At 42.5% G+C, this 144,179-nt stretch overlaps 1 protein-coding gene across 5 annotated transcripts; it reads right to left on the reverse strand.

The window, feature by feature from the left end:
- Positions 1-17,916: 17,916 nt before the first annotated feature.
- Positions 17,917-84,350, reverse strand: LOC148039133 (palmitoyltransferase swf1-like). 5 transcript variants are annotated; one of them, XM_087675024.1, is made up of 13 exons: positions 70,229-70,542; positions 69,906-69,989; positions 59,494-59,560; positions 56,647-56,764; positions 56,480-56,504; positions 56,246-56,332; positions 47,054-47,137; positions 46,858-46,896; positions 46,712-46,737; positions 46,244-46,309; positions 46,085-46,144; positions 45,942-45,990; positions 17,917-19,197 (listed from the first exon to the last, which is right to left on the reverse strand). In XM_087675024.1, exons 3-13 carry the CDS (start codon positions 59,556-59,558, stop codon positions 19,109-19,111), a joined length of 708 nt encoding a protein of 235 aa, XP_087531150.1. In that variant the 5' UTR covers positions 59,559-59,560; positions 69,906-69,989; positions 70,229-70,542; the 3' UTR covers positions 17,917-19,108. The 5 variants fall into 5 exon arrangements, with proteins under 5 accessions (XP_087531150.1, XP_087531151.1, XP_087531149.1 ...); XM_087675021.1 differs by lacking the exons at positions 69,906-69,989; positions 70,229-70,542 and adding exons at positions 83,847-83,981; positions 84,073-84,350 and having other exon boundaries at positions 17,921-19,197; XM_087675022.1 differs by lacking the exons at positions 69,906-69,989; positions 70,229-70,542 and adding exons at positions 83,847-83,981; positions 84,073-84,349 and having other exon boundaries at positions 17,922-19,197; positions 56,480-56,501.
- Between the last annotated feature and the right edge of the window lie 59,829 nt (positions 84,351-144,179).

Raw genomic sequence — 144,179 nt, forward strand, 5'->3', positions numbered from 1 at the left:
TTTCGAGCTTGGGTTGGGGATGAGTTACTTCTTGGCTCGAGGATTTGTCTTCTGAAAATGCATCCAAGAACATCACATAACATGAACTTTCTATGTTTTGTTTGAGCTGCAGGGCTGGGGGTTGTTGGCAAGGTGCATCGTCATCATCTTCTTTAAGGAAGGGTAACTTTGGACGACAAGAGCCACTGCCGAAGGAAGGCCTATCCTTCTTAATCCATTTCTTATAAAGGCTTTGCTCATGACGTGACTTATTAATCAATCCAAAAGATACCATAATCATTTTGTTGATTGGAGAGAGATCTTCTGCTTCTGAGGCTTCATGAACTTCAGGAACTTCTTCCTCATCTCCACTTTCTGTGAGTAGGATAGATCCTTCTAGCTTACTTTCATAATCTTCTTCTACATTATTACCTTCGTCCTCTTCAGATTCTGTTTCGATCCATATGGGGGCTCTATAAGAGAAGAACAAGCTCTCTGTTATGTCCTTTGCTTCTGCTTCTGCTCCTGTCTCTGTCTCTGGCTTTGTCTCTGCGATTGCCATGTAATAGAGAGAACAATATATCCATGCTTCTATCTCGCTGTCATAGGTGATTTCAGAAGTCAATTTGGGTTCAGGCAGGAGGTATTTTCTCGTGGACAAGGACTTTGCTTCTTTGGGTAGTTGGCTTACAATGCCCACTATTAGGGACTGTGCCTCTATTTTCTTGGAAAAGATCTGTTTAATACCCTCTTCGTCTCTTGATGTACCATCTGTTACTTCATTGGAGGAGTCAGTTATGAATTTGATGGATGTGGACCCATTGCCTTTTTGCGATCCATACAACTTTAATACTACTATATTGGGTCCTCTATCGAGGGTAAGGGTTCCTTTGAACCAGTCTGTCCTTGCTCTTGCTTCAAACAACCAAGGTCTTCCCAACAACATAGGGTATGAGGTCCTGTAGAAATTTGGTTTGACCACCAGATATGTCAGGCAATACTGTCTTTCTATAAGGGTTGTCTTTACATATGGGAGAATGCCCAACGGTTTGATTTTGCTCTAGTTTGCCAATCTGATAAGCCACAGTGTAGGTTGCATTCCTTGCAATCCTAGATCCTTCATTGTCACATCTAACATTATGTTTATCGATGAGCCTCCATCAATCAATGCATTTGCAATAAAGCACCCTTCAATCCATACGCTAATCTCTGGGGTTCCAGGATCCAGGAAGGCATTAGCCACATCTACTTCCTTTACGGGCTCTGAGGCTCTGTTGCACTTGGTCACCATGGAGGGAACAATTATTAAGCCTCTTCTTCTAGTCAGTATGCTTTTGAATTTCTTTCGATAGCTAGGAGACAACATCAACAACTGTCGAAATGCTAAGTTTGGTTTAAAAGTGTCTAGATCTTTAACCAAATCATACTCTTTGATAGGATCCATAGGCTTTTCCAATCGGCAGGGAAATAGGGCCACACCCACTTTTATATTCCCTTTTTCTTCTAGGAGTGGCAACATATGCGCTTCTTCTTCATGAGGAGGTATTTCCACATCCTCTATCTCATGGACCTCTAGTTCTGTCTCTGCAACTGTCTTTGTAGCTGTTTGTGGCTCTGTAGTGCTCTGTACTTCATTGTTCTGGGAATTACCGATTCTCCTTTTTTTGCATGCATTATTGCGGCCACTTTCAATTCCACCAAATTGGAAGCACGTTCGTGGGTTTTTTGTTGGGTATCAGAAGTAGATTTCATAGGGGTTGGACTTGGACAATCTTTTGTAGTGTGGCCTTGTCCTTTGCATCGACTGTATAAGGGCTTGCAATCCACATATCTTCTAGGGTTTGGACAATTCGATGAGATATGACCCTTTTCTACACTCCATCTCTGATCTCAGACCACCACTAGACTATCATCCTCTATAACTTTGAGAGGGAAATCTCCTTGGAACGAAATTAGGACCAAACTCCCTAGACTTTGGTCCAATTTCATGCGTTGTCATTTTGGATTCCAGCAAGTTGAATCTTGTGTCTTCATCTTTCTTTCTTCGCTCATGCATCTCTTTCAGAGAGCAGATATCCTCTGTATGGTTCTTTCTTAAACAATATGAACAGAAGGCTCCAAGAATGGTTGGTTTTCGGGTACATTCAATGGCTAAATGTCCCACCTAATGGCACTTTCCACACCATGTATTAGAACGCATTACATCTCTCCCACCTCCTATAGGAGTGAATATATTGATGGTATTCACCTTCAACGTCTATAGTATCTTTGTAATCACATCCATAACTCTTTTTTTATACTTGCCACTGAATTGGACAGGTAGTCCTTTAGATTTTCACTTCATGGAGTACTTGTAGTAGGGTTTTGGGAAGCTTATGTGATTACTGCATACACTGGTTGGGTTGATCCATGAGATCCTTTGTTCTGGTTCTGATTCAGAGCTCCTATTGAGAGTTGGGGTTGTTGATTCAAGTGGGTATGATTCCACTATTGTTGAGTCACCATTGGAGGAACTGTTTGAGACCACTACTGTTATAGTTGAACAATCATTTGAGGCATTGTTGTCTGTGGCCACTATGGATTAGGTGCATTGTACTGCGGCACTATTTGCATATGGGGGTAGGGGTAGGAAACTGTCCCTAAGATTGTATTTGGTGGGTATACCATTCCTGGCATGGGAGGAGGTAAGACTCCTCTTCTTGAGGTCATTGATAACCTTGCTTCAACTTCATCATACAGTCTTGCACCTTCCACTACAGCTTGTAGATTAGCTGGTTTTCTCAATTCCACGAACTTGCAAACTTTTGGTTGTAGATCTTTGAGAAACACTCCTTTTTGGATGCCTTTATCCAAATGATGATTGGTCCATCTCTTCAGAATGGATTCCACTTGCGAGACATAAGCTTTTACTCTTTCTCTAAAGGATTGACTTAGGTTCATGAACTCCTCTCGCATCCGCTCTTCAAAACCTTCACACCTGAATTTAGTGAGAAAGGCCAACTCATCCCATGTGCCAAAAGTTCTTGTTGCTTGTCTCTTGTACCACTGAAATTTCGTGCCCTTGAAAGTGGTGGGGAATATTGCTAACCAATGCTCAGGGGTTTTGGCATTGTTAGCCACACATGCTACCATAAACTTTGCTAGATGAAGATCAGGGTCTTCATTGTACTCTCCCTTAAAAATTGGCAATGAGACTACATTTGTTGGCCTATCATCAATATTTCCAGGACAAATCTGACTAGGGAGGAGACCTTGAGTCACCATGGGGACTTCTATAAAGAGTGCTTTTAAGGCATCAAAGGAGGCTTCTACTGCAAGCTTGTTCTCAGCCTTTATTTTTGCATTCTCTCTTCTCACGTACATATGGACTCGTTCTAGTGCTTGCCTCTTGATTGCGTCATTCATCAGGGGGTTGGGTCCAACCAGTTAGTCTGTACTCAACTAAATAGAATCAAAGGGGCTTCAGTCTCTGGAGGACTCTCTGGCCAACATCTCTTCTAATTCTTGCTTTTCTATGTCTCTAAATTCAACTTTCAAACCACTACATAGGGGGAGATATCTCGTTCTAAAGGTATCGAAACTCATTCTTTTGAGGATCATTGTTGTGCCATCATCATATTAATGCAAGCTTCTGATGGTTTCAATAGTGTATGTTGTGAAGAACACTCTGTCTACCAACTTCCAGTGGGTTGCTAATTGGACAAATAGGAGATTGTCAGTGCATAAGGCATCCCACGTGTCCTGCTGTTGAGCATCTATGAACAAATTCCAACTCTTTTCTTTCTTGTTTTCGTGAACCTTCATTGACCATGACTCCTGAAGCTTCTTAATGATCTCCCATTTGATGATGTTTGGAAACTTCTCAATGAATGCCAAATTTTCAATGGATGGTCATTCTCTCTATTTCTACTCTTCAATTTGTTCCCAAACAATTTGCCACCAAGATGCAAGTTTTTGCTACTTCAATAAGAAGAGGAAATAGTCCACCACATAGAGCTTACATCATGATGGCAATATGTTTCTGCCATTGTGGAATGAACTTCTTGTGGAAAGTGTATTTGGAAATGAGAATCTCCAATTCTTTAGTGGTAGAAGGAACTTTGCAAGCATCCATTGAATTCTTCTCTTCTTGCCAATTCCCTCATTTTCAGCCTTTTGTAATGCTTGTTGATGGCAAGCTTTCCCCCCGGTTGCACACAAAAAACATGGAGCCCCAAGAGAGACACTAAGGAAAAGGGGTTTCTACTACTGCAAGTAAATCTATCTTGTAACATCAACAAGCTTTTTTTTCATTCTTTAGAGAATCACAACAAAGGAAAGAACACCACTAGCAAGAAATCTTCACGTAGCATCATGGAAACAAACTCCCACGGCTTTAACTTCAATAAAATTAATCATTCTCTTCATAGTCTTCATAGAATTCATCAACCAATCAAAGAAAACACAAAAGAAATACCACTTTGAATGGAAATAAGATCACATATGATTCATCTTCATTGTCTTCATAGCTTTCTCTCACAGTCTTTCATAGATAGATACATTGTTTTGCATAAATGGGCTATCTCTGACTCTCTCTTTTTCTTTCAATCAATAGTACATCATCTCCTCACTACAATACTCAATAATCACTCATAATAATCCTTCTTTGTTCGTGGATGCCCCTTCAAAAATGTGTGTCTGATATGAAAGGTCACCAGAGCCACCATAGTGACTTCTCACAGCTCACTATTGTCACTTCACTCCAATCTTCTCTTGAGTCTTCAACAGCTACTTCTTTGACTTCTTTGAGCTCTTTCGAACTTATATTCACCTCTTTCAAAGGCTAGAAAACTTCCCCAAAATCACACATACATTTCACAGAACACATAGAAGCATACAAAATAGAACAGAATAGGAGCAGAGTAGGAACATAGGTTCTACAAAAGCTCAACAGAAGGTTACAGAAGGTCAACAGAAAGCATCAAAACCTCATAACTCATACCAAAACCATTCCAAACTATCAAAAACTATTCAATGAGCTTTCAAAAGACCTCAACTTCCATCAATCATTAATCCATGCTTCATACAGAAGAAAATAAGAACAAAATAGAATCTAAACAGAACCAATCAGAACCTCAACAGAACCTATCAGAACATCACAACGCCTCATATCTCTACTGAAAATCATCATGAGCTTCCAAAACATAACCAATAAAAAAAAAAACACTCTCAAACACTTCCAAAACAGCTAGTTATCACTCAAAATCCGTCAAAAATCAACCATTCAGCCTTCAAAAACAACAAAAATCAACCAAAAAATCTAGTCAATTCAGCATTCAACACTAGTGGAGAAGGGGATGTTGCAAACTTTGCCAAGGAAATGTACAGATTAGGTGCACATGAAGGAGGAGTTGCTCATATGTAAGAATCACTAGATTCAACATCAATGGAATGAGGAGGTGTACCAGAGATGTTCTACCTTCCTCGACTACCTAAAGGTAAATTCCCCTCTAACAACGATGCATTAGACAAAAAATACTTGAAGAAAAAAATGTGCAAGAGACATAAGGATCCATATTCTAGTAAGTAATTCCACATGTATTATTTAGAATACATCACACTTTTATGTCTTTTTCTAAAGAGAATATGGCTGATCATAGGAAAGTGATACCTCCAATGCATTTGTTCTCATAACTCATTCTTTGGTAAGGAGTCTGGGTAAAGCCATAATTTCTAAAATGTTTTGATGATATTGATTGGCCACACTTTAGCCCTACAATGATACTATTTGTGGATGACAGCATAAAGAAGATGCAATGTAACCCACCTAACTCGTTTACATATCCATTTACATTTCTAGAAAATCCCATGGATACCATCCTCTTCAACATATGCTTCCCTATTTGATTGAGAAAATTCCCTTCAATACTATGCTCTTGGAATATATGCTTCCATGCTTGATTGAGCTAGCAGGTTTTCATGGGGGAGTCTAGGAGTTTGTTAGAGAACATCCATTTCACCCTCCAGTGATGGATAGCTAGATTGATATTTAATATTTGCAATAAATATGTTTATTTTCTTTGTGTATAGTAGTTCACTAACTTGCAAATGCATTTGTGGATTTAGTATATTTTTTGTAGTAAGTTTATGCAGTACAATGTGAAATATGTCAGTATATTAAAATATTAGATTGTTGAAGTTTGGAGTTTAAAATGAAGAATCCTTGAAAGTAATAACAACTATAAGTAATAAAGTAATATGGGGCTATATTTTACGAAGATTGTGAAGCAATTGCATGCAAGGGTCTATTGTAAACAAATGCATAACTTTAATATATATGTAAGCCTTATCAAATGAGGAAGAGAGAGAGAGCAATATGCAAGCATAAGTGGATGTGTGTTTGTAGTTTGCTCATGTGTGTATAATTAAAGTACTAACACATCAAGATGTAATTGTAATATGTGCAAGGAAGGGAGAGAGAGAAGGGATGTGAATGTATATGTAGTGTGATATCTCATATGTATGCATAATTGAACCATTAACATTGTGATAATATTATCAAAGATAAGCACGTAAGTGTAATTTAGTGATGTAAATAAGCTAAGGAGAGAAAACGATTAATGTATTGAGAGAGAGAGAGAGAGAGAGAGAGAGAGAGAGAGAGAGGAATATGTAAGTATAAGAAGTATATCTAGTTTTGCTCATGTGTGCAGAATTGAAATACTAATACATCATGATGTAATTATAACATATATGCAAATAATTAAGAGAGGGGGATGTGAATGTATATAGAGTGTAATATCGCTTATGTATGTGTAATTCAACTACTACAATTATGATAATATTATAAAAAATAATCACATAAGCTTAATGTAGTGATGTAGAGCAATCAAGGAGAGAGAACTACTACTCTATTGTGTGTGTGTGTGTGTGTGTGTGTGTGTGTGTGTGTTGGGGGTAAAAAAGAGAAAGAGAGATAGAGAGAGAGAGAGAGAGGGTGTTATTGAGGGGGATCAGGAGAGGGAGATGCATGTTGTGGGTCTCCAATATATGAGAGAGAGAGAGAGAGAGAGAGAGAGAGAGAGAGAGAGAGAGAGAGAGAGAGAGAGAGAGAGAGAGAGAGAGAGAGAGAGAGAGAGATGTTATTAAAGGGAGTGAGATGTCGGTGGTTAGCCTCCAATATATGAGGAGAGAGAGAGAAAGAGAGAGAGGAATCTATTATGGTTTTGATGAGAGGAGGAGAGTAAGATGTGGTTTTGATGAGAGGATGAGAGTGAGATGTCGATGGTTGGTCCCCAACATATGAGGAGAGAGAGAGGAGAATTGGTTGTAGTTCTAGTGAGGAGGGGGAGAGTAAGATGTTGTGGTAGTGGTGGTGGAAGGGGTGGTGGTGGAGGTGGTAGTGGCAATGGAGGAGCAACATTGGTGCTTGGTATATGCCCAAAAGAAAAAGAGGACTAAGTGGAATAAAACTCGAGGTTGCCAAAAAAAGCTCACTTCTCGCATGCACTCTTAAACTTATTTATGTGCATGGTCATAGAAGAACTATCTTTCACATCCATTTTATAGAATTGCATGAGTATTTTTACCTTGGAGTTTTTAGCTTGACTTCCAAAGATCCTATCAAGCTCATCCCATGCCTTTTTTGCATCTTTGATGTTGGAGATATTGTGCAATACATCATCAGACAGTCCCCAGGCAATGATGCCTAGAGCCTTGTTGTTCATCCTTTTCCACTCATTTGTCTTGAGTTGGACTTCTTCAATGAACCCGTTTTCATCATCTTTCTTCTTGCTATTTGCATCTCCTGCATCATCCTCAAATAGATCCCAAAGGTCCTTCCTCATGAGATGGTACATTGTCTTTTCTTTCTAGGCATGAAAGCCTTCACCATTGAATTTGGCTATTTGCTCAAGTTAAACATTTTGAAGGAGGTCTTATAGCAAGTATATTTGGGCAGTGTCTATCCTTTTACAATGAGATTGAGGCTTACCAGGGATTTAATCAATTGGGCATTCCACATTAAAAAATTTCATGTTTGTCATTACAAGAACTGAAGTAAAACCAACAAATGAATTGTTCTTGGATGTGTCAAGAAACACGTGTCAAGAAGCACTAGGTTAGTATCAAGAGATACTAGTTGTGAAGAACTAGATGTCAAGTTGATGATAATTATTTGATCCTTGTCTTATAACTTGAGTCTCCTCCTTACTGGTAAATCAGTTGAATGCTTGCTGGAAACTAAGCCTGGATTCAGTTTAGAGAGAGTTGCAGACCCTTAGAGGGCTTGATTATGCTTGAGATCTTCAAATCTTCCAAGTAAAACTTCCCCTCCTTGATGATTTGAGTGGTGAATCTTGTGGTGTCTTTAGTGTGATAGTAGATCACAGTGATAGTGAGTTTCTTGAACTAAGAGGAATAAAGAAATGATAACAAATATGAGCTTTGGTGCTTGTGGCTATGGCTACCATAGTAGGGTTTCTTGGAAGCGATTGGTTTTCTTGATGCAATAACTCGTATCAGCAACCATTTGCCACAAGATTTGGTGGGGAAGAAGCTTATATAGCAAGCTTCAAATGCCCTTTAGTCTCGCAGGGAAGATCACGGCCCTTGCATGACGCACTACAAATATACGCAGGCGCAAAATAGGCAGCGATGGCAAATTTCTGCAATACTAGGCTACTAGGACAATGTTGGTATTTGATGTGCCATAGAGAAGCTTTGGGAGTCATAAAACACTTTCCTAAAAGGAAGCACTGGAAGATATGGCCTGTAGAGAGAGATCTAGAAGCTCAAATTGAGGTATGTCCTGTTGGTTATGGTTGCCATGGAAGGTCAAGTGGGAATAGAGGTGGAAACTGAGCTCATGAGCTAACAATGAGTTGACCAAAAGTGAAGAGGAGCTGAGAGAGCAGAGAAGGGAGCTGTTTTGAGCTTAGCCATGCTCACCACGACTCTGATACCATGTTCAAATGCATGGATCTAGAGCATGGCTATGGTGGATGGAACACAAAGACAATGTTCATGATGACATAGATTAGAGGAACCAACTGTTACTCAAGTGAATTAGGCTCCAAGATGGAATCTTGGACTCATAAACACAATCTTGAGTATGACATTGACTATGACTAAAAGGACAAAGTACAATTGTATTCCATCATTGAATGATAAGAAGGTACATCACTTTATAGGCTTATGATGGTTCCCTTTTTCTCCACTGTGCATATGGGATTCAGAACATCTCTTCCTAGAGCATACATCATTTGTTATATCTTTCAACATGATTAAGGATTTAAAAAAACAACGGCGGGTTCATGATGAGGCATATGTAGGTCCCACAATACTCATGGTGATGATTAAGGATTTAAAAAAAAATGGTGGATTAATGAAATGAGACATATGTTGGTTGTTGATGGGTCTTTTGTTGCATGCAAAGTACATTATGATTAGATTACCTATATGAGAGAGGTGCCTAAGGTGCAAGTATGTGGTGATGGGTGAAAGTGGCACTAGGAGATGTTTGACCTAAGGACACCAAAACTCTAGTTGGGATGTACAACTTCAAATTTGGGATGCACTCCTTGAAAGCTTTGTTGTTAGATTCTCTCTTCACTCATTGTTTTCATTGCCATTGATATGAGAGGGAGAAAAGGAAGAAGGAGAATAAGAGAAGAGGAGAGGAGAAGAGAAGCCCCTCTTGAGCTCACACATGAGTGCAACACTCTCTTTGTCATTTGGTTTCAATCCCTCTCACACAAGTAAAATTGGTAGTGGGAGGAGAAGATAAGAAGTGAATGAGCTCTATTTTCTTTGTTATATATCAAATACATAGGGTTTCTTTCTGGGTGGGTACCCTCAATGCTCTTGCCTTCCTCTTAGTGGCTTACAATGGTCATTTTTTAGTTGGGGCCTCTTGCAAAATTTCAAATTCATACGTTGGATTTTTCTATTTAGCCTCCAAAAAAGGTTGATACATGTGCTTATGAGACATTAGTTTTATTTAGAGGTTTATACAATTTGGATGGTTGCTTATATTTCATAATACATGTTCTTAATGTATTATTAGGTTTTCAAAGCAAACTGTAAAATTTTTTGGGACAATCATGATACTCGAAATATAGAGAGAGATGAAATTTAAGTTACATCGTAGCATTAAGTATCTTGAATAATTATTCTATTATTTTTTAAGCTTCATCCATTGGTTTTGATCACGTTCTTGAGCATCCAATCTTCACTTGCTATTCATGGTTGTTGCTACTTTAGCGAATTCTAAAAATCTTTTTTTTTTGGTAGCTTGCGGTACCTTTGATAGATTCTTAAAGCTTTTTTTGCACAATTATTGAAATTGGTGACTTTTTTTGCCTCCTAGATGAGTGTCAATCCCTTAGCACTCTTAGTCAAATGTGGCATGCCATAGGGCTCACTATACATGTGGAAGGCTGGGACTCGAGTGGTAAAGATGGATGGAGAAGCAGTGCATGGGTAACATGACTGATGTTGTGGTAGATGAACACAAGTTGCCTTTTAGAAAGATGGAGCCAATTGATCTAGGTCATTGGGTGTCTCTAACTTCATACTACAATGTAGTGAATACACGTGCATACTTCTATTTTTCTTTTTTCTTTTTCCTATTTGTTGTGTTTTTCCTTTCTTTTGAAGTGGGGTAAAAGAAAGGGGGTTAGAGATGGAGCCAATTGGTCTAGGTCCTTGGGCATCTCTAACTTCCTATTGCAATGTAGTGAATATATGTGCACACTTCTTTTTCTCTTTTTCTTCCTTTCCTTTCCTTTTTTTTCTTTTTTATGTTTTTCCTTTTCTTTTGAAGTGTCATAGAACACTATTACATCAAGCTTTTAACTTGCTTGCATGGGTTTTACATTTGGTGTTCACACTTAATCACATGCACATGAGTGCATACAAGAAATTGAGAGTCTTAGTAAAATGATTTGCATTTATAATATTTTTATAAAAGAGAAACTAATTCATTGTGAATGTTGTCAATGAAGATCTTTGAGCTGGTTTATGAAGCATTGAGTGACTCTTCTTGAAGAAGTTTAAAAATGGGAGAGGTGGATTGTTAAGGTACTCTTTGCTTGTAGGATGTGCAATGTCAATTTTAATTGATGGGTCTTGATGACTTCCTCTTTGAGTTGCATAGTGAAGCAAACTTGCAACATTCAAGTCAATGAAAATTGAGAAAAGTGGATAGGATCTTGCTCCCTCCTAGCTATAAGCCTAGTTTGAAGCAAACCAGAGCCTCTTTTATTCAAATTTCTTTAGGTCTCCCAATCTTTGTCTTCTACAAACTTTTAATAAAATCCTAAGGGCAACATGCAATTATGTATATCTAAATTGAAGAATAGATAAGTGTAAATGTTACTCTAAGCTTTCTTCTCTATGTACGCAGTTTATCTTAGTTTTAGAGCATCCTTTTATTTATTTACATGGGTAGTGGTTTCAAATCTTTTATTTGTTTATAAGATGTTTAAGAGGTATTGCATTTCAAAATAAGAAATTGATAAGAGGTGTGATTATATTAAAGTTATGCATAGGAATGCAAGTTTGTGGCATACACTACAACATTAGTGAAAGTATTAACTAGGTATAGGCAACTAGCAAGCATTTTTATTGTCCTGGAGGATCTTATCACAATGAGAGGTTGATGGAGCGGGTGATTGCTTAAAAGAATATTGTGTATTGATGTAATTACAACAAGTGTTGGATTATATTTGAAAGTATTGATGGCTCTACATTATTCTAGATTGGTCATTAGTTGACCTTTGCACGTTCTTGATGCTCTAAGATCATGAGACTTTTGTAAGAATGGGATATCAAAATTGCCTTTCTTTTTATTTCTTGAATCTCATCTTTGTTAGTTTGTGGGGAGGTGATGAGGCCCATATTCCTAGTCATAGCCTCAATATGGGACTTTGAGTGTTCTTCAGTAACATATCATGCCAATTGAAGATGTGGCTATGATCTTGCCATGTAATAGACATCGCTGCTACTGCCTTAGCCTTGATCTCATCAACCATGCATATGTCTAAAAATTCATAGCTTCACATAAGCATGTTCACTGTTTAATTTATTTGCTGGTAACATTTGACTATTCATAGTCATATTTTCATAGCTAGGTCTTCTCCCATGCTAAAAATATATATTTTTTCATATCTTGGCTTTAATCCAATAGCAAATTTTAATTTAATGGAGCATACCTACTTTACATGGCCACCATTTATATTTAGAAGCTCACTAGTTAATGGGTCAGATGGGTCTCCATTCTCATTTCCTTATGCCTTTTTCATCACCAGTGTAGCAGCAATTGGAGGTTGCAGCTCTTTTGGATCTATGGTTGGAGTTATAATTTTTCCTTACTTTTAGGTGCAAGGTTGGTGGTAGTTGAGACTCCTACTATTATGGATGCTTTTCTCACATTGGTTTTATTTTCTCACATTGGTGAGAATGGCTTCCTTGTTGGGACTATTATTGGGAATAGAACTTGACTTAGTACTATGTGGAAATTGTGGTGAAGAGGATGTAAGATGTTGCTTTTGTCCTAGCTTGGGTAGTCGAAGTGTTGTGTTTGTCTAATAGTACATGTACATGGAGTAGGGCTTTTGGCACCCACCATAGCATGGTATTCCACCTCCTATAAGGTATTCGTATTTTTTAGTGGTTTCCTTTATATTGACACTTAGCCTTAGTTTGAGCTTCTTTTGTGCTTTCAATAGATCGTTGACCAATTCCTTACTCCCTTGCTAGATGAAGCTATGGATTTTTGGTTTTTTTCCTTTGCATGGTTCCCTTGATTGAGAGCAAAAATGGCCTTTACATTGGGCATGCTTAGGTTGATTCTCTTCTTGATGTAGTCCATATTAGTTCACTTGAAATTTTAAAGTTCTATCAAGAAATTCTTTTTTCCAATATCGGTATAATAGATTAAAACATAGAATGTCATAGGAACACTTTCACATTCCATGATAAGCATTACCTTGCACTTTCCCTGTAAATTTTGACCCTTCTTTGATTCATTAACACAAGGTAAGATTGCATAATTTATGTCCAAGCATTAAAGTTAGGACATTTTGGTTAGAGCTCTCATCGAAATGAGAGCATCTAATGTGGCATATCTTTTTGCTAGTAAATGGATTGTGAGATATGTAGGTGGTATTGTTGGTTCATCTTTCAAATCAACTTTTGTGATGTTTATAGCTCTAAGAATCAAGTCGGGCACTTGAATTGGAGATTAATGCTATGGATGACCTGAGCATAATAATTCTTATGCAAAGTTGTTTGTAAATACCAACTAGATGCAAAATAAACACGAATGCAACATGTTGATATTACTAGCATGGATTATGTTTTGGATTGTGCTTCAACAACTTAAGGATCATCATTAGCCATGTGCAATGAAGTAGTACTTTTATTTTATAATGTAAATCCAAGAATCATACTCACTCTCGTGCAATTTGTATTAATATTGGTAAAATCCCAAGGACAAAGAAAGTAACCTGAGCTCTAATACCACATTAGAAAATGGGTGGGGACACATATACCTCCCCTTCCGGGAGGTCACACATCCCGATATTGTTTACACCAATGCATACTTAACTAGAATATTCCCACAATTGGACTAGCCACACCTTAAGGTAATAGATGACCTCCAATCTATCCAATTATGAAAATATTCCTCCACTTGATCTAGGCTTCAAACCTAGTCTCAACAAATTACTGTTGCATTGATAGTGAGCTAGTTTTCTCTACCAAGTGTGGATTATGTTTCCAACAGGGTAGTATTGGAGTCTACCTCACAACATAACATCAATATCTCAACCCAAAAGGGTCGACCTCATGGTCTTTAAACCTTTAGGATTGTTCTAAATTAGTAATCTAATACCCATCCTAAAAAGACCACTTTGTAGCCTCTTAAGTATAAGATAGCAAACATTGCACTTTATTTAAAGAGAGTTAAAAATTAAGTTCTAAAGAGAGGAGATAACTTTTTAAAGAGAGGGGGGCTAGTGAAAATGTTTTTTTTAGAGAGAGGAAGCTAACTCTTGATCCTCTATTTTAGTATGATTACACATCTAGCCCCCAAAATAGTAGTTAGCTTGGGTTCTAACTTATCACTAAGATAGTCATGGTCAATTGTCTCTAGCTCAAAATAATGGTAGAAAGCCACTCAATTAATTACGTCCAACCATCCTAGAATGGGATCTTTGCGACCTCCATCTACTCACTTTCCACTTGTGTATCTAGCATATTTAGTTTTCTAAATTGAGTATACTACCATGCTAGATGCGCAAATCAAAACATCACCCTTAACTAGTCCAAAACACACAAGCTTCCTTGGGCGTTCCTTTAGAAAATACAAACAACAATTTAAGACAATTTCTTTTAACTTAGGGTTTAACACCTTTATTATGATCCTCACAAAATGCCTACTTCCATGAAGTTGATCCATCCTTTGTGGAGAATTGGTAGTCTTCCATCCCAAACTAGTGATGGGAATCAAGCTCTCCATCCCTATCATAGGTTGCCAAGAAATTTACTTGCTCAAAGCCCCCCTAAGCTCCTCCATCTAAGGCGATGAAATGATAACACATTTGACCTTTCGCACCATTTAGCTTTCGGCCCTAGATACCAAACAATGCCCTTTCAAGTTTACACATTTAAGTTTTTGGTTTCCTAAGGTCTAGTCAAATTTTGGTCTCCTATTGGACCCTTCACCATTGAGATTCGGTAGCTTAATTACTTAGGAATGAATTTCCTCTCTCAAAAGTCAACTACAATATCATATTGTTGTTCTTGAGAAGAAACTTTCACATTTCATGAAGTGATGTTTTAAAATCCTCTTGAAAAACTCACTTCTATTTCTATCTTTATGCTTCCATAATTAGGAAATCTCTTCCTCCATAGGAAGCTGAGGAAAATTTTCTTCTCCATCAAGCTCTCTTTGAAATGTCATGGACCAAGTGTATCCTAAGTAGTTAAAATGAATGTAACTTCGTAAAACAACTCTTTTTAATGAATCAAACAAAAACAAGACATGGAATTATAGATTTATGAGATATATGTATACTCACATCACATGAGATTAAATGTATTATTGGTGGTTAAATATGCATCTATGCACATCAATTAGAGATTCACACTAGTAGATATACATGTATAAAATGAATGCATATATTGGATTTGCTAGTGAGAGGCAACATCAATAGGTGGGGTAGCACATCTATTGTTGCTCAGTGTAATATGCGATCGAAGGGTGCTTCAAGGATGGGCTTGGGCTACTATTGAGTGTCATGAACTAGATTTATTAGAGATTCCTTGGTCTTTTCCTCTTGGAGATTGAGGATTGAGAGAGACCATCCTTACAAGTAGTGCATCAAGTTATCGAGGATTCATCTAAAGATAGGTCAATGGGTTTTTCCATGAGAAGCATCCTAGACAGCATCAAACTAGACTCAATGTATACCCAAGAAAAGTCCCAACGATCCCTTACACACGCTCACCTTACATCTACATGAGAGACATTGCATAACCTAAGTGCTTCAACTTGGCTAATCTAAATGTCCTAGAGCTTGATAAACACATTGATGATGCATGCATAGGACAATGCAATAGATTATTACTCAAACGCTAGGTTGCCTAGATTCTTTCCTACATGGGATAAGATTGAGGTAATATAGTGGCAATTAATGAGGGATTTCTTGAGATGATGTATACCTTCATATCCCTCTTCGTCCACTTCATTACCTATACACTACTAACTAGTTTTTTCTATTGTCCATGTTTAGATTTAGATTTTTTTCTCCTATATTATTTATTTCCAACCACTTGTATCATTTTACATACAATTGTAAATTATAGTCTCATAGGCCATTTTGGCCTCTTGTAAACATTAATACATTGTTTATTTTCCTCTCTCTCTCTCTCTCTCTCTCTCTCTCTCTCTCTCTCTCTCTCTCTCTCCACAATGAGTTATAGCAATTTGATACTTTAGTTACATCCATACTATTGTATAGAGTAAATATTTGGGGGGCCAACCTTGACCACCATAATAAATCAAGATGTGCATATGGTGGATGGAGATCAATGGAGAGGCCGCTAGTATCCATGATTTGCAAGATGATTAGATGTGAGGCATGAGTCCTTGACGTCATAGTTTGCATTACATGATCTTAACATGGATAGGCTACTTCCCTTTTTGCATTCCCTTAATGCACTATCTTTCACTTTGAATACTTAGATATTGGCAAGACCATTAAACATGATCTTATTCAACTAGAAACTAGGACATAACTACATGAGCTAGGGATAGTAGCTTTCTACCTCGACCATTTTCTCCACACAACTAAGGATGGCTTTATTATACACATGAGGTACATGAATACTCACCTATCACATTGGATTTGATGTGTTATTGGTCAAATATACATCTTGCACCAACTAGAGATCGAGACTAGCAAATGTACATCCATATCCCCCAAAGGATCATAGACACTAAATCCAAAAGATCCTCTACAAAACTCTATAGCTCCATTCAAGGATATGACATCCATACCCCCCAAAGGATCATAGATACTAAATCCAAAAGATCCTCTACAAAACTCTACACCTCCATTCAAGGATATGACATCCTTGATTAGGTGGGCACAATGGTCTTCCAGGATATACACAATATTTAGATGCAACTAGCTATGTGTATAAGATAGAAATAGATTTTTTTTAAAATAAAGAGAATACCTATTTGAAGCATACTAAAGCAAGTAAAAATGGAGAGAGAGAGAGAGAGAAGGTTGAGAGAGAGAGAGAGAGAGAGAGAGATGAAATGACATGAGATGCTTTATTAACGTCTACAAGAGGCCAAAATGACATGTGAGACCAAAAGTTACCAAACAAACCACCAAAGGTTTTGGTAAAAGATTTATGAATTTTATTGTGGTTTTGTTTGGCATTGCTAAGGCTAAAGTAGCTACCGATGGTACATTCACTAATTCGTGTACTCTTAGAAGGTACATTAGGCCAAGCTATCCTCTGGCCTAGTTTTATTAGCAATGTGTACTAATACTTTGGGTTGGGTGGTGCAAAATGAGCTGTGAACAAAGGTAAAATCAATAGGATTAAGCTACTTGATGATTCTCAAATGGTGCTGAATTTATTTATTGATGACACTAACATATTGTGAAAAATGATGGGACGTAATTAGAAACGTTTGGAACTGCTTGAATACCTTATGTATGGCCTTTGGCTCTAGGATAAATCATAACAAAACATGTATGAGGAGTCTAATCAAGCTTCCACCCCCTTTCTTGGTTGATCGATCAAGGCTACAAATCACCATCACCACCACAACAACAACAGTCAACAACCCAAACCACCACCACCAACTACAACAACGCCGCTTGTTTTTTGGTACGAATTCGTATAGTACAATACGGTACGAACCGTATAGTACGAACCAGTTTGTACTACGTACGAGTGCAACTATGTCTACATGCATGCACGCATACTGTACTAGGCTTATTAATTAATCCTGCTAAGCATATCAGGCATATCATGCACTAGTTGACAAACATGTGTGTGAAAGAGAAACAAGAACCATTAAAAACCAAAACATTGTGTCCAAGTGCATGCATACATGTTGCACCTACGATTATTTATACAAAGTGTTGAGTGAATGAAGCACATCATGCAGTGTGCAGATGCCTGTCAGCAGACACTGGTTTGAAAAAAACTTTTTTCTTGCTATTAGCAACTAACAACACGTCCTTGATGTGCACGGCAATCAGCAACAGAGATCTAAAAACACTAGAAACATGTGCACAGATGCAACTTAGGGGAATAACTTGATAAGAGCAGTAATCTTACCATACACATTTGCTGTCAAAATGAATGAAGTAGACTAACATTGTCAAAATCAATGTATCCACCAAAATATTACAGGAACACACTTCATGCACATATTGTTGTATTCAACTATAAATCCAAGCATGATATGCAGCAAAAAGACTCTGCCTTATGCTGCATCAAAAGGGATCAGCATATTTTTTGCATATCATATGCCTCGTGCCACTTAAATTATGGGTGTGAGCTTTAGATTTGGCTTCATATCACGAGTTTGGTGTGTTAAGGTAAAGTTGTGGCAGAGTTCCCTGGCGTACACTTGATTCTAGTTGCTTTATCATTTAAAGAAGGGATGCACTGCCATGAAAGGCTAGTTAGTATTTCGAAACACAGATTCTCCTTTTACTAAACAACTAAAATAAGAACTAAAGCTTAGAAACAAGTGGTTGGAAACTACAGGCAAGATGTTTTTCTGCATGACAGGAGTTACAATGTCCTGGAATATAGATCCACTAGCAGAGAATTAAATCATCTGACCTGCTACCAAAAGCTTGTATGGACTTTCAGCTAAGAGAGGCAATCAGTAATCAAAGGAAGAGAACCAAGTTGGACTCGGTCGTTATATCAAAGATCGCAGGATTGAGGTGACAGAATATGAAGGCTAAGCTAAAGGGACCAGGATAGATATCGGAGTCCCTTCTTATATGGGACCCCACTCATCAACTGGTTACCACTTGGGAAATAAGAGCTTGCTCAACACAAGCAAAATGGTAATCATGGAGACTTGGAACTCTTGATCTGCTACATCTCAGGCAGCAAGCTTACCACTTCCGCTATGCAGACGAGTCTTATTAACAAGGGTTCGCACAATCCCCTGGTGGTCAATGGTGCAAGTTTGCAACTGACCTGCCCACCTGCAACTGGACAATGGTGACCAGGAAACTAGGAACCCTGGTATTTATCATTAGCCAAGGCCAAGGCTTGGTGTGACTCTCTCCCAGCTGCAAAAAGTGCCTTGAACTTCAAAACTTTCTTGTTTGTACTGTTCTATGAAAGAATCAACTATAACTAAAATGCTTGGAGGTTTTAAGAGGTTCTCCCTTCTAGTTGGAAGCACTTTTTCTCAAAATTTGTAAGTCACATAATATAGAACCTCAATTTTTTGTGGTAACACAATCGAAGACAGTTAGTGGTACAACTATACAAAAGCATTCTTGCAGTATTCCTGTTTAGTAGCGCATCTGTCCTCCTCACAATAATCATGTTTATAGGAACAGGGGTTCTGCTTGTTGTTCTCTTATTACCTCCAGCTGTGTAGCAATGCACGAAAATTCTCTACAGGGCCTTTGTCATAAGGGTTGACAAATTGCTTGATTTGATGACACTGCCCTGCAAAACATGCGAACATTGTGTTTGTATTTTTTAAAACAAAAACCACTTCACTGAGAGAAACTGAGAGTTTGAGTTTAACTAGATGCATAGAGGTTATATCTTGGCTTAATGATTTAACCTGATGAATAATGACACACACCATGCACTAATAGATACTTATTGTGCTTTTGGAGAGAACTTTTTCCTTGCCTTTTCCCCTTGTGAAACTCAATGTAGAAACATGTCCTAAGTACAAGGCACAGGATTCAGCAACAGACATATATATACACTACAAACACATGCATGGAATACTGCTATTGATAGGTAATATAAGAGCTGTTCACACTGGTATCACCAGGTAAGTTTTTCATGTTGAAATCAGAGCCACATGGGGACCTTGCCAAATAATACATTTCATAAGGTACACTAGCAGAGATTTTAACGTGGCCTACAACCAAGCAAAAGAACATGGAACTCAGAGACTGTGGACCTAGGTGCACTGTCACAGATGGGAACTCATAGCTAGCATTACTGCTTGATATATTTGGACTGCCAGATGCAGCCATGCTATAAATTTATTGGAGATATCCATTGCGTAGACTCTGCAAGATTTTACCAGATTGTCCATGCTCTTACTCGGAAGACTGTACAATGAAGTACATGTGCTCAACAGCTTGACTGGAGCTGAACAAGGTCACACTGGGATCATATATACAAGCCTCTAAGGGTGGTCTAGGTGGAATGGGGGATAGAAGCCAAGGAGGATGAGAGTAGTATCACCTCGGGTTGCTTTCCTGCATCGTGAAGAACAGATCATGGCCACTCCAAGTGCATAGGAAGTGGTGTTTGAGCTCCTTGCGGACTTGGATCAACGACCACAGAGGGAGTGCATGATCTAGGTCAGAGCTCTGCTACAGTCTCATAGGTGGTCAGACACTCAGCACCCAGAACTGACTGACTGCATGCCTTCCAAATGTGCCAAGCTGTGAGGCTTCCAATAATCTCCCATAATTCCGACCGCTCAGCTGTTGGCTCTAGTGCCTACTGGATGGGTAATGCCTCCAACGGACCACAGCATAGGCACTTGCCTTGATGAGAAGAATGGTATCATGCATCTCCACCTCATACAATAAGTGGTGGCCTTGGCTAACCAGTTGCCAACAGAGAGCCCCCCAAGATATAAAACCCAAGCTAGGTGTCACATGACAAAGAATGCAGCATGCTCCTCTCCATAGCAGTTGCACTGCCTCACAAGACTAGAGGCAATGCTTGGGAGTTTCCATTCATTGCAGTGGACAGCGCTTGCAGACTCTATCCTACTGCATCTAAGCCAGCCAACTCCCAACTGCCAAGTCTCCATGTGCCATTAACCATAGGAAATTGAAGTGAGCCATGCGTAGTGGCGATGCAATGTCCTGCGATGAAAATGTCAGGTAGAGAGCAAAACATGAGCAAGAGTAGAGAGTCAGAGTCAGAGAGAGAGATGCACGATGTTCTTGGATACAATTTTTTCGTGTGTACCTCATTAGGTTTTAGATAGATATATATGAAAGTACAAATGTGCTAAGGGTGTGTTTACACCCGTGCACATATAAAAGGCATGATGGCCCTTTATTCCCAATAACCTCCTACCTAAAGGCAATGTGCCTTAAGAGGAGAAAAGAATCAACTAAGTCTAGGTATGTACAAAGCAGAAATACATATACCTATCCAACTCCCATCATCTGTCAGCAATGAGCAAACCACTCTGCTGGAAGACCCTTCGTGAGAAGATCTGCAAGATTACAATGCTCTTGTTGTCAAGTACATCTCTAATGAAGTGATACTTCACCTGTATGTGCTTCGTCTTTGCATGAAAAACCAGATTCCGTGCTAGCATGGTAGCACTCTGACTATCACAATGGAGAATAGGTAACTATGTAATGCCAAGCTCTCCCACCAAACGTGAAATCTATAAAGCCTCCTTGCATGCCTCAATGGCAGCTACATACTCTGTCTCTGTAGTAGACAACACAACACACTTTGTAGCCTGCAGATCCAAGAGACTGCTCCTCCTATGAAGGCAAACACATACCCAGAAGTGGACTTTCTGCAGTCCGCATGACCAGCATAGTCTGTATCTGTAAAGCCAACGACAGATGCCTTCTGCTTTCCAAAGCAAATGCACAAATCCTTTGTGCCTTTGAGGTATCTCATAATACCTTTCACTACTTCCCAATGCTTTTTACCAAGGTTTCCCATGTATCTGCTAACAACTCCTACTGCAAAGGCAATGTCATGACGTGTAGCAACCATAGCATACATCAAACTGACAACAGCTGAAACATATGGTATCTTGGGCATTTCATCCTTTTCATCATCAGATGTAGGGTTGTCCTCTGCATTGAGTTTCACATATGGAGGCAATGGAACCCTAATTGTTTCCCCCCCTCCATATTAAAACGCTACAAAACCTTGGAGATATACTCTTGCTGAGATAGATAGAGTAATCCTTTTGACCTATCTCTGAGTATTCGCATGCCAAGAATGTGATTTGCATCACCAAGATCCTTCATGTCAAAGCTTCCATGAAGACTTTGCTTTAGTGAGTCCAAGGCATGAGTATCCCCCAGCAATTAGCATATTATCAACATACAGAACCAAGATAATCACATTGCCATCTGCTGCCTTTTTGGTATACAAGCAGTGATCCACTTGACTTCTATGAAAACCTTGAGACTGCATAAATGTATCAAACTTATGATACCGTTCTCTTGGTGCTTGTTTCAGCCCATACAAACTCCTTTTGAGTTTACATGCCATATTCTCTTTCCCTTTTGCCACAAACCCTTTAGACTGCTGCATATATGTCTTCATGCAGATCACCATGTAAGAATGTAGTCTTTACATCCATCTGTATGAGCTCTATATCTTCAACTGCAACCAAGCCCAAAATGGTTCTCAATGTAGTCATCTTGACTACAGGAGAGAAGATCTCATCAAAATCAACTCCATGTTTCTGCTTGTACCCCTTCGCAACCAATCTTACTTTGTACTTTGGCAAGGAACCAAAAGCGACCTTCATCTTGTAAACCCATTTGCATAGAAGGGTTTTTTGCCCTTTAGGCAACTACACCAAGTCTCAAGTGCCATTTCTCAAGAGATTCCATCTCTGACAACATAGCTTTATACCATTTCTTGTTGTCCTGTCTATCCATTGCTTCCTTGAAGCAAGACGGTTCACCACAGTCTGTCAACATGAAATAATCAGCCACATTGTTTGCATTAGGAACGAATCTATCAAGTTGTCTAGTAGCCCTAGACGATCTTCTAACCCAATGATCATTGTTTGCTGGCTGTTGAGCTTGAAAATTTCCATTTTCAGCTTGCTGTCTTGGCATTTCAGCTTGCAAATTAGCATTAACAGCTTGCTTTCCTAGCTGTTCTTGCACATCTAGTGGCTCATCATTATGGGCAATGACTGGCTGATCATTTCCAGCATTATTTTCTGCATTTGCAGGTTCATTTACAGCAAGTATTTGCTGCTGTACAACGGGCACATTTTGCTTTCCAAAATGTATTTCTTCTTGGAATACAACCCTGCGGACCTCCTCAGTCTTTTCGGGCTCTATTTATGCATGCGATCTTTCCAGAAGATAACATCATTGCTACGTACTATTTTCCTTTTCTTGGGATCCCATAATCTATACTCCATTTCACCATCGTTACCATATCCTAGGAAAATGCATTTACAAGACTTTGGCTCAAGTTTGTTGCGTTCTTCTTTACGAATGTGCACAAAAGCCTCGCAGCCAAACACTTTCAGGTGAGCATATGAAGGTGGCTTGCCCGACCGTGCTTCCTAAGGGATTCCCCCTTCCCCCCACCCCCCAAAGACCTGTTCGGTGACCAATCAATCAAGTGAACAGCTGTCATAACAGCCTCTGCCCAAAAGCCAGGGGGGTAATGCAACATGAGACAACATAGTACGGATTTTATCTTGTATGGTCCGATTCATACACTCTGCAACTTATTTTGGGGTGGATTATGAGGGGCAGTGAGCTCCCTCTTTATCCCTTTGCTGTCATAAAATGCTTGAAAGGCCTTGGACATATATTTCCCACCATTGTCGGAGCGAAGACACTTAAGTGTCTTATCAGTCTGATTCTCAACAAATGCCAACAATTTTTGAAACTTGTCAAGCACTTCGTCCTTGCTACGAATAGGATAAACCCATACCTTCCGTGTAGCATCATCGACAAAGGTGACAAAGTATTTCTTTTTCCCTAAAGATAACCCTGGCACCTCCTCAATTTTGACACTGCTCTTCTTAGGCTGATTCTCTTTCTTCTCCTCCTTGCTATCATTTGTCTTCTTGCCCTTTCCTTTCTCTTTCTTCCATTTGTAGCAGTCACATTTAAAGTGACCCTTCTTGCCACAATGATTGCATTCAACATCCTTACTACGTGATTTACTGCAGCCCTTGCTATCAGATTTGCCTTTTGTTGTGATTTGCCCCTAGTATGCAAAGCACTGGAAGGCTTACTGGATGCATTGTTCTGCCGATTCATTTCTTCCATGAGTAGAGCACTCTCTACATCAGCATATAAAATCATAGCAGTAGAATTGCTCATAGTAGTCCTGAAGGTATCCTAGCTCTCTCTCACAGAGTGCAAAGCAAGAACGTAGCTTTGAACTCATCATTAATATTGAACTTCAAAGCAGCAAGCTCATTGAAAATGGAGTTAAACTCACTAAGGTGAGTAGACATTGCAGTACCCTCTTTCATATGCAAATCCATGAGTTTCTTCAGCTAGTAGACTCTGCTTGCAACACTCTTCTGGGCATACAACTCTTCCAATCGCTTCTAAATGTCATAAGCAAAATCCAACCCTTCAATGTTAAACAGCAAGGCATCAAAAATCGATAGCTCAATGGTCGAGCATGCAAGCTCATTCAGCTCATCCCAGTCATCCTGTTCCATATCTGCGGGCTTTGCCCCTTTGGTCTTAATCGGCCTTGCTTGCTTCTTTTGCAACAGGATATTATAGCACTGTTTTTGCCAGACTGCAAAGTTATGTGCTCCTTCAAGCTTCTTAATGTGCATGAGATGACTGCTGTCACTGCTGCCAGCCATGATTTTCAGCCCAAATGTGACCAAAAAATTCAGCAAATGCAGGCCCAAACTGTCACACAAGTGACCAAGGTACAAACAAGTACCAACCAACAATAAATAACCACATAAAAGCAGAAATTTCAGATCTGCAAATAAATTTTCAGAAGCACTAAACCTTGTGCTACAGCACTCCACAACTGATTACAGCTGTTCCAAGGAAAAATACATCACATTACATGAGAAGTCCCAAATTTTAGCTGCAATTTCTGTTGTACATGCACCCACAGGCACAAAATTTCACACGCATGGTCAAAAGCCCAAAAATTTTTGTGCTCAAAGCATCAACCATACATCTGCACTGTCTCTGGCATGCATAGAATAGGCAAATTTTGCCAAAATAGAGCAATTTCAACAAAGCCCCCAAATTTTCCAAGTGCTAGGTGTTCAAATTGCATGGAATTAAACCCGCATGTACATAAAATGACCAAATGACGCACAAATTTCGCCCAAACAGCAAAAGCCCCAAATTGCACGGGGTCCAATATGCATCAATGTCGAGAAATTGGGTAAATTTCAGCCCAATTCTTGCATGTACATGAAAAGCACCAAATGTCGGAGGCAAAATGTCACAAATTCCTGCAATTTCTGAGACAAATATCACTGTTGGGTCTTGCTCGCATCAAATCTAGACAAATCCCCAAATTTTTGGCACAAATCTGCCCAAAATTCTGAACTGTGCTTACACACACAAATGCCCGTTAGTGAGCAAAGGGCTTGCTTCAGGGAACCTTTGAAAAATTTAAAAATTTTGCAAAAGAAAAGTGACGATTCTGCCCCGTTTACAGCCTCCAGTCCGTTGCCTGCTCGCGTGGCCTGCTCGTGACCTGAAAAACGATGTTTTGACTTGCATGCAACTTGGAACTGTCGCTTGACTAAAAACGTGGCCTGTTGACTTGTGCCTGACTGCACGAGCTGTCGCCTGTCTGTCCAGTGAAAGAACAATGATGAGTTGACCTGCGCAGACTCCGAAACGTGAGCAAGAGTAGAGAGTCAGAGTCAGAGAGAGAGATGCACGATGTTCTTGGGTACAATTTTTTCGTGTGTACCTCTTTAGGTTTTAGATAGATATATATATATATGAAAGTACAAATGTGCTAAGGGTGTGTTCACACCCGTGTACATATAAAAGGCACGATGGCCCTTTATTCCCAACAGAAATAAGACACCCTCTACAACCTCTAGCTATCCCCACAAGCGTCGCCAAAAGGTCTAACAGAAAGCCTCGGTGATCATGGGAAAGATCTATCTCAAACCAATTCACACAGTCTTGTAAAAACCTCTATGTGCTTTCATCAGACTTCATGGTGATAGTTTGGCCTCTATCTTTTGAGGAATTATAGCTTGTACGACTCTAGGGATAGCTAATGACATGCATCTAAAAACATGCGATATTGTATGGCAAGATGTGCAAATGAAGCTTTCATTTAAAGACCCATAGTACGGATATGTAGCATAGTAATTCTGCAAGATAAAGATCATCCATGGCAATTACATAATTTGGTCTAAGCTCCATAAAGATTGGTCCATTCAACAAAGGAGAGACAACAGCACCAACAATTATGTCCATTGATTCAACATCCCTAGTACCTAGTATAGCAGCCATGCAAGATACATTACGACCTCTTCTAAAGAGTGGGATTATACCAATTGCCATGCTGCCTAAATGCCGATAGGGATAGTCTTTTTTGGTTTGATGTTTTTGGATTTTGGGAAAAACGAGCGAAAGAAGATTAATATGTTGATCTTCAGCCAACATGTCTCTGATAGTCAGAATACCTTGATCTTCTATGCATACAATCGATGCTTTAAATTTAAACACTTGATTCTCACCATAGATATGAGCTGCACCGATGTCAAGAAGAATCCATTTGAAACTCGGATGTGCCTCATTAACAATAATGGCTGAGTTGCCCAGAGATTTATAGCGTTCTAAGAGTGTCTTGAATGCAGAGCTGAAAACATTACCATCAACAGTCTTGGAGGAAGCCATGAAGGATTTACGAGACGACGAGGATAAACGCTCAAACAGCACCAACGGCAACACAGCCTAAAAGCCTTACAACGAGCAAAACCTCACACAATCACTGACAACCTTACTTCACTCAGACTGAAATGTTTTAATTGCTTTGATACCAAACACAGAGCGATGCGGCTGAAGTGGGCACAGACGACAAAGACATAGAAAACTCAGAATTCTTGATCACAAAGTGCGAGCAATATCATTACTATATTAGAAAACTTGCTTAGATACAAGGCTATTGCTGTGAGCAAAGGCTATGGCGGAGAGCATACAAGACTTGAGATATGCCGGATGCGTGTTCTCAAATGAGATACAAGGGGAGTTTATATAGGCTTTTGGTTAGTGGAAAAAATCATTGCTCTTGAGTGGAGTGTGAGTGCATATATTTTAGTGCGTGCCAGTTGGCGCACAGAGGGAAAAGCAATTAGTACGCATGGAATATTTGTACAAAAAGTAGTCGAGGTGGTTGGCGTGATAAAAGATCTGCTACAATGTTTTGTACACCAAGAATATATTAAAAAGTGATGTCAAGAGCATTAAAAAATAGAGACCACCGAAGAAGTCTTTTATTGCCGATTTCATTTGGAGCCTTTTTTGTTAGGTAGCTTGGCACGTGTTGTAAATCTGTCCAAATAGTAAAAGGGACAAACTCCACAAAGATGTGAAAAGCTTTGATAGCTTTAATCATGGCCAAGATCTCCCTTTGGTATGACGGGTAATTTTGTTGTGTCTGATTGAAAATACCGGAGACATAACAGCAAATATGTAGTGTTGGTGGTGAAATGGACTTGTCTTCTTCACACGCACATGCACCCGATGCGGTATCAGAAGCATCCATGCAAAGGATGAGAGGAAGACCAATAGGTAGGTGAAGGCGTGGAAGATGGTGGAAAATATTCTTGATATTTTGGACAGCTAGAGTATGTATATGTTTCCATTGGAGCTGTCCCCTTCTAAGCAAGGGATACAAATCTTTAGAGTAGACCGCCAAATTAGGGGTTACAGAGTTTAGCCAATTAAGGCATCCAAGAAGCTATTGTATTTGCTTGAGACAGTGGTCAACTCATCATGCATTTCAAGAACTTTTGTTAAGACATATTCTTGTAACTTGATAGTCCCATGCTGAATTTCTAAGCCTAAAAATTCAACAGAAGAAGTAAACATGATAGATTTTGTTGGTGATAGTACCATTCCTACATCTTCAACAGCCTTTGCAAATTGATAAAGATGCTCAATATAATCTTTAATGGTTTCTCAAAAAACCAAAATGTCATCTATATAGACCAAGCAAAAAGGAAATTTGGAGAAGACTGAATCTGTCCATGCTTAAAAGTAGGTTGGAGTTGTCTTGATTCCAAATGGCAGGACTGTCCATTGGTAGTGGCCTTCAAGGACACAAAACCCAGTTTTGTGTCGATCTTCTTTTTTGAGAGGCAATTGCCAAAATCTTGATTTAAGATCAAATTTACTAAAGATATTAGCTTTTTTGAATTTTTTAATCAGGATGCCTTTCAATGGACTGGGATGACCATGACCAATTAGATATGCATTCAAAGGCCTATAATTGATCACCATTCTTTTGCGGCCTCTTTTCTGCTTAGAGTGTTTATTAACATAAAAAGCTTGACACACCCAAGGAGATGTCATGGGTTCAATCAGGCCTTTATCCAAGAGTCCGAATTTCCTGTTTGCAAAGTATTAAGTCTTATTCTTTCATGCCAGAATGAACAACTTTTGTTGGCACGACATTAGGTTTGAGAGGCAATGGAATGGCAAAGGATACTCTTTTTTCTTTGTATATCTACGGATCTTCATGCATGAATGTCTTCAGATGATTTGTGACTTTCAAAATCTCTTCAGCATATTTATTTTGCTCACTTTGAATCCATTGTTCTTTGGAGGCTATCTTTTGTGTAGAAGGCAATTCAACAATAGAATAAATACTACGACTAATTTTGGGGAGTAGAGGAATGTCTGCTTTTTCCCCAAATATGATGTTGTGAAATGTTCTAACCAAAAAGTATATGGTACTAGATGTTGGAGAATATCAGTACCAATAAGCAAATCATAGCGCATTTGCTTCATCAGTTGAATCTCTAAAAGTACTTTGATCAAACCAAGATGCAGATATGCTTGAGTGACATGGATTAAGGTCACCTTTTTGTTGTTTGAGAGTTCTACAATAATAGGACTTGTGACTTTTATACAATTAGGAGGGAGTAATTCATATGGAGCTATAGTTAGGCTAGAACCTGCATCTAGTAAGGGATCTACATATAGGGAAAATTGTGGCATATTTGTCCATTGTACACAAATCATTGGAATTGGACCTCCTGTAGTTAAAGCATTAACTTTTTGTACGTGTTTAGAAAGCCTTATCTGGTCAATAATTTTAGCAAAAATATATGTAGCTTGAGTTTGTAGCTCTAGCAAAACTTCTATAGTTTGCTGAGCAATTTTGTTTCTGGCCTTTGAGCATTCTTTTGAAGACTTTACAGAGAGAATGCAATTCTTGTTGCGTTTGCTGAAATGCTTGCAACATTTCCATTCCTTCCTGTTGGGTTGAGTGAGTAGTATGATGCAAAGATTGTAGTAATTGAGTTGCAGTTCTAGGATGATGGAGCTATTCCAAATTGTGTGGTACAAACATATTGGCCTTTGATTTAGTTTCAGAACTCAGAGTACCTTGTTTTGGAAGATCATATGGATTGTTGAAATTTCTTGACAAAGCTTTTCTTTGGCTTTTTTATCTGAAGAACCTGCTTCACTTTCTAAAGTATCACTATCTTCAGAATTAGATTGCTTTTGTTTTCCTTTATGTCTTCGAGAAGAACCAAAACCAATAGAAGTAGAAGCACCAAGGAAAAGTTTATCTTTGCGTCCTAAAAAATATACTGCATGAGCATTCACAAGAACGAAAGTGTCAGAATGTATAGAAGAGTCTGAAGGAGTAGGTGAGAGCTCCACACTTGGTTTAGTATAGAGGGTTTCATCGGTCTGGGAATCATCAGATCCTATAGTATCAGAATCAGACTCAGAAAGGGTTGCTACAGTATACCATGAACTAACTTCAGTATCTGACTCATTGGAAGTAGCAGACGTATAGTCAGAATCATAGTCATATTCAGTAGAAACTTCACTGGAAGAAACCTCACTAAGATAGTGTAAGTTGATTTTAGGAGCATTGTTGTTTGTCTGTTTCTTCTTTGTTGGACAGTTATTTGCAAGGTGGGAAGAACTGCCACAAAGTAAACATTTGAGATCCTTCTTCTTCTCTATATTAGAAACATTAGGATGAGAAGAATATCTTCTTGAATGTCTAGAGGATCCACCATTCTTATGAGAAGAATGTCTTCTATGTTTTCTGGAATGATATTCATGGGAATCGTGTCTATTGAAGTAGTTGTGTCCTCTTCCCCTATGATAGCGGAAAGAGCAAGAATAGCGGTTTCCGGAGTACCCACCATTACTATATGGTTGACATGAACATTGTTTACATCCGAAATCCACATCATACTTAGCAGCAGATTTGTAGACTGATTGAGGAAACTTCTGATTGAGAGCAGTCATTTTCTGGTGTTGACAAACCTCTTTGATGATTTGCTATATAATCTGTATGATTTGTCCAACACTATCGAAGAAATCTCTGTTTTCCTATTTTATTCTTTGTTTATAGTAAAAAGGAATGGGCTCAGGAAATGAACATACCAAGTGTTCCTTCATGCTATTGTCATGCGCTCCAAGCCCTTCATATAGCAAATCCCTCATATATATCAAATATTCCTTGTACTGTCTTGGATCACAGAGTTTGGACTTAAAAAATGCTTCTCGCGCCTCCAGTACATCATCTAGCTTGTTGCCTACTAATTCTCCAAGCAAGAGCTCAAAAAAGAGTTGCACTGGATCATGATGCTGTACAATGGCCAATTTGACTTGAGGGTGAATAGAAATCCACCACTGCTTTAAACCACCTACAAAGCCATGCGCCATTGAATTGAGTATATCAATGCGGTAAAGTCTGTGGCTTATCCAGCATTTTCTGTCTGACATAGGCATACATCATGTAGATCAATAATTTAATCTCTTCTGGTGTTTTGCCATCAATAGGCCAAATTGGAAAAGAGCCAACCTTTTCTGAAACACCAATTTTCTTATAGAAATTGGTGTAAGAAGTCTAAAAATTTGAAGTAGAGGCAGCATTAACACTACCAGACTGCTGTTTAGTGGTAGCATTCACAGGTAAAGGACTTATAGCAGTATTATAGGAATTCAATAGTGTCTGTAATAAAGTATCTGGTGGTAGGTTGTCTCTATGAGGATTTATGAGCATAAAATCCTCATCCACTACACTATCACCATCCTCATCAGAGGATAATGTATAGACAGCATAATGCTGAAAATCTGCTTGATCACGGAAATACCAAGCATGAACCTTAATCACCCTGGGAGGTAATAATTGTTTTTTCTTGACAGAAGATATATCAAGTTGCCACTCATGGAAAAGATCTATCTCAAACCAATTCACACAGTTTGATAAAAACCTCTGTGTGCTTTCATCAGACTTCATGATGATAGTCTGGCCTCTATCTTTTGAGGAATTCATACCTTCTACGACTCTAGGGATAGCTAATGACTATGCATCCAAAAACCATGCAATATTGTATGGCAAGATGTGCAAATGAAGCTTTCATTAGAAGACCCATAGTACAGATATGTAGCATAAGTAATTCTGGAAGATAAGGATTAGCACCAGTCTTGGAGGAAGCCATATATCTTCTCTCAAGAAAAAAGAATTATTACCTCCTAAGGTGATTAAAGTTCAAAATATCAAAGGTAAAGCACTGCATTTGCCTCAAAAGATGGTTCCAGAAGAAGAGAAAGTATCTCAGAAGGTTGTTGTTCCAGCACAACCACAACTCAAAATTTCTCCGTCACAGCGAGCTAATGTATTGAAATTCCATACTCACCCCTGTGACCACTCCACTGTGATACATGGCATCTGTCAACACTATAAGAAATTGATTGAACAAGCATCTTCCTCCTCTATTGTCAATGTTATTCAAGAGTTTGAGTATGCCAACAACAAGTACAAGGCAGCTCCCTATTTACGGACCCCGGATTCTGCTCCCTGGACTACAGAATTACAAACCTCAAATTGGACACGCTTGGCATTAACACGTCTCATCGAAAAGATGGATAATCTGCAACAAGTATGTGATAATGTGCTTGTTCTCTGTCAACAACTAGTAAAATCTCAAATTCAACCATCTTCAGGGTCTGCTTCTTCATCTACTATACCCCCTTCATCTTCATTACTTTCTGTCTCTCCTGCTTCTACTATAATAGATTGGAATACTTTTTCTACCAGAAGACTACAAAAAGGCTAGAGTTCTTATTTCTCCTCTCCTTCTCCTGGTTCACTTAATATGCATCATGTGTCTTCTGAAGTGCAGAATTCCAAGGACAAAGGTAAAGGCAAACAACTTTGCACAAAAGGTACATCTGAGTCCTATGCTCTTTCTGATCTTAATGCCCCTAATGCCTCTAAAGATGATGATCCAGATGGTATTTTCAAAGAATTACAGCAAATCTATTGTCCCTCCTTGATGTCAATCATGAAAGGAGAATCTTCTCATCAAGAACCAAGCTTATTTTAGCCTTCTCTTCAACCTAGTGACTCTACTGAAGAATTATCTGAATATCTTGAAATGATGTTTCCTAATTTGTCTGAACGTGATTATAAGATTGCATTTGACCAGATTGATGAATATGTGTTTGATCGAATCAGAAGACAAAGAGAAGCCAATACAGTTCTTGACCAAATGTCGTTGTGCATAGACCCAACAGAATACAAACAAAGCAGATGACATGAGAAAAGTAGAAAATCATGTGAATTCTAGAACCATGGGTGAAAGTATTGAGCAAACACCCCCTATTGGCTCTACTAATGAATTGCTTGCTTGGTATTTCCGTGATCAAGCAGCTTTTCAACATTATGCTGTCTACACATATTCCTCCTCTGATGAGGATGGTGACAGTGTAGTGGATGAGGATTTTGTACCCATAAATCCTCATAGAGACAACCTACCAGACTGATTGTTTATTACAGGCACTATTGAATGCCCATAATACTGCTGTTAGTCCTTTACCTCTGAATGCTACGGTTTTGGGCCAACAAGCTGTCCATTGTCTAAGATTAAGTAGTGAAATTTGCATTTTCAGTTTATGTGAATTTTATGTTTACTGCAATTGTTGATTAATCAGGTCATCACCACCCTCTCCAAGAAGGAAGACTTGTTTCAAAAAGCATGCTTTATGTTTGCCAGATGGGGATAATTTCTTGATTCTCATTCTTTATGTGGATGATATGTTGTTGACTGGACCTCATGAGACACATATTGCAGCCTTAAAGGCTGAATTGCAGCATGCTTTTGATGTCACACATCTTGGCCACTTGCATTACTATCTTGGCATACGGTTTACTGCAATTGAGGGGGCATTCTTTTGTGACACTTTTAAGTACATTGGACATCTCCTTTGAGTGTTTTTACATGCAAGACTACAAGCTTATCTCCTACTCCAATTCAAACATGTCACAAGTTTACACTTGAGGATGTAGGAGATCCATTCGATGCTTCTCTTTATCAGCATGTTGTTGGCTGTCTATTGTATTTGTGTAATACACGGCTAGATATTCAATTTGGGGTCTCTTAGTTGGCATGCTTAATGCATAGCCCTAGTACTACACATTGGCAAGTAGTCAAACGTGTCTTTTGCTATCTTAAAGGCACTTAGAGATTGGGCCTTTTCTATCCTAAAGGCACTTCTTTTTGCTTATATGCATTCACACGTAGTGATTGGGCTAGTTGTTTTGACATGCTTGGTGATTCATGTATTTCTTGGCTAGGCAAGAAGCAGTCTACAGTGGCCACATCTAGTTGTGTGGCCGAATACATGGCAGCACTTTACAGATACATTGGAATGTGTATGGCTCAAACACCTTTTGGTCGATCTTAGTGTGGGACAACAGCCACCCGCTCCTATCTATACTAACAATCAAAGTGTCATAGCAATTACGACAAATCCACTATTTCATGCTTGCACTAAGCACATTAAGGTGCATTATCATTATGTTAGAAAGAGGCTCCATGCAGGGGAGATTGACTTGGTTTATGTCCCTACACACAACAACTTTGGCAGATGTGTTTATAAAAGCTCTCTCTAGACAAAATTTTGAAGCTTTTGCAAGACTCTAGGCTTGATGCCATTTGGGGATTAATCTGCCTAATCCCTGTACACATTAACATCATTCATTCGAAAGGGGTATGTTACACTTATCATGTTCCTCCATAGTTCTAGTGTGAACACTCCTTTATCCATGGACACTTTTGAACTTCTAGCTAGAGAAGGGTTATTTTCCCGTGTAAACCCCCGTTAGTGGGTGTGGTACTTAGTACCCTGGGGATTGTACTTTCATTATCATTCTCACATAGTGGATGTGACCTTCCAACACTCTCCTCTCTTGTTGCTCACTTGTTCACTGTGAGTGTATGGGTGCTATTGAATCCTAACCTAATAATATGTGCAAATTCGCCTTCAAATTTGTCAAGTATAAGTCACCATGATCTATTATCCATGGGTCATGTGCCTCAATTTTCATTGCATTAGCACATAATTCTGCAAGTATAGATGTCTAAGATCATTCTATTCAAAGAATAGCGTGGGATGTTGGAATGCCATCGTGAAACAGAACCGAATGTAGGACGCATTCCAAATTGGGAAAATGTCACCTAAACTAACCTTGACAATGGAACAGCCAAGGCAAGGTTAGGGGACATGGCCCCCCCCCATCTGGGATAGGAAAGGAGGTGGCCAACCAACAACTAGCTGATCTTTGCATGGGCACTCAATATGCTACTTTGCCCCCACATTTTTTTACATAGGCTACCCAAGGGAGGAATCACCATACCTATTTTCTAGGGAGGCACATGAGCATACGCCAATGAACCAAAAGTCCTCATGTGAGAGAGAGAGAGAGAAGGCTTGGAGCCAATTCTTGCCTCATAAGGGGTGATAGTGTAAAAAGCTCTTGTGGAATACATGTTCAAAACATGACTGGCACAAAGAATAGCATCAAACCAAAAAGAATTTCATAAATTATTACTCTTCATCATGCATCTTGTTGGGGGTAAAGGCGCCTCTCCCTAGCCGCCCGTGTATTACTACACTGACAGTATCCACCACTACACACTACAGGTGGCGGGCGCCCGTCACTGTCACTTTATTATTTATTCTTTTAGTGACAACTTAAATAAAGGAATGCCCGGTCACACATTGTGACTGTTGGAAGTTCCCATTTTGTGTCTCTCTCTTTCTTGCTCTTGCTCTCCTTCCATAGCTTTTCCAAGCAAGCTTCGATCCTTCTCACCTTTCAACTGGTATTAGAGCATGGTTGCTCGAGCATTCCGACTTGGTTCATGACTCCTTCAGCTTCCTATTGATTACCTACACTCATTGGGTCTCCTTCCCAGCAACAATAGATGACTCTCTCGAGCTCTCCTCACTCCCCAGCTTCTCGAGCACCTACCCGGCCCCTTTGGGCACCCTTAGGGCATTGCATCAGAGGTATTTCTTCGTTTGCTTCAGGGTTTCATTGAAGTTCACAGGTACAGTAAGGTTTGCAAGAGCAGGGGCAGCCATGCCATAGCCGACTCTCTCGAGCTCCCGTCACTCCCTGGCTTCCCGAGCACCTACCCGGCCCCTTTGGACACCCTCAGGGCATTGCATCAGAGGTATTTCTTCACTTGCTTCAGGGTTTCATTGAAGTTCACAAGTACAACAGGGTCTGCAAGAGCAAGGGCAGCCACAGCTCCCACCATTAGAGCTTGTTCACACCATATCTTGACTGAAGCCTTTGTAGGCTATCTTGGGCTTGCACTAGGCCTTCATTGGCTCATGATTGAGCCCCCTTTCACCTTGGATAGCCTCAGCAGAAGCAGCAAAAGACACCAGCAACTTAGCATGATTTGCGCTATTTCTTGGCAGCCCCTAGACAGCTCATCCTCTTCTTGTTGATGATCATGCTTGGACTCTTGGGCATTGTGGCACTACTTGGATTGATCCTTGGCATGCTTTGAGCCTTGTAGGTGCTTTGGGGCACTGATATTCAGGTCCAGTTTGACTGTATGAACAACAGACCTGCTGTCTATGTCTGCAATTGACATTTACATCTACATTGGAGCTCTCTACATACACTACTTCATGTTCGTATGCTATGCCATTGATGCCTATGCTTGTAGATGTTGTGCACATGCTTTGCCATGATTTTGGCCTGATCTTTGGGCTGAAAAATCACAGTTTTCAGTAGTGAACCACTGTTGTACACAGGCGGGCTGAAGCTCATTTGCTTATGTTTGGATATGCCTATTGGATTTGGGTGTATACATTGATGTAGTGACTCTCGGGAATAAACATAGAGCTTGCATTTGCTCTCGGATCATTGGTTGAGCTTGAGCTCACTTCGCATAGCATTTGGATCTCCATCTTTGATGTACTTATGGCATGTACTTTGCTTATGTCTAACCGGTCTAGACATGCTTGGCCTATGCCACTACTACATGCCCGTTACATTGTCTAGAGTTGGATGCTACTAAGCCTTGCTTACTTGGGCTTGACATTTGATTGTCCGGAGCTTACTTTGGCTATTTCTTGGCTTGCCAGAGTTACAATTTGGATGTACTTGATGTCTATGGATGCTACGGAGCCTATATGCTCGGGATGTCTCAATGATGCTTGATCTTGGGCACTTGTCACTAGTGCACTCTTACATGCTTTGTTCGAGCTTTCTTGCTTGACATTTATAGTTTTTGTGCTAGTGGAAGCGTCTTGATACGCTTGACAGCAGACGTAGAGAAGGTGGATTTATGCTACTTGAGCATTCCAATACTTGAGACTAGGATCTTCACTTGGATGTTGCATGGTTGATATGCTTTGGTCCTCACAGATGTACTTGGGCTGATTTGGGCTTTGCACACCCTAAGCATACATCTATTTGTGTCAGGTCTTGCCAGTGTTGTGTACACTTCGCCCTATTACACAGGGGGTGTGCCGGCTTACTGACGGATTCATTTGACATGCTTGCATGTTTGCTCAATGTCCATATGACTGTCACATGCTATTTTATGCCCACTTGATGTTGATTATGCTTTGACAGTCAGTGGTTGACTTGGTGCATTCATTTTGCCTATAGTTTGCTCTCATTGTACCTCGCAGTAATTTATTATAACAAGCAGTTATGCATAGATTGTGATGTATCTTTTTCATGCTGAATCATCTTGATTTTATATACTTTTGATAGTACTTGGTGTGGGCAGCATCATTAGCTATGCCTTGGTTTTGGTGGTATTTTGGCTATTTACAACAATTTACAACAAGTAGTTGAACTGTCTGCACCATTTTGGACCGATGGCATCTTCTTCCACTGACAGTGCAATCTTCAACATCACTAAGCTTGATGGTACGAATTATGCCTATTGGAAGAGCCAAGTTTGGCAAGTATTGATGCAGAAATCACAGATAAGACCACTAAGGTTGCATGGAGAGCAGCTTGAAACTATGATTGATGACGAATGGATGGAGCTTAATGAGTTATGCAAGTCCACCCTCATCTTGTTTCTCACTAAACAGGTGCATTACAATGTGGTTGAGGAAGCACAGAGTGCTTGGCAGCTTTAGGATAAGATAAAGAATCTCTATGACAAGAAAAGTTCAACAAGTCAGATGTACTGACTGAAGCAACTTATGGACTTGCGCATGAAGGAGAATATGACGATGTCTGCTCATTTGAGCCAGTTCCATGCTATTCTCAAGAACTTGACTTTGCACGACATTACTTTCAATGATGAGGTTACTCCATTGTTTTTGCTTGGAACTCTGAGTGAGTCATAAGATGTATTTTGCACTGCCTTATGTGCTCCTGCTACTATTTTGAACTTTCCTGCTGTAGAGAGTGCTCTTCTGCAGAAAAAGATCAACCATAAGAACTTAGATGCCTCTCTTGTGTCGCATGCTTTGACTGTTAGAGGCAGAGATGGTAATGGAAAGAATGACCATGGGAATGGCCGTGGCAGAGACTCGCAGAAGTCTAGGTCTAAGTCGCGTGGTAAGTCACGCAACAAGTCTCATGGAAGAAATGCTAATGTGACATGTCATCATTGCGGCAAGAAGGGTCATATATGCCCACAATGTCATGAGTTGCACAATGAGAAGCGCAAAGAGAAAGGGAAAGACAAAGTACAGGAAAAGTCCTTTGATCGTAGCATGGTGCCTACGAAATCCAGTGTGAAAATAGAGGAGATAAATGTCATGTAAACTGAAGACTCCAATGGGGAGCACATACTTGCAGCTAGTTCTTATGATGCTACGCCGTTGACCAAGGTTCACTCTATATATGTGCAATACTCGCTTTTGGATTCTGGTGCTTCATTTCATGTTACACCATGTCGTGAATGGTTCCATTCCTACTGCATTGTCTCTGGTTCAGTTCGCTTGGGTAATGACAGGTCACTTGCTATTGTTGGCATTGGGGATGTACGGCTGCAATTCTCTACTAGCAGTACTTTTCTATTACAGGATGTACGTCATGTACCTACGCTTACACGCAGTCTTATGTCTACAGGGCAGCTTGATGATGCTGGGTTTCATGTCTCTTTTGGGAATTCTATCTGAAAGATCACACGTGGCAGACTTGTGCTTGCTAGAGATGCCAAGGCTCACAGCCTCTATCCTCTTGTAGTTGATGGGTCCTCTACTGACCATGTTTTGTCTTGGGTTCCATTCCATATGTATCTCTTTGGCATGCCCGTTTGGGTCATATGTCCTTGAAGGAAATGAAAATGCTTTCTGGTTTGTAGTACTAACCGCCCCTTGACTATGCATATTTTGATTCATGTGAGCATTGTCTTTATGGCAGACAAAATAGGAATCCGCATATAAGAAGTCTAGTAGGACACGCATGAGTGAGCCCTTGGCATTGGTACATTCGAATGTCTGTGGGCCCATGCCCTATCAGTCTATGGGTGGTGCAAAGTGTTTTGTGATGTTTATTGACGATTTTTCACGTAAAGTCATGGCTTATTCCATTAAGGCCAAATCCGATATCTTGGTTGAGTTTCAGCGATGGCTTACATTGGTTGAGAACCAGACTGGGCATAGACTGAAATGCCTTAGGACTGACAATGGGGGAGAATATGTGTCATGTGCCTTTGAGCAGCTATGTGGCGAGAGGGCTATTAAGCGTCAGTTAACCGCCCCTCTATATCCCACCCCAGAATGGTTTGGCTGAGCGGATGAATAGAACCATCTAGGAGTATGTATGCAGTATGCTTAGCCGTGCAGGCCTACCACAAAGCTTTTGGACTGAGACAATCAGTACAGCTCTGCATATCATAAATAGACCACCTTCTAGTGGTTTGGATTTCCAAGTTGCAGAGGAGGTATAGACTCTTATGCACATCTACCTGTCTTTGGATGTGAGACATTATGCTATGTGCCCAAGGACAAGCGTAGTAAGCCGGATCCTAAGAGTGTCAAATACATTTTCCTTAGCTATGAAAATGCAAGCAAGATGGGTTACCGTCTCTGGGATCTGCAGGCGCGGAAAGTCATATACAGCTATGATGTAGCCTTCCATGAAAACAAGATGCATAGACAGCCTGAGAAGTTGGTAGAGATACGCAAGGTTATATTCCAGGAGGAGCCACGTGCTCCTACACAGCCAGTTGGACAGCCTGCAACAACAGTTGATATACATGGCCAGGGTGTTGGATAGGATGTTGGACATACAACACAGCTTGCAGTGAGATGGTCTACTAGAGATAGATGTCCACCTGATAGATTTGAGCCCTCAATGCATTATATCTTGGTTACAGATACAGGAGAGCCTCTCACCTATGATGAGGCTATGCGCAAGGGTGACAGTTACTCCTGGGAGAGGACTATGCAGTCTGAGATGGAGTCCCTGCATAAGAATATGACTTGGGATTTGGTTGCATTGCCTAAGGGCGAGAAGGCTTTGCCGTACAAATGGGTGTACAAGCTGAAAAGTATCACTGGAAAACCCAAGCCGGCTCATAAGGCAAGACTTGTTGCTAAGGGTTTTAAACAAGAGCATGGAGTTGACTTTGATGAAGTCTTTTCTCCTGTGATCAAGATAACCACCCTGTGCTTGGTTTTGGCCTTAGACGCACAGCTTGACTTGGACATATATCAGATGGATGTCAAGACTGCATTCTTACATGGGGATTTGCATGATGAGATATACATGGAGTAACCTAAGGGCTTGCAGAACCTAGCAGGGAGCACCTAGTGTGCAAGTTGAAGAAAAGTCTTTATAGCTTGAAGCAAGAATCTAGGGAGTGGTATCACAAGTTTAATGCCTTTATGCAATCACAGGGCTACAGCAGGAGTGCTATGGATCCGTGTCTTTACACGAAGAAAGCCCGTGATGGCTCATTGCTTATTTTGGTACGTTATGTGGATGATATGCTGATAGTAGGGAAAGCTCATAATGAGTTGGATGCTCTTAAATCTCAGTTGAAGAAGAGCTTTGAGATGAAGGATTTGGGACAGGCCTCTCACATTCTTGGTATGCACATTAAGCACGACAGGCATCAGGGTCTACTCTACCTCTCACAGAGGGAATACATTCATAAAGTCCTTGAGTGTTTCCGCATGCAGGACATGAAGCCTCTTGGCTGTCCATTACCTTCTTATGTGAAGGTCTCACCAGCCGATTGTCCATAGACAGATGAGTAGAGGGCTGAGATGGCCAAGATCCCTTATGCATTAACCGTGGGTAGTTTGGTGTATGCCATAATAGCCACTCAACCAGATATTGCCTTTGCAATTGGTGTTGTGGCACGCTACATGGCTACACCTAGCAGAAACATTGGGATGCCGTGAAGGGTATCATGAGGTACGTGAAGGGCACAACAGATATGTGTATTTGCTATGGCAGTCAAGATACAGGAGTTGTAGGGTACACAGACTCCGATTATGCAAGACATGCAAATAGTAGGAAGTCCAACTTCTAGCTATGTATTCACCTATGCTAGAGATGTTGTCTCTTGGATGTCCAGGGTTAATAAGTGTACCGCTCTCTCTACCACTGAGACGGAGTATGTTACAGCCACTAAGGCTTGCAAGGAGGCCATATAGTTGGGGTCGTTTGGTTCATGACCTTGGGATTGATGCTATACCTACGTTGCATTCAAATTCTATGAGTGCTATTCAGCTAGCCACGAATTCGGTTTTCCATGTGAAGACGAAACACATTGAGGTGAGGTATCACTTCATACGTGGGGTTATGGAGGACAGGTCTGTTGACCTTGCCAAGATCTCCACTAACGAAAATCCTACAGATCTGCTCACGAAAAGCCTCACTACTGAGTGTTTTACCTTCCTCAAGAGATTGATGGGTGTTGGATGAGATGACGTTTTTTCTCATCGTACATGTGTACATTATACTGTCTTTTCTTTTTCCTTTTCACTCCTCACTAGGGCAGCTTCGCCTTTAAGTGGGAGGTTGCTGGAGATAAAGACGCCTTTGCCTAGCCACGCGTGTATTACTACACTGATAGTATCCGCCACTGCACACTGCAGATGGCAAGCGCCCGTCACCGTCACGTTATTCTTTATTCTTTTAGTGACAATTTAAATAAAGGAACGCTCAATCACACATTGTGCCTGTTGGGCGTTCCCATTTTATGTCTCTCTCTTTCTTGCTCTTGCTCTCCCGCCATAGTTCTCTCAAAAAGCAAGCTTCGATCCTTCTCACATTTCATATCTTACCATCTCCATGATTGATCTTTTCTTCCGTTCTGTTACTCCATTTTGAATACCTCGAGATACAAAATACTCTAAAAACTATTTAGAAAGATATTCATCCCCCATTGGTACAAAGGGTCTAAATGTAAAAGTTATTTTGGTTTTCCACCATGGCTATAAAAGTATTGAAGCAAGAAAAGACTTCAGACTTAGACTTCAGCCTATGTACCCAAGTGAATCCGAATTTATCATCGACAATAAACACAAAATAGAGCACATCGAACCACAAACATCACTGTGAAGTAAATGCAAAATAGATGAGAATGAACATGAGAATCCTTGGGAAAGGAAAGCCGATGCATCTTACCAAGTAAACAACCTTCACAATTGTGATTCGATGGTAGTAGGTGGAGTCTTGGAAGATCTCTAGAATCTAACTATATCCTCTAATTGGAGCTTCATCAATGCACAATAGTTTATCTGGCCAAGCCACTAGTGCCATAAATGTATATCTTGGAAAGATTCCTTTGTTAATAAAAAATGATCAATAGGAGTTTTAGCAAACAACTGAGATCATATGTATCAAGATGGGTCTTTAGTGAGGGTGCCTATTAAGACAATGGAAGAAGAAACTTGATCATCATAGACCGCACATTGGGATCCATTGAAAATTACTCGAAACCTTGAAGTTGCAATGGCTGACATAGAAATAAGATTCTTCATGATGCCACGCACATAGAGAACATCATGCAATGTCAAAGAGTGCCTGAAACAGAGACAACCTATACATGACCAATGCCTTTAAATGCATAAGAGGCATTGTTGGCACACAACTATGTTCCCCTTATGTACATGAGAGATGAATGTAAATAATACTTGGCAAGAAGTGATGTTCTTAGAAGCACCACTATCGAAATACCAACTAGAAGCTGCATCAATGATAAAAAACAACTATCATGAATAGAGGTATTATACTAACATTGAATGAAAACTATATAATCCTTACTGAGTATAATTCACGGTCTCATGTGTGACAACAAGACTGGACTTCTCCTTTTCTAATGCAATGTGCTTACGACATTTAATGATGTAATGTACCGTCTTTCAACAATAATTGCACATCTTGGGTTGGTTGAATGTACTTTTTGAAGGGTTGGTAGAGAATGGGCCACCATGGGAGGACATCTTTGATGTAAAAGATGTGGAAGTAGAAGGATGACCGACATGAAGGTTTGTTATTTTTTAACAAGCAAGCTTGTTTTTGGCTTTAGGTTTGCCCTTTCCACGAGATGGATGGAAAAGGCTAGTTCATTCACCAAAGTAGCATTGTGGTTAAGACGGTTTTATTCTTCCTACAACAAACGAGACACAAGTTGGTCAAACATATAGGTAACTTGGCTGCCCATAGTTACCAACCACAAAGTAGTAGCAAAATCTTAATAAGATTTATGTAGACCATTAGGAGAAATTGAAATAAGCTAATTTATCTAGAACTACATCAATATTCAATAACTGTTCTCAAAGATCTTTGATGCTTGTGAGATAGGCATCCATGTTTCCTCCTCCCATACAAACATCTTCTAGTTGCTTACATCAAATGTGCGGAATGATAGCTCTCTTCGTGGATGAAACGATTAAGGCATGCACTTGGGCATCACGTCCATCCCATCAAATCTGCTATTGAGTAGGAGGCGATGTGGAAAAGGAAGATGATTTGGCATCATGAGAGCTACCTCTTGATGTGGAGGTGGGAGAGGGTGCCAGTGTTGGAGAAGCCAGCCTTCACTTGGTAACATTTACAATATGCCATCAATTCTTTGCTGCAAGAACATGTCACATCATGTATGCCCACATAGGATGATTGGTGGTGTTGAGCTTGTGGTCAGTGCCATGAGTGCAAATCAGAAATAAAACAAATAACTTCCAAGTGAAGAGAAAGAATATAAATGCCTAAATAATGATGAACCACCAATAGAAGAGATGTTGCGGCCTCGATGGAGTTGAATAATATGAAAAGTAATATTTTTCTCATGTTGTTTTCCTCGTGAGAGTGGAGAGAAAAATATGCTAATAATAATAATTTTCTGAAACAAAATGTTACCCAATCAAGGTGGCAATCAGCAATATGCTGAAATCAGAGACTGATGACTGAAAATGCTCCGATAATGTGAAGAGCAGAAGAATTTGAGAAGATTCGCCAAATAAATGCACCCAAACAATAGAATTTTTCTACAACGTCGGGGAAAAATAGGAGCAGTGATGAAATAATATGATTTTTTAGCACGTCAAGGCCAAAGAAAGTGAATTCAGCAAAAGCCCCAAATTTTGAGTACCTAGGAGGTGAAATTGGGCAAAAGCCCCAAATTTTACCCCAAAATTCAAGAGCAGCCTAACACACATTCAGTATTTCAAAACATCCAAGCTACAAGGCTTAGGAACGATTTTGAGATTAAACTGCCTGCAGCTATTATATGCGCATGGAGATCAGTATTTGCAGGACTTCACCAAATTGACCCACTCACTTTTGAAGAGAAGTTGAGGCATCCACTTCTCTTCAACCAACTACTCAAGACAAACAAAGAGAGGCCACACCATTGGAGAGAAGACCCTTCTATATTGGGGAAGGTTCTCTTGACGAATTGCTTCTACAAAGGAGGAGTGGTTTGTCTTTCTTGAGCTGCCGGCTCATATATAGAGATAGAGACTTCCAGGCATCAAGGGGGTTAGAGCCATAATGGAGAGCATTAGGGAAGTGGTGCCCCTCAAATGGAGAATTGACACAGACTTTGTAGACTTAGATTGAGCTCTTAACCAGAGGAGAGGATCCTTCTTGCAGTGGTAGCCACCGATGGAGAAAGTATATTTTTTTTTCAATAGAGATAGATGGAAGACTTGGATGAGAGGATCTTGATTAGTGAGAGTTTATAGGATGCTATCAACAAAGGATTTGAGTTGTGGCTCATTGTGACAGGACTTGGCACTTAGACCCAAACCCTTAGACTTGTATGATAGATGGATGGATCACTAGGCATATAGAAGGAGACCATTGCAGAGACTTCAATGGGATCTGGAGAGTATGGACAGACCCATTTGCAGAGATGTCTCAGGATGTGCCCTTCTTTGGGTATACTGCCAGGTGGAGGAGGAGGATACAGATGAGGACGATCAAAGTGGTGCTGGCTACAACTCAGCATTGGGTTGCCTAGTGTGTATCACAGCCTTTCCTAGCAGACTTCTGGCTCTGGAGGAGATTGAAGGACAAGCTTCAGACCAAGAAAGATCTCTCTTTCTTTGGTTACTAGCACATGGGAGTCTAGCACATGGTGCATGGCTTGTCTATGATAGAGACCCTCTCCCTTGTGCTAGATGCAAGGAGCATGAGGAGAAATAGAGGCACTGCATATGGGATCACCCAAGGGCTCAGGAGGTTTGGAGAAGAGCCCTTAGGATGGTGTTTCATGGCACTCCAGAATCTACCGGTGCAACATGGAGGATGATCACTTGGGTCACAAATAGAGGCCCATATGAGAATAAAAGGGGTGTTGTGCCTATCTTCTTTCATGTCAGCTTGTAAGCAGGACTATCATGCCAGTTTTCTCACAAACAGTGTGGACTCAAGGACATTGTCATAGATGGGAGCTCATAGCTAGCATTATAGCTTGGAACATATGGACAGCCAGATATAGCCAGGCTATTGAGGTTTTGGATAATAGATATACCTACTGCAGAGACTCTCTTCAAGCTCTGGACAGAGATTGTGCATACTCTTCATGGGAGACGGGAGAATGCAAGGCAGTTCGGAGACAATAAGGAGAAGGAGAGATGCTTTTCTCAGGACATGGGATTCTGACACTTTCTTCCTTCTCTAAAAGCACATGGTCTGGCATTATAGACCTCCTGACTGGTTATTCCTTCAGGCTTTGTAATACACTTCCCCTTGTTACATATTTTCTGATATGGAAGTCCCTTACAGCACTGCTTTGTATTTTGCATTTTGCCTTGGGATATTTTTTCCGAGTCTTATTAATAGAATTTTTTCTTCTCTCTTCATTGTATAGTGCCTCAGAAACTATTCTGAATAATGCTGTCCTATCCCTCTGTCCCCATTCCTCAGGTTTAGTGAATCCTTGTCTCTGTCCCCATTGCTATCCCCAGTCCCATATTTCTATGCCTTGAGCCTGTATGCATTAAACAAATTTCATCTGCTGCCATAACTAGTAACCCTTTTACTTTCTTTTGTAATATGTCATATTACTGTGTGGAAAACGCTGCGAGGTGAAAATTCACTATGAAGTACAAAAGTTAAGACAGTTCAAGTCCCGTCCCTGCTTTAAGACCATGGGTTAAAACTAAAAGGGAAAGACAAATTCTGCTTTACCCCATAGAGTAGGAAAGGTAAACCAGGGCAAGACGTGTGACAGGGAGCTCTCTAAAATTCCTCATCATCGAGCATATCCACCATATACACACATACAAGTAAGCATGCGCACACCCCATCATGTCTCAAACACCATATAAATATTGTGCGCCATAAAAATCAACAAATGGAGCATAGCATGCAAGCATCCATGAAGAGAACTACAATAGGGGTGATGAAGCAATGATGCTTAATGGGCTGCCCAAAAGAGCACAGTAAGAGAGTTATATATTAATTCTCAGAGAGAAAATATTCCCAGTTTCAAAAAGTGGACAAAAGACATTATGTAAGCCGGGAACCTCTTATAGGCACACCCCTGAATACTTTAAATACAGTTCTCTTACCAGTTGAATGAGACACTCTATATAATCTTGGATACTCTTCCCAATGGACCTAGCAATAAGCAATACAAGCATTAAGGTGCATCAGTGATTGTTCTTATATCAGTGAATAATGTATCCTTGAGGAAAGACAAATTATCTATTACCCACTCATCCATCGTCAAGCCATGAACAACAAGATACAGCTGGAAAGTAAGAAAAGGTATCTGCACAGGTATTGCTGATGTTAAGAACAAGTTGCTCCTCTCAGAAATCTCACAGAATGTTTTGATTTGGTTTTTAGTCTTTACATGAGATTAACAAACCTGCCAAAAAATCTGGAGTGCTACAAAAAAGGCAATACTCAACACCCAGGTTTCACCAAGTAAAATCTGCAAAAACTGCTTGGCTAAGAGAAGATTTTAAGCATATCAGATACATCGATCACACTTAAGGGATTAATCAGATCACCGACACAATTTTGTTTGTTTAGGAAATAGTAACAGTGGCACAAAATAAGGCAAACTTCCTAAAATTTGGACATCATCCCTCTTTCCAATATTCCAACTACAGACAAGATATGTTTGGTGGTAAAGTTTCATGTAATCAGTGCAATATACCTCCAGATGATTGCAGGCATGTTATTGGCATAATGAAGTAGAATATCAATATACTCTAATTGATTGCATGCACACTGCAGTTTTAGGGTGCATGCGCACTGCATGAGCCAAGATCTGTTCCAACTAATAGCCAATTGTAATACTTGCAAAATGCATATAGACAAGGAGCAATACCTCTGAAATGACAGCAAAGAGGTCATCTGAGATTAAAAAAGCATTCACATTACTGTGGCATTAGTCGTGGCAAGATGTCAACTGTGACAACAAAAAGTAAATCCAACAGATTTAAACTGCAGGAGTTAAGGGGGAGAAGATTTTACTTTTCTCCCATCTTTGCATTATCAACAATTCCTTCATATCTACAAGAGGATCAAGGAGCAACTTATCAGTCGTTTACGTTAAAGTTTATTTATGTACACCTCACCTAACTTTGTACTGTGTCAAAAATTGGAATTCAGCGCCAGAAAAGCCACAAACATACATAATATGGCACAAATTTTCACCAGGATTGCTTACATGCAAAAGAACAAACCAGATACAAGGTTTCAGTCCAAATCAAGGACAGGAGCAGAAGAAGGAACAGTAAGTGATTCTTCGAGCCTGAAAAGATAATGGCATCTTTATTAGATACTATTGAGAGTCAGAACACTATTCAGTGCTACAAAATAGTGACATCCATCATGCCATTATGCACCATTCATTCCAACATTGCAGAGCAGATTTGTCCAGAGTTCTTTAGGCACTCCATCTTTTTTAGAAAATAATGACAAGTGCAAAAGAATGCAAACAAACAGAGAAACAAACTCAGCTGCATTGGCAAGATGTTCACACTTTTAATGTGCAGATGAGTGTACATGGGCCATCTCAAACACAAAATAGCATCATTCTTAATGGCCATTTATTGTTCAGAGAACTAATCTGATTGGATTGCTGAGACGACTCATTTTTCTTGTACTTTAGAGGCACCTTGTGTTGAGCTAAAACTGCATTAGCTTTACTTAAACAGCCCCAAAACATGCTTAATTAATGAAGAAACCTTGTTTATTTAAAAGAAACGTAATCCTAGAGAGTTTCTGTGTCCCATAAACACAAACCCACTTGGGAAGGCCCAAACTTTCTATAAATACGTATGCTGCCCTCCATTCAGCCCTTAATCTCGTTTTTGCACATTTTAGGTGTTTCAGCTTGCTGCCCACACCCCATTTGCGGAGGACATCTCAGCCGAAGCTGTCCATTGCTGTCTTCATCAGTTGGCGCCTCATTTCCAGCCCTCTTCACGCAATTTAGAGCTGATTCCACCCAAGCGACTGCTATTCCTATGCAGACCTGTTGCCGTACAGCCTGCCACGTCATCGCAGTCCTGCAATCTGTGTTTTCAGTCTTTCTCTCTCCTGTAAGCTGTCTTGCCTGCGTTTTTAGTCTTTCTCTCACCTGCTGCCTGCGTTTTGTCTTTCTCTCTCCTCACTGCCGTCTGCATCAGATCCACCTTTTCATTGCTGTATTTGCTGGTGTTCAACATCCGGAGGCTGCCTTGCTATGATTCGAGATCCGTTCAGAGTACGACACACTCTCCAACTCATTACCCTTGCCTTGATCCTTGAGATACAGGAGTTCGAGGTTCAGTATTCATTCATTGCATAGTGTGTTTGCTGCATGAGCATTGTATATTCAACAGTTATATCACTTCAGTTATTTTCTGTGTTCATTGTCATTGAGTTACCCTAGCCCTAATTGTGTTCTTTTATCAATCTGTGCTTTGTCGTACGATTGTTATTTGTGTTTCTGTGTCATAGTATTTCTTTACATGGTATCAGAGCTTGGTACTCTCTGAGAAACCTAGGCCTTTAATCTGAAAGCTCTACACAAGAAGCAAGAACAACAGCAGGTTCAAATGACTTCAAACACAACAACACTGATTCAGTCTCCAAACCAACTATGCCAAGAACCGAGCGAGAGTGGGCCGATCAGCTTGCTCCACAAAGTTCCGACATGGTGGAAGACACTTCTGATTACATAGAAGAAAAGCTAGACAAGCTGACCTTTGAAAAATACAAACTGATCGAAAGAAGATTGAGGAGCTCGATCGAAGGATTGCCCTTCAAGAAAAGCTTCTAAATGAAGGTATGCATGAATTTCTCTCTTCAAATGTTGCGCGTAAATCTAATGATGTTGTAGGGCCGTCGAGACCTCCATCAGGGATGGGCCCCCCTCTTGGACTACAAGACCCGGAGTATGTTCCTTTCTTTCATCCTCTTCCGTCCACTCCGGTGCAAGGTACTTTAGATTCGTCTTTTGTTCCTTTTTATTTTACCTCTTTTGCTTTGCAATATATTGGTAGAAATCATGAGAAAGCTAGAGTACAATCAGTTGACTACTGAAAAGGTTCTCTTGAGGACCAATTCTTATATGTTAACACACATCATGGGTATTATAAGAAAAAGCCATGTACCTCTTCTTCTACCCTTCCTTCTTTTTAATTTACTTCTCAAAATTAAAATGAGTTTGGTGTTCCTATTTCTACATTGCATGGTGCATCATCATCATCATCATCATTTCATTTTCAATCATTAAAATTGTAAAAATGAACAAAATACATCTGCACCTTTCACACCACAATTTCAAAACCCACCCATCCCACCACATTCTTCCGCTGCTTCTCCACTTCCCTTCACACAATTTGCATTTCCCTATCAAACACCTCATGTTGCACATCACACCGCACCGGGGTTGTGAAAACATAGGCACCGCCTTTAGGACCTCATCCTTTTCTCCATCAGGTGGTGTTCCACACCTACTTCTCACACACTTTCGGGATCATTGCAGCTTGGGTATCCCCCCCCAGTCTCTCCCAAGTGTGGATCACTTGGTATCACAGCTTGTCTCTATAGCATTATCCAGTGGACCTCTTGGTCATTCTGTTGAGCCCCAGCCAAGCTTTGGACAGGGCTTTCGTGTCTTAGTGCCTCCACCTCCATCGGCACCTTATGGAAACATTCATGTTCCAATGCCTCCGCATCAATTGGCACTCATCAAACACTCCCAACCTACTTCTGCCTACCCACCTTTTCCTCCTCATTCTTCCTATCAAACACACCCACCGCCACCATCGTACCCTCCACCTCCATCTTATCTCACTTTCCCGACACCTCATGGTTCCAGCTCATCTTCTGCCAAGCATGTTTTCAATGACAAGACCCGTTTTAACGGGTCAAACTTTACCACTTGGTTGGAACCCCAACCCGATCCCGCACTTGTTCCATACGAGGTTGTCCGCTCATGGAAGGCTAGGAATGCCTCCGCTATTGTCGAGTTGATGCAAGGCTTATTGCCTAAGTTTCATTCTCAACTTCAGCATTTTGACTTAGCGTCAGAGTGATGGGCACACTTGACTGACCGCTATACAGCTCGGGATAGAACATGTCATATAAATCTTGACCATGAGCTCCAACTCTTTAAAATCACTGATCAGGATGATTTGAAAGTCAAGTTGGCTGAGTATCAGCGACTTCTTGCTGTATTCTCCACTACGGGGACTCCCAAGACCTCTAACAATCAAGTCACATTGTTTTTGAAGAAACTCCCCATGAGATACTTCAATTTTGTGGAAGGTATAGTTTCAAAGCCTACCATGCCTACTTTCTATCAATTTGAGTATCAATTGTTGCGTTACGCACGGTTGTTCAATCAATTTCATATGAATTCTTCCTCAAAGGGGGCTCTTGTTGCTTGTTCTCAGAGGGGGCAACAAGGGAAGGGCAAACAAAATCAAACCTCCACTCAAAATCAAAAAAAAAAAATCAATCGAGCCACAAGGAACTCCCAGTCACAACTCAAACAAGGGTAGCAGAATGTACCTAAAAGAATAGGTATTGTCAACATTGTCAAAAGGCTGGTCATTTTGATAACAAGTGTCGCTCAAAGGCCAGAGGCACAATATCCAAATCTAAATCTCACACCCCCGCCCCACGGTCGGGCAACCCCCAGCCGGGGAGGTAGGGTGATGGCAAGGGGCAGTTTCAAGGTTAGACTCATACTGCCACTACTCAGCTTGTCTCACTGGTCTGCAGAGGCCCACATTGTCTCCATAGAGACAACAGATGCGAGTCTCGTCCACATTTGTGAGTTACCTCCTGACGAGGTTACCACCCAGGCCCACTCGTCATAGTCGAGCATTTCAGCACCAAAGCCGGGCGGGTCCACATAGGAAACAACTCCTCGGTCAAGATTCAAGCTCAAGGTAGCGTCAGTTTTGCCACTAACAAGGATCCGGATCTAGCTTCGCTGGACAATGTATACCATGTCCCCCAGCTTGGGATGAACTTGTTATCTGTTCAACAGCTTTGCCGGTTGGAGCGAGCAGTTTTCTTTACAGCGACCACAGTTAAGATCCTTGACTCTCAAACTGGTTTAGTGATTGCTCACGGTGAGGCATGGCCTAGTGGCCTTTACCATATGACTCACTTTCTAACCGAGCCAACAGCGGAGAGCTCCATGTTCTACAGCTTCCAAACATTACCCACATCTCAGGAGCCTATGAGCAATGAGCGTCTTTGGCACTTTTTCTTAGGGCATATTGGTTATGAATCTCTTTATGAGTTATCCCGCAGTCAGCTGGTTGAGGGCCTTCCCCACCTCAAACTAGCTCACAATGTCTGTAAAGCTTGTCAGCTCGAAAAGCAACACCATACCCCATTCTCTCAGCAGTCCACACATCGTACTGAGGAGCCTTTTAGATTGATTCATGTTGATCTTTGTGGGCCGACATCCGCTGCCGCCTTGAATGGCACGTTGTACTTTTTTATAGTGGATGATTATTCTAGATACATGTGGGTGTGCTTCCTCAAGCATAAGTCCAATGCTTTTACCTATTTTTCTGCTTGGGTGTTGTTGGTTCATAACCAGACTGGACGTCATGTTGGTTGCATGAGGAGTGATAGCGATGGTGAGTTTCTCTCCCATGAGTTTTTCGAGTTTCTACTAAAGCATGGCATCTCTCGCCAGCTAACCTCTACTAACTCCCTCTCTCAGAATGGAGTCGTAGAGCATAGGAACCGGACAGTTATGGAAATGGCACCCTCTATGCTGTTCGTAGCAGAGCTTCCTAAGCGCCTTTGGGTTGAGGCTGTTAACACTTTAGTGTACATCCTCAACTGATGCCTGACTGTGGCTCTTCCTAAGAAGACCCCGTATGAGGCATTTTTTGGCTCTCGGCCTGTCATTTCCCACTTCAGAGTCTTCGGGTGTCGTGCCTACACACACACACACCTCATGATAAGATAGGAAAGCTCACTACTCAAGCTGATCTCCTTATTTTTGTCGGATATTACTCTGAAGCGAAAGCTTATCGTTTGATCGATCCTCGGACAAATAAGGTGATCATTAGGAGGGACGTCATTTTTTACGAGAGGGATATCGTGCAATCCTCTCCACAGGATTCCACTCATATTCCTCCTTCCACATCATCGGAGATCGTGCCTGCTGAGCCTGGTCTACTTCCCGCTCCTAACATTACTGCAGATTCTTCATCTCCCAAGCCCTCTCCACGAGATCCATTACCTCACTGGTACCAGTAGACCATGTGGGATTCGGGGATCCTACCACCGGATTCCACTCCGGAGGGACCTAGAAGATCTACCCGCCTTGCTCCTCAAGCATCATTTGCGTCATTGTTTACAGCTGATTATACAGCGCATTCTGAGCCGGATACATGGCAGGAGGCTCTTCAGCACCCTCAATGGCGAGAGGCCATGGAGAAGGAGCTAGAGAGTATTGACCAAAATGAGACTTGGACATTGGTGGATCGTCCGAGCCACAAGAAAGTCATCGGAACAAAGTGGATTTTTAGGACCAAGATAAAAGCTTATGGGACTTTAGACAAGTATAAGGCTCGCCTTGTCGTACAAGGGTTTTGACAGAAGCATGGCATTGATTATGAAGAGATCTTCGCCCCTACTGCGCGGTTGACTTCCTTTCGTTTGTTACTCACACTAGCCACTCACCACGGTTGGCCGATACATCAAATGGATCTCAAGAGTGCCTTCCTGAACGATTTCTTGGAGGAAGAAGCATATATGAAGCAGCCACCGGGCTTTCCTTCAGGGAACCCTAGGGATAAGGTATTCGACTTGCATAAAGCTCTTTATGGGCTGAAGCAAGCGCCGCGGTCTTGGTTCCATAGGATGGATGAGTTCTTGCAAACTCACAGATACCATTCTACCCCTTATGATTTGAACTTACATGTTCGATCTACTGCAGAGGGTGTTAGCTATATCTTGCTATACGTTGATGACTTACTCATCACAGGCTCAGATTCTACTACCATAGCGAAAATCAAGGCTAAGCTTTAAGCTACATTTGAGATTATAGACCTTTGTTTATTGCCCTATTTCATTCTGGGGGCTGTATTTTTGTGTCACAGCAGAAGTACGCACTTCAGCTTGTGGAACAGTACACTCCAGATCAGACACGGCTAGTGGCCACACCTCTAGATCCTACTGTCCACTTGTCGAAGGATATCCTAGGACAGCCCTTCGATGAACATACCTATTATTTTATTGTAGAAAAACTTCTTTGGTTAATTCACAATAGGCCAAATTTAGCTTACTCAGTTAGCATACTGAGTCAGTATTTCACAGCACCTAGGATGTCACATTGGATTGCACGTCTTCGTGTGTTGCGTTATTTGCAGTGTACTTATTCTTATGGCCTAGCATATGGTTCTGGTTTATTTTTGCAGGGGTACACTGATTCTGATTGGGCAGGAGATCCTGATACCCGGCGTTCCCATGGTGGCTACATCTTTACCTTAGGCACGGCTTCCATTTCTTAGTCCAGCCATAAGCAAGAGACGGTGACGGGTTCCACGACTAAGGCTGAGTACCGGCTTTCTTCGATGGTACCACCAAGGTCATCTATCTAAGGAGTTTACTGGCGGCGCTTCACTTTCCATGTGACTCTCCCATAGTTGTCTACTGCGACAACCAGAGTGCCATTGCCCTTGCGGGTAATCCCATCATCACACCACGGACACAGCATGTGGAAGTCCACTTCCACTTTTCCCGAGAGCAGATTGAGCTAGGCACTATTCGCCTAGAGTTTGTGCCATCATAAGATAATTTTGTAGATATCTTGACCAAAGTGGTCAACCGCCGGTTCTTCAGTACCTGCTATCCAAGATCGGCTTGGATACACCCTCCCCTACTTCATTAGCTTGACACGGAGAAGGTACTTCCCTCTTGCTTTTCCTTCCAGTTTGAGAGGGGGCAGCTTCTACTCTTGATAGTGACAGTGATGATGCTTATAATTTTTTTTAGACATTACATTCATTTATTCTTTTGTATTGTATTATGGACATTTGTAACTTCATCCGTACTGTCAGAATGACATGATTGTAAAAGGGCACTTGGACAAGTGAACAATTCCCTTGAGAGGGCATTGTCCCAGCGGCACCATTGCATAGCATATTGCATGAGCATGATATCTTGCATCTCCCTTTGCATTACCTCATGCATTGGGATTCTGTTCATGTAAACATGCATCTGTGCGCATTTATCTCTTTTCGATCGTTTGGAGTAGGATCCACCATATTCGTGGCATTGCACATGGCAGTCTTCAAGGCAGTCTTTTCCAACTTGCTTACTTGTTTTGATTGTCTTGCTTGCTTGACATATTTGCTATACACATACCTTAGTCATTTTCTTTGTCATTGATACCCAGTAATGGTAGGGATAGTATGCTTGTTTTGTGAAGGTCTTGGGTCTGACCATCCCTTATCACTCTCCCGTTTGGGGCATGGATACTCAATAGGACAAAACTTGATATGCAACCCTCACTTAATGCTTAATCTATCAAACCTAAAAAACCCTCAAAAAAACCACAAAAAAAAAGTCCATAGCTGATTTCATCCGCCTTTGTAAGGCTTGGTAGGCCACTGGGCAGCCGACGTGCACCCTTTGTCCAATGCCGTGTCCTCTCTAGGGTGATCACTTGGGCTCCCTTGGTAAGATAACCATCGCTTTTGTAGTCTTAGTAGGCCACTGGGCAGCCAACACACACCCTTTGTCCAATGGTCTGGCTGCTTTGGGGTGGGACGCCTTGGGGTAAAAGATAAACCAAGAAAGGGCTTGGCTGGCCTCTATTCTTGTGGCACCGTTTGTTGAGCCTGAGAGGGGGTGTTGAGCTAAAACTGCATTAGCTTTACTTAAACAACCCCAAAACATGCTTAATTAATGAAGAAACCTTGTTTATTTAAAAGAAACGCAATCCTAGAGAGTTTCTATGTCCCATAAGCACAAACTCACTTGGGAGGGCCCAAACTTTCTATAAATACATATGCTGCCCTCCATTCAGCCCTTAATCTCATTTTTGCACATTTCAGGTGTTTCAGCTTGCTGCCCACACCCCATTCGCGAAGGACATCTCAACCAAAGCTATCCATTGCTGTCTCCATCAGTTGGCACCTGATTTCCAGCTCTCTTCACGCAGTTTGGAGCTGATTCTAGCCAAGCGATTGCTGTTCCTGTGCAGACCTGCTGCCGTACAGCCTGCCACGTCATCACAGTCCTGCAGTCTGTGTTTTTAGTCTTTCTCTCTCCTGCAGGCTGTCTTGCCTGCGTTTTTAGTCTTTCTCTCACCTGCTGCCTGCTATATGATCATGGAAGAGTACAAACCCCAAGGGTCTAGTTGCTGAAAATTAGGTCTCGTCAATGATCGTGCAAGAGCGGCAAGTGCAGCTAATTCCAACTCTGTCAATCATCCTGTGTCTGCTGCCACATTATCACATGGGCCTGCTGCAACATCACCTGCTGGCACAGCCATCACAGCTTATAACCACAAAGGCTCCACACCATTCAAACATCAAGCACAGATCCTAACATGGATCCCACAATCTATGACTATAGCAATTGTCCAAAGTCTGAAGGCCATGAAGCTTATGCATCCATAAATGTTGACTAATTGAGCATCCTCTCCACTTCAAAAGTACAAATTCTGAAGGTCATGAAGCTTATGCATCCATAAATAATGACTAATTGACCATCCTCTCCACTTCAAAAGTACAAATCTCTTGTGATTCCTGTTTCAAATGGTTCAAGACTACGTGCTCAAGCACCATCACTCACTGCAAGGAACAGATTGCTCAGAACCTTAAGCTTCCTCTAAAAGCACTTTAGCCTTTCTCTACTCTTTAGGTACACCAAGTCTCCCAGCTTGAAGGAAACGCTGCGCTTATACCTATGATACTGCACAAGTAAACAAAAAGAAATGCGTTCAAGGTACTGTAACATGTCCTGTTACCAAGCGTGTCCCCTACCCTTGGAAAGCAATTTATATAAATAACTAGCTGACTAAGGTCATGGTTTTCCCGCCTAATCAATTTTGTTCTTTGCGAAAGAACCAAAAACTCATCATAAGGGTCAAAGCTAGAGATTTTAACTGCTCATCTATCTCCAAATAAACAGTCGTGCAAAACTGAAGCTCCACATGTAAAGCTTACTCTCAGCAGAGTTTTATGTTTTGGAACAACCACAATCCAACCATGCATTAATCGAGTTTATCTACGAAGAGATGAGAGAAGAGGGGTGCAATAAAGGACAGGTGCAAGCAGATCATTCCATTGATATTCATAAGCTTGTGTGGAATATATAAACCTTCATTTATTAACAAAACAGAAACAATCTTCCATCTGCAACAAGGTCAGCCGAGCATTACCAATACAGTTCTGAATAGCAGCACAGTGATGGTCATAGCGTTCAATGAAGCTATGGCAGTACGTGCAATACTTCCCTCTCCAAATTTCTGTGTATAACCAATCAAACACATGGCTGAACATCCCTTGGGGCCATTATCCAAGTCAGTAGAAACAGCTGCATCAATACCGTGGCAGCGTTTCAGACTGAAGACATTCTATAGTCTATGAACAGGGGATATCAGGGAGATTTAAACCTTCATGTAGTTGTGATGATTCCTGCTAGCAATCACAAGCAATTGTAAAGCCAGAAAACAAACATTTGATTAGAATCTATGTGTGCACCATCAAACTAGGCCTTGTCACATTAAGCCAGAAAAGTAACTTGAAAGGCAAAAGGAAAAGCTTAAAAATCCCAAGTTACCTTTGGATGGCACCCCTGAGCATCATCATATTTCACTTCAGAAGGATGATGTTTCCCTGGAATGTCATCCGTTTCAAGAAACTGAACTGATACACATCCTGGATCACTCGAACTCAATCTGTTATTAGAATACATAGAATTTACTCCTCACATTATAGTAACGATACCTCTAACTCAGGTGCAAAATAACCACACCTCTAAATCAGCACCTCTGAAAAAGTAAATAAACACTGCCTGGAATTCAAGCAAAGCATCAACGCTTTTTGTAATGAACAGAGAACTTAGAAATTCTTTTTCTTTTCGGTGAAAAAAGGTGCATCTAATTATACTATTCAGAAGAAAATTACAATAAACACACCCCAGGCTAGGCACTACTCAACGTAGTAAACAGCAGGTACCTCTCTACACCAGCTGCACTGCCTTGCACAACCAAAGGGTAGTTCTTTGGAGTCTCCAGGCAGTGTTTGCAAACTCTGTCCTCCTGCATCTCGGCCAACCAGCTACTGATTGCTAGAACCCCATTGGCTACTACAAGCCATAGGAAGTAGGAGACTCTCCTCGGATGCCAACTATACCATAGGTGTCACCAAAAGGTCCCCCAGAAAGTATCCATGATCTTGTGCTCTACCAAATGTCTCCTGCACGATGGGGCCTAGTCAATGTCATCCTGCATCAAGATGTGTCTACCGTCCAGGTCTGTGTAAGCACAGAACACTAGCTTCTGGCTAACTGTGAAGGCCAGCTAGGGCCACTCTTTTGAGTCCCAGTCCAATGCTCCTTGAGCTGCATCCTATCATGATCCTAGATGTGAGGGTTTTGAGCTGATAAGGAGGGGGAAATTGGATTTGTGGGGGTTGGCTCTAGCAAGAGTGGTTTGTTGAGGTTGGTTGAGACATCTCTAGTCCTGTTTTTGTGTGCTCTTGAATGTCACACTTTTTGAATCAAGGCTCAAGTGTCCATCAAGATACCATGCAAGGAAATGTCAGGATAAAATGAGAGAAACATAGAGTGTATGCCGCACACAGAATCTGATGAATACTCAATGAAGAAGAGGGTACATAGGAATGAAAGTGATACAAAGGGGCCTCAAACCTCCATGTCTTGAGGAGCAGGGCAAAGATGAGCTGAGAGAGGTCTTGGAGATGACACTAAGAACAGTTACAAGAGTGTGTCATGCCCAAGACACATGCTGAACATGGCAGTTGTCCACTGTGATGTTGAGAGAGTGTTGCCCTGTTGCGCACAGATGCAGAAACAGCAAAATGCAGCAACATTGATGACATAGCAGCCCGAAAGGGGTCATCAATGCAGGCAGAAGCACCTTTGATGCAGAAAATGCAGCCTTCTAGAGCCTCTGGACCACACGACCTGGCCTGAATCTGTTGGCAATTTCAGGCTACAGTCCAAACACCAACAGTTCCACTGGCACGTGCAACTATGATGATGTAGCAGGCTGGAAATGACAGCTGGAGCAGGGGAGGCATAAATGCAGCAGGGTTGTGGCAATGGCTGTTTGTGATGGCAGGAGGGCTGGCGATGACTGTTCAGGGCACAGACACACGGCTGGTGAAGAGAGGCAGCAAGCTAGGCAATGGATAATGATGAGGGATGGATGCCACAACATATCCTTTAATAGGAGATTCTTGGGAATTTGTCCTATCACCAACAAATTAACTTTTTCTTTTAGATATTTCTTTTTCAGGTGTTTTTTGTCAAGTTAAATTAGGCCTGAATTCATGACAATTTTGCAGTGATTAAGGTCTTCAATTTTACTAGCTCAACAAACAAGCCACTTCCAATTAGGAAAGATGATGTAGAACATGCATAACCACTCATTGTTAACCATGAAACTTAAGGAATATGTTCCCACATATGCAAAGTGACCGAAAGAAGATCAATACTCCACATAAGTATCGTTTTAATTAGATAAGTAGTTCAAACTCACCAGCCACTTTTACAGTAAACCAAAAATATCAATCTGGGTCCACTTCATTTGTCTTAATACATTACATTAGTAGTATATTTTGAATTTGACAAGAATGGTAAGATTTGTTCTACAAAATATTACTGAAAATTGAGCCAAAAAAAGAGTGCTGATATCTAGCAATTTATCATACTCAAAAGAGCAGAAAAAATGTTCATGAATAAGAAAGATGCTAGCAATGCTTGAAGTTGCTACATGTTAAATATTGTTCATAAATAAGAAAGATACTAGAAATGCTTGAAATTCCTACATGTTAATAAAATGCCTGTGGATGCATAGGGCCCAGACAATGCTTACAAAAATAAATATTGTGCTTGGGCAAAGCTCTTAACATGAAGAATGTATAATTCCCCTTTACATGAATGATGAACGATCATAATTAGTCTTAGAATCATTCGGGCCACAGTTTATTGACTACAAAGATTATTCATTGAAGAACATAGATCAGCCACCACCCAATCACCCCACACTATCACCACACACCAAAAGCAAATAGTTAACATTTGACTACACAAATTGATTTCAATGGGACCCAAATCAATCACCCTGACCACTAAAAGGAAACATCATCTAGAAAAGAAAGAGAATAGTACATTTATTTTTCAGGAAGACATGCCAAGTAAAATAAATTAGAAAAGTGAAGAGACAAAGCACAACTTCTCATGGAGAACACAAATACAATCCATCACTTGCCATGTCAAAATTGGACCCAAAATCTAATACATGCTTAGCATGAAATACCTTTGTTCTTCTTTACAAATATTCTTGCATATTGTTTGGACTTTGAAAATCACTCAAAAACATGATACAAGCCACATCAGTTACAAAGAAGTGATATTGTTATTCATCTAGTGATCACTCACCTTGCTAATAAGGATCCAAGGATAGCAGATGAAGCAAGAAAAGACATATTCAACCCTGCACTCATAACTGCAAATCAAAGTCATTTCACTCAAGCTTAGCTCCTTGATGAAGAAAGTTTTGATACAATATATATTCGTTGCAATTTGCAGCAGACAATTGAGACAAATAGCACTCTCGTGTAACCTTTTTAAGTGATAAGCCAATTAGTAAAAAGACTCAAGTAATTTTGTTGGTGGGAGAATAAAGGTACTTGGGTCATAGTGAAAATGGGAGAGCTACAATATCACAGTGACAAAATTATGCCACAGTCGATGTGAAATAAGTTATAAGCCATGGGGATGATACACAAAATGAGTGGAAATCAGCACTGGGAAGCTATTTTGTCTATAATGTTATTTTAATCAGCTTGAGACTTTCCGTAAGTTGGCACTCAAATATAGAACATTTACCCAACCCATAAAGTCCCAATTCTCAACCCATTGAAGTTCACATGTCAGAGAGAGCATCGGTCTGCATGTGCTTTAACCAGAGTGTGTTCAAAGTATCTGTTTGCTTTAACCAAAGCGTGTTGCTAGGGTGTTTGTACTGTGCATGAGGGAAAGATAAAAGGCAAATAGAAAGTGGTATTGACACTCTTGCACCTTTAAACAATGATCATGGATCTTGAGAGCCTAGATGCAGAATCGGACATACATCAATTCTTACCCTTGGGACTAGACAACTTAGGAATGCACAAATAAAAAGGTCAGAAAGAGTCAGATACCATGTTGATGAGAGAGGAAGCTCACGCAAGAGGAACAAGGGCCAAAACAGCTAAAGAATGATAAAGCTAGGGCTGCCTCATAGTAACAGGGAACGGCCATCCCAAGGCCCTGGAACGCGGGAACGCCGTCCCGAACGGATGGGCCGAATGGGGACGCCAAAATGGGACGGGGACGTCCCTTGTCCCGTCCCCAACAGCCGTCCCCCCGTCCCGGCCGTCCCCTACCCCATCCCCTTGTCACATCCCCTGTTAGGGGACGTTTTTGACTCTCTCTTTTTTTTGGTTGGGAGTGTATATATTTTAGGGGGTGGTTTTTTTGTATGTTCTCTTTGGTAGTATACATTCACCCACACACACAGTAACATGGGACCGGTTTTGGGGATAGGGACGGGCCCACAGGGACAAGAATAATAAATTGCCATCCCCTGTTACCATGAGAGAGGGCTCTAACATGGGGATGAGATTGGGACGGGAAGCTACAAAATGGGCATCCCCTATTACTATGCCCACACATCCATCCACCACATCACATGCATACATTTTCAAATGCTATTTATGTATGCCGTTCCCTCCTGCATCCCACCCCCCGTCCCCGTTCCTTGCTTTTAGCCATCCCCCGTCCCCGACCCCATCCCCGTCTTCGTTCCCGTTCCCCGTTCCATGTTACTATGGACCACTGGCTATATATCAGCATACACATGTACAAGACACGAGAGCATGGGTAAATGTACAACACATGAGAGCATGGGTAAATCTGGCATGGATAATCAAAACTTGGCCCTCAAACGCTTTGTGCCACTTAGGTCATGTGCCTATAGCTGGGCAATGTCACTTCAGTTGCATTTCCCTCCTCTTCAGTCTTCACATTCCCAGCACCCTTTTTGCAATCTCACATTGTGACATGTGCAGGGGTTTTTGCTTGTATCAGCCATCTTCATCATGTAGTGCACTTGATAACAATGGCATGGTGGACCACAGATCACAATGGCAGCAAATTACGTGCTGTTGAGCAGCTGATCATTGTTCTGGTTAACATAGCAAAACATTAATTGAAATATTTAAAACATAAGCTGTTATATTGAATAATGTGGCACATAAATATTGGTTAATAGAATGTTTTGCACATGCTAATTAAAGTTGTCATGAGGGCTGCATTCATAATCAATGATGCCGTTGTCAAGGATCGTGGAACAACATGGCAGCATTAGATGATAATCATCATGGTCATCATGGAACTATTGATCACGGTGATTGTCAACAATGTTATCTTCTCTTCTCCTCTACCAAGATTGTGATTTGGGCTGATTGTGGTTAAATTTTGACAGTATGGGATGGTGCAAACATGAGTGTGTGATTCAAGGGTTGCAAGCTACAGTATTCATGGCTGCGTGAGAACTTAGAAGGCTGATCATTACCACTGTCCTGGATTGGGTAAGGATGCACATTGCAGATATGAGTGTGGGAGTGTGCCAAATAGCACACAAGACCGGGCATAGTGCGGAAGCATTGTTTGTAGCCATATCTTGTACACATCCATATTGCAGCTATAATATATGATTAGCAAATTGCTTTCACCTTTGGATTATCTTATTGTTTTCTCGAGTTGTGAATTTGGACAGTGTCTTACACTTGGTCTAAGAGCCAACTCTCAACAATCAGGTGAAGAGCAATTGGAGTTGGAAATTGAAATTTTCTGATGCTTCTTCACAACAGTAGTACAATGTTTCTACTGCTATGGAGGCTTCATTTGAAGAGCTCATGATGCAAGTGGAGGCAACACACATGGAATCAGTGCTGTTTTGGCAAGAGCTTACACATCTTCACAAAGCCAACTGAATTCTTCACAATTGATGATCTCTCAGCTTCAAGGGTCACTAGCTCGGGAGGCAAAACACATATAGAAGGTTGGATCATGTTAACCCCATTGCAAGGAAAAAAATGAAGGGAGCACCAATAAGAGACAAATGAATTTTTCCAACACCAGTGCTACAAATTCATCCAAGCAAATAATTGTAGTTGTTTTTTAATGATCTTGTGTTCAATGTGAAATTGAGAGTTGGACTCATTCCCATGCAAATTATAACTATTTTGGTTTGGAGGAGTCTCACTTGAATCCCAAGATGCATGTAGTGTAAAAGTTGGTCAAAGGGCCACGAGTGGACTGGATGTCCAACAAAGGGTAGAAACCTTAAGAGGCCATGTATAAAGGAGATGTAAAAGAATGAAACAAGCTATTCATGTGTGCAAACTTGTGGTCTCATTACTCTTGCTTATCCTTTCATGGTATTGTGAGAGTGGAAGAGAGGGAGACAGAGTGTGAGAGTGAGGGACTTAGTCAAGATAAGCTCTTGCTATTCCTCTTCTTCTATTCTTTCCTTTCATGGTGAAAGGCAAGGTCAAGGGAATGAGAATGAGGTAGAGTTTGTAGGGAGTGAGGGACGTGTGTAAAGCTTGCTTATTCTATTTCCACCCTTCTTCTTCATACTTTCTCTTCGCATCAACTGTGAAGGTGAACATGAGGACGTGGAGCAACCAAGGAGCATCGCATAGTGCTTATCGAGACATCGCAACAACAACAAGATAAGTTGGCAAGTATGCTTGCTACACCTATGCTTCTAGTCTTTCTATTGCGCATGTGGTAGATGGATTCATCGTAAGGTTGTCTTGCGTGTGAGTCCATGAATGACAAGTAGCCATGTACTTTCTATTCGCTTATTTGAAATAATATCATTGTGCAATTCACAATGAAGTTGTTGAGACAAAAATTAGAAGGAATAATCACTCTTATAAAGAACATTAGATGTGGACATTTGAATGCAAATAGAGAATGAAAAGAGACCACGCATGGTTGACTACCAAAGCAAATACACTTTGGGGATTGCACAAATCAAAAGCCTGGTGGAAATTGACATAATGGAGGGATGGATCAATAAGACACCATTCAAAAGCAAGGTATTCATTTTAAGAATGTTAGTAGGGCGTGAAACGAGCCTTCCTTCCGTGGATAGGTGGTAAATCCCTAATTACAACTTAATTACAGTAGCAAACAATAAATGCAACTCTGAAAATACAAATTTACCTACTGATCTTGAATAATCCACACCCAATTGGCCCAAAAATTGGCATCCCTTTCGGTATTTCTTTAGCTTTATTGAAGAAAAAGTGGATTTACAATGGGATTCTCCCAATCCCCTTCACAATCCAAACTCCCCTTGTTGTCCAAAGTAACCAGCAAGTCTTCAATCTGATTTGCCCCTTGATTCAAACACTTAATTGGCCTTCACCCACTTCATAGACGATGGAAATGCCCCAAATTCAATGGCTAGCTAGTCTTGGACTTGAATTTAGCTGAAACTCACTTTCAGCCCTGAAAAATCTAAGTCTTGGAGTTTCCAATTTCTGGCACACTTCCCGAGGCTGCTGCTAAACCCTCATTTTTGCTGCAAATTAGGGTTTACAGCAGAGAAATCTGAAATTTCTCAACCTCTCGTGATCTCAATACTGCAATCTCTAGAGCAAGACTGTAGAAAGACTGGAAGATGAGAGAGAATGCTCAGGAGAGAGAAAATTCAGACTTTATTCATGAAGAACTGAAGAAAATCAATCATTTACTACTGTTGCCCTATCTCAACAACTTGTAGATGCAAAGAACTGAAGAAAATCAGTCATTTACTACTACTGCTCTGTCTCAATAACTTGTAGATGTTGTCACCTGCTGTTGATTGTTCTTCTTCTGCCCCTAACTGCCTCAAAAGGTCCTCCAATGGCTGCAAATCAGACCAACAGCATCTCCTCCCTCTCTTTTGTAGGCTAAATACACTAAAAATGCCTCTCTCCAGCCTCTAAAGACGTTTTTCAGACTTACATGGGCATTTTTTAGCAAGTGACAACCTTTCCAAGTGGTTTTTCCAACATTATCCATAATTATATATTAATTTTCAGTCTTTAGATACTGAAAATTAATCTAATAATTATTTCCGTACCCTGAAAAATAATCTAATTGGCCAATAATTAAATTGACTAGGCAACTTCCATTCTCGAGTGTCTCTACACCATCTTTGACCATCAAATTGGTGTTAGGTACCATTAAACGCCACTTCTCTAGTATTACTAACCGACACTTATGGCCAAATGAATAACCTAGGCCAATAAATGACACCAGATACCACGAAGTACCTGTGCAGCATAACTTATAGCAACTTTTGCCTTTGGCATCTTGTAATTTCCTCAAGTTCTGTGCTCGTAAATTTACTCTAACCCCAATTGCACTTCACATGTGCAACATTTACTTAATCATGTGATTAAAAATTAATCCACATGTTAAGCGAGGTTTCAAAAATATATATCCTCATCACAGGGGGACCTCCCCCTTGCGTCAAGTCTTTACTATAGGTATTTCTAATGGGAATTTTTTCTTCTGTACCACTATGGTAGCCTCCCCGTCACAAATTCATCTCTTGTCCTTTTACTCAAAAGATTTGGGCTTCTCTCAAACATTTGGAATGTTGGAGGTTCAGTATTCACTGCATAGTGTGTTTGCTACATAAGAATTGTATATTCATTATTCATTCACTTTATTCTTCATTATGTTCACTGTCTCTGAGTTACCTAACCCTAACCCTAACTGTTTTCATGTGTTTATCAATCTGTGCTTTATCGTACAATTGGTTTTGTGTTTTTCGCATTTAGAGCATTTCTTCACAAGTGTTACAAATTGCACTCCTCCTCAAAATCCCGGGGAGTAGAGCTTGTATACTATCTTATGAGGGACAATGATGCAATAATGCTTACAAAGGCCCTTCCGTTGCCTCCTATGCTCCATCACATGCATCTTTTTGATTTTCAGTCAACTTACTATCCAAAATGCGCTCTCGAATATGATGATATTAAGCATAATTGCATTTCATGAGTTCATGAAACACTGGGTTCTTCAAAGAGCCAAATGTTAGAGATTGTCATCCCCTGGACAGGCATTCTTGAGAGAGAGGCTGTGTATATATGCATTTTCTGTCAGTAGGGCATTCGAGAGCAGTTTCATTAGTTGTGTATGTTGTGGATGTGAAAATGCATGGATCTAGAGCATGGCTATGGCGAATGGAACACAAAGACAATGTTCATGATGACATAGATTAGATAGACCAACTGTTACACAAGTGAATAAGATTTCAAGATGGAAGCTTGGACTCATAAACACAATCTTGAGTATGACACTGACTATGACTGAAAGGCCAAAGTACAGTTGATGGAAGACTCATGATGGTTCCCTTTTTCTCCACTGTGCATATGAGATTCAGGACATCTCTTCTTGGAGCATACATCATTTGTCATTTCTCAACATCCCCCCTCAAATGATGAGTTGCTACACTTGCTGCCTTTTGCCCCCCTACATGATGATATGGCCCGAGAAACTAGCTCATAGGCAACCTAGTCAAGTTAAAGCTTGAAACTTTACATCTTTGATAAGGGTTTTGTTTTACAAAGAAAATCCACTATGGGAAAACATAAGATCCACCATGGGAAAGATAATTTCTTCAAAACAATCTGTCAGAGTTATTATTGATGGCAGAAGCATCTTCTTCTTCTTCTCTTTCATTCATGAAATGATTTTGGTGGTTACCATTCTACACCTGTTGTGCTCTTTTACCATGGAAACATTCATTGGCTATATGGCCAGTCTTACCACAATAATGACATGTCATCCGATCTTTGTTGTCGGAGTTGCATCCTCGACCTCTTCCTTTAGGTCCAGCAGCTCCTTTGATGTATAAGAATTTTTTCCTAGATGACGGGACACCATCTTTTGCATTCTTATTCTTCTATTTATTCTCTTCATCAAGAAGAGAGTGCTCAATATCTTTCTGTGACGAATTAGATACATTGATAAGAGTAGAGACAAGATTTTCATAAGGATCATGGTTTACACTAGCAAGGAGTACAGCAATGGCTTCATCTTCATCTATTGTTTTTTTCAAAGTGGCAAGACTTTTGAATTTGTTAATATACATAGTCATTGAAGTGTTGTTTTTAATGTCAAGCTTATAGGACTGCATTAACAACTTCACCTTACAGTTTTTGGCTTGAAATCCAAAGATCCTATCAAGCTCATCCCAAGCCTTTTTAGCATCTCTGATGCCACAGATATGGTGCAATACATCATTAGATAGTCCCCAGGCAATGATGCCTAAATCCTTGTTGTTCATCTTTTTCCACTCCTTTGTCTTGAGCTGGTCTTCTTCAACGAACTCGTCTTCATCATCTTCCTTCTTGCTATCTGCATCATCCTCAAACAGGTCCCACAAGTCCTTCCGCATAAGGTGCTGCATGGCCTTCTCCTTCCAGGCATGAAAGCCTTCTCCATTGAACTCGGCTATTTTCTCAAGTTCTGCCATGTTGATCAGCTTCAAATAGCTGAGGTAATACCAGAAAGTGAGATGCCCAAGAACACAAAGTAGATTAGTGTCAAAAAACACTAGTTGAGTATCAATAGATACTATCTTGAAGATTTGAAGATCTTTATGTTGAGCTTGATGTTGCTGGTGATTTCTCCCCTTCTTTCTAATCAACTTACTGCTTCCACTTACTCTTGAATTCGCATGACTTGGCCTCTTTGTATGTAAGAGGCTCACCCTCATCTATAAGCACCACAAAATGCAAGGGGTCAAACCTATGTGGTTGCCTTCTTACGCGTATAGACCTGCGTACCCAATGATCAACATTTTCACGAATTGGGTCTACATCTCGAGGTATGCTATTTTCACTATTTATTGGATGCTATAAGCCATTTTCAGCATGTTCTTCATGCTGTACAGTACCTTCATTTTCATTACCAACACCTGCATTTTCATAATCACCAGGTCTATCTTGCTGTCCATGACCTCCTTGTGCTCCTATTTGCTGTCCATCATCATCTCGCTCAAAAATAACCAGTTCATCATCAGTTTCAGCCTATGGTACAGCACCATGAGGCTCATTTTCTGAAGTAACAAGTGGCTGCAAACTCTGAAATTTGACATTTTTTATATCTTCATTTGAGGCTAAAGTACCTTTCAGCAATTTAGCCTCATTAAACACAACATTACGGCTGCGAATAATTTTCTTGGACTGAGGTAACCACACTCTTTAGCCAAATTCACCCTCATCACCATAGCCCATGAAGATGCCTTTGGTGGATTTTGGGTCAAGTTTGTTCCTCATCTCATCTCCAACATGCACAAAAGCATCATAGCCAAATATGCGTAAATGGGCATATGAGGCCGATTTGCAAGACCAAACCTCCTCATGGATGCCATTATTTAAGGACCTGTTTGGAGAGGGGTTGCAAATGTGAACCACGGTTTTAAATGCCTCTCCCCAAAATTCATGAGGGAGATTAGCAATGGACAAGATGCACCGCACTCTTTCACATAAAGTCCTATTATATCTTTCAGCCACCTCATTTAAAGAAAGGTTGTAAGGAGCTATAAGCTCCCTCTTAATTCCATGCAAGTCACAAAAGGACTTGAATTCAGTAGATGTGAACTCACCCCCATTATCAGTTCTCAAGCATTTCAATTTTCTACCAGTCTACGTGGTCACAAATGTATGAAAAGTTTTAAAAACAGCAAACACTTCACGTTTCTTTTTCAATAGGTATACCCAAATCCTTTTGGAACAATCGTCAATAAAGGAGACAAAATATGCAGTACCACCCAATAATTTCACAGGCATACTACACACATCAGAATTCACTAAGTCCAAGACATTGGTCTTACAAGAGACACCAGAGTAAAAGGAATTTTTTATTTGCTTTCTAAACTGACACTCATTACAAAAATCAAGTTTAGAGCCTTTTCCATCAACCCTCTTCAAAGAGGTAAGGACATCAAGTCCTTTCTGGCTCATATGGCCTAATCTCTTATGCCATAATTCCAAGTGACTGCCAATTTCAGCAACTACAAGAAACTTGCCATTCAAGGCTTTACAATGCAAACAATACAAAGTGCGCTTCCTGGTTCCTTTTGCAATCAACATGGAACCCTTTTTCACTTTCCACAAACCACCACCAAACAATGTAGTGTAACCATGCAAGTCAAGCTGACCAACAGATAGTAAACTCTTTTTAATGCCAGACATATATCTGACATCCTTCAACACAAGCTCTCGCCCATTGTCTAAAGACAAGTGTACAGTGTCAATCCCATCAATGTTGCAAGCATGGTTATTTCCAAGATACACCTTTCCATAACTGCCTGCATTGAACATAGCAAAACACTCCAAGCAAGGAGTTACATGGAAAGAGGCACCATAGTCTATAATCCAAGTCTGAGTCCACCATCATCAACTGACAAAAGTGCATCAATCACATCAGCCTTGGTAATCTGCATATCTTGTATGTGATATACAAGGGCATCATAATCAACTCCACATAATACATCAGCCTCTATATCCGAAAGCTCCTCTATGATCACACTGGAGGCCACATTGGCCTTTTCCTTACCTTTGGCTGCCTCAGATGCATCTGTCTTATCCTCCTCCTCCTTTTTGTCTCCTGCATTCTTCTTTCTCTCTTGTTCCTTCTTGTAATACCTGCAATCAGGTTTCTTGTGGCCCTTCCGACCACAGTGATAGCAAGTAATGTCACTCTTTTCCTTTCCTTTGCTCTTGCTCCTGTTTCTCTATCCTGCATTTACATTTTTCTTTTCAGCCCCACCTCTCACATTATAAGCTAAGTTTGTTGCCTTCTCCACTTGACATAAGATTGAACCCCTCACCCCATCATATGATAGATTGGGGCTATTGCTGAGAGAAACTACCAAGGTGTCCCAAGAGTCAGGCAGTGTCATGATCAAAAAGATCGCCCTCAACTTATCATCAAAGTCCAAATTTGTATCCTTGAGCTGATTGTAAATGCCTATAAATGCACTCAAGTGCTCAACTGCAGGCTTTGACTCATCCAGTCGCATATTCACCAACTTGTGCATTAAATGCACCTGATTAACAGGTGTGGTGATCTCATAGGTAGTTTTCAGCTTCTCCCATATTGCATAACCTGTATCTAAACCCTTAATGTCTGTCAAGATGTCATCAGTGACACCCATCTTAATGTAAGCCACAGCCTTTTTGTTTACTCTGGCCCAATCTGCATCAGACATTAGTGCGGGTTTATCTTCCTGCAAAGCATTCTCACAATCCTTTAGGAACAATATGCCCTGCATACGGTCTTTTCAAAGGTCAAAGTCATGACCATCAAAACAGTTGATTTCCATCAAACTCTTGATGTCTGAACTAGAAGAAGTTGCAGCCATTTTATCACCACTACAAGAGTAAATGCCCCTAAAATGCAAAAGCACAAGTTGAACCAGCAAACACACTGTTGTTCTTCCTCAAACAGTAATAAATCTCTGATGTTTGTACATGAACCAGCCACCACACGGGCAAAAATTCAGAAATTTACCAAATTCTGCACTAACCCCCAAAATTTCAGGTCCAAAATTGCATAAATGTCAGCCAATCTAACTAGCTGAGCAAAATTTTACCAATACATGAAAAGCACCAAATTTTTGGGATGGAATGTCAAGAAATTTTACTCAAAAGAGCAAAATTCTGACAAATTTGGCAAAATCCTGAATTTAATTGAAGTCACCACATGCAATGTCTGCAATTTCTGACCTGAATATCACTGCCAGGCATAAACGAGGTCAAATCTGGTAAAAGCCCCAAATTTTCAGGCTCGAATTTGCACAAATCTGAGATCTGTCCCTCCAGTGCGCGAACCATGGTTAAAGGAAGAAACTTTCAAAGGAAATTCGGAAGAAAATAAGATTTTTGATTTTTTTTTAAAAACGGAATAACGGGATCGGTTGACCCGTCAGGCGGGTCGCGTGATGGGACCGGCGGCGCCTGTTCTGTCGTGTGTGCCTATTGGCGCCTAGTCAGTTGCCATCACGCACAGCACACACCCCGTTGGTCATTGCGCTGGCCACGTCACCTACCATCGAGTCCACGCCTCTGGTCTGCCGCCCTGTCACCCGACTGCTGCCTGCTACCTATCGCCTGTTGCCCGACACGTCACCTACATGCCACATGCTGCAGTGTCACCTGCCTGTGACCCTCCGTAGCGAGCCCGTCGACTACTGCGACTTGATTGTCGCCTAACTACTACCCACTACTCATCTCCTATTGGTGGTCTCGAGAAGCGCGCGAAACCTTAAGCTCTGATACCAGTTGTTGGAGCTCAACTGGGAATGTGCAGCAATTCGAGGAGGAGTGAGAGTGAGAGTGACGGCTTGAGTTAGAAGGGGAGAGTGAAGTACGATTAGATTTGAGTGTACCAACAATGTGTTGGTACACAAAGAATAAAATGTATTTATACTTAGGGCATATTAAGGGTGCATTCACATGTACAACTAAATAGTGTGTGTGTACTATAGACGGAGGTCAAACGGGCCTTTATCCCAACAGATTGGAAGGAACTTGCTCAAATCAAAGTCGCAGGAACTTCCTTGAGCTAAGAGAGGTGTGAAAATAAAGTGAAAAGAAAGCTTGAGGTGGAATGGGTATGGAGTCTTGGTCTTCTCTTGAATCTTTGTGGATGACTTTTAAGCTTACTGCGGCACTTCTAGATCTGTAGTGAGCTCTAGAGAGTGTAGCTCAGTGATTAGAATCACTGCTGATGATAATAGTAAGACAAAGTCAAGCTTTTAGGTTTCTCGCTATGGCTGCCAATAGATAGACAACTAAGGTTTTGCTCTATGTGAGCAGTAGAGGAAGAATTTTGGGGAACCCTCTTGGAGAGGTTAGCCCACTAGGGGGGGTACCAAAGCCCTATGGTAGCAGCAAGGATTGTGTCGCGTACCGGTCGGGATGATGCACAAATTGCTGCACAGCAAAAACTGTGCCATATCTGTAAAAAAAGTCAATGCCGGTTGCTATTGTCAGTTATGTCAAGCTTTGACGTGTTGAGAGGGTACGCCTTGACCTGCAAAAGAAGTCTCCAGAAGGATGCAAAGCCTGAAATGACCTGGTTTGCTCACATTACCTCCCCCAAGGTCAGTAGGTATAACAGTCTGCAAGCACACAGGGACAGCAAGCAATAATTTGTGCAATGCTGGGCAGCGAAGACCCCAATGCTCTACTGTAAAGTGACGCAGAGATCCTTATTGAGTCAAGGAACACTTCTTCTGAAGGATGCTTGACGAGATTTGGCTTGTGGAGGAAGATCCAAGAGCTCAAAGCAGGGTAGGTGTAGTCTAGCTACGGCAAACATGAAGGTCAAGATGAAGTTGAGGTTAAAAATGGAGTCATGAGCTCGATGTAAACTTAACAGAGGTGACCAGAGGTGAAGAGAGACTAGGGAAGCAATGTATGGAGCTATGCCATGCTCGGCTAGGCTTTGATACCATGTGAAAATGCATGGATCTAGAGCATGGCTATGGCAGATGGAACACAAAGACAATGTTCATGATGACATAGATTAGATAGACCAACTGTTACTCAAGTGAATTAGGTTCCAAGATGGAAGCTTGGACTCATAAACACAATCTTGAGTATGACACTGACTATGGCTGAAATGACAAAGTACAATTGTATTCCATCATTGAATGATAAGAAGGTACATCACTTTATAGGCTCATGATGGTTCCCTTTTTCTCCACTGTGCATATGGGATTCAGAACATCTCTTCTGGGAGCATACATCATTTGTCATTTCTCAACAGTGGGTGACACATGGCAGTTCTGTACAATCTATACAATCAATCGCATTTATTGCAGGTATGCAACGTGGCAGCGCTGGACAAGTCGCATGTGTGATGCCACATCAGCAGTGCAGTCACACAGGCTCTCCGTATGGCCGGACAATACATGCAGCCGACAGCATATTTTTACCATTTCTTTTCAGGCTATTTATTGCCTACCTTCAGCACACAGATCGACACATTCTAATCAGAGGATTCTAGATTTCTGATCATGGAGATTGCTGCACATACTTCGAGGTTCACAGCCCATGAGATCTTCGAGATGGAAACATATGCAAACATACATTCTGCACCCATCTACATATCTGCTCACACAAATCGACACATTCTGATCGTGAGACTGTTGCACATACTTCAAGGTTCACAACCCGTGAGATCTTCAAGGTGGAGACATACACAAACAAACACTCTACACCCGTGTACATATTTGCTTCCAGATTCAGCATTCTTCATTGCAGATTTTCTATGTTCTACTATGTCTCTCTTTGTTCACTCTATCTCTCAGTCTTCGTCATACGCTTCCCCACTGATACACTCTGACACGGTATCAGAGCATTGAAGGACTGGACCAACCTGAAGAGGAGATATCAAAATGACACAAGGCTGCATTTTCAGCGTTCGAGGGCGAGCGGAAGGACTACGCATCAGAACAAGGCTGAAACAAGTGTGGCCGTGCGAGAAAGGAGCAAAGCTGCTGAAGCTATTGCTGATTTTGCTATTCAAGAAGGAAGAAGGCTGCATTTTGGGCCTTCAAGTGCAGATTTAACCTTTTCATTGCCTCCTACGGATGGAGGAGTGGGAGGAGTGGAGAAGAGCCCTAGCAGGCCGCATTTTCATAGTCATAGGGGCTGCTTTTTGTGTTTTTTGCAGGCATTTTAGGTGAAGATGTCTTCTGAGGCCAAGATAGAGTTTCAAGCAATCATGGACCGGAAGGTGCCCGTTTTACCGACTCTTCCATTAGATCAAAAGCTCGATGGCGAGAACTACCGCATCTAGCGTGTTATGATACTTGCCATTCTGGAGTCCTATGATTTGGCAAAGCTTGTTACGAAGGTGATCCACAATCCTTCAGAGACCAATCCGAGCACATTGGGACAAACCAAATGCTCGCATTTGCTCGTTTTTATTTCTCCTATGCACTATAACTGTGATCTCCCATATAGAGCATTTGTCAGTGGCTTGGGAGATATGGCTAGAGCTTGATCACATGTATAACAAATGACCGTCATGAAATGAGTTTCTTTGGAAGTGCAAATGAGGACCATGAATGTCAACAAGTCATCTTCTATGCGGAATCATATCAACAAGCTGAGGCGACTTCAAATGCAGGTACAAAACGCAGGATAGGTTATTACTTATGAAAACATGGCAATAAGTCTCCTTTCACAGTTACTGCCTCATTTCAGTGGTTTTTATTCTGCCTTGATTGCCTGAGGGTGGACGGAGACTCTTCATTGGGAGGAGTTCGCTCCTATAGTCTTGGACCAAGAGGAGCAGTTGAAAGGGACCAATGCTTCCAAATCAAAGGCACTGATAAGTTAGTCCTCTCAAAAGAAGGAAAAGAAACAAAAGAAGAAAAATGAGGCCAAATCAAGGGACAAGGAAAAGGAGTCCACTTGTCACATCTGTGGCAAGATAGGTCACTCAAAGAAAGATTGCCTCGACAAGGAGGAGGAGGAAAAAGAGAAGAATGAGAAATCTTCAAAGGATTCTAAAGTAGTGGCTCCTCCCGCATCAATTGCTTTCCTCCACTTGGAGGTGGTTGAGGCATCGACCTCGAAGGCCTCTAATGCTACATTAACGGACCCACACACTCAGGAGTGGATTGTTGAGAGTGATGCATCCTGGCACATGACTCCTTCTACAGCACGTGTTGCTTATTTGCAACCTTCGCATGGGCAAATTCTCATTGGTGATACTTCTTCTATCCCTATTCAGGGACAAGGTACCATGTAGCTTATTCTAGATGGGCAGGGTGATGCCCATACTTTCAAGGTGCTTTATATGCCAGCCTTGGGATACTATTTGCTTTCAATGCACAAGATTTATGCTCTCGGCCTCTTGGTCATGTTTGATGTGGATTTCTTTCATATTCTTAATCGTAGATCAAGACAGGTCCTTGCTTCAAGTTATGAGGAGAATGGAGTCTACAATTTGAGATCTTCTTATGCATTGCCTTATCTTCTTCTTACCTCTCAAACACACTCCGAGCTATGGCCTGCTCGGTTTGGCCACCTCAACTATGATTACCTTCAGAAGGCATCTAGGGGACAGCTTGTTTGAGGTTTGTCAGATATTGTGGTGAGCCAACAACCGTGTGTATCTTGTATCCGTGGGAAGCAAACTCGTGATACTATTCCAATAAATCTCTGATGTTTGTACATGAACCAGCCACCACACGGGCAGAAATTCAGAAATTTACCAAATTCTGTACTAACCCCCAAAATTTCAGGTCCAAAATTGCATAAATGTCAACCAATCTAACCTAGCTGAGCAAAATTTTACCAATACATGAAAAGCCCCAAATTTTTGGGATCCAATATCAAGAAATTTTACTCAAAAGAGCAAAATTCTAACAAATTTGGCAAAATCTCCAACTTAATTGAGGTCACCACATGCAACGTCTGCAATTTCTAACCTGAATATCACTGCCAAGCATAGACGAGGTCAAATCTGGGAAAAGCCCCAAATTTTCGGGCTCGAATTTGCACAAAACTGAGATCTGTGCCTCTAGTACGCGAACCCCCGTTTAGACAAAGGAAACATCAGAAAATTCTCAGGTTTCTAATTTTTTTTAAAAAACGGGGAAACGGATAAAAAGAGGGTCCGTTGACCCGTCAGGCACGTCGGGTCAGCTGTCGCCTGCCCACTAGATCCGTCGCGTCAGCTGCCCGCCATAATGCCGCCTGTTGCTGGTTCCTATCACCAGTTCACGTGCTGTCCGTCACGCCTGCCCATCACGCTTGCTGTGCTGCAATCACCTTCTGGACTGATCCCGCCTGTCATCACATACAGCACCCGTGCTGTCCGACACCACGCAGCTGGTTGCCTGCACCCGCTGCAATGCCACCTACGACTTGACTGTCGCTATGCGTCACACCTACAGCGCCTGTGCTGTCCGACACCACACAACAGATCGCCTGCACCTGCTGCAATGTCACCTACGACTTGACTGTCGCCTATGAGCTGCCCACTACTCGTCCCCTTTTTGGTGGTCTCGAATGCGTGCGAAGCCTCAAGCCCTGATACCAGTCGTTAGAGCTCAGCTGTGGATGTGCAAAAGTTCGAGGAGTGAGCGTGAGAGTGTGACGACTTGGTGACAGAGGGAGGAGTGAAAGTACGATTGGATATGAGTGTACCAACAAATGTGTTGGTACACAAAGAATAAAATGTATTTATACTTAGGGCACATAAGGGTGCATTCACATGTATAGCTAAATAATGTATGTGTGTGTACTATACACGGAGGTTAAACGGGCCTTTATCCCAACAAAGTCACAACCCCCTCCTTAGACCTTGCATTAGGTTTCTCCACTAGTGAAATTGTAGGCTTTGATGGAGTTGTGCTACCTTTCCTGAAAGCTTTCACTATCCGAACATTGCCAATGGCAAGGTGAATGCGCTGCGAGTCATAGTCAACATTGCAATGTACTTGTTTCTTGAATGTGCGTCCTAGCAGCGATTCCTTACCAATGGCCTTGGTGTTAGGCATCACCTAGAAGATCATAGATAGGCTTTCAGTCTCAATAGAGACCACTATTTTGCACTTTCCCAATAGCGAGTAGGATTGTCCTCGGAATGGATTGAGTCTAGTGTTGGTCAACTGCAATTGGGGTTAAGCAATGAGGATCCAATGAGCATGCGCAAGGATGTTACAATCAGCCCCCTCATCAATGAGTGCATCAAAGACGTGTGTCTTCTAGGCGATCACTGATATGCGTAGGTAGGCAGGTGCCACCACTTCCTCACCCTTTTCCTCAATCTCAGTGATGGTGACTACTCTTACATTTGCAAGGGGTTCTAGCATTGGAGGCGCTTGCGGTAGGTGCAGTGGTGTCGGTTGATTACTAGAGTTCCTAGCTATCATGCAAAGTGGTACTGATGGCACAATTGCCGAGCTAGAGGATGGCTTCCGCCTAAGGCAATCGTCAAAAAGGTGAGTGATTCCACACTCAGCGCATCTAAGATCAGCCTTATCTCGGTTAGCTTGCTCCCTCTCAAGCCAGTGCGAAGAGATGTGTCCTGGGTGACCACAAGTCCAACAAGAAATCGAATCTTGGGACTGCCCTTCTAAGCCTCTGCCTCTCCCTCTTCCTAACACCATCATTGGCACTGGCCAACAGTCCATGAGGACTGGTTCACATAGGGCTCCTCATCGTTAGGCTCCACATAGTGTACTAGAGTGTCACTCAATGGATGAGTTATGTAGGGTCCAAGCAGCCTAGGTATGCCTGTGTGGGATTGATCTCTATCCTAGGGATGGCTGGCTTTGTATCGTTAGGTGCTGGGAGGGCCAATGGGGCTCCTACCCCGAAGAAATTCGGAGGTCTATTCCCTAGGTAAGGCTGGTTGTAAGGCTGCGAATATGGGAGTCTCCGCAACAGTCTACCGTACATGGCATCGTGACCGAATCTACCGCAGTTAGTGCAAGGTCGGGATCTTGGGTCCTGATACTCAGCTAGAAGGTGGTTTCCACCGCAATACACATTGGACATGTGACCGCGTGGGCCTTCTCATCATCTCCTACAGCTTTTGGCCAACTCTATCTTCACATCTGCCAACTCCTAGCTCTGATTGACATTCTTTCCTTTGTCTTAGGTGCCTTGGTTGGATCCGTCACTAGCAATCGAGGTTTTTCCTGAGGTTCCAAGAGCAATGATGTCACAGGTTGTGGGTGTCTTGAGCTCCTCTCTTTGAGCAGGTCATCCACTCGTATGGCTTCTTCGAAGACCCTAGCTAACACATCCCTTTACAGGGTTGAGTTGCTCACCAAGGCCTTGTAAAGCTGTTCACTTCGGATTCCACTTATGAACACAGTGGAGACCGCTCGTTCGCTAGGTCTCTATGTGACTACGATTCTCTTGAAAAAACTTTGCACATGGGTGACGTAGTCTCGAATATCCTCCTTGTCCTTCTGCTTGACATTCATCAATCTAACTATGAGGTTGTAAGAGTATCCCGCCTCAGAGAACCTCTTGATGAAGAGACTCTTGAGGGTGTTGAAGTCATTAAATTCAGCATTGTCCAAACCAGTGTACTACATCCGTCCTTTGTCACCTAAGCATAGGCCAAAAGCTTGCAAGCGTTGGGCAAGACCCATGAGGCCGTTAGCCTCGCAAACCTACTCGAACTGCTCTACAAAACTATACGGGTCGTTACTCGGTTGGTACTTATCTAGTTGTTTCGCAACCACAAGGATCCTCGACTGGCTCTTAGAGCCCTAGGTAACTCCTAATCCTGCCAGCAACGATGTTGCTAATGCTACAGCGGTTTGCTCCGCCGACGTATTGTCTGTCAGCCACTTCGTGAGAAGCTCACTCAGTGTTAAGTATGCCTCTAGCACTCTCTCCCTTTCTGCATTTGGTCTAGTTCGGTTTTTATTTGCTAGGGCTAGCACGCACTGGACTTCTCGCATTTCTATGTCCTATCAGAATCTCCTAGCCTACTGTGTGGTATTCTGTTATGCCTTGCAGGACTTTTTGAGCCAGCTTTCGTTCCTCTTCAAGGTCCTCTATAATATCTTCTAATGGTCTCCATGGTGGTTTACCCTTGTTTGTGCGTCGTATGCATTCACCATCCGCTGGATTTTGACCGGGAAATCTCCTAGGTCAAGCTCCTCGTTTTCGCTACTTACACCGGGTTCTGGCATGTCTACGGTTTCCTACTCCACCAAGTTGTCGATGAGGTTGATCAGGTCGGGCAGCATTGCGCTCCCAATGGTGTTGCTCCTTTGATGCATCTGGCCTTTCATGTTGTGTCTGTCACTTGGCTCTACCACTCAAGGTTGCTTGATCGGTTTGAGTGTCACCTCCTATTGGTGGGTTCCTTCTGTTAATTAGGTCTGAGTGTGTTCCTTTTTATTGACAGCCAACCCTCAATTTTAGTTCACTCTGTACGTGCATGTTGCTCTTTTCCGTGCACTGTGCACAATCAAGCTTTCAGTTTTTCCAAGTGCACTTCAAGTATCGAAAACAATGTGGGTGCGAACACAAGATAATAAGTGCATCTTCCACACTCCAGTCTAAGTTCTCGAACGAATAGGGCTTTACACTCAGTCGTTGGCCGCTCTCTCTCATCTCTAGGGTCTGTGCTATGTTGTTCAGCTCGTTCAAGGTCAAATGGGGGTCTGTAGGTCAGTTTACGGCTCGACGAGGGGCTAAAAGATGATGTCACTGTCAATAGTCGTGTCTAGTTGTCCGACTACGATTTCTAGGGTCAATTTTGTCTGTAAGGCTTTCTGAGCCTTTCCCGATTGCGGAAGGTGTTCTACCTCGCTCGGGATACGCTAGATTTGTCAGTTTCTCCTGTCAGAATTCTGGTCCGATTTAACAGTGTCCAATTCTTAGACTCGGACATCCGATTTTGGCTGTCCGATTTCGGAGTATCCGATTTTGGATCATGTCCGAGTGCCAAGCATCCGATTTCGACAAGGTCTGATTTTCATCCTGATTCTCATCTATCCAAGTGGCCGATGGCAGAGTGTCCAACTCCGATTCTAATGAGTCCGATTGTCCCAATCGGACGAGGTGAATGTCCGATCGGACAACCGAGGGATAATCCAATTTTCAAGATTGGACGACATCGTTCGATCGAACAAGTCAAGTTAGTCCGAATGTCCTTGGACGTCCAAGTGTCCGCTTCTGGGAATCAGACCCATGTGGACCATGTCCGATTCTGCCGGCACGCAAACAACGACAACAAAAATTCAAATTGCTCAAGCAAGGAGCTCTAGAATGCAAGAGTGCATACACAAGGAGGGTTCTTGATACCTAATACGCACAGAAAACTCCCGTGGTAGCCAATCGATTCACCCTAAGCTCCAACTCTATCTCTCTCTACTGCAAAAACTCAAAATGAGCTTTCCACCCCCCCTTCGTTGGGTCTTAAGCCCTTGTCCTAATGTCCAAGTGCTATCCCATTAGTGTCAAGCCTTGTCAATGGAGTGCAAGTCCATTTTTCCCTTGATTTTGCTCTATTTTGGCTGATTTTACAGCAAGAACTCTAAAGCTTTTTGCTTTGATTTCTTGCTCCTATCCTACTCTAAATGCAACAAGAATCAAAACACAAGTATTGAAATGAATCCTCCTACTTGTCTACTCATCAAAAACCCAAAATACTTACTTGTTTTGAAGACTAAAAGCCCAAATCTCCTACCTATCTCAAGCACCAATTCAGGGATGCAACCCTACTTCGACGCTCGATTTGAGGTGCGCAAGTGCTCAAGCTTGAATCCGTTGGTCCTAGCAACGGAACCAAAATGTAGTGGGAGCTCACGCTCAACCACCAAGACCCACAGACTGCTTATTACTTCAACGAGCACAAATGGCTCTCTCTCACCTAGCCGACGCGCCTTCGATCCTACGGGGGTGTACTGAGCTTACCTTGATGCCCAAACGAGTAGCCTCCTTCCTCAAGTAACCTAATAGCTCCACAATTCAAGATGCAAGCTTAAGCAACCTCAAGCCTCCAACTTCAAGCTCCATCCTCCATAGCCGCACACAAGACAAGAGAAGAGAAGAAGAGAGAAGATTTGATCCCCCATCCTCACATTCTCACTCCCTCACACTCTCACACTCCCTCTCTCAAGCACACACAAGCAAGCAAGAAAGAAAGAAGAAGGAAAGAAGAAGAGATCACTTTTGCCACACACCAAAGAATGAGCTTTTCATTCACTTTTTGAGTTTGTATACAAAACCCTAATTCCTTGGGCACCCATCCCCTTTTTTACATGACCAGGCATCTTGCCAAGGTCCTCTTTCTCCATTCCCTTCTAGTTGCCTTATCTCTTTACCCATGTCTGTTTAGACCTTACAACTTGCACAAGAGGGAGCCTGACACTCTTATAAAATGAATTACATTGCACCCGGTACTTTCCTTGCGAGAGCCCTCCGAGGTTCTCCCTCGTACTTAAGAGAGCCTTGCTAAAATATTCGGTGCTTTCCCACATTCTTTCTGAGCACCTTGCTGGAATATTTGGTGCTCTCCTTCATCCTTGAGAGCACCTTGCTAGAATCTTCGATGCTTTCCCTCATCCTTGAGAGCACCTTACTAGAATATTCGATGCTTTCCCATGTTATTTCTGAGCTTGCCTTCTCCTCCACTTTTCCTACCTAGACAGAATGAGCTTATTCATTTACTTTTTGACTTGGGCTTCCTCGGTCTTTCTCTACTTCCTCTTGGCTGCGTGATTCTTGTCCATGACATGTCTTGTAACATTGTAACATGAACAGTCTCCCATCTTCGGTTCTTCTGATGGTAAGGTGTACACGTTAAGAAACCCCCTCTATGGCCGTAAGCAGGCTCCTCGTGCTTGGAACAAAAAGAATGACTCATTCCTCCAAGAGAAATTGGGGTATCATCATTCCAAGGCCGATCCACAGCTTTATGTACACACCTCGGACGAAAGTCGTGTGTTGTTTGTCCTTTATGTGGACAATTTGATTGTGATAGGTGACCATACCTAGATGGTCAAGCAAACAAAGGTAGCACTTCATGAGAAGTTCGAGATGACAGATATGAGACTTCTTCACTTCTTTCTAGGTCATGAGATCTATCAGACTCCGAGGGCGAGCTTTCTCTCTCAATAGCAGTATGTGCAAGAACTATTGATTACGTATGAGATGGAGGGATGCAAGTCTATAACAACCTCTATGGATCCAAACTAGAAGGCCACAACCCATTCCGATTCTCCTTTGGTAGATGCTACCCATTATAGGCAGTTGGTTGGATCCTTGCTATGGCTTCTCAACACTCGTATTGACTTATGTCATGTTGTAGGTGTGTCGACTGGGTTCATGAGTGAACCTAAGATGGTGCATTTAAATTAGGTTGGCAATGTGGATCACAAAGATCCTCGACTGGTTATTGCTTTACCTTGGGAGCAAGTGCTGTTTCATGGAGCAGCAAGAAGCAGCCCACGATTACCCTATCTTCGACTGAGGCAGAGTATCGAGTGGCGTTTTCTACCACATGAGACAGTGGGGCTTCGCAGGTTATTGGAGGAGCTTGGTTGCCCGCAGATAGGTCCTAATGAGAGTTGCATTGCCTTGGCCCGGAACCTTGAGTTTCATGCTAGGACAAAGCACAGGAGCAGCTCTAGGATGAGATTATTGATGTGGTATACTACAAGATAGAGGATAATCTTACCGACCTATTTACGAAGGCACTTCCACAAGCTTTACTTCAGCATCATTCCAGATCCCTTGGCCTCATGCCTCATCCAAGATTTGAGAGGGGGTGTTAGAGATTGTCATCCCCTAAACACGCATTCTTGAGAGAGAGTTTGTGTATATATGCATTTCCTATGAGTCACGCATTCAAAAGCAATTTAATCAATAGTGTGTGCTGTGGTTGACACATGGCAGTTCTGTAAAGTCCATACAGTCAATCCCATTTATTGCAAGTATGCCACATTGCAATGTTGAAAAAGTCACACGTGTAATGCCACATCAGTAGTACAGTCGCACAGGCTATCTATACAGTCAGTATAGTCGCCTGCATTTAATGCAACTGATAGCATATTGATCGTGGATACTATTGCACATACTTCGAGGTTCACAACCCATGCAATCTTCAAGGTGGAGACATATGCAGACATACACTCTACCCCCATGTACATATCTACTTCCTTATTCAGTATTCTTCATTGCAGATTACCTTTGTTCTACTGTCTCTTTTTCTCTTCTCTCTTCGTTCACTCTATCTCTCAGTCTTGGTCATGGGCTTCCGCACTGATACACTGATATACCAAAGAGCTTTAATTGTTGACCCAAAGAAGAGTAGGTCCATCTTATGGAAAACCAATGTTAGCTAACATGCACTAAAGCCATACTATCTCTTAAGAAGCGGAGCATAGTACACCATACTTTGCCTCCCTTGATTCTTGGAAAAAGGGTGATAGTAGGCTACTTCTTACTACTCCAAGAAATGGCACCAGATCCAAGGGAGAAGACGTAGCCTGTAAATAGCTCAAATATCCTAAGAAATTGCCTCTTAAGCCTTGCCTTCTACTTGTCCGAGGTCCGATTAACCAAATACATGGCCTTATAGACACACTTCACACCAATGATCTTCCTACTAGGAGGTCAAGGAACCAACTACCAAGTGTGATTCCTCTCAATGAATTTAACTCATTTTGCATAGCTTGACACTAGGTATCCTATGCAAGAGCCTCCTGAATGGTGGTAGGCTCTCAATCCTCCATAGTCTTCGTCATATGGGTATAGTTCACCTATAGTGAACACCCTTGCTACTACTAACATTGCTGATCGAGAAAATCATTGACATCCTTCAAGGGTCTCCAAAAATGAAGTAACTCTAGAATCATGGAACCACCAAGGAATGGCATAGGGCTAAATCATGGAGACAATAGTGAAGCCTCAATAACCTGTTGACCTCCTCTATCCAAAGGAGCCTCCTCTCTCACACCATGATCCAAATCTGTATCTGAAACCCCCTCTGAAACAAGAAGTGAGGGAGAATTGGGTGTGTCAAGGAGGTGGCAATGAATGGGGAGGAGAGGGAGCTAGAGTAGGACGAGGAGAAGGTAGCCTAGAAGGAAGAGGATATGTAGAAGGAGCCAATGTTGGAGGGAAATTCAATGAAGAGGAAGAATGAGAACCACTACCCAATGCACCATCTAGATGAGAAGTTATAGAAGAGGATGTGTCCTCATGGAAGACTATATTACAACTCACCACAACCTTGTGAGAGTCGAGATTGAATAGGTAGTAACCCTTCATAAGCTTATTGAAGCCAATGAAGATATGCCTCCCTTGAACTCTATAGCAACTATTAAGATATAAGTTTAGTATTGTAGCCATAGGTTTGGATTAAGGGGGGAACGTTTTATCATCCAATATAAACAATAAGCACAACCTACCCTTGAGGACGGTGATGAGAATGTGCAAGGATAAATTAGGATTAGGTCCATTAGCATCCCTAATTGTAGAAGAGGTGAAGTTGATTGTGGGGATGCCACACTTGAGAGCTCTAACAAATGTACCACTACATATATAAAGTGTGCCATGTTCAATGCTAATACAAGTGAGTATTGATCAACTCTCCCGCTCTCATGGCTCCTATTCCTTATGACCCGAGATAGCTTCTATCATCTCCAATACTTGAACAAGACATAGTTGGTGCGGATATTTATGGATATAGTTGTGGATATGTATGGAGTGGTGGGTGGGTTACAAACCCAAATCCCTTCTTTCTTAAGCAATGACTCTTACAGACAGACGGCTGAGTAATTGCACTTTATGATTAGTATATTGAGGTTTTCTTATTTTCAAGTGATTTTAATTCTTGCAATTTGCCAAGGTTGCTGAAGAGAGTTTGGTACAAAGTGTTGGCTACACTTGATTTCAAATTTTCTTATTAACAAGTTGTCATCGAGAATCGTTGATTCTTGCAATTTGTCAAAGTTGCTTGAGTGAGTTTGGTACAGGTGTTGGCTACTCTCCATGTTTCGCTTCCTCTCGTACAGGTGCATGCGGTGTGCCAAAAGAGGCTTAAATGACAGGCAGCGCTGGAAATTCAAACACCTCTTGATATCTCCTCTTCAGGGTACCATTCATCATCATGGGGAAAACCGTAACACGAAACAAGACGACTGGAACAGACAAATAGCGTACCTGGTGAGAACTTGACCAAGTGTGTCATGAAAGCAGTGGCGAAGTGCCCCACGACAGAAGCAACAGCAGGACCATTAGCAAAATGGTGGCCGTTACGGCAGCGGTAAAAGAGCGCATAGAGAAGCAGACAAGAGGCTGCCAACCACAAACCAAATCTCTCTCTCTCTCTCTCTCTCTCTCTCTCTCTCTCTCTCTCTCTCTCTCTCTCTCTCTCTCTCTCTCATACCTGACAAGAAGAAGAGGATGGAAAGACTGGAGCGGGCAAGATAGACGTCAACAGCAAACGTCAAAGCTGAGTAAGAGGCTGGCGGAAGCAAAGCGCGCAGAGAAAAGGCAAAAAATGTCCTCCAGGAAACTCTCTTCATTGCTTATTTATCGAGCTCATCAACCTCATCGTCTTCAGTTCTCATCTGAGGAGGGAGTCCTTCATGTGGTTACGTAGTGCAATGCTGTGATGATGCGTAGGACTGACAGTGTGCTCTGTCCCTTGTATCGAAAGAGAGTTGAATGGATATTTTACTTTCATTAACAATCTACCGACTGTAAAATACATTTTTCTAGCGTTAACTTATATTGCAGAAAAAAAGTAAAAGTATTGACATCATAAATCGGGAAGGACCCCTTCAAGTCTTAAGAACTTCAGTCTCTTGGGGATACTTTAAAAACTACTAAGTGAATTGTATCAGTTTGGGTGGGGCTAGATTGAGTGGGCCATCCTATATTGGATTCTAGATCCTAGATCGCTTCATCTCTCCATTCAAAGATGACGCACTTCATGGGCTTTGAATTCAGAGAATGTTATTGAGTCCTCTAGTACTTGGGTGGGTTTGATTATTTGGGTAGGAGTCCGTTCAAGGAGTTGGACCCCCTAACTATAGCTTTGACTAGAGCTTGTTGGATTTCTGCCTGCTTCTTGAGATGAAGTTCTTCCCTTTCTTCTTTGGAGAGTCGTTCCTTTGCCCTGCTCATGTGAAGCTTTGTTTCTAACTTGGCCACAACTCTAGTTTACTTGAGGACCTGCACATTAAAGTTACGCATTAGTATAGACATTAGATTAATAGTATTATTATTAGGTACAATTGGATTACTTTGGGTGAAGGAGGATTGGGTGGGGCTAGATTGAGCGGGCCATCCCATATTGAATTCCTACTTGCTTCCCTTCTCTCCATTTGAAGACAACACTCTTCATGGGGTTTGAATTTGTAGAATGTTATTGGGTCCTCCTCTAGTACTTGGGCCAATTTGATGATTTGGGAAGGAATCCATTCATGGAGTTGGACCTCCCCCCCCCCCAACCATTGGCTATAGCTTTGACTAAAGCCTAGATTTTTGTCTACTTCCTGAGATGAAGTTCCTCCCTTTCTTCTTTGCATAGTTGTTCCTTTGCCCTACTCATGTGAAGCTTTGTTTCTAACTTGGCCACAACTCTACTTTGCTTGAGGACTTGCACACAAAGTCACGCATTAGTTTAGGCATTTGAATAATAGTATACAACCTCATTCCTTGCCATCCATATCATCTACGAGGTGACACCTCAAATACATGTCCAGAGAGTGTAGAGGGGAGCCCATTTGCTTCACCAAGGAGAAACTCTTTCCAAGAGATATAGTAGGGGTGGAAAGGGAGAACTATCACATGGAACCAATGAATGTATGGTCTATTTTGTTGGGATAGTTGAGGAAGAGGTAGAGGAGGGTTTCTTTTTCCTTATTGCATCATTTACATATTCTAGTCCCTATCCCTATCCTTTCGGCTCTTTCCTGAGTCCACACAGCTTTGTATAGGGTGAGCTAGAGGAGAAGACAAAACTTGGGGGGGAGGGGGGAGGTCCAAATCTGCTCAAAGCAGAATTCCCTTTGTCTAGAGTTCTAATTCAAGATCCATCTTTTGTTTAGTCTAGAAATTAGATTGGAGTTATCTCTAGGTAGGATTGGGAGGGGGAACAATGTGTTCCTCTCGTGGACTAACAAACATTTGTTATTTTGAACTTGTTTAAGCACTGTATAAGGCTGAGCTTGACTTCCTTCCTATATTTAATTAAGGTAAGATCCTAGAGGTCAACCCAAAGCTAAAATCCTTTTTCCTGGAATTTGGTTGCCTTATTGAATTATTCACTCGAGATCGAGAGAAGGAAGATAGTGAGCTAGGTTGAGTCTTGGCCTACTTAGTAGAGGGCTTAGGCCTATTTTTTAAGGGCAAGTTGAATTCATTTTTTCTAGAGTCTTGTTGCCTTATTGAATTCTTCACTCGAGATCGGGGGAAGGAAGATACTGAATGAGGCTGAGTCTTGGTCTACCTCTAGTGGAGGGCTTTAGCCTAATTTTGCAAGGCAATCTGGTCTTTAAATTTCTACCATGATTCCCATATCCTTTTCATAAGGAAGCACCATTGGCCTTAAATTTGTGAGGGGATATCATGACTATGTGTCTTGGTAGGTTTTTAAATCTAGAGCAACTTTCTAATTGGAAAGATTTAAGACTCTCATAAATTAGTATAGCCCATTCCTCATGTGGGTTTTCTAGACTTTTGATAAACCACTTGTCAGTTAGTCTATGCCAATGCACAAATGTTTAGGACTCCTAGACCTCCTTGCCTTGTAGAAAGTGTGCCAATTTGCCAAGCTACTTTGGGCAATTTGAACTTGTTTGTGTCAAACTCCCCCCGCAGGCAGGACAGCCTGCAAGAGAGAGAACAACTAAAAACGGAGCCTGCAGGAGAGAGAAAGACTGAAAACGCAAGCAGGACAGCCTGTAGGAGAGAAAAAGACTGCAGCGACTGCAGACAAAAGAGAGAAAACTGTCAGGGCGGCAGTTGGAGCCTGCAAACGCAGCAGTTTGCTGGCGTGGCAGGCTGTACGACAACAGTGCAGATGAACAGCAGTCAGTCACCAGGCAGAAACAGCAGCAATCAGCATGTGGAGGGCTGGAAACAGGTGCCAGATTGTAGGGAATAGTGATGGACAGTAAGGGCTGAGATGTCCTTCGTGACCGGGGTGTGGGCAGCAAGCCCAATGCCCCTTTTGGGGTCTTTAGTAGGCAAGAAAATACACGTAAAATAGGAATTAGGATACGATTCAAAATGACGCACCTAGAAGCTAGAGTTAGTTGGAGCCCACCAATCCATCTTTCTAGCACCCAATTCCACCTTGTTTTAGCGCGACTCCAAATGCCATTGGGATGCCCAATAGCCTGAAGACTTTACCTTTAGGGATTTAATTGGCAGCCCCCTCTAGGATCCACTTAGGGGGTTCCTTTATCAATGTTTTGATACCTATTTTAGAATGGTTGATTATTGACCCTAGCGCTTCACAAAATGTTTCTAGGCATTCCCAAAAGGTTGTGATAGACTCTATGTCATTATTTAGAGTAGCATTTGTGTCATTTGCAAAAAGATTAAGAATCATCCCCTTGTTGTCTGGGAGATGGATCCCTTTGCTTTTCCCTTTATGCACTTGGTCTTGTATTAGCCATCCAAGCCCACCATCCACAACAATGGCAAATAGCAAGGGTACTAAGGGGCACCCCTTCCTGATAGATCTTCTTATAGAAGCAAAGCCTCCCTTATTTTCCCATTCATTGGCTATTTTGGTTGATGCATTCCCAAAGAGTGCTAAGACATATTTAATGATCTTCTGCCTACCCCCATGTCAAGCAAGGACTAGAGTATAAAATCCCACTCGAGTCCCGTCATAGGCCTTATCAAATTCATTTTTGAGAAACACAACATGTTGGTCCATATTGGAGTCCCTCCCACGGAGCATGAGCCTTCTAGCAATGTTCTTGGCATATATTTCATGCATTGATATGAGGCATATAATTGGCTTCCAATTCCCCAAGAGGTCTTTCTCTTCTGGTTTATGTATAAGTCTCACCACACCTTCATTTATGGAGGAGGGGAGGGTCCCATAGTGTACAACTTCTCCTCATACCTTCATCAAGGGGGATAATTTAATTCCTTATACTACCAGAAGAATTCATTAGGGAGGCCGTCTAGGCTCGGCGGGGACTTCCCCTTGGTAAGGGAGTCTATCTCTTCCGGTTTATGTATAAGTCTCAGCACACCTTCATTTATGGAGGAGGGGAGGGTCCCATAGTGTACAACTTCTCCTCATAACTCCATCAAGGGGGACAAATTAATTCCTTATACTACTAGAAGAATTCATTAGGGAGGCCATCTAGGCTCGGCGAGGACTTCCCCTTGGTAAGGGAGTCTATTATGTTAGCAAGCTCAATATGGGAGAGATTTGATTCTAGGATGGGACTTCTTCCTACATCGAGATACCCTAGCCTTGATTGTTGTTTGTTTGTCCATGGCAATCCTAGGCTTGCTAAAAATTTCAAATAGATGTTCATAAGCCACCCTAGGCTCTCTTCCTAATTGCTAGCTATTGTCCCATCCTTCTTACATAGAAGGTTAATTCTATCTTTGGCATGTTTTTGTCTTAGCATTTTGAAGTACTCGTTAGTGGGTCTGTCCCCCTTGTTAGCCCACCACTCCCTCATATACAGATATAGGCTTTTAGCTTTAGGGAGCTCTTCTTGTCTGAGCTTGGCTTTTAACCTTAAGAGGTAGGGTTGCAACATTGTTTCTCCCCCTTCCACTCTTTTTTCTAGGGTGCTTAACTCCATATAGGTTTTAGCTCTATTCTTGTTTAACTCTAGTCAGCATGCTTTTTGCCTAACCAAGGAATAGTTGTTATTCCTTCATAGTCATTGCCCATGTTCTAGTTGGGCTGCCCTTGGCTAGGAAGTGCATCTCACATATATACCTAGGTGCCTAGGTAGACATGTCTGAATTTGAAGAGGTTGGGATCAATGTGGAACGAGCTTGCCCTAGGAGTCTCGATGGTGAGGGTGGTGAGAATGGGCTTATGGTCTAAGAGGGCAATTGAGTGAATATGCTTTTGATGAAAGTTTCCATATGCATTCAAAAGCCCAATTGATGTGTATCATCTATCTAGCTCATCTTCACATAAGTAGGGGGGCTTCTAGTTATTTGACTAGGTAAAGCCCACATGGGAATTTGCATCGATTAGCCCATGAAAACCTTTCAAACTCTCCTAGGCCACCTTTTTCATTCCATTAATGGCTAATCCCAACCCTTCAAATCTATCGGTGAGAGTCTCTACCATGTTAAAGTCACCTACAAGGATGATAGGGCAAACTATAGTCTTTAGGGAGTTCCATATCCTAGATCTAGAGTTATATGGTGTGAGGGCATTGATTGAATGATAATTTCTTCTTCAGCATTTAGGTGCACACCCATCCAATTATTTTTAGAATCTTTACTAATCATTTTAACCAAAGACTTTTTTATTTTAAATATATCCTATTTTTGTACCATTATTGCCTCCCTTATGGTCTGTATAGATCTATTCATATTCTTTAGAGATTAGGTTGAGGTTACTCTCAAGAGAGGTCCATGCTACCTTAACTTCTTGAAAACAAAAAATCTTTGGTTTAAGATTCTCCTGGTAAAGCCACAAGTTAATCACCTTGGCCCTAGCAAGGTTAATTAGACCCTTCGACTTATATGACATTATTCACACATCATTTCTTGCTTGATTTAGAGTGAGAGTTTTTACCTCTAAATTTGTTGTTAGGCGAGGGGCTAATCATACTCAAATCCACCTTAGAGTGTCTTCTATTATTACCAAATGGATTGTTAATTGGATGAGGGGGAGAGGTTGGGGATATCTTACCAACAATGTTTGCTTAAGGTAGTTTCAAACATATCGATAGTGTTTCCTCCTCCACCTACTTGTCTACATCTTCGAGTCTTCTACACCATCCTCCTGCATTTTGTTCAAGTCAAAATCATTAACATCGTTTTCAAATGAGTCCTCCTAAATTGGGGTGTCCCGGAAGAACTAGATTCCATATATGGTTAAATTCTAGGATGTGAACCTCGATTGAATATGAATTTTTTCTTCTATCTCTGTGTGAGCATTGCACAATGCACAACCTCACACTAGCATATGTGTATTGGCATTGACACTTGCACTATGTGCACTCCTGCTTGTGCACTTGCATTGCACTATAATCACTTGAATCTTGCATACCTACCAACTGCACACCATTGTACACATACACAACACTAGGCACTTATGAGACAGATTGGGCTCTCAATTGGTCTTTCCTTTCCTCTCTTTGGTTAGCTAAGTGCACACCCTATTCATAAGGGAGGGCTGATGGGGCAAAGAAGCAAGGAATGAGGCACCTCACTATGCTCTATGGCATCCTACTAGTCACTAGAAAATCAATGAATAAATCCTCCATTCTAGTGCACTTGTGCACTTGCATGTGCCCATTTGCAATGGTGTGCACCTATGTGTACTTACGTGTGCATGTGTGCACTTGTGCACACCCTTGTGTACCTAGCTTGTATCCTACACTATACACATATGCACAATCACCTCTTACACTTTCATGAAAGTCTTTACACATCTATGCACTTGCTTGGCACCTTAGGACTCACCATAGTGCACTACACCTTGCACTACTATACTACTCCTAACCACACTCGCACTATATTGTACTTATTGTAGAGACACTACACTCTAACTAATCCTAGTGCACACACAAAGAGCCCCTCTTTCTTCCTTCACAACTCCAACACCCATCCTTAAGGCCCATTGTGTATTTACCCCTCACGTCCCATTAGTTCACATAGGCATGACACAACAATTGCAGGATGTCTCCTTCTCTCGAATCCCTTGACTCTCATCATGTTCAAATTAGGGGAGCTCATAGAGTATTTAGGACAAAGGAGATATGTTCCCAAATGCACTAGATAACCATACTAGCACATAGTCACACCGTCCTCGCACAACAACCTAGAAGCATATTGTATTGCAGAGTGTGGTCATACTTAGAACCAACACAGGTGGACACCGACATCCTAATCTTTGGTCAACATCCCACGTGTAGAGACAAACATAGCCAAAACAATATGGAGACCAAGAGGATATACTCAAACAAGAATTTCAAAGTGCCTATTGATATTTGAATTCAATACAATGGTCTCAACAGAGATGGGGCTGATAGTACTTGAATACTCATGAACAACATTTGATGAATAGCATAACTTCATAGATTCAGGGATGCAACAATCCAATTGGGGACAATAGTACTACTACCAATGATTGTGACTTAGGACATACAGAGGGACCAACTTTGCTACTGTCATAGCACTCAAGATGCTAGACCCGGAGGAGGAGGGCATGAGAGGCCTAGAGATCCTAGGGTGGAAATGGGGTAATGGATGCCATACCCAGAGGGGTGGGAGGAAGTAAGGGGTGGGGTGGGTTGGGTTTTGGTGGAGGCTAGAGATGGGGTGTTGTCGGATTGAGTAGTTGGGGAGACAACAAAGAGAGTAGGTTATACTGCAAGTGGTGTTGTTGCAGCCACAAATCCATATGGGTCTAGAGGGGAGGTTGTGGCACGTTGTGGAAGATTAGCTCACATGCGAGCTTTTCTAAGTAGATTGCTCCCAGTCACATATGTTGTTGGAGCTGGTCATGCTGCTTAAATGTGATTTTGGCAAGTTAGGCCTACATGCCATCTCCATCTTGCTTATGCATGAATTCAACGCTGCTCAAAAATGCATGGATGCGGTGCCAACGTTTGAGGGATAGGGCTTTAGACTTGACAAGGTGGGGCCAGAGCTGGTTAATGTTTGTCAACTTCATGATATCTTGGTTAGAAGCAAAGGGGTTTTCTGTGGGTTCATGGTTAAGATCTTTGCTTTCCTATTTTCTTAGATCATCAAGATTTGGGGATTCTTCTCCTTGATCCAAGCGCGGTCTTTTCTTAGCTTTAGCTCATGGATGGAGGCAAGTTCTTCGACAATCTTTTGGTGGGGGTATGGGACTACTGCCAATCTTCTTCATTTCTCAAGCTAGTTTGGCCCACTTTGGAATGTGCTACTGGAGAAGGTTGGATTCTACCTTCAAGTCTCAATTCACATCCATCACTACTTGTTGCCAAACTTGAATTTGCGCCTCTACCTCGGTGTTTCTCTACTTTAGTGCATCATCTACCACTTCAAAATTGTGAAACTAGTGCATTTGCAAAGGCCAAATGTGCCTATTGGCATGCTAGTGTTTGTAGAGGGTGGCATTCCTCTGCTAAAGTGGTTTGGAGAGGGTGGTATTAGCTTGCTTTAGGCAGTCCACTTGGGTGGTAAGCTCTTGATGCTGGTATTACTATTGGGTCAAGAACCCATTGACAAAGTTGAGGGACATGTGTGTCATTTCCCAATTAAAATACAGAGAGATGAGAATGAGTTGCTGGGAAAGAGCCACAAAAGATTGGGTGGTAGTAGAGGAGGTGCTCTCTAGACTTGTGAGTGTTGTCGGAGCGGGCCTAGGGTGCGTGTTATCTTGGGAGGATTATTTTTCTTGCTAGCACTTTTGTCCTTGAGATTTGAGGAGGGCGAGTTTGGCAAAGAGGCTAGTGGTGGAAGTGGACTTCTTGGGTAAGTTGGGGATTGGCTTTCTTGGGGCGACGGGCGGCTATGCTTTGGTGCCTGTAGGTAAAATGTTGACCGCACATTACCTTCATTGTTTTTGTGCCAGTCGGTCTATGGACTACTTAATGAAGAGGAAGTTGCAAAAGACATGGACCCATGCAATCGAAAGAGCTGAAGGAGAGAATAAGAGAAGCTACCTTTTGGATATGTTGAACAACTTGGCCTATAGATATAAGGCTTTCACAAGGAACTTCAAGGTATCATGCTTGGATTTGTGGGGTTCGAGGAGACTAGTCAAGCAATATTCTTTGTGAAGAATTGGGCCGAAGATATCGTTGATGTCTAAGGTGGAAAGCAATGGAGGGTTGTGGTCACCATTATTGGAAAGGCATAGCTTCTCCTGGACCCACTTAGTTGACAGGGTGTACTTGTGACCTTGGATGTAGATGGTGGAGCCTTAGAGTTTCTCCAAGATAGATTATGTGTCGGGATGAACTAGGGTACTGCTCCATTGCAAGCTAATGAAGCAGTTGAGTTTTGAGGAGTCGATCCAAGGTTGTACTTTGATGATAGTCTTTGGGCGGCTGGGAGGGCAAACTTCATCAGTTGCAAGTTGGAAGGTAGCCATGTAAGCACAGATAGAGAAGGTAGATACACAGAGAACATAGAAGAAGTGAAAGAAGATCAATAAAGCAAAGCGATAAAGATAAGTGTTAGATGATAAATAAGGGTGATGAGAGGATGAAACTTCCTTAAAATACCAGAGTTAATGCGAATGTGCTATGGCTAATGCATGCTTACCATGTTAGCAGAAAAGTTATAAAAGAGCATGATGAAGATGATTTTTTCGAGATACCATGCCACTATTGGGGGAATCATCAAATGGATAGGCTTCATAAATGAATGCCATGTCACTTTGATTGGCGACTACTATATCCAAGTTGATGGGCAACCAATGGGGTGAAATATCTAAAATTTGGTAGTGAAGATATAGCAAATGTTGAGATGTCAAGCTCTTCATGACCTAGCATCCACTACATTCCTTGGTGATGTGGCATGATATTATTCTACAATTGGACTACACTCACATAGTCCATCCTTAGTTATGGCACATTTATTGTGCCACCTCTTCTTTCCTAGCGATTTGACACTTACTGATTGCATGTACATATGTTGTGGTACTTTCATATTAGTTTTTTATCATTGTAGACTTAGTTCTTTTGTGTGGAAGAAGAAAAAAGAAGGAGAAGAAGATTTCAGTCCTATCTCTCTATGCGCTCAAGTCTCCATTGCTTTTGAGTATGCGTGCTCTTGGGTGCTTCATCTCTCAGTCCTCTTGTTTGTTTTTGTGATATCAAAGACATCCCATGGCTACATGAAGCTCGATTGAAGGCTAAGGTGAAGGCGTTGGAGCACAAAAGCAAGCAAGCAAGCAATGGGTAAGAAGCTCTTTCACCTTGCTTGATTTGCCTTATGTCATAATCGTAAGAGGCTCTTAATGTTACAGATTTTGAATTTGCAAGGTTTTTCAAGTGTTTACTGGGTTGCAAACAAAAAAGTCAATTGCATACATATTGTAGATTGTAGTTGTTATTATGTAGTTGATGAAAATGGTTGTGTGTTTAGTTGTGGTGCACCTGGTATCAACTTGCTTACAAATTGCAGGTTTTTGCAAGGTTTTCTATTTTATCAAAATGTTTGACAACTTTAACCAAATTGTCAGTGAGAAGCTTGATAAGAACAATTATCCTGCATGGAAGTTTATGGCAAATTTCTTGAAGAGCAAAGGTGTACAGATTTATATTGAAGGAGACATGGTAGTTGCACATGAAGTTCTTGCATAAAATACTACTGTAGAACAGTTAAGGGCTAAGAAAGATTGGCAGTAGACATAGAGTAAAGTCATGTATTGGTTGTCTACACTCAACCTGGATTGAACACTTAGACAAGCTCTGGCACAGTCTTTGAGCAATGTCACTTATATCGTCTCTCCTTGAACCCCTTAAAGTGCCAATTTTGGGTAAAGCATGGATGCATCTTAGGGCACGTGGTGTCAAATAATGGCATTGCCACTGACTTTTCGAAAGTCAGGGTTATTGTCGACCTTCCACCCCCAATCAACTACAAGGGAGTTCAATGCTTCCTAGGCCATACGGGTTGTTCGAAGTAAATACAAAGTCCAGAAAGCTACAGCTCAAGTCAGAGCTAAATCAAGTGAAAAGAGGGAACATGTCCATTAATTATTATACCTTGAAAATTGAGAGTATTGTGGAAGTTCTTGGATCTATCAATGTGGTAGTTGATGAGATGATGATGTTGTGTGTGTATGCTTAGATGGACTTGGAGATGAATACAAGAGCTTCAAGTCATCTATGAATACCAGGGATGATATGCCTGATTTTATTGAATCGATTTCTATGTTCATGCTTGAGGAGAATAACCTTGGCTTGGACTTCTCTTCTTCTCAAAGCAAGAATAAGTATGAACAGAGGTAGAGTTCGTGGCAAAGGCCAAGGTGTTGGTTGTGGTCATCACAACAAAATAAAGGAGGACAATCCAGAGAAATAGAGAGTCAAAGAGGACAAGTTGCAAATTCTAATAGAAAGAATGTTGGCATTATGGTAAAAAAGATCATATTTCTAAAGATTGATTCAAAAAGAAGGCTAAAATTAGAAATGGATAAGAGCAACAAGGTAACTATGCATCCAATAGTAAAAACAATGATGACAGAAGTGAAATGCATAGTCTAAAGTCTTCAAGCTATGTGAAGACATATGATGATACAGCTTACCCTGTTACTCATGTTGGAAATATTCCTTTGAGTATGTATGATGACAAAACTAAGTACTTGGCTGATGTGCCACATGTACCAAATATTACAAAATTTTTTAGTCTTTTTTGGTTAGATGGAGTAGAACACGGATTATAGGTTTGGTTTACATTTGATGGTTGCTATGTAGAAGATCTAAAAAATGATTGGAGGTCGATTGCAAAAGGGAAACATGCTAGCAACTTGTTTATTCTTGATGTAAATCTGCCTGAAATGGATGCTACCATGTTTGCACAAGGTTTAGGTGTTGTGGCTGATATTGAAATTTGACATAAGAGAATTGGTCATGTGAATGTGCAACAGTTGAAAGACATGCAGTCAAAATAGATTGTGGATGGCTTGCCTAAGTTTAGAGTTGATGGGATCCACAAAGTATGTGAAGTATGTTAACTTAGAAACAAAGCAAGGCATGTGTTTTCACATGAAAAACATATATGCAACAAGCCACTTAAATTGATACATTTTGATGCATGGGGTCCTATGAAGACTACAACTTTGAGTGGTTGTAGGTATCATGTTTCTTTCATTGATGATCATACTCGTAAAGTATGGGTTTACTTCATACATGATAAAAGAGGTATTTACTCACTTTAAAAGCTTTAAGGCTTTGGTTGAGAAGGAGATAGGGTTGCATATTAAATGCCTAAGGTTGGATGGAGGGGGAGAATATCTCTCCAATGAGCTTTTTATTTTTTTGCAAAAAAATGGTATACACAGGTAGTATACATGTAGACATACTCTGCAACAAAATGGATTTGTTATGCAGAAAAACATGCATATTGAAAAGGTTGCTTATGCATTGATGTTAAAAAGAAACTTGCCTCATTACTATTGGGTTGAAGTAGTTGCTATTGTTGTATACATTATGAACATGAGACCCACTATTGTTGTACATGGTGTGACATTTGAAGAGGAGTTTACACGCAGAAAGCCAAATCTATCTCATCTAAAAGTATTTGGATGTATTACTTATGTGCATATTCCTAATGAATTGTGTAATAAATTGGATCCCAAAGCAGAAAAATGTGTATTTGTTGGATATTCTCTTGAGCAGAAGGATATAGATGTTATAGCCCCATTACACGTGAGTTGAGAATTAGTAGGGATTTCTTTTTTGATGAAATGAGTAGCTACTATAGTAATGTGTAGAATACAATTGGGATTGATGAACATGAGAGTGTGGCTATGCTGAAAATAGGTCAGCAATCAAAGACATTGTGGACCACAAGAGTCTCTTAGTCATGGTTCAGTTGATAGACCTTGGAGTGGTAGATTGAGGTTTTAGGTTACTCCACCAAGTACATCATAGATGTCAAGGAAAGGTAAAGAGAAGGTTGGGGACTCACCTATTGTGACAGATGTGTCATCAAGTTTTTCTCATATTGATACTGATTTAGATGGCTTCTCGAGTAGAGCTTGGATGAAGAGTTTGGGATTCCATCTATTAAAACACTCAGTGTATAGAAGGCACAAGAGGATGCTAAAGTATCTAGTAGTGATCTAGGTCCATGCAGGTCAAATAGAGTGAGAAAGCCAACACAACAACGATTGACATATGGTAGCTATGTTGCGCAGCACTATGCATACATGGCTAAGGTTATGCATGATGTGGAACTCACTTGTTTTGAGAATGTAGTGGGTAATATGTATTGGGATGATGCTATAGATGAAAAAATGGCTGCACTTATGGATAATGACACATGGGAGTTAGTGCTCTTACTTGAAGGAAAGAAAGCTATTGGTTGCAAATGGGTTTACAAGGTCAAGCATAAATTTGATGGATCTATTGAGGGCTATAAGAAGGCATGATTGGTGGCCAAAGGTTATGCACAAACTCATGGTATTCATTATGAGGAGACCATTGCTCTAGTGGCTAAAATGGCTAATATATGGGTTGTCATAGTAGTGGCTACATCAAAAGGTTGGATCATGCATCAAATGGATGTTAAGAATGCCTTCTTGCAGGGGAGTTGCAAGAGGAAGTTATGTGGAGCAACCACCTGGTTATATGAATGAGAATCAGGTCTAGATTATGTATGATAGACGGAAACAAGCATCTAGGACATAGCATGACAGGATTGCACAATACCTTGTCAACATTGGATTTCATGGAGTACAGGCTAATCACTCACTATATGTATGTGAGAGTAATGCATGTATTGTGGTCATTATTATATACGTGGATGATTTGAACATTGTAGGTGATACTAAGATAGAGATTGACAATGTGAAGGGTCTTCTTAAGGCTGAATTTGAGATGAAGGATTTAGGAGAGCTGCACTATTTTCTCGGGCAAAAAGATCATTAGGACTCCAAAGGGTATATGGTTGTCACATAGACAATATCCATTAGATATGTTGAAGAAGTATGGAATGGATGATTGCAAGCCTATTTCTATGCCTTTGGATGTTAATGCTAAGCTTAGTGCACACAAGGATGACTTGATTGAGGATGACACTATGTATTAGAAGATTGTGGACAACCTTATCTATTTGATGATCACTAGGCCATACCTAAACTACACGGTTGATTTGGAGAGCCAGTTCATGTAGCTTCCATAGAAGCCACATTTGGATACAGTGTGGCACACATTACGCTATGTCAAGTCCACATTGGACTATGCCTTATTCTATGGTTAGGTGTACCATTAGACTTGCATGGTTATACAGATGTAAATTGGGATGGTAGTATTTCAGATATAGGAGATCTACTATTGGTTTTACGTTTTCCTTTCATAGTGGTGTTGTTACTTGGAGCAGAGCATTGAGATGTCGAGCTCTATATGAGCTAGCATCCACTACATGTCTTGGTGACATGGCACGATATTATTCACTAGCATATTAGGTGACCGATGTGAGGATACGCTAGTGATTCTATAGCTAGACTACACCCACGTAGTCCCTATCCTTGGATATGGCACACTTATTGTGCCACCTCTTCTTTCCTAGTAGGTTCACACTTAGTGACCACATGTACATATGTTGTGGTACTTTAATATTAGTTTCTTATCATGTTGTAGACTTAGTTATTTTGTGTGGAAGAAGAAGAAAGAAGGAGAACAAGATTTCAATCCTATCTCTTTGTGTGCTCAAATCTCCGTTGCTTTTGTGTGTGTTCTCTTAGGTACTTCACCTCTCTCTCCTCTTATTTGTTTTCAAGAAAGGTAGTAAGGGAATCTAGGTTGATAAGAAATGGACACTAGAAGCCGTCACATGATAATGGCACAATCAGAATCCATTGACAGGCTTTGGTAACAACTCTCCTTGTAGGTCAATCAGCTAGAAAGAGTTAGTACCAGAATCACAGAACACTTAGAAGGGACTGCTCCATCAAAATTTCAACTTGCTTGACATCTAGATCTTAGAGACCAAGATGAGTTGGCCCTTCTCTAGAAGAGTTATTTCTTAGACAGCCTGCTAACTTGATGCTTTTGTCGGGCTTAGACTTAAGATAAGATGTAAATAATATTGATCCAGTCTTCTTCTAGTTGGGCAAGGGCTTCCATTTAAAAGGAAAGAGATTCCTTTGAGACGAGCCGTCCTTGTACTGCGATCTGTAGACTAGGTACTACATACTAGAGAGGTGTGATGGCTTTTAGGCTGAATGCCAATTTGTAAGGTATCATTCTGGTAGTGGCCTTAAAGGAAGTATGGTAGACCCATAATGCAACTAGAAACTTGGTATCCCAGTCTTTTTGATTTTGATCTACCAATTTAGTTAAGATTTTACAAAGCACTTTGTTTGTGGATTCTACTAAGCCATTAGCTTGTGGATAATAGGGTGATGACTTCTTGTGCATAATGAGGAAAAATGAAATCAATTCCTTAATGAACTTATTAACAAAATGCATATCTCAATCACACTAACCAATTCAATGGGAGTACCATATCGGGTTAAGATATTTTTGAATAAACATTTGGCAATAGATTTAGTGGTGTTGTTTGAGAGAGCCCAAGCTTCCACACCCATTTGGTAAAGTAGCTAGTTGTTGTTAAGATGTAGTTGTTTTTTGTATATGTTGCCACTAGGAAGATCAGACCAACAAAGTTGAGACCTCATTTTTGAAAGGCTTCAAGGGTAGGATTGGTTGAAGTGGCAATTGGTCTCTAGCACTAGGCTAATCTAGCCTTTGGCAAGAATCGCATTGTGGGACTTACCTACATGCATCGCCATGCATGGTCAGCCACCATAATCTAGCCTACGAGATTTTTTGGATGGTCAAATTAGCAGCAAAATGGTCACCAAAAATCCCTTGTTGAGATTCCTCCAGAACAAAGGATTGCTCCATTGGCAAAACTACTCTCAGTAGCACCTCAAATATGGTGCAATGATACAATTGGTCCATGATGGCCTTAAAACACTAGCTTTGGAGAGCCAGTCATTTTTGTTGATCCTTTTGTAGATGGGTTAGAAGCACACTAGTCTCGAGGAAGGTCGGCATTTTCTCATACTAGGTCCATAGTGGGTTAGGGAGCTTAGGCTTTGGTTCATCTACTTCTACTGCAAATAAGCGGGCATCTGAAAAATTGTCATTGGACCTGTTAGTGCTTCTCCAAAATCTAAGTGGGAAAGAAAGTCAACAATCACATGTTGAGTTTCTGGTCAATGTATCACTTTGTACTCAAACTCTTGTAGCACAATAGAATCCACCTTTCTAATCTTCCCATCACATTTTGTTCCTTAACCAAATAAACCAAGGCTAAATGATCCACATGGAAAATAAAAGTATGTCCTAGTAAATAATACCAAAGTTTGTCTATGGAATAGATCATGCCATACACTCTCTTTCAGTGATGGAGTAATTCTTCTCCACATTGGATGATCTCTGCCGGCTTGCATAGAAGACTAGAAAAAACCACCCACTGGATTCTTCTTGCATGAGAACACTACTAATAACCACATCAGAAGCATAAAAAAAGATATGAAATGGTCTTTTCCAATTTTGGGGAATCATTATGGGGGCTTAGGATAATAATAGCCTAAGGTGTCAAAATGCTAGGTCTACCTCCTATTCCACTGAAAATCAGATTTTGCCACATGTGCCAATTGATTCAAGGAAACAACTAAATGCATCAAGGGTCGCAAATGGTGCCCACACCACTAGATTTGTCCCAAGAATCGGAGAACTATGAATGTTGAATTCGGTGTGTTAGCCTGCATGATGGCTGCTACCTTTGTGGGTTCAATAGCAATGCCATCTTTGGAAATAATGTGTCCAAGAAAAACACCTCCCCAAATAGTAAATACACATATTAAAGGATTCAAACTCAAACTTACCTCTTAGCATCTTGTTAGACACAACTAGATGTGCATTAGGTGGAGCATGACTATCCCAAACACATTGAAGTAATCTGAAAAGACTTTCATGAAATCATTTAGATAGGGGCCAAATATCTCGTGCATCTCCCTTTGGAAAGAAACAGGGGTATTCTTTAGACCAAACCATATTACTGTACACACATAGACTCCCCATGCTATAATGAAAGCCATTTTCAATCGATCCTCTGGGGCAAGGATCACGTGGTTGTAGAAAAGAATACATGTTGTGACCAACCACTTCATCTAGAATGCTATCTAAGTAGGGAATAGGGAATGGATCTGGAATAGTGGTGGCACTAAGCTTTCTATAGTTAAGACAAATCCTCAATTGCTTGTTCTTCTTGGGGATAATGACAATTGGTGAGATCCAGTAAGCTTGATCTACTTGGGCTATGAAGCCAACTCGCAATACTTGGTCCTTGAGTTTTTTGGCTATATGTGGACTCATCTTATATCTCTACATCTAGATTGGAACAACATTGGCTTCAAGGGAATATGGTGTTGGTAGAATCTCTCACAATAGTCTATCCAATTCTTCATTGACTTGTTTGGCTATGTGTGGATTCATTCGATATCTTTGCATCTGGACTAGAACATCATCTAGCTTCAAAACTAGCATATTTTTTATATTTTGGATAGTATTTATTGTAAATATCCTAAAAAGCTATGAAAACTTTTAGAATAGGGTGTCATGTAAAAAAAAGCAAGTGGCCTTTTCAGTTAGTTTTGGAGATTTAATACAAAAAAAGAAGGATATCCGGTTTAATAGAATCTTGGATCCAATCCTTTCATTTTGGAGTAATCACAAGTGAGCACATCCTTGAATTCTTTAAGTCAATTGACTAGTTGCTCCTGGAATCTTGGCTCAAGATGAGCACTGATTTTATTGGTTCGGTATCCTCAAAAACCAGAAATGTTGTAGCTAATTTGTTCTCTTTTACTCTCATGAATTTCTACATATGAGCTTCAAACTCCCACTCTTGCCTCAATATTTTGGTTATGTTAGCTTCTACAATGTCTATAATGCCTTTATATTTCTATTACTGATTTCAAGTTTTGGATTTCGGAAATCTTGGGAGTACAGCCCTCTTTCTCTTTCTCTTGGGGTCTATCTAGCCTTTGAGGCTATAGATACTGTTCACTGATTTGCAAAACATTAATTAGGCACCACGGTTGTAGATCTATATTGGCCTTTGGAAACTCCTCTTCCTCATCATCACTTAATCCTTCCACCATGTTGACTATTTTTTCCATAACCAGTCTGCATTGCAGTGAGGGAGGGGCAACATTTTGCAGGTGCTATTGGCTCGTGTTGGATCCTTTGAATTGTCTCCTTTTTCAAAGCAGTCGTAGTCATAGCCACTACTTGGGTTTTGGTAACATTGGTTGATTGGGGTGGATAAGAACCAATACGTGATCCTTGAAAGTTGGTACAACATTTAAAATATATTCAAATGGGATAGTGATATTAATTGGTCCCCATTTGATTGATTCTTTGGATGAGTTTGAAATATCTACAACTCTTGGCCTATTCCTTTTCACTTTTGTGGCCCCAGAATGGGTCTTTTGTCATTGACTACCTTTGGGATTACCTTTCGGGCTTACGAACATGCTTTTGTCTGGGATTACGTTTCAAATCCTTTTCCTGCTCTTTGCCAGGATGAACTTTTGACATATTGCTTTTCTATTTACCAGGATATCTCTCAGGATGCTTGTCTTTGTCTTTCAGGGTCTTACGAACATGCTTTTGTCTGGGATTACCTTTCGAATCCTTTTCTTGCTCTTTGCTAGGATGAACTTTTGACATATTGCTTTTCTATTTACCAGGATATCTCTCAGGATGCTTGTCTTTGTCAATACTAGGTTGAATATTTGGATGCTAGTTTAGTGCTATTCTGGGATAAGATTTTGGATGTTTAAATTACATATTAATCCTCATACTGTGTGGGGTTCTTGCCTTTGGGGATGAAACTTTGAGGACACCATTAGGTTGTGGATCCTCCTTTGCAACTTGCTTGTTTTTTTCTTGTTGTGGGGATGGTACACTTCAGACATTCTCCAGCTACTATAGCTTAAACTTCATAGTTTTTGGTCCTATGGCCATTCACTAGGTTTGTTGATTCCATCCTAAACTTGGGTGCAAATTTATCTTCCGACTTGGTTGTAATCCTTGAACTGATGAGGTTTGTGGCTCCCATTGCTAGCTATATTGCAAAGAGTATAGCATAGTGTAGCTTCAATTCATTCCTTTTAGGGTTTTATCATCCCAACCATCATTTTGGTGTAGAGAATTCTTCCCCATGCTTCAATTTCTAGACCATATTTTGGGTTGAGCATCCAGCTTAGTAGCATACGTTTCATCACTCTCAGTTTGCCATCCTAGCACTTGGTGGTAGATTCTCTCTTGTTCTACCCATGAAGTAGCTATGGGTTTTAATACTTCTTCCTTGTAAGTTTGTTCAGTTTGGGTTACTACATTGACATTTGGCTCCAGTAGCTCCTTGATTTCCATTTTGTTGGCTTTAGGCATGGATGCTAGGCCTTTCCCTTGCCTTCTCTATGCATCGTATGCATGGACTTCTAGACAATCAGATCTCTAGTGTCCTTCTTGCATACAAAAGAAATAGTGTTTAGAAAATGGCCAAAATTTTCCTCGACCTCTTCCTCCCCTACCACGTATGCCGTGGTCACCTGAGTTGCCAATACTCCTAGTTTGTGTAAGCTACTATGGGCATTTGCTGGGTTACTAATACTCCTGATTTGTGTAAGCTACTAGGGGCATCTACACCTGATTGGCTGACATAGGATTCCATTGGCCAACAGACTAGGATGCTCTACTACCTTGCCATCCTTCGAGATGGACCATCTAATATCGCCCATTGTGCGTGTTGTGAGTGGCCATATTACAAATGTCACACCATTGTTGATTCAGGCCGCATTCAACCTAGACATGGCCTAGATTATTGCATTGTGTACACCATAGATTCTTGGCCTCATTTTTTTGAGTGTCCTATGAGGGTTTCTTCCCATTTTCTTTCTTCTTTGACTTTTTGGGCTTTTTCTCCTCATCCTTTGAGCCATCTTCCTCATCTTGGCCTCTAGATTTGAATCAGAGTCCGAAATACTAGTGTTGTCATCTTGGTTCTTTTGAGTCAACTTTATGCATTTTTTTTCCTTTTTCGGACTTTCAATACTCACACAAAGTAGACAACCCAATGCTAATAGATCCATAAACATTAAAAGAACCCCTATCCATGACTTAGTCAACCATGTTATCTAATCAATCCACTTAGAGGTAAGAGAAACCAAGGGGATGATACCAAGCACAATGGAGAGAACTGAAGGCTTAGGGGATGCGTTAGACAACTTCTAGGTCTTAATCAATAGCTTCCAACAAGATGCATAATTTGACATCTCAAACATGACCCTTGAGGCCATTGAAGAAAATTTTGAGAGTTACAAGGCTAGGGGACAAACACCCTTAATTGAGTGTTGGATCTCAACAATGACACTAGACATCAACTTGTGACCATGTAGGTGGAAATGGAGAGTTCTTGAAGAATGTTGCTAAATGCAAGAGCAACAAGCTCATCATAGGATTCCTCTTGGATGTTGTGCAATGATGCCTTTTTGACTACTCTAATATGATGCAAGTAGGAACCCACATCACAAATATTATCCTAACTAGAATGTGAAACACTCCAAGCACTAGAGACTAGGCGAAAATGCCCTTAATCACAAAACTAGACAAGTACCACGCTGATGATGACCCCTATAATTTTATTGAACAATTTGAGCAAGTCTAAAAGGCTAATAACTTTCTTGGTGATGCCAAGCATATGCTTTTGGACTTTGCTTAGGAGAAAAGGGGTGAACCTGGTTTAGCGGTCTAGATGTTGTTGAGAAGGCCTCTTTTGTATTGCTTAAGAACTTGTTCATTAAATGCTTTAGCAAAGATGGCTATTGGAATAACCTCATTGTTTAGCTCATGAACATCAAGTAGTCAAATGATGAGAGCATGAGACATTATGTCTCTAAGATCCAGATTCTATACAAATGGATCCCCACCATAGCTAGGAACTTAGACCTTGATCATTTCAACAATAGTAATGTTCTAAACAAGACTATCCCTATGGATGACCTTCACTGTGAACATAGAGGGACAAATTGCCACATAGATCCCACCAAGATATATCTACAAGACAAAGCCACATAGACACCAAGGAAACTCAAGACTTAATAGTTGATGTTAGGAAGTAGCAATAAGAATTGCTCAAGATGGCAGGATCACTCAACGTTTCTACACCATATCATTAGAATGTGCAATGCCTTCACTATGGTGGGGGCCACCTTTTGATCCCTCTAATAGCCATGCAAAAAGTTGAGATTAACCCCTCTAGGATCCTTAGACCCCCCGTGCCAATTGTCATACACCTACCTAGTGATGCCCTTGTCTAGTTCATTGAGGAACTAGTGGAGGATGAGAAATATATAAATCCTTTTGTTTTTTGGGACATTTGATCCTCATGGACTATTGCCTTGTACCCATTATGATGTTGGGATGAAGTTGCTAGTGAGGCATGTCTCCGAATATAGATCTCATTACTTGTTGGAATTAAGGGCAACTGAGACATGTTTCCTCAAGAAGGTGTCCATAGAAGGAAGATTAGCCTAAGGGGAATGATGCTGATAAATGTTGTCTTGAATGTAGAATCACACACATGTATCCTGATTGTCCATAGTGTAAGGCAAGCAGTAGCAAGGCAATAGTATCATATGTTCCTATTCTCAATGGAAATGATCGACAATGATGATAACATTCCCATTCTTGTGCACACTATCACTTGCACACAAAGTAAGATCGAGGGAGTAAGCATTGAAGGTTCCACAATGATGAATGAATTAGTCATTGTTAAAAAGAGCACTTAAACTAATAGTGAAGGACTCTCAACACCACCACAAATGGCTATCACCTCCAATGCAAAGAGTGCTATAACAACATTGCAAACCATTGCTAAGGAGAAGGCATACCTTGACCTAGTTCAATAATTAGCTGTAATAGACAAGGTCAAGGAATTGGTCACTGCGACTCAAGATGAGTTGCAAATAGGGTAGGATGATGAGATCTTAAGCATTCCAAACCTCACCCATGCACCTCTTTAAGAGAATCCACGAGTATTTGACAAAATCATAACTAAACCCTTGAATGATCCATAACCCATAGAATGAGAGCATTCTCTTGTTGTTGATGCAAGTAGGCCACAATATATCTATGAGACCATCAAACGTACCATTATTGTAGCCCTTGCATCACCAAACTTATCATTTCACTTAGAGCTCTACTCAAAGTTAGGCCATTGATTCGGCAAGGGGTAAGATATTGGGTAGAAGGAACAAACCCTACCAGATCTCACCACATTCCACAACATGGCATTAGTGTGCCTCCAACCCTAAGTGCTCTAGGGGTTAACATGTTTTGGGAAGGAGCTGAGCAACACATTGTTCTTCCTATGGAAATCCTTGGAGACACTATATGATGAGGAATTGTCAATATTGGAGATGGTGTGAGCATAGTTAAATCAAGGTCTACTCCAAGCATGGGAAAATCCACCAATTGCACTAATACATTTTAATCTGACCATCACCGATGGGTTTAAAGTTAGACCAATGGAAGTCTTAAGAGATTTTCCAATCAAGATTGTTGGGGTATAGTTCAATGTTAACTTTATTGTCATGAAAGGACTACAACTTGTTGCTTAGTTGACCACGGATGTGCAAAACACGTCTCATTGAGGATTGGGGCAATGATTTGGTCTTTCTCAAAAATAGAAAGGAGGTAGTTTAGATCAAGATGGAGTCTTGGAAAATCTCTTGTTGACTTAGACATTATCTCTATAGTTTGTGAGGAGATTTTAATGACCCTCCAACCTCCTAACCATTGGTCAGGTATATTCCCTCTCTTGAGGATGAGCAAAATTTGATGCACATTCTAGCCACCTTCGACTTGCCATTTATGAAAGCACTAGAATATTGATTGGCCTTTGAATACATGACTCAGAAAGATGTATAAGATACTTCACTCTCGTGGTTGAACCTCACTTAGAATCAATCTCAATGCCACACTTTATGGTGGCCATTAATTCAGTAGTTGCATTTTTCCAAGGCTATCCTACCCCAATGGATAGTCTTGTGTTGTGTAAGATCCTTTACTAGTGGTAGCCATGTTTCAATAATTGAGTAGGCACTAATCTAACCATTTTTGAAGAATTGTTAAACAATCCCGCATGGCAATGGACAACTTTTGTTCAATTTCCACAATAGCCTCCGCCTCGTTGATCAAAGAGTAAGGCGTAGATGTTGATGAAGTGAGTGAATCCAATGACTTCTAGTTAGTTCAAGATGATGATGATTCTAATTTTTACATAGTGGATTATGACATTGATGGCCGCAACATTGAGCAAATTTGTATGGACTCCAAACCCTCTCACATTGAGAGCCTACTCATTGACCCAAGCATTGTGAGTACAAGTTTGTAATCGGAATGGCTCAAATACGTTAAGGTTCTTAACTACAAACAAATGGGGCACTAGCTTAATGATCATTGTTTAGAACTTGAGGCATTCACAATTGAAGAGGATATAGTTAAAGTCCAAGAGAACACCATGACAAGTTTTGACTTCGATTAGGATAGAAGTAGTGATTTTGACCCGAAAATTCCTCAACCAACCCAATCTACTAAGTCAAGACCAAACATCTAGTCCATTTAAGGCAAAAATACTCAAAACATAATTCTCACAGTAGCGAGTTAGAAACTCGATGGCTAAAAAAACCATAAGACCTTCCCCCATGATTCACAAAGTTCAAGAAGGGTGATTGAGTGGTTGTGTTGTTTGGTGCTAAATGTGAAGGCATATCCAATGAACCGATCAAGGGACCAACAAAAGGTCAAGGAAGTGAACATTACACTTGGAGAATCCCCTAAGCATGTATACATTGCTAAGGACATTAGTGCAAAGGATGAGGAACAATTGGTTAACTTGCTGAAAGAATACTAGGATATTTTTTCTTGGAATTACTTTGACCTTAAGGGTATATAATTGCAAGTTCTCATCCACACAATACCTCTTAAGGATGATGCCAAGCCTATCAAGTACTGACCCTAGCCTTTGAATCCTCGATATGGCCATCATATTAGAGAAGAAATTGACACGTTACAAATGGTAGGATTCATTTATAAAATTGAGCATATAGATTGGCTGTCACCAATTGTTGTGGTACTAAAAAACAATGGGAAATTTTGAGTATGCATCAATTACAAGAAGTTAAATGCTATAACCAAGTGAAATCATTATCTGATGCCATACACTAATCATATAATCAAAGCGGTAGTAGAGAAGGAAGCCTACAACTTCTTCAATCGATTTTTAGGAGAAAATCATGTGCAAGTCTACCTAAATGATAAACCAAATATTTTATTTTCCACCTAATGGGGGATATTTTCTCATATTGTCATACCATCTGGGCCAACTAATACACTAGAAACCTTCCAAAGGTTCATGTGCACAAGCCTTAAGGACATGTTTTGAAGTGGCTTGAGGTGTTTGTTGATGACTTGTGTGTCCACTCTAATTGGGAAGAGTATCTTGACAAGCTCCCCCTAGTCTTTGAAAGATGGAGGTAGTATAACATATCCTTGAATCCTCTTGAGAGTTAATTCTGGATCAAGCATAGCATAATCTCAGGCCTCGTCGTATCTTAAAATGGAATCACAATTGATACTATGAAGGTTAAAGTCATTATTTAATATCTCCACCCACTAACCCAAAGGGGATGCAGTGCTTCCTCCACCATATTGGGTGTTACCATCACTTTGTGCTAGACTACATTACTATTGCATAGCCACTCTACAAATTATTGATTACCTAGGCCTAGATGGAGAAAATTCCAAACTTCCTATGAAGTGTCAAAAAAGGCTCTTGTGATTGCTCCTATCTTAAGAGCCTTAGATTGGATGATAATGTTTCCTTTACATATCGATGCCTCCGAAATTGCAACTTGAGTAGTGTTATGCCACCTCGATGAGCATAATATGGATTTTCCAGTGAGCTTTGCTAGTTGACAGTTCATTGATGCTTAAATGAGCTATTCTACCATTGAGAGAGAGGGCGTAGCAATGGTTTTCATTGTGAAAAGATTTTAACATTATCTCCTTGCTCCATGTTTTATATTCTTTGTTGACCATCAAGCATTGTTGTACCTTGTAAATAAGCCATGTACCACATGATGCATCACCAAATGGCTCTTACTTCTATTGAAATTTAATTTTTCTATCGTTGTGCACAAAGGAAAACATCATTCTCGATCATCTATTATGAGTAATCAGTGGTAGGTCATAGGAGTTAACGATCAACTCCCTAATGCTCATATACTCAATATTAATCACAAGAAGCTTAGCTCTTTAAAGGCCAATCTCACACGTCATTGAGCCAATGACATTGTCCATATTCTTGAGTAAGGCCTACCAGAATGACCAATTGAGAAAGCTTGATTAACGTGTCTCTTGATCAAGACTCGACCTTATCTAGTCAATTGTATTGCCTAGGGTAGGATGGTGATTTCTATGGTGTGCCTATGAAAATGAAGTTGAGGATGTGTTACAAGAGGTATATGGTAATATTACTAAGGTTTTGATGCAAATACCACTGAAAGGAAAGTGTTTCAATCCCAATTGTGGTGGTAGACTCTCTTTAAGGATGTGGTTGGATTTGTCAAGCATTGTGATGAGTACCAAAGAACAAAGTTATCCATTCAAAGGATAACATGGACTCACACTAGTGATTTCCTACCAACCTTTTGAAAGGTGGGGTATAGACTTCACGAGATCCATTAGCCCCAGCCGCATAATATTCACAAGCTTGATACATCATTGTAGCCCCATAGATTACATGAATAAATGGGTTGACACTAGAACAACCCATAAAAATGATGCATGAACCATAGTGCATTTCTCCAGGAGCAAGTCATCTCATGTTTTGGTTGCCCCATCAAAATTGTTAGTTAGACCAAGGGACACACTTCCTTAATGAAGTGATTGTGTACTTACCATCTACATTTCTAGTCATCCATATGAAGTCTAGCCCCTCACACCCTTGCACCACACTCCCAACCAAATCCAATAGATCTAGTTATACATGCTTGAGTTGTCACCTTTAGTAGAGCTTGAAAGACGAGCCCCTTATTTTGATAGCTTACCTTCAGAGAGAAGAATCTTACAATAGCTAAGTCAATCATGACCAATGCACTTATTGATGAGGGTTTAGATTATATGGGAAAAACCTAGGCCATCTACAACTATAACCAACAGATGTAAAGTTGGATCCATATGGAGGATAATTTTACTCCTTGTTTGGAAAGTGTAAATTGATAGTCACCATCGGGATTACTAAGAGCATCCCACTCCTCTTTTATGTTGTTCGAAACTTTGTGGTGGGGAATGGTACTAAGATTCTTTTAGGATGAATGTTCAAGTTCTTAACTAATTGCGATGTTAAGTATGTGGAAAAATGAAGTCATCTATAGTTAGCAGATGCATGAGTGATTACAACCTTTAGTTCCAAAGAGATGCAATCTGAGCCTACTTAGATTAGCCCTATGTCTCAGTTTGACGATTCACCTACAACCAAAATGCTCTTGACCTAGCTCTTAAATGATCAAGCTTTCCAGAAGCCACATATAATCTCTAATATGCAGTGGAAGTGAAAGCCTAAAACCTCCTCACACACCTCTATGCATCATACATTAGGAAAACATAAGCAAAAGCACACTCATCAACAATGCCAGTCCCTCGTCACCCATACATAAAAACTCAATGGGTTTCAAAGGCCCTTTTAGAAGTGCAAGGGTATTATGAAGGCTACCGTAACTCTAGCAGCCAAAATTGTCCACGACTGCATGCATGGTTGCTACCCATACACCACTAGCATAACAACTTTGACAACATCCCATAGGCCAATCAAACTAGCTACTGTTGACACTATGTCCACTAGCTTCACATCAACACTTAGCTTCACATTTTGATCCAATGGCATTGAGATTGGCTCATAATTAGCTATATCATACTTTGTCAACATATCCAAGATATATTGCCTTTGTGAGAGCAATTATTTCTCCTTAGATGTTTTTATTACCTCAATGCTAAGAAAGCATTTCAACTCTCCCAAATCTTTCATGTCAAATTTTTGCTTGAGAAGACTCTTAACATACTCCACATCTTATATATTATCACCTCTAACAATCAAATCATCCACATACAAGGTAACCATGATAATTTCCCTATTACTTTGATGCCCATAAAGTGAGTGATTACATTTTCAACATGGAAAACAATAGAGACAAGATATTATGCTATCTTGTCTTGCTATGTTGTTGGTGCCCTGTTTTAGCCCATATGAGGCTTTCCATAACCTACACATATAATCAACGTAAGCCATACTCTTATAACCTTGTGGCTACTCCATGTACACTTCTTTTTGCAACTCACCATATAAGAATGTATTTTTTACATCCATTTGATGTAAGACCTAGCCTTTTATTGCAACCACTACAATGATAGCTCTAACAACTGCCATCTTTGCCATTGGAGCAAGTGTCTCCTTATAATTAATCCCATTGATGGGAACTCACCCTCCATCGCCAAGACCCACGGACTGCTAATTCTTTCAAGTGTGTCAAGGCGAGCACTAATGGCTACCTCTCACATAGCCAGCGCGCTATCTCTTTGTACGAGTATAGTGAGCTTAGCTCAATGCCTGATTGAGTACCCTCCTCCCTTGTGTACATCGGCTCGAGCAACCTCAATCCCTCTTCTTCAAGCTCCATCCTCCATGGCCACGTGAGACAAGAGAAGAGAAGAAGAAGAGAGGAGATGATGGAGAGCTTCTTCTCTAAGATCCCTCACCCTCACACACTCACTCCCTCACACTCTCACACCCTCTCTCAAGCACACACAAGCAAGCAAGAAGGGGAGAAGAAGGGAAGAAGAAGAGTTCACTTTAGCCACACACCAAAGAATGAGCTTCTCATTCGCTTTTTGATTTTATATACAAAACCCTTATCCCTTTTGGGTGATCATCCCCTTATTTACATGGCGGGCCGTGGCCTACTAAGCCCTCTTTCCTATTGTCCTCCTATCTTCCTAGATTCCTTTTTACCGCATGTCTATCCTTACAATTTGCACACAGAAGGGAGCTTGGTGATCTTTTACAAGGATTTTGACTGCGCCTTGACATTCAAAGGTGCGCCTTCTCTTTTTTAGCACTTTTTGGGCTCTGGCGGGTTGCACCTTTTGGACTTCTTGTAGCCATGCCTGCACTTTTGGGCTCTTCTAGGTCCAATTTCCTTCTAGGTCACCTCTTTTAGCTCCCAACTTGTGCTTTTCCACTTTTTCCACTTTTTCTTGTGCTAAGGTTAACATTACCCCCCTTCTAGCCGAGAGTGCTAGTCCCATGGCATTGATGGGTAGTAGTAGCTGGAAGGTAGGGTGGGTGTAGCTAGATGGCATTTTGAGTTTATATACAAGCCCTTGCTAAGGATGGTGTTGGATGGATCTACCCTTGAAATTCAAGATGGTGTTGGGTCGGGTCCCTCCTTGATGCTGACGGTGGGTGGATCTATCCTTTGAAAATAAAGTGGTGTTGGGGACGAATTCTTCTTGGAGAATGGTAGATGGACAGATTTGTCCTTGAAATTGATGATGTTGTTAGATGGATCCCTCCTCGTGCCCTCCAAGGTTGATATGACACGATCTTAACCTGCAAGACAAAGTTGTGCACTTCCTAAGGGGTGTATCTATCTCTTTGTGTAGTGCATGGTGTAGGTGCCAGTGGAATTGGGAGTTGGGTCGAGAACCTCAGGCAAGCTTGCGGTGTTGTCCCACACTTGAGGACCCAATTCATGCATTGTTGTAGGTGCGGTACGTGTCTTAGGGAGACATGTATGGAAGTCTTGCCCTTGAGGTGCCCTAAGTGTGAAGTGGGGGATGGGGCTAGGTAAAAAATCCTAGGTGCAGTGATTATGGCACTTAAATGATTTTAGGGACTTGGTCTTTTCCTTTTCTTTCCTTTTCTTTCTTTTTTTCTTTTCTTTTCTTTTATTTTTCTCTTATTTTTTTCTTCTTTTATTTCCTTTTTCTTATTGGATAGATAAACACAATCGATATCATAGATACAAGGGTTCTCTTAGGCTATACCCCAGTCCTCGTTTGATGATGCATTACAGGGTGGCCTAAGGGATTTGCTAAAAAAGGCATAGCTTTCCATGTATCTCTTGAGATTAGCCTTGATGTTTAGAGATGTGGTTGACAAAAAGGGGTATCCACACCTTGTAAATCAGCTATCGTTCATGTCTTCATGAGTACCTTCATACTAAAAGAGGGTAACAACATAGCCCTCAGGCCATGGCACAATTATCTATTCCTAGGTTGAGATAAAAAAGGAGTGGAGGGAGATGGGCCTCATCAACGCGACTGGCTTTTGCTTTAGTAGAAACCTAATAATCCTAATATAATTACAAGTTGTGATGAACGCAGGGTCTGGATAGGATGAGAAATCCTTGAGAAAGCGCATGATTGATGGATGGATGCCTCGTGCCTTGAAGGTTAGACACTCCTTGGGATTCTCTGCACTGGCATTGTAGATCTTGGGAAAGTCATACCTACCATGCTCCTCCCTATTGTAATCCACTCTGTGCCTAACGAGGGTAGGGCATGTAGATAGGATCATTCATTTCTTCAAGGAGTGTATCATAGAATGGCATCCATGTATCAAGGTTTATATCTCAGATCCTTCTCCACCACTTGGATTGTGCTTCGTAGCCTTGGACCATCTTGGGAATCTAGTACACCTTGTCCTCCTACCAGTAGTCTAGGACCTCTTGCCTCCATCAAGTGATAACTATGCTCCGCTCCTCGACCCATTGATTTGCCAATTTGTTGGCCATTTGAATTATGTTGTCCACTACTTCCACTGGTAGGACTTGGTCCATGACCCACAGGAAGAGGAATGATAGCTCGAAGGGCTGGGTTTAGAGTTCTCCTTGATCCCAAATACTCAGTTCTTGGGTTCACTTCAGGATAGCATTCATCACCTGTTGTGGCACAGGCTCTCCAATAATTTTTTGGGGCTGTGCTCTAGCTCTCTGCTGCACTTGCTCCACCACCAATTCCTGTCTTCTTCTCTTAGCTACAATGATGCGCTTGGGTACTTGGCTGCCTTCTAGATCTTCCTAAGGCACATTCGGCACTGGTGGGCTAAGCTCTCGAGCATGTTGCTCTTCTTCTAGCTCCTGCTCGAAGTCCAGCCCTTCCTCTGGCAGGTGCTCTTGTGGGGTCGAAGTTGGGGGTGGATGCGGCTACTCTTGCTCTTCAAAACCTAGCTCCTTTAGCTCATTGGTGGGTAGAGGTCAGCTTGCCTCAAATACTAGCATTGTTCTTTTCTCGTTAGGCCAGTGTTGGTTGGAAGAGTACACTCTTGTAGGCCATACTTTAGGGCTCTGGTGGTCATCTCTAACTTCCTTCTCATCCTCTCCACAGAATTCTTGCTATCCACTTGTGTTACATGGAGCATTGTGCTTAAGAAGGCTTGCCGTTGCGTATCTAAACTTACTTCTGCAGCTTTGGTTGGTGGCCTCTGCCAATGCCCGCTTGCATTTTGCTATGGCCAAGCACTCGACAAGTCCTCACACCTGTTTGAAGTTGTGCTCTTTCCATTGTTTGGCTATCTCTTCCAATTCATTCTTGCCCTTCTCCATGCTTTGAGACAGCATCATTACCACCTGCTTTTATTCATTCCATACTTCTAGCATGCATGTTTTTTCCTTTTTTTGGTAGTTCAGTTGCTCCTCCTCTATCTTCTAGGCTTGTTGCACCACGAAGAGTTGCATGGAAGTTTTCGATAGCCTTTTAGACAGATCTTTGTTCTTCTGCGCGTGGGCTTCTTGCCTTCCTTCATGCCACTATCTTTCAGATTCAACCATGCTTTTTATCTCTTCCACCTCCTGCTCTAGGTTCTCTAGCTCTTCCTGTAGCCCTTGGGTTGCTTCTTTGATGGCTTCTTCTTTCTCTTTCTCCAAGCATTCGATTTCCCTTTCCAGTCTCTCTTGTTCCTCCAACTCTAGAGCAGTCCTCTTCCTCAAGTTTTCTATTTCTTCTTGATATCTTTGTGCCCTCTCTTCTCTTGCTGCCTCTAGCTCCTCCATGGCATCTAGGACATTTTTCATATCTCCTTGTAGCTCTTCATATAGCTTGGCTAGTTGCTCGATGTGTTGTTGCATTCTCACCTAATCTTGTGTCTCTTCCTTAGCTTTGATACACTCTTTTAGGTCTCAGATTTCGCATTGATGCTTTGCTACCTGGTGGGTTGCTTCCAACTTGAGTGCTGTTGAGGCTTCTCTTTCAGTCTCTAGCTTGCAGTCTCCAGCTTGGCTACTACTGCCACTCTCTTCTCTTCCTTGGCCTTTTCTAGATGCGCTAGAATGTCTTTGATGTACTCATCATATGTTGTGGCTGTGGGTATCGTAGGAGGTGCTATAGTTGTAGAGGACTCTAGCTTCTACCTCTTGAGATCCTGCCTTGACTCGTCATCGGTTGCGGTGGCTAGTCTTTTAGCTCTTGTGATGGGGACCCCTGCTCCCAAATCTGGAGCTATCTCTTGCATCTTCGTTACCAAAAATTGTATCATGGACATTAACTTACTAGTGTCCATAGCAAGTGCATTGTCTTGGGTAGTCAAGGTGGCCATGGCATGGGATATGAAGATTGATGGGAGGGGGTGCATTGGGGCCTTGCCCTTTCCTAATACTATCGGGATTGCTTCAACCTTTGAGGCCCTAGCACTGTTGCTTGGCTCTCCTTCCCTCTAGGGGCCCATGGTGGCTAGTTCTTCTATGCCAAAAGTCTCCTCCACTGACTTGTGCATGGCCTCAGCCATGTCTTCATCTTCCTTTCTCCTTAAATCTTTTGCCTCTTCTTCTACTTTTCTTTTTCTCTCTTCTCTTCAGCCCTTCTCAACTCCTCTTCCACTCTCTTTAGCTCAGCTTCTTTTTTCTCGTTTCTCTCCTCTTTGGCCCTCTTGGACTCTCTTTGGGCCCTCTTTAGCTCTCGGCCCATTCCTCCTTGGTCATTCTTTATTTTGTTTCCTTTTGTGGCTTCAATGGGGTTTTCTACTTTGGTGCCTTGGGCTCTCTCTGGCCTATTAGATTGTATCTCTTGCTCTTCCCTATCACTTATAGTCTTCTCACTGGACTGCTCGTGCTCAGGGTGTGGCAATCAGTCAGGGGTCTCCCCTACTTCCTCTTGACCTTCTTTTGCGTCCTTTAAGGCCTCTTGGATGATGGCCGTTAGTACTCCACCGAACTTGATGGTGGATGCCTTGGAGGAGGACTTTTTCCTAGCTGACCTCACTGTGGAGGTTGGGGACTCCCCACACATGCTGCTGCTGCACCTGTGGCCAAGGCTTTTGCTGAGTTTTTGATGGTCTTGTACATGAAGGCGTTCCATTCCACCTCATTTAGAGACCCAACTGGCAATGCTTTCCAGCAATGGTACCTCGATTCTGTTCATAAGGGTGTTGTATCTTTGACTGGAGAAGAGGGCATGACCCATCTTTGCTTGCATTTTAATTTCAAGGTTTGGGATATCCACCAAGCTTATCCCATCAACTATGTGCATATAGCCTTGCTAACCCCCAGCATGTTATACACATCCTTCCTTGGGCGTTTCTCAGTCCTGCTGGCTAAAACTAGGGCCTTCTCCACCATCGCAAGGCTCAAGTCCTCTTCTCCTCTTCTTATTGTCACCGTGCCATAGTTTCTTTTGGCATCGAAGCTCCTCAGAAATTTTTCTCACTTGTTGTAATCAACAGCCTGCCCAAACTTCTCTACATACTTTTGTAGACTGCACTAGTCCACGAGTTGTTTTACGGTTGGATCCTCCATGATGGCATCTTCTAGGTTTAGGGTATGCTTGGACATGAACTGGCTAAAAGCCCTCATTTCTAGCATCAAGTCGTACTTTGCTTGCTCTTCCTCCATGAATGGGAGCTTGCCACCTTTATCTTACCCTACCGTTTTAGGTTCCTGTCATATATCATAGCTCACCATTAGTTTTCTTTAGTCAACTTCCACAAGGAGGTAGATAAACATACATGAAAGCTCTTAAGAATGTGAAATGCTTAAGTGTAGAGTAAAATTTCCGCTTCAAGCAATCCACACAATTCAAAAATATTCATGATAATTTTTCCCACATTTTGAGTATTGTCCTTTAAACATTGATTGATGTTTAAGGCGTGCTTATTTTCTTCTTTTCCAGTTTTCTTTTTATGCTTGCCTCATTTCCACCTTACCCCCTCCCTCCCCTGGGAATGATTTGAATCCTTCCTAGGATTGGGGAGCGAAGGGTTAAGAGTGTTATAAGCATGTGTGGGGGGTGGGACATTACCTTGCAGAAGCCATGCATAGAATTGTGGATTATATTCCAACTGAGCATGGCAGTCCATATCATGAGGTCTAATGCCTACACATGTGATATAGGTGAGGACATCAGTGATAAGATCACTAGAGGCAATCCTGCTAGCAATGTGTAGCTCTTCTTCAGTAAGAACTTGATCTAGGTAAGGGTGGCTCATGACATGATCTTCCAATGATCGATTGCAAGTGATGGCCAATACCCTAAAAGAGGTAGGAGCTACGTAAGTGGGATCATACTCGGAGGTCTTAATGGCGCGTCACTAATCAGCATTGGTCATGATTTGGCAGCCTTCTTGTTCCCATTGGAGTCGGAGAGCATACCACTTACGTAAGAAGGATGAGTCATTATCGACTAGCTTGCGAAGTTTGTCTAACTCTTGGCTTGTGGTGGTAGTGACTCTGCTCTTGCTATAGGAGGTGATCAGTCGTTGTTTAAGGGTTTGGTTTTGAGATATCTTGGCATTAGCGATCAATTCCTCCATGACCATGGAGGTTTTTACCGTCACGAATTCGTGCTCCTCCCAAGTGCATGGCAAGGAGCGGACATCCAACTCTAAGGATGCATCAAGTAGACCTAGGTCTAAGCACTCATAGCTCTTACCAAGTAGGGTGAAAGTGGCATCTAAGCGCTTGATGCAAGTGACTAGGTCATCTCATGTGTTTTTTGTTAGGTCTTTAGCCAACGTGAGGATTGATCGTCATTCATAGGATGGCTTAAGTCCTATTAGCGGGTAGGGTCGATTTGAGCTAGATAAGGAAGCTTCTAGTGGCCGATCCTTAGGTGGATCCTTAGGAGTAATGTCATCCTTAGGGACCATGGGTTGGGCTTGGGGCTTAGAGGATGTGCTATGCTAAGCTTGAGAAGTAGATGGGTCACTAGGCTCCTTGGGGGTGGTCGAGTCAATGGGAGTCGGTTGTAGTTTAGGTCGATGGACTTGTTGTAGTGCCAATGGCTTAGTGATCTTTGGCTCTATGGGAGCTTTGGCTATGCAAGCTTGGGTATGAGGGTCTCTTGGGGCCTTACTTCCTTAACTTTTGTTCGATCTTGCGTGGATGGGTTTGAGGGTGGCACTTGAGTAGTGCCCTTGACAGTTTTGGCTTTAGGCACCCATATCCAAGCATTGCCCTTGTAATAGCATGGCACTTGCAACAAGGTTTTGGGAACCCATCACGGGTGACCATTCGTCTTCGCTTGTATTACCTATTCTGTGGCCTCCTAGCTCTTAGGTGTGAGTCTCTAGTGTTGCGAGGTCGTGTATGTTTGCTTTTAGGAGGTGGGCCTTGTGCTTAGGCACCCTTAGCTCTGATTTTTGTGGTTTGCTGGAATTGAGGTTTGGCAAGTTGTGACAAGTCACGACCCCCTCCTTAGGCTTTATGGTGGGTTTTTCTACTGGTATCTTGGCGGACTTTGATGGAGCCACAAAGCCCTTGCTAAAACTTGTGACTATACATACGTTGTCGATGGTTAGGTGAATGTGTTGTGACTGGTAGTCGACATTGCACGGTGCTTGCTTCTTAAATGTACATCCTAACAGCAATTTCGTACCCGCCTCCTTCGTATTTGGCAATACATAAAAGATCATGGGTAGGCTTTTAGACTCGATAGAGATATCAACTTGCACTTTCCCAGAAGTACATATGATCGACCCCCATATGGGCTGAGTTTGGCATTAGTGGGCTATAACTGTGGTCTGCCAATTTGAACCCAATGATCGTGAGCCAAGATATTAAAATCAAGGCCCTCATTGATCAATGCATCAAATGTATGTGTTTGCTTGGCAGTGATAGTCATGTGCAGGTAAGTCAGAGCTACAACCTCCTCATCTTCATCTTCAATTTTCGTGATAGTGGCCACTCATACCTTGACATGGGATTCTAGTAATGGAGGCTCATGTAGTGGGTGTGTGGGAGGGTAGTACTTCTTTATGTGGCTACCATTGAAGAAGCCTATGCCCTCACCCTCTAGAGTTTCGAGTTCTACATTACTGGTTCAGCTAAAGGTGCAAACTCTGAAAGGTCCTGACCCCCGAAACTTCATTTTTTGCTTATGGTGAGTACAATAGTACTAAGTCACCTTGTTCGAAATCTCATTGCTTGACGTGCTTGTCAAACCAACTCTTGCATTATGCCTTTTCGCAAATCAACACATGTGTGGCAAGAAGCCGAGTCTTTGATAAGTGCTCCAACTTGACTAGGTGGTCCGTCCATGCCTCCTTTCCATCCCATCTCTCTTGGATGGCTATCCTCAAGCTAGGAACAAAGAACTCTAGAGGTAGAATAGCTTCAGTTCCATAGGTCAGCCTAAAAGGAGTCTTTCGTCCTATAGCCGTTTTATAGGCTGCCTATCCGATAGGCCCAAAGTGTTGCCATGAGTTTATTGTCCCAATCACTACGTGAGGTAGAGACCACTTTAGTGAGGACACTCACTAGGATCTTTTTCATTGATTTCGCTTGTCCATTAGCTTGAGGGTAGTAAGGTGATGACTTCCTATGGATGATTAAGAAGGTAGAGAGCAGGTGGGCAATCACCGCATTGATGAAATGAGTGCCTTGGTCATTGACGAACTCAATAGGGCAACCAAATCGTGAGATAAGCTGCTCCCATAGGAACTTTGCCATAGTTCTGGCATCATTCTTTCTTGTAGCTCATGCTTTGCTAGTATGATGTACTTAGCTCGTGAGTATTGGGCCGCAGGACAACTGATAGGTCCGATGAAGTCAATACCCCATTTATTGAAGGGTTGTTGCACTATGATATGGGTCAAATCCATCTTGTCTTTATGTACATGAATCTTAGTCCTTTGGCACTCATCACAGCGCTTGCCAAACTTAGTAGCATCGTGGAACAGGGTGGGCCACCACAGCTGAGATTGCAACACCTTGTGGGCTATCATATCTCTAAAGCCTGGCCTTCTCAATAGGTCTGTTGGGTAGATCATGCTCGAACACTTGGACAATGTCATCTGCCCAATATGGCATCAAGTCGGCTTTGATTAAATCCTTTCGCTAGACAGGCTTAAAAGGTGAGCATTTGGCAAAAGTCATCTGCTATGCCTTGTCCCAATGGCTTCTCTTGTGGGTATGCAAGACATATGATCCGCCATGTAATGCCGTTTTCCCTTGTGTACAACCATTGAGAACTCACATTCTAAAAGAAGAAGTAACCATCAAGCAATTTGTCCTCTTGTAGCACATGGTTTGTTCACAAGATAAAGCAGAGCTTGATGGTCAACGAATAAGGTAAAGGGTGTGGCCAAAATATAATGTTGGAACTTTTTTACATTGAACACCATGGCCAACCCTTCCCTTTCCATGGTGGAGTAATTCATCTATGTTTCTGTGAGCTGCCTCCTAGCAAAACTCACTGGATAATCAAGGTTGTGCTCACTAGGTTGGCACAAAATGGCTCCAATGGAAAAATTAGATGCATCTATGTGCACATGGAACATTATGCTCCAGTATGGGGCTCGTAAAATTGGTGCAGTAGTGAGAGTCTTCTTCAGTTCCTCAAAAGCAAGTTGGCACTCCTTGTCACGAATCGCGTGGTGGGGGGACTTGCTCAAGATGTTGTGCCGAACACACACAATGCAAAAGGAGAAGCTCATTCAAGAGACAAGAAGAGAGATGGAGTCCAAAACATTTTCTTGCTGGTTTCTTCTTCTTTTTCCACACACTTTACAATGTTCACAAAGTATAGATAAGATATAACGTAAAGGAAAGTGGCCTACTAAGTCAAACAATGCATAATCGACTACACTAGTCGACTGGCGTTATAACTATGCCAGCTGTAAATAGGTGTAACAACGTGAATATAATAAGTAATGAGTCAGTGGCCATGTGAGAGTCATAATGACCACCGACGTGCTAAGTGTAGACGTATGGACCCATCTAACCAGGCGGTCCATCATTAATGTCCGCATGTGTTGAGCTTGCCATCTCAATACTCCTCAGTCCACTCAAAGACAATCAGTACCTTATAAAGTAGTCTAGTGATTAGCGCATAGTTTAGAATGAAGCACCGATAGTATCCTGTGTAGCCTAAGAAGCACTGAACTCCCTTATAGTTGTCTGGTGGCAGTAAGTCGACAATAACCCTGATCTTTGAAAAGTTAGTAATGATGCCATTCTTGGATACCATGTGCCCTAAGATGCATCCATGATTCACCTAGAATTGGCACTTTAAGGGGTTCAATGAGAGGTTATAAAGCCTACATCATTCAAAGGCTGTGCGAAGCTTATCCAGGTGCTTTGTCCAGCTAGAGTGTACACATAGGTCATCAACGAATACCTCTAGTTCTCGTCTGAGCATGTCTTTGAAGATGGTTCACATTAAACATTGAAAGATAGTTGGCATGTTCATCAGGCCAAATGGCATGACAAACCCCCCACTTAATGGCAAATGCTGTTTTGTGACTATCATTGGGATGTACTTGCACTTGGTTGTAACTTGAGGAGCCATCCAGAAAACTGTAAGCTTCTTTGCCAGCTACTCTCTTGAGCATGTGCTTGGTGTAAGGTAGTGGATAATTATTTCATTTAGTTGATGCATTAACTTTTTTGTAATTTACGCACACTCGAATCTTTCGATTGTTCTTCATGACTATTACGATAGGTGATACCCAATCTGTGTGCTCTATTTCATAGATGAATATTGCTTTCATTAGCTTGTTTGTCTCCTCCTTCACTACATGAGCATGCTTTGAATTCATCGGGTAAGATCACTGCTTTACTGTTGTTGCGTCGTGGGCCATCGGTATGTTATGTGTCACTACCCTTGGATTGACTGCCTTAAGCTTTGGGGGGAACATGTCTATGTACTCTCGTAGAAGAGCAATAAGACTAGCCTCTTCTTCCTTCGTCAAGTCATCATCTATAAATGCGGATCAAGGCTTCTCCCTTTTCCCTACTAAGGTGACTTCCTTGACCTTGGTGGGTCCTTCAATGGGCTCACTCATCTATCCCTGCCTTTTTGCCCCCAACAAGATCACTACCCTATCCCCCTTTTTAAACTTCATGAAGCGTTTTGGTAGGTCTTGTGGTTTCTTTTGTTGTTCAACTTTTGACTCCTTCGGCTGTCCCCTCCTCTCCTCCTTTAACTGCCTATGCCTTAGGTGTGAACTAGAAAGTCCCCTTTTGTGCATCTGGTTTTGGGAGGTCGAAGTATCTCTAGGTCGCTTTCTGTGCTTACCTCCGACTCATAGTTAAACTCACAACCTTCACTAGAGAAAGGCATCTCTCTTGGTGGTTGTATCTTTGTGGGTGTCTCTATTTGGAATAGAGGTGCTGCCTGTGCTTGGTGGGCTACTCTTGCTTGCTCGTAGTCTATCGCTCCTACATGTTCCAGCCACGTGCGATCACACTCCATCCTCATGACTCCTCTTTCAATCCTAAAGGTATTCCCCTTTTGTGGTTTGGAGTCTACTCATATTTGTTCTATCAAGTGTCCCTCAGTATCATACTCTATCGTGTCGATTTTCCCTTTGGTTTCCTCAACAGTAGAACAACAGTCTTTGTACTCATCATCCGAACTATCTCCCTCCGACTGCTCATCATCTCTTGGGTTCTCGTTTCTAGCCTCACTCTCATAAGGACTAGGGCCCAATTATACATCAAGTTTAGGTCGAGGGGCACCTGAGTCCACTTTCACTTAGGTTCATTCATGAGATCCTTGAGAGGTTTCAAGTTAGTGGTAGGGTTTGTTGGCTAACTTGCCCGTCATGTACTCCAAGACCTCGTGGAGTTCTAGCCTATTGCTAGGGACATGGAACGTGAAAGGTTTGGATCAACTGCAAGAGCTTCTGGCCATCATGCAGAGTGGCATTGTAGGCTCCTTCTTGGGCACTCTCACTTTCTCTGTAGCTTGCTTGTATTCTCTTTCTCATCTGAGAATTGTAGATCGATTGTAGCAAGTACATGCATCCAATCTCGCTCATCCTTTGGGCAAGGGATATACTTTGTGAGTGGCCCGTAAGAGTTCCTTACTTGCACATCACCCTTCAGCATGGTAGACATGGCATCCAAGTCAACTGAAGTGGTCTTCCAGGTGTCCATCTCCACTCTCACTACTTCCATTCAATTACCTAAGAAGATCAAACCATTTCCCCAGTCCTCTATGACTCACACATTCCTCATCCAGGGTCAGCCTAGCAAGATGTCGTAGTCCACTCCCTTCATGACAATAAAGTTCATAGAAAACTGGACACCTGCAATCTTCAACGGCCAGTTCTTCAACACTCCGAATGGCCTAACCTTCATTCCATTGGCCAGTGTAACATTAAGCCTAGCATTCTCGATAGGTGGGTTACCCCAAGCCCGGAGTACTACATGGCTAAGCACACTGACTCCTGCCCCCGTGTCCATAATACCTTTTCGTGTGGCATCTCCTAATGCTAGGACAGGTAAGACTGCATGCATCTCTGTGCCCTCCCAAAAAGCATTCACATGTAATGACTTGGGGACTGAGTGTAGCGTTAGATTGGGTATTTGAGTTACTGCATCATGATCATGTAGGTCAGCTGCCCCTTGCTCCATTGGTCCTTCAACCCACTGCTTCAACCCTTGCCACAGTGTTGGTTCTTAAGCAGATTTTCCAAAGGCAAAGTCATCGGGGTTGTCACTAACGTAGAGAGGAGGCTATCAGTTACCACAACTCTCCTAATTCAACACTCCTTGGCAATTAGCCCTAGCTAGTTCACTAGCCCATAGTGTCTAAGCTCCGTCTCTGCAGTACTGCTTGTGGTGTCGATATGTCTCTTGATTTTATCCTTGCAGGTGAAACCAGTGTGCTCATGCTAGAGAGCTCATCGTTTTCATCCTCTAGGATAGGCTCAGTGTCTTTCAAGTATTATTGGGCCTCTTTCACCCACTCCTTGACCTTCTCTATCGCTTCAAGCTAGCATTTTGGGTTGGGATACTCCCCTAACTTGCCACTTTCCTTCTCTGCTGTCTTTGGAGCAGATGTCGCTGCCTCTACGTCGGTGACTTTCGTTCATGCGGGCAGTGTCGTAGCACTCTCCATTTTAAGCGTGACATTGGTCTTCGTTCTCTTCTTCCTTTGCCTACAGTTCTTTTTCCCTATCAAGGCTACGTCTAGATTGCTGGGTCCAGGCAACAGTGATATGCGAGCCTGCTTTGTCTGTGCACGAGTCATGATGTGTAATGGGATAGATGTGTCCTGTTTGTCAAATGTCTCAACTCCAAACATCTCCAATGGTATTGATGGCTCATTCGTTGGACTACAAGGTGGCTTCTGTCTAGGGCATTTAGCAAAAAAGTGAGTGATTCCACACTTGGGCACCTAAGATTGACATTTTCTTGATTAGCTTGCTCCTGTTTGGGGCAACACGAGGAGATATGGCCTGGGTGACCACAAGTCCAACAAGAAATCAGTTCTTGGGTCTGCCCCCCTAAGCCTCTACCCCTACTTCTTCTTAACGCCATCACCAGCACTGATCAGTAGTTCACGAAGACTGGATTGCCCTCTTCATTGTATGAGAGATAAGGGTTATGTATGCATCCTTGTTGTTTGGCTTCTCCATGTAGTGGACTAGAGCGACACTTGGTGGGTGGGTTATGAAGGGTCTCGATGGCCTAGGTATATCTATTGGGTTGATTTCCATCCTAGGAATAGCTAGTTTCACATCATTGGGTGCTGGGAGAGCTAATGGGCCCCCCCTTCCAAAGAAATTTGACAGCCTATTTCCTAGGTATGGTGGGTTACACTACTCGGCATACGGAAATCTCCTTGGTAGCCTCTGCAATGCATGGCATCATGACCGAACCTACCACAATTAGCACAGGGCCTAGATCTAGGATCCAGACACTCCACTGGGAGGTGGTTGCCACCACAATGCACGCATTGGATGTGTGGATGCATTAGTCTCCTCACCATTTCTTGTAGCCTTGCTATCTCCATCTTCATCTCAGTCAACTCTTGGCTTTGGTCTACGCTCTTCCCCTTGTCTTGGGTGCTAGGGGCTGATCACTCACTAGATGTAGTAGCTCTCTCCAAGTATCTATAACTAGAGTTATCTTGAGTTAAGCTCCTAGAGCTCCTCTCCTTGAGTTGGTCACCCACTCTTATGGCTTCATCAAAAACCCTAGCTAGGACATCTCTTTGTAGGTTGGAGTTGCTCACCAAGGTCTTGTAAAGCTCTTCACTGTGGATCCCATTGATGAACACCATGGAGACTGCTCGTTCATTAGATGGGATTCTCTTAAAGAGACTCCGTACATGGGTAACGTAGTCCCTTATGTCCTCTTTATCCTTTTGACCGACATTCATCAATTGGACTATGAGGTTGTCCGAGTACCCTTCCTTAGGGAATCTCTTGATAAAGAGATCCTTGAGGCGGTTGAAACTATTTCGCTCTGCCGTGTCTAAGCTATTGTACTAGGTTCTACCCTTGTCGCCTAAGCAAAGCCCAAATGATTGGGAGCATTGGGCAAGATCTGTGAGACCGTTGGCCTTGCAAACATGCTTGAACTGCTCTATAAAACTATATGGATTGTTGCTAGGTTGGTACTTGTCCAACTTCTTAGCTCTACTGTAGGGATCTTAGACTGGCTCTTGGAGCCCTGGCTGACTCCTAGTCTTCGAAGCAATGAGGTTGCTAGTGCTGTTGCACTTTGCTTGGCACCGACTGTATTTTCTATGAGTTGCCTGGTAACAAGCTCGCTTAGCATTAGGTTAACTTCTAGCACTCACTCCCTCTCTACGTTAGGCCATGTCCTATTTCTACTGGCTAGAGTGAGGACACACTGGACTTCTCACACTTCTACGTCCTGTTGCAACTTCCTACCCCTCTGCTGGTGGTTATAGGTCGCTATGCTCTATAGTGCCTTTCTAACCAATCTTCTCTCCTCCTTAGGTCTGCGAGACGATGATCTCCTCTGCTGGCCTACTATGGTGCATTGTACTGGCTAATGCATCGTATTGTCCTACCATCTGTTGGATTTCAACAAGGAATTCTCCCAAGTCTAGCTAGTCGTCTCCTTGATTTGCACTAGCTTTGACATATTGGCAACTTAAGCTCCACGAGATTGCCAATTAGCATGATCAAATCCAGTAGCTTTGTGTCTTCAATGATGTTGGCCTCATGTGGTCCCTTCCACTGTCTTCGAAGGTCCTAGAATTGGGGCTCTCGGGCACCTGTCTATGTCTTGGGTCTTCTCCTACTGGTGGGTTCCTTCAGCTTATTAAGTTTAGGTGCGTTCCTTCTTATTGCAACCAATTCTCAAATTATTTACACTCACTACGTGGTGCTCTTTAGTGCATGGTGCGAAATTAGGCTTTCGACTTTTCAGTGCACTTGAAGTGATTAAATGAATGTGGGGTGTGAATGCAGAATGGAAAATGCAGCTCATGCTATTCCCCTTTTCGTTCACAACCTAATGTGGCTCTAAGCGCCTTCTCTAACTGTTCCTAAGAATTGTCTAGGGTCTTTATTGCTCTTCTCTACACTCAATCAAGGTGGAATTGGGTTCTATGAGTTGGTTTTGGCTCTAAGAGGTTGCCTCTAGGCCATAGTTCACAATGTCTTGTATTCTTGGCTTCTGTAAGCCAGGTCATTTATCTAGGGGGTTTTGGGGTCTAGTTCCGCTGGTTCTAGTCAGAGGAGGTTGGGTGATTTGTCACTATTTTTATGTTCTACCCTGATGGTCCGATTTCCAAAATCGGGAGATCTGATTCTGGGTGGTCCGGACTCTAGGAGTCAGTCCGAGTCCAATTGGGTGTGTCCGATCGGACCAAGGTGGCACGACTCCTAAGTTTGGTCCAATTGGGGGTTGTCTAATTGGACAAAAAGGTGGTCCAAATGGGGTGTCTGATTGGATAGAAAGCTGTTTGACTGCCACAATCCAATCGGATGGTAGTCCATTGATTGGACCTGGTCCGCGACTGATTCTACCAGTCGGACAGTCGAACTAGTTCGACTCGATTGTGGCATCAATGCCAGGGGTCCCTAGGGTTTATGGCATAACTTGTAACCTTTCAGAACAAGCAAATAGAGCAGAAGGAAGGCCTGGAGGTACCTGGAATGGAAGATGGACTCGAAATCAACACGCTTGATTTGTTTTGTACCTGTAGCTCTCTCTCTCTCAAGATGTCTCTCTCACACTAAAGTGTAGAAATGAGCTCTCCCCTATTGGTTTTGGGCTTTTAGGTCCTACCATCTTTAACCTTGCAACTCCATGTCTTGCAGGCATTAAACCCCAAAACTCATTTTTTTCCCTTTTCTTCTCCATGTTCTGCTTGTTTCACAGCAGCAAAGCCCTACGTCCTAATCTACCTAAATGCAATAAAAAATCACAAAGTAATCCTTAGGCTGAAGTAATCTACTTGTCTACTCGTCAAAAAACTCCAAACGCTTACTTGTTTTGAAGGTCAAATCGCCTAAAACTCCTACCTATATCAAGCATCGGTGTGGGAGCTTTCACTCAACCGCCAAGACCCTCGGACCGCTTATTGTTTCAAGCGTTCCAAGCCGAGCACTAATGGCTACCTCTCACATAACTGGCGTGCCATCCATATCTACGGGTGTAGTGAGCTTACCTCCGTGCCATTCGAGTTACCTCCTCTCCCGCGCACTCCGGTAGCTCCACGATCCAAGTGCAAGCTTCAAGCAAGCTCCATCCTCAAGCTCCATGCTCCAAGCTCCATCGCCGCGAGCAAGACAAGAGAAGAGAAGAGAAGAGAAGAAGAGAGGAGAAGATGGAGAGCTTCTCCACCCCACGGTCCCTCACCCTCACACACTCACTCCCTCACACTCTCACACTCCCTCTCTCAAGCACAAGCTCAAGCAAGCAACAAGAAGAAGAAGAAGAAGAAGAAGAAGAAGAAGAAGAAGAAGAAGAAGAAGAAGAAGAAGAAGAAGAAGAAGAGGAGAGCCACTTTTTGCCACACACAAGAATGAGCTTCCCATTCTCTTTTTTCAACTTTATATACAAAGCCCTAAATCCTTTTTGGGCGGTCATTGCTCTTTTATATGGCCGGCCGTAGCCTAGGCCCTTTTTCCCATTTCCCACCATTCTAATTTATCATATTCCCAACTAATGCCTACACTTTGCACAGGAGTGAGCCTGGCACTCTTTTACACAGATTCGAGGGTGCTTCCGCATTTTAATGGTGCGCCTTTTTCCTCTTTCGTTGCCTTGGCCCGACACCAAAGCTTGCTGCGGGTCGTGTCCAATCATTTGAGTTTTTCAGGGATTGGTTGCCGGTCAAGGCACCTTTTTTTGTTTTTATCTTTTTTTGCTTTTATCCTGCGCCTTTTTGCTATTTTCTCTTCTTTCCATTTTCCGCTCCTTTGTGCTGCGGAACCACGGTCGAAAACACGATAACATTACCCCCTTCCTAGCCAAGTGTCAGTCCCATGGCACTGTGGAGGGACATGGTGGCAAGTTAGGTCGGCTGCTAGGCGAAAGAGGTAGGTGGGTGTGTAGGGATGATGACCAGGAGAGATGCCGGCATGCTTTAGGCTCGATGGAGATACTCAGCATCTGTCACATGGTTGTGGTGCTGGTTATGTAGCCGGTCGTCTTTTGAGTATGAGAAATGCTTGAAGCAATAAGCAATCCGTTAGGATGATGGTATTGGAGGGATTTATTCTGGAGAAACCCCTCGAACACTGTCTGGTGTGAAAACCCGTGGCTTCGATTGAAGACCCTTGTCTTTGATTTGAAGGTCTTTAGTTTTGAGTTAAAGGTCTTCAGGCTGGTGGAATCAATAAGCGATCCGTAGATCTTGGGGGATTGGGCATGGATCACTGGACGATGAGGTTCCAAGATCTATGCCAATGGCAGCTCTGCCTTGACTTGATTTGATCAGGGTGGCCATCAGCAGCAGGCAGATGGTCGGATGCCGATACAGGAAAAGGAGTGTTGATCAGTAAGGGAAGCCGTGGGTGATCCTCCTCCACGGGTAGCCATGTCTTGAAGTGCAAACATAACCTGCAAGAAAAGTTGTGCACTCCCTAAGGGGTGTGTCTATCTTGCTGTGTAGTGTATGGTGCGCGTGGCAGTGGAACTGGGAGATGGGTCTGACCTTGGGTAAGCCCTTGGTAACGTCCCACACTTGAGGACCCAGTTCGTGCTTTGTTGGAGGTGCAGTGCAAGTCTTAGGGTGACAGGTCTGAAAGTCCTGCCCTTGATGTGCCCTAAGTGTGAAGTGGGGGGGGGGGGGGGGGGCTAGGGAGGATCCTAGGTGCGGTGATTGTGGTGCGTCTTTCTTTCTTTTTCTTCTTTCTTTCTTTCTTTCTTTTCTTTTCTTTTAAAAAAAATAAAAATAAAATTATAATAGTATGAGGAGGCGTATACGTGGAGGCAAGCGGTACAAGGGTATGACAGGAGTTTACTCCTCATCATTTGAATGGTGGGTAGGGGATGGCGGAGGGGGGGGCTTTGTTAAGGAACTTTCGACTCAACAAGTAGCCGTTGATGTGGAGGCGGGTTTTGAGGGTGGTGGTAGAAAGGAAGGGGTGGTTACACTAGGTGAATTTGCTGTCGTTCATATCTTCGAGTAGTGCAATACAGAAAGATGGCAAAAGAGATGCACGCATCATGAGGTGAGTCATGGTGTTGCTGTCTATGGCATTGGGGTCAAAATAGAGGGGTGGGAGGTGGCGTTCTTGGGGTGCAGGCTCTTGGTGGACTAGGATCCTAATTAGCCTAAGATAATTACAAGTGGTGATAAATGCGGGGTCGGGACAAGAGGTGAACTCGCTAAGAAATCTATCTATAGAGCTATACAAATCGGGGAGGGTGAAGAGAAGGGCGTCCCTATGGGAGGTGCTATTGGTATTATAGATAATGGGAAAATCGAACCTGCCGTGGATGGATGGATTGAAGTCTACCCCTACCCTTCGAGGATACGGCATAAAAGTAGGGTCGTTTCTCTATGAAGGGAGGGTGTTGCAAAATGCCATCCACGCGTCAAGGTTGACGTAAAAAATGCGTCTCCTCCAGGTGGGTTGGCAATTATAGCCTTCCACTGATCTAGGCACCTGGAGGACTTTATCTTGCCAAAACTTGTGGTCCTCGGCTCCCCAAGCAGTTGGGTGAGCCTCACGCTCCGCTAACCACTTGTCTTTGAGCCTTGCCCCCTTAGCAATGACGTCCTCTACTAGTTGAATGGGCAGTACCCTATTCAAGGAAGTGGGAAACTCAAAGCGCAAGTCGAAGGGGTCGCGGTTATGCTCCTGCTGTTCCCAGATAATCAATTCGGCACGGAATTCAGCAGGGGGATCTTGGGTGCGCGGTAGAAGAGGGGCAGGCTGTCTTGGAACGTGTCTGGTATTTAGCTTTCTTCTTGCCTTCTCCACCATCTCTTTCCTGCGGTTGGTTTGGGCCTCTCTTCTCTCGGAAGATGTATCAGGGGGCTGGACTTCTGCTTGTTGTGGCTGAGGGGGTGGTGGGACGTATTCCTCCTCCTGAGGATCGAACTCCAGTTCACCCCCTTTTGCTTGCTCGTCTTCTTGTGCTTTTGCCTCTGTGAAACTGAGGTCATCTATTTCTTGCACTGTCAGGCCTACCTGTGCAAGATATCTCCTCTGCTCCTATAGGCTCTGCGGTGGGCCTCCTAGCTGCAACGGCACGTGTAGGCCTGCTGTGAGAGCTCTATGCGTAATGATTAGTTTCCTTTGCAGTTGATCATTGGCTTCATCTCCTTCCGGTCTGGTGGAGTGGAGCAGCGTATTGAGGAAGGTGTGCTGCTGGGCTATCATGGAGAGTTGGGCCGCCTCTGCCTGATTCTCAGCTAGCACCCTGTCTCCTTCGGCCTTAGCTAGCCGGCATGCTAAGTTCTATACTCTCAGCTCATTGTGATCGGCCCATTCTTTTGCCCTTCTTTCCATATCTTCCAGGCTCTCCCCCTGATGGAGAGTCATTGCCATGAGCTGTTGCTGCTGGGCCTCGAGCTCACGGTACAGGCGGGACTGCTCCTGGCATTCATCTGCGATCTGCGCATTGAGCTGGTCCAGCTTCACCTGCATCCTTTGCACCTGTTCTGCCCTTAACTGGTCCAGCTATGCAGTCTCCTGTCTGATCTTATCAAGTTGGCTTTGCGCTTCAAAGTTGACTGCAGATAACTGATCATTTTTGCGCTGAAGGTGGGCATTCGTTTCCCTCTCCCTGTTGAGATGCTCTATCAAGATTTTTCTCCTTCCCTCCCAGGCAACGTCACGTTCCTTTAGGGCTTTTAATTCTTCCGCCTCCTTAGTGCTGGCTTCCTCCCTGAGCACAGCGATTTCCCTTTGATACTCTGTTATCTGCTTTGTTCTCTCCAGCTGGAGGGCGGCTTGTGATTCTCGTTCCGCGCCAACTCCTCCACGGCTATCCTCCTTTCTTCCGTGGCCCTTTGCAACTGCGAGAGCAGTTCCTTAACATACTCATCGTATTGGCCTGCCGGAGGTGGGGGGTGGGGCACGGTCGTAGTGGTGGCGACATCTTCTATTTTTTGCCTTTTCAGTTCCGGCCTTGGCTCTAGTTCAGCCATGGCTGCCCTTTTGGCTCCTGAAGCTGGGGTGGCCACGGCCTCTTCCCTTGCCAGCTCCCGTTCCACCAAAAATTGTAGCCAAGTGACCACATTGCTCTCATCGACTTTTGGGGTGGGCCCTTGGGTGGCGGTGGCAAGGGGTGTCGTCATGATAGGAGTGGCTGGCATGGATGGTATGAGGAGGGGGGAAGTTGGCATGATCGGGTCCTTTCCTTTTCCTTCTGCAAGGGGCAGGGGTGCGATTTCCGACACACTGGCACTGGGACCGGGTGCCTTAGGTTGGTGCGGACCCTCTGCTCCTTCCTCGTCTCTTCTGTGCTGCTCCTCGATGGAGCGATGGGTTGCCAGCTCCAATTCTTCCTCTTCCTTCCTTCTCAGCTCCTCCTCGGCCTTCTTTTTTCTTTCCTCCTCATCCTTCACCGACTCCCTTCGAGCCCTTTCCAGATCTTCATTCCCTTTCTTCTTTCGCTCCTCCTCTCTTTTTCCATGTAGGGCCTTGGTTCTTTGTTCCGCATGCCTTTGTGGTGTAGCCTGGGATTCTCCCTCTTTATCGGCGTCCGTTTTCGTCTCATCAGACGACCTCTGCTGCTCTTCTATGTGAGGCTAGGACTGTGACGGTGACTCGCCACTTTCCTCGTCACCTCCCTCTTTGTCTTCTCTTGCTTGTCCCTGCCCTATCGCTTCTTGAATGATTGCCATAAGGACACCTCCAAACCCTATGGTGGAGGCCTTGGAGGATGATGCCTTGCGGGTCGATCGGGACGACGGGGACTCTCCTGCCACGGCTCTTCCTCCTGTTGCCAGGGCCTTCGCCGAGGTCTCAATTGTCTTTCTCATGAACCCATTAAGGTTCACCTCATCCAGCGATTGGGCTGCAATGCTGTCGAGCAGAGGTACATTGATTTGGGTCATAATGCTATTGTACCTCTGGCTTGAGAACAGGGCGTGCACCATCTTTGCCTGCAGCTGAATTTCTTGGTTGGGGATGTCCGCCAGGCTAATTCTGTCATTGGTGTGAACCTTCACTTTATCCATCCCCAACATGGCGTAGATGTCTCTTTTTGGCTTCCTTTCCACCTTATTTGGTAGCCCTAGTGCCCTTTCCACCAACTCGGGGGTCAGCTCAATCTGCACCTGTCTGGTAGCTTCCTTGTCACGCACCGTGACGGTGCCCCTGTTTCTGTTGAAGGTACGCAAGAAATCAGTGCACAGGGTGTAATCTATCCTCCGGCCCACTATGGCCAGGTACTTCTATAGGTGGCACTGCTCTATGATTTGACGTACCACCGGTTCTTCGATGGCTATGTCTTCAAGGTTGAAGATGTCGCGGAACTTTAACTGGTTGAAAGCTCTTGTTTCCACCGTGAGGCCGTACTTTACTTGTTCCTCCTCCGAGAAGGGAAGCTTGCCTGCTTTGTCCTGGCTTGCCATGGTTGCCACCTACACATTTAGCCATTTCCATTTTTAGTACTTTTTGGCAACTAATTTGCTGGAAGAACAAAAGCATAGCAGATTTTATTGAACATAGCCTTAACTTTGCTTTTCAGACTTCTATCACCACCTTTTACTTTTGCATCTCAAATTTAAGCGTTTCACACTTGGTTTACTTTTTAGATTTTATTTCGTTTATCCACCTCACTACCCCTTCCTCCCTTTGGAAAAGAAGAATCCGTCCCAGGATTGGAGGTTGCAAGGCCAAGGCGTTCATCTTTATTTGTGTAGGAGCCAAGCGTAGAAGTTGGGGTTATATTCCAGTTGAGCAGCGTAGTCCAGATCAAAGGGTCGAATTCCTACATGTGTGATATACGTGAGAACATCTGTGAGGAAATCACCGGAGTCAACCCGACTTGCGATGTGGAGCTCTTCCTCTGTTAAGATGCGGTCAAGATAGGGGTGCCCTGTGATATGTGGGTCGACCCCGAAGAGTGTTTAACACTCTATACAATGTAGGTGCGACGTAGGTGGGATCATACTCGGTTGTCTTGATGGCTCGGCTTTGTTCGGCATTGGTCATTATGCGATATCCATCGACTTCCCATTGCAACCTAAGAGCGTACCACTGCCTAAGAAGGGTGATCCCGTATCAGCAAGGTGGGATAACCTTGCAATCTCTTGGTCGGTGATGGTAGACATTGTCCGTGGGTCATATGATGTGATGAGGCATTGCTTAATGGCTTGCTCTTTGGAGACCTCGCTAGCGAGCAACTCAGCCGGCAGAGCGAGAAGCCTATGCAAAGGAGAATTCAAAAGTCTCCCAAGAGCAAGGCATATTGCGCACGTCTGTTGCAAAGGGTTCTGTTAATAGACCCAAGTCCAAGCGGTCATAGCTGAGGGCCAGTGCAACAAAGGTGGCATCGAGCTGTTTGATACAGTCCACCACATCATCTTCGGTGTCCTCTGCAAGGTCAGCGGCCAGCGTTAGAAATGACTTTCGTTCATAGTAGGGTGTAAGGCCAACGGGTGGTTGAGGTCTGCTAGAACTGGAGGTTCTGACTGTACAGAGTTGTGGTTGGGAGTCCTTTTGATTCGGCAACCTGGCTATTGGCAAGATGGATGGGTTAGGTTCGGTCACAGCAGCAGCTGGGCTGCTGCAGTCAGCTAGGCTGCGGAGCGGCGGGTTGACTTGGTCGGATGATGCCACTTGTGGTGGTGGCCATTGTTTGGGCCGATAGGTGTGTGCGACTCTCTTGGGCCGATGCGTAGAGGAGTCGGATGGCTGGGGTTCTGGAGAGCACTATGGCCTATGGTCTTGAGGCGTTGGGGGACATGGGCTGATCAGACTTGAGGTCAGCGTAGGACTAGTGCTTTTGGTAGTAGGGACCTTAGGGATCCACAGCGAGGCTCATAGTAGCCTTGCGCATGCAGGAGGATTTTAGGGACCCATATTTGCTTAATCACGAGGCGCTTCCGGTGATTGCGTCTTGGTTTCCTAGATTTAGAGTTGCAGGTCTTATGCAGACATACACGTTTAGTCCTAGGCGGTTCTCAAGGCTGTTTAGGCACCCATTGGAAGCGAGGATGTTGGGGTTTTGCTTTGGTTGCTGCGGCCTGCGGTTTATGGGAATCTGGGGGCGGCAGACATGCATTACCCTCCTCCTTAGTCTTGCCTACGACTGTTTCTATCGGTGGCCCTGCGGATGGTGACGGTGTTACGAGGCCCTTGCTGAAAGCTGTGACAATGCGCATGTTTCCGATTGTTAGGTGGATGTGCTACGACTCATAATCAACATTGCAGTGAGTCTGCTTTTAAAGGTTTGCCCGAGCATTGACTCCATGCCTGCGTCCGTGGTACTCGGCAATACGTAGAACAGCATTGGGACAGTCTCAGACTCGATAGAAACAGTGACTCTGCATTTGCCGAGAAGCGCGTAAGATTGAGCCCCGTATGGGCTTAATTTGGCAGTTGTGGGATGAAGTAGTGGTTTGCCGAGTTGGATCCAATGCTTGTGCGTTAAGACATTGAAATCTGCCCCCTCATCAATCAAGGCATTGAAGGAGCACGTTTGCTTGGTAGTGACCGTGACACGGAGGTAGGCGGGTTCTACAGGCTCCTCCTCATTCTCATAGATTTTAGTAATTGTGGCTACTTGTATTTTGACAGGCGATTCTACCATTGGTGGCTCATGCAAAGGATGAGTGGGAGGGTAGTACTTCTTGACACGGCTGCCATTGAAGAAGCCTATTCCTTCACCATCCAGTGTCTCAAGCTGGACATTACCAGTTCGGCTGATTGCCGGAACCTTGAAGGGTCCGAGACCTCTGAATTTCATCTTTTGCTTATGTCCTTTAACTGAGTAGAGGAGCACTAAGTCACCTTGCTCAAACTCCCGTTGCTTGACATGTTTGTCAAACCAGCTCTTGCGTCGGGCTTTCTCGTAGATAAGTGCATGGGTGGCTAGAAGATGAGTAGGCGTTCCAGCTCGACCAAGCGTTACGTCCATGCTTCCTTCCCTTCCCATCATTCTTGGAGTGCTATTCTCAGGCTAGGGACGAAGAATTCTAATGGGAGAATGGCTTCTATCCCATAGGTCAGCCTAAAAGGGGTTTGACCGACGACCATTTTATAAGCTGTGCGGTAGGCCCACAAGGCTACCATCAACTTGTTATCCCAATCGCTTCGTGAGGCTGAGACTACTTTAGTCAAGACATTGATGAGAATTTTGTTGGTCGATTCTACCTGGCCATTAGCCTGAGGGTAGTATGGTGAGGATTTGTGATGGATGATAAGAAAGGTGGATAGGAGATGGGCTATCACTTCGTTGATGAAGTGTGTTCCTTGGTCGCTAACCAGTTCGATGGGGCAAGCAACCGAAGCGTGAGATCACTTGCTCCCATAAGAACTTGGCAGTCGTCCTAGCATCATTTTTTTGTGTGGCTCTTGCCTCTGCCCATTTCGTGAGGTAATCCGTGGCCACCATGATGTACTTGGCTTGTGAGTATTGCGCTGCGGGGCTGATGGGTCCTATGAAGTCAATCCCCCATTTTTCGAAGGGTTGGCGAGCAATAACAGGGGTTAACTCAATTTGATCCTTACGAATCGGGACTTTTGCCTATTGGCACTCATCACAATGCTTGACGAATTGCTTAGCGTCGCGAAAAAGTGTGGGCCACCATAGCTGGGACTGCAGCACCTTCCGTGCTGTCATGTCTCCGCTAAAGTGTCCTCCTGCAATGCCGCTGTGTGCCTTTGAGAGTACATCATGCATCTCATGCTCACACATGCACCTACGCAACAATCCGTCTTGCCCCAGCCTATAGAGTTGGCCTGCAATTAGCTGGTAGGGCTGGATTTTTAGGATCAAGCGACTAAGCCGTGCCCGTTCTATTGGTCACTCGGGTAGTCCGTGCTCGAGCACTTGGACTATGTCATCTGCCCAGTATGGTGTCAGATCGGCCCTAAATAGGTCTCCTTTGCTGGACAGGTGGAATAAGTGGGCGTCAGGTAACTCGTCCATGATGCCTTGTCCAGCTGCTTCTCATGTGGGTATACGTGACATATGATCAGCCATGTAATGCTGTTTTCCCTTTCGTACCACCACGGAGAAATCGAACTCTAGGAGCAGGAGGAGCCATCGAGCTATACGTCCTGTAGCACAAGGTTTGTTCACTAAATAGAGCAGGGATTGATGGTCCACGAAGAAGGTGAAAGGGGTGGCCAACAGGTAATGCCAGAACTTCTTCACGGCGAACACCATGGCTAATCCCTCCCTTTCCGTTGTCGAATAATTCATCTCCATTTCAGTGAGTTGCCTGCTAGCAAAACTCACTGGGTCATCTAGGTTATGCTCACCAGGTTGGCACAACACTGCCCCCACGACAAACTTAGAAGCGTCAATGTGTACGTGGAAGGTAATGGTCCAGTCTGGGGCTCGTAGAATAGGTGCCGTTATTAGAGCCTTTTTCAATTCTTCGTACGCCCGTTGGCATGCCTTGGTCCACTCGAAGACAATTAGCAGCTTGTACAACGGCCTAGCAATCAGTGCGTAGTTCAGTACAAACCGCCGATAGTATCCTATGTGACCTAAGAAGCATTGAATTCCCTTGTAATTACTTGGGGGTGCAAGGTCAACGATAACCCTGACCTTTGAGAAGTCCGTGGCAATGCCATTCTTCGACACCAGTGTCCTAAGATGCATCTATGCTTCACCCAAAACTGACATTTCAAGGGTTTCAGGGAGAGACGATATAAGCGGCACCGTTCAAAGACTACACGGAGTTTGTCTAGGTATTCGATCTAGGTCGAATGGACACATAGGTCGTCGACAAAGACCTCTAACTCCTTGCGAAGCATGTCCTTGAAGATGGTGCACATGAGGCGTTGAAAGGTGGCGGGGGCATTGGTCAACCCGAAGGGCATGACTACGTACGCAAAGACGCCCCACTCAGTGGGAAAAGGTGGTCTTGTGCCTGTTTGCAGGATGCACTTGCACCTGGTTGTACCCTGAGAAGCCATCCAGAAAACTGTAGGCTTCCTTGCTTGCCACCCTCTCAAGCATGTGCTCGGTGTATGGCAAAGGATAGCTGTCTCTCTTTGTAGCAGCGTTCACCTTTTTGTAATTGACGCACACTCGGATTTTGCCAATCTTCATCATCACAATGACTATGGGGGATACCCAGTATGTGTGCTCAATTTCGTAAATGAATCCAGCTCTCATTAGCTTGTCAATTTCCTCCTTGACAGCATGGGCGTGTTTTGGATTCATGGGGTATGGTCGCTACTTGACTTGCGTTGCGTCCGATGTCATGGGTATGTTGTGAGTCACAACACTCGGATCTACCCCCCGTAGCTCTTCTAAGGACCAGGCAAATACGTCTATGAACTCCCGCAAGAGAGCGACAAGACTCAACTCTTCCTTACCAGTCAAGTCATCGGCAATGAACACTGGTCGGGGTATCTCCCCTTCCAGGGCTAGGTTTACCTCCTTGACCTTGGCTGGTCCTTCGATCGGTTCGCTTGTCTGCCCTTGACGCTTGGCACCTAGCAGAACCACTACCCTATGCCCTTTTTTGAATTTAGTGAATCGCTTAGGGAGGTCCTGCGGCTTTCGCTGCCCTTCTGATTGTGTATCTTTGGGGTGCTTTGCCCTATCCTGCTGTGACCATTTGCATCTTAGGTGGACGGGTAAGTCCCCCTTGGTGCGTCTGGTCATGGGCGGCCTAGGGATCTCTGGGTCACTATCCAAAGTAACTTTCAATTGAGAGTCAAACCCTCCATCTTCGCTAGAAGAGGTGGTCTCCCCTGGTGGCAGCAATTCAGATGGCGATTCGGTTCTAAGTATTGGTGTCGTTCCTGATTGGGCTAGGCCTGCTTGCCCCAGGTCTATGGCCCCCATACATTCCAACCACGCACGATCACATTCCATGTGCATGACTCCTTGCTCAAGTCTAAGGGCCTGCCTTTTCTGTGGCTTGGCGTCGTATCTGCTCAATTTCTCGTCCATCAGTGTCGTATTCTATGGTATCCACTTCACCCTCGCTCTCATAACTGAAGGATTGGCAGTCTTCGTACTCATCGCAGGAATCTTTGTCATTCAACTGCCCATCGTCTCTTGGGGCTTGGAATGCCCCGTGTCGTTGGTCTGGAATCAGGGCCCAGTTATACATGAGGTTCAGCTCATGCACTCTGGTCCATTGCCACCTAGGATCCTCTAAGAGATCCTGGAGCAGTTTGAAGTTGGCAGTCGGGTTACCCGCTAGCTGGTCTGTTAGGTATTCCAGTACCCCCTGGAGTTCCCTTTTGTTGGATGGTACTTGGAAGGTAACAAGCTTGGGCTTTCCATGGAGGCTTGCTGCCATCATGTAGACGGGTGTAGAGAGTGCTTCGTTTGTCTTGCCAATTGTTTTGATGCCCTGCTCATATGCCTTATGGTCTGAGAATGGCAGGTCAAATGTAGCGAGAACGTGCATCCAATCCTGCTTGTCCTCTAGGCATGGGATATAATTAGTCAAGGACCCATAGGGTTCCCTGACCTGAGTGTTCCCTTTGAGCATAGCAGAGATGGCGTCTAGGTCGACTGGTGAGGTCTTCCAAGTGTCCATCTCTATTCTTACGGTGTCAATTCTATTGCCAAGGAAGATCAAGCTGTTACCCCAATCTTCGATGACTCTAGCATTGCGCATCCAAGGTCGGCCCAATAGGATATCATAGTCCACTCCCTTCATGACTATAAAGTCGATAGAGAACTGGACACCTGCGATCTTTACTGGCCAATTCTTCAAGACCCCGAATGGCTTCACTCTCATACCGTTTGCTAGCGTGACATTAAACCGAGCAGCTTCGACAGGCGGGTTTCCCCAAGTCCGCAGTTCTGTGTGGCTAAGCACACTAACCCCACCTCCCATGTCTACAATTCCCTTCCTTGTTGCGTCACCCAGGGCTAGGACCGGCAGGACTGCGTGCATCTCAGAGCCCTCCCAAAAGGCGTTGACGTGCAAGGATTTAGGCATGGAGTGTAGTGTCAGACTTGGCAATTGTGTTTCTGCATCCTGGTCTTGAGGGTCTGTCGTGGCCTGCTCTTGCGATCCCTCGACCCACTGCTTAAGGTCTTGCCATAGGGCAAGGTGCTGCTTAAGCAGGTCCCCCAGGCTAAGTGTTACAGGCTGGTCATTAGCGTGGTCAAGAGGTTGTCAAACACTCGTCCTTCTCTTAGCCTAGAGTGTCCTGGCCATTGGCCGCGGCTGTTCTACGGCTCTATTGCGTCTAGACATGGTCTCAGCAGCACTGCTTGTGGCACAGTGGCCTCGGCCGACTTAGGTTGAGGTGGCAACATTGGCGCGCTCATGCTGGAGAGATCATCGATCTCGTCCTCTATGATGGGTTTGGCATCTTTGAGATGCTGCTGAGCCTCCCTCACCCATTCCTTCACCTTTTCTATGGCCTCTAATTGCCGCTTTGGATGCGGATATTTCCCTATCTTAGCGCTTCCCTTTTGGGCTGTTTTAGGGGCTGAAGTCTCTGCCTTTGCGTCTGAGACTTTCTTTTCATTAGGTAAGGTCATAGCACTGTCGATCTTTAATGTGACGTTAGCTTCCGATCTCTTCTTTCTCCGCCTACGGCTTTTCTTTCCTACTGAGGTCACGTCAAGATTGATAGGTCTTGGCAGAGAGATGCCGGCCTGCTTCGTTTGGGCTCGAGTCATAACTCGCAAGGGAATAGGTGTGGCCTCCCCATCGGGGTTTTCAACACCAAATAGCCCCAATGGGACGGATGGAAAATTAGCTGAACCGGAGGATGATTTCCGCTTTGGGCAGTCTATGAAAAGATGGGTGATTCTGCATTCTGCGCACCTTTGGTCAGCTTTGTCCCTGTTTTGCTGCTCTCTTTCAGGGCAGCGTGATAAGACATGACCAGTATGTTCGCAAGTCCAACAAGTGACCGGATCCTGTGGCTGCCCTCCTAGGCCTCTACCCCATCCTCGTCCTAACGCCATCACTGACACGGGTCGATAATCCATGAGGACCGCGTTGCCCTCGTCGTCATGCGAGACGTAAGGGTATATGTAGGTCTCTTCGTCACTGGGCTCTTCCAAGTAGTGTACGGGAGCGTCGCTCGGTGGGTTGGTCACATAAGGACCAGGCGGTCTAGGAATGCCGGTAGGATTTATGTCTATTCTAGGGACAGCTAGTTTCATATCGTTAGGTGCAGGTAGGGCTAATGGGGCTCCCCTTTCAAAGAATGGCTGCGGCCTGTTAGCTGGATAAGGCTGGCCATAGGGTTGCGAGTATGGAAGTCTTCGTGGCAATCTGCAGTGTGTGGCATCGTGGCCGAACCTACCGCAGTTAGCGCAAGGTCTTGACCTAGGGTCTTGACACTCTGCTGGCAAGTGGTTTCTGCCAGAGTACACGCACTGGATGTGCGGGCGCGTTGGTCGTCTCAACATGTCTTGTATTTTGGCTAATTCCATCTTGACCTCAGCCAAGCCTTGGTCGTCTCGGTGGTCTTCCCCTTATCTTGGGATGATGGGTTTGACCGCTCACTAGAGGTTGATGTTCGTTCTAAGCTTCGTGGGTTAGTCTCTTCCAGAGTTGAGCTCCTAGAGCTTCGCTCTTTCAGCTGGTCATCGACTCTGATAGCTTCCTCAAAAACTCTCGGCACCACGTCCCGCTGCAAGCTTGAATTGCCTGCCAATGCCTTATATAACTCCTCATCTCTAATTCTGCTGATGAATACAGTTGAAACTGCTCTATCAGTCGGTCGCTCGCCTAAGGGGATTCTCTTAAAGAGACTTCTCACGTGGGTCACATAGTCGTGGATGTCCTCCTTCTCCTTCTGTTTGACATTCATCAAGCGTACTAGCAGGTTGTCGGAGTATCCAGGCTCGGCGAACCTCTTGACGAAGAGATCCTTGAGATTATTGAAGTTGGCTCGTTCCATGGCATCCAGGCTTGTATACCACGTCCTACCCTTATCGCTTAAGCAAAGTTCGAATGCTTGCGAACGTTGAGTCTGGTCGTTGAGGCCGTTGGCTTCACAGACTTGCTCAAACTACTCAACGAAGCTGTACGGATCATCATGCGGTTGGTACTTGTCGAGTTGCTTGGCAACAATTGGTATTTTGGCCTGGCTCTTTGAGCCCTGGTTTGCCCCTAATCCTGCAAGCAGAGACATCACTAGTACAGTGGCACTCTGCTCTACTGCGGTGTTATCGAGCATCCGTTTCATGAGGAGCTCGCTCAGTGTCAGGTCTCCCTCTAGTGCTCTCTCATGGTCTATTCGGTTCCGGCCAGCCAAGTTCAGCACTCGCTGCACCTCATGTAGCTCCATGCTTTGCCTTTGGCTCCTAGCTTGTTGATCCCTATTATACTCAGCTATGCCTTGCAATGCCTTACGGGCTAGCCTTCTCTCCTCCTCTAGGTCTGCAATGATTGCATCTGTCGTCCTGCCATGGTGCTCATATCGGGCGTGTGTATCATAACTGCTCACCATCTACTGTATAGCGTCTGGGAATACACTCACATCGAGCTTCTCGGTAGACCGATGGTCCAAGCTTTCTTCCGTCATGGTCGAATTCTTGCGCCTCGCTGTGCTGTTGATTAGGTTGACTAGTCGTGACAGATCCTTGTCGTTGGCACTCCTTGCTTGGTTCTACCCTGTGCTTCGCGCGTTTGTCTACGTCTTGGGTCCTCTCCTATTGGTGGGTTTTTTGAGCTATTTATCTGAGTGAGTTCCTTTAATCACTGAATACAATTCTCAACTTATGGTCACTCGTGAGTGTGTTGTTCCTCGTGCACTTGTGCTCAATCAGGCTTTCAGCTTTCCTAAGTGTACTTCAAGTGCGGAAATTCAACGTGAGTGCTGCAAGTAATTTCCCGGTGTCTTACTCACTCCCGCTCGTTTCGGGCTTGATAGGCTTTGTTACTCAAGTCCTGGCCGTTCTAATGGGTTCTAGGGTCTACGATGCTTCTCGTTGTTCACTAGGGGGTAGGTCATTGGGGAATGCTCCAGTGTGTCCCTTGGTCTTGACTCCTACATCGGAGACTACCTACAAGGCGTTCGCCACGTGGTCCTGGAGCAGGTTACGCTTCCAATCGCTCGTGGGGGTCAAGTTTGGATGTTTTTTCCTTTTTTTTTAATTCGACTCTGGAAATCAGACGTCCAATTTACCAGTGGTCCGATTTACCAATGGTTCGAGTTACTAGTGGTCCGAGTTACCAGTGGTCCGATTCTAGGAATCGGACCAGGTGTGTCAGAGTTGAGTGGTAGTCTCAGAGTCTGAGTGTCCGATTTTCAAAAATCGGACGGGCAAGTGTTCAATGAATCGGACAAGGGTGGTCCGATTCTGGGCTGGTCCGATTTTGGGTGTGTCAAGATTATGGGAGAGAAGGAAGGAGTCTCACTTATAGATTTCTTGCTTGCACAATGGGGGAATACACACACAGGTGGAGGCTGAAAAAATAGTTTTGCTCTTCTTAGTTGTGTAAGCCAAAAGAACCCCCGTACATAGAAATAGAAGAACCCTATATATGGGTCTCAAACCAAACTCAACTAACTAAGGTGGCATACTAACTCAGCCACGAACTAGAGTAGATAAGGATAGCTGTCATCTAGCTATTATTCATGGGCAGTGTACCAACCGCATCTACAGCTAACAAGTCGGTGACATAAATGCACAACGGTCACCCTGGCATATCACGAGTGGAGCTCGATATCTCAACACTCCCCCTCGAGCTCAATCCCAATTCCTGCATACCAAGCAGGTCTCTGAACCTGCGCAGCTTCTCTGTGCCCAATGCCTTCGTAAATATGTCAACTACCTGATCCTCTGTGCTGACATAAACTAGATCAATAAGACCTAGTAAAACCCTCTCCCGCACATAGTGATAATGCACCTCAATGTGCTTTGTTCTAGCATGATAGACTGGGTTATTTGCCAAGTGTATACTACTCATGTTGTCACAATAAATGACAACTGGCCCATTTGTAGGCTGATGCATATCATAAAGTAGCTTATGCAACCAAGCTACCTCACATGCAGCCATTGCTGCGCCCATGTACTCAGCCTCTATGCTCGACAAGGCAACTGTAGGCTGTTTCTTGCTGCTCCAAGTGATTGCAGCACTCCCAAAAGAGAACACATATCCATTGGTAGATCATCTATTAGAAATACTACCAGCCCAATCAGCATCAGTGTATCCATGCAACTGTATCTGAACCCCAGTCTCATAAAATAGTCCATACTGCAATGTGGACTTCACATACCTGAGTATACGTCTAGCCGTATCCAAATGCAGTTTCCTTGGAGCCTGTATAAACTGACTTACCAATCCAACAGCATAGCTCAAATCTGGCCTGGTAATAGTCATATAAATCAAACTTCCTACTATGTGTCTGTACATAGTAGGGTCTTTGAGAAGCTCACCTGCATCTGCGCTCAACTTCACATTCCTCCAAAGGAACTAAAATAGGCTTACAGCCTGTCATCCCATATTTGGACAGCATGTCCAATCCATACTGCCTCTGTAAGAGCCATATCCCACTTGGTGATCTAATCACCTCAATGCCCAAGAAATAATGCAGCTCTCCCAAATCCTTCATCTCAAACTTCTGCTTCAATAGCATTTTCACATGAAGGATATCTTCATCACTATCACCTGTGATAATCAAATCATCAACATAAATAACAAGCAGCATAATACCTTTCTTTGTTTTTCTCACATAAAGTGAGAAATCTGCCTTGGAAATCTGAAAGCCAATAGTGAC

This window comes from Lygodium microphyllum, chromosome 3, assembly GCF_053477565.2.
Source record: "Lygodium microphyllum isolate KBCC chromosome 3, Lygodium_microphyllum_v1.1.10, whole genome shotgun sequence".
In the NCBI taxonomy this organism is placed as follows: Eukaryota; Viridiplantae; Streptophyta; class Polypodiopsida; order Schizaeales; family Lygodiaceae; genus Lygodium; species Lygodium microphyllum.

Coding starts and splice junctions, on each gene's coding strand:
- LOC148039133 (XM_087675021.1), bottom strand. CDS start 84,211: ATGAAGAGAGTTTCCTGGAGGACATTTTTTGCCTTTTCTCTGCGCGCT. Junction 56,765..59,493: donor CTTGGATCCTTATTAGCAAG/GTGAGTGATCAC, acceptor TTCTAATAACAG/ATTGAGTTCGAGTGATCCAG. Junction 46,310..46,711: donor TCTTTGCTGTCATTTCAGAG/GTATTGCTCCTT, acceptor CAGTTTTTGCAG/ATTTTACTTGGTGAAACCTG.